Genomic DNA, 144,179 nt, shown 5'->3' with positions numbered 1-144,179 from the left:
TAAAAAGCTAATTAACAAAAACAAAAATTGAGGATTTTATGGTCTTTGCCAGCTTTTAAAAATTTATAGCTTATGGTGATTTATTTTCTTACACTAAATAAATATTCACTCTTGAAACTACCTTTGTATTCATGATTTTGTATTTTTTTTCCTAACAGGGTCTTCCCAACAACAAATTATGTGAGCTTCAGGCTGTGCCAAATGTGAATTAGCTGCCAGCAGACAGGAAACTCTAATGCTGGCTTCTGTGGCCCTTGAGATGGAGAAACATGGAATATAAAACTATTTTAGCAGGGCCTGGAGGCTGAAGGGGTAGGAATTTCTTGAGTAATGTACTATATAAAGTTGAAACGCTTAGCTACTCCTTGCAATGAGGCAAGGTGCACTAAATGGCAGAAGAGATCATGAAAAGAAACATCAGTTTCTCAATCTCAAAATATTGTGCTTTCATTTCCTGGAATGCTGGGTTGTCCCCCCCTAAATCCATGTCCTATGGAATCTCTGAATGTGACCTCATGTAGAAATTGGGTCTTTGTAGAGATAATTGGTTAGGTTAAGATGAGGTTGTACCAGCCCTAGGTCTGGTGCCCTTATAAGGCTATGTGAACAGAATGGAGCCACAGAGGGAGGAGACTCTGTGGGACTGGAGGCAGAGATTTGGTGGTATGCCTATCAGAAGCTCAAAGAGGGAAGAGGTATTTTCCCCTAGAGCCTCAGGAGGGAATATGGCTCTGTCAATACCCTGATTTTGTACTTCTTGCCCCCAGCACTTTGAAAGAATGTATTTCTGTTGTTTTAAACCAAGATTGTGGTTATTTGTTACAGCAGACCTAGGAAATTAATGCACCAGTTTACTGGTGTACTGTGGATGAGTAGTGGCAAGTGCTAATGGCCGGAATTTCAATACAGGTAGGCAGAAAGCCCCTGCCCTCTATCTCCCCATGATGTTGTTGCAGAAACAAACTTTCACAGTACCTTTACTATACACTAATTGCTGTCAGGCCATGAGAGGGGGCAGAGAGAGCCTCCTGACTCCATGGAGCTTCCAGGCAGGCAGAGAGATATGGCAGGAATAAAAAGATGACCACTTCCAGAGGATACAGAGCAGAGCAGGGATCTAAACCACATCTGCCAGTGGGCTTCCTGTGGCAAGTTGACGGGTTAAGGGGGCATGAGTGGTATGGGACTGGGCCAGCAACAAACCAGAGAAGCACTTGGGTACAGAGAGAGGGAGAGTGAAGGGGAGAGAAATGGAGAAGGAGGTGGACTTTCAATATTTTCCATGACGATGAAACTTTGAGGAGAGAGGAAAACATCTACAGCTGATTTTTTCAGAAGGATTTTTGAGTGGGAGTCTGCACAAATTGTCCAGTGTTGTGCCTTTGACAAAATCAGCAATGCAACTGCCCACTATTATTCAAGGCTTCCAGAGTGAGGCCAAAGTTTCTTTGCTATGGCATCTTATAGATACAGGACATGAGAACTTTTGGCTTTTTGTGGGTTAGCTGTTGACACTAATATTTTGTAATGGAAGGTAGGACATGAGCTGGGCAGGAGAGGAGCAGCAAAGGACCAGTTCAGACTAGCACAGATGAAGACAGTCTATTTGGGAGCTACTCTTTGTCACCCTAGGGACCCCATGATCTAATGCCAACTCCTCTCCAGGGAGCAACTTGTAGAGATAGCCATCATCTCTCTGGAGTGCTGTGATTACTGGTGCCAATATTGACCCTACCCCTCCCTTGGCCCAGCCAGAAGCAGGAAATAGCCAGAGCCCATGGGCTTCAAAGAACGTGCTGTGGGACTCTTCAGTTTTCTCAAAGCTTCATAGGGACCCTGGCTAACTTTGTTCATTCAGGAATAGCCCTTGGAGAACGCTCTGCACACTCTTCTCACTAACTTTCCTCTCTACTCTGAGAGTGCCTTTATCATAGGACCTGAGCATGTCCTTAGTTGATAATGTTGTATGTTACTTCTAAGACTTGTATTTTATAAAGTGCATGATGAAATTCAATCCCAGGGCCCAGGTGGTTTAGAGAATGTTTCAAATGTTCTATTTATTTCGAAGTTGGGGGGGGGACTCGTCTTTAAAAAATCCCTTTACATCTTGGCCAAGTCCCTGATGTACAGTTGGACTACATCATAAAAGACTCTCAAATGGTTGTGGCCAGTGTCATTGGATTGAATCATCTCCCTACCCAGATGATGAGTCTGTGGGATTGGGCCTGTTCCCAAACCTGGACAGCTTTAGACTGCACACTCGGGCACCTGGGGAGTTGGCTGCCGCCATCTGCTTTCTTGGAAACTAAAGAGGAAAACACATCTGTCAACTGTGTTCCCTTGGTACAAGCCCCACGGACACTAAACAGCATTCAGTTGAAAATAAGCTCCCAAATGATGTCAGATTTGGGAAGAAATTACATCTTGAGCATCACTTGTGGCTGGTTGTCAATTCTTGATTTTTATTTTTGTCTCTCTCTTATCTTTCCCAGAAACATCCTTTCTTCTAGTGGCAGCTCAAAGTCTACACAACCTGTACCTTCCACCTCAACATAAACTTGGGGAACTCCAGGTGCTTTCATGCAGAGTAGGAGACTGGGAGTGGGGATTAGACTGGGCACTGCTTCTGGATGGCTATGTGAATCTGGATGGATGGATCACTTTGCTCTAATTTCATTTTCTCCACCTATAAAGTGAAGGGGGAAATCCCAGATCATGAACTCTCTGTATTCTGATGAGAAGGAGACTGCTTGCTCCCAGAAATAGTAATTCTGATAATCTCCAATGTATTACCTCTTACTGCAGAAGAAACTGGGCAATTTTAGCAGCATAGTGTGGTTCAAAAAGTCCAGAATCTTCTCTATCAGCCAAACTGAATAATTAAATGGCCTCCACATGGTCACCACACCAAATAGCTTTGGGAGAGTCAATCACATTGTATTTTTTTATCTCAATGGTGCCCCAGAGTTGTGCAAACTGGCAGGTAGTGGTGGGAATCATTATCTTGGTATCTCCCAGTTCTTTGATGAAGACACTGATCTCAGTGACTGCTGCCCCCAGGAACATGACAGTGTTTTTAATCTACTATTTTGCTAGGTAGAGGGGACTTCAGGGGCTTTCCCTTGGCCTTTCCTACTTGGCTCATTCTTCATTTATTAGGAGTCCCATATGTGGATTCTGTGAATTCCCAAGACTATGTTTCCAACACCCTATTCATAAATTCCAGGATGCATTCAGAGTTTCCACTGAACTTACCATGAAACAAAATTGAGTCAAAATTCCACTTATCACTTGATCTCTAAATAGACTCCATAGTTCTCATTCTACCTGTTAGGCTAAAGGAGGTTCTGGGTCCTAGGATTTAGAGTTTAATTAAGGCCAATGCCTAGTAATTCCTCAGAGGTATATCTACCCTGTTGAAAAGACACAGGTCCCTTTGGGGAAGGCTAGGAGAAAGAGTTACAGCCCTACATTCCATGTTTTTACATGATTCATGCTTCTCTTTCCAAGGTTACAGGGCTTGAAGCCCAAGGAGCCCTGGGTTTGTTCAGATATGGGAATTGCATTAGGGATGGCAATAATATCAGTAGCATAATATGTTACTTGGTGTCATAAAACCTACAGCTATGCAAATCAAGTAGGTCCTTGATGAGGTGCCAATCTACTTAGGGCCTAGAGTATCTTAAGGTCAGTGGCACTTTCCACTCTTGTCCCTGCAAGTCAGGGATGCAATATTGCTGCCTATTATGGTAACCACACCTACTTTACAAATGCAGGTGAAATGTTTCTAATTGTCTCTACTGGTGTTTCCTCTTTGCAGTGAAATCAGTGACTCCATTTTACTTGGAATTTGACCCATTAGCATCCCCTACCCATAGAAAAAGACGACCAAACCACTTTTCAGTGATGCTGGCACTCTCTTCATCAATGTAGATCTCAAGTACTTGGTAAGACAGTGTGCTCAGATCAACACAGCAATCACTGGGAGCAAGGGAGTGGTCACACATGGATAAATCCTCTCTAGCATTCCTATCCCTCAAAGACTCTGAGTCCAGAATCCCTGAAAGTATACCCTACTGATGTCAGCAAGATGTGTTATGTTCTCCTCCCTTTGGGTGAAGCACTCTCAAAGTCCATTTTTACACTTGCTTTCCAGCTTTTTCTGCTTCTAACCTCAGGTTTTACTTTGAAATTGCTTCCTTTCTAGCCTCTAAAGCACTCACGAATTTGATTCTAATAATAAATCTTAAGACAATGAAAGGAGGAGGGTAGTTACATTGATTTCCTTCTACAGGGCATCTCCTCAGGCAAGGGAGTAATAGATTCTTCCAGCAATCAAGGAACAACCTCATTGAACAAGAGATGAACTACTGTTTCTGCTATTAAAAGCTCAGTATAGGCTGGATTCCCACCCCCCTTAGGGGAGAGAGAATATTAAGCAGACTCTACACCCAGCATGGAGCCAGACATGGGGCTCAATCTCATGATGCTGAGATTATGACTTGAGCCAAAATTGAGTCAGATGCTTAATGAACTGAGCCACCCTAATATCCCTGGACCTTCAAGGTATTCTTGAAAGCATTCCTTGCATTCCTTTGCAATTTCTAGGGAAGCATTCTTAATCTGTACCCTCATTTTATGCTAAAGACAATTGGTGTGGTAAGGCTGGCATTTTATCTTTCACTTTGGTAGCCCAAGGATTGGCTTGAACTTGCTTTCTCTATGCCTCAGCTTGGTAGATGTCATTTATAAGAGATTCTTTCTGCCCTGGGCATGAAAGCTTCCCAGGTTTTAGTTCATACCTTGAGCAGAGAATTTAGGGGTTTGAATTTGGTCAGTATCTTTCTTTGAGCTGTTTGGATTGTTCTCTGCCATTTGATCCTCGAATCCTACATGCATGCTTAATGGTCTCAGTGTTATAGGCTATGGGCTAGTGTGACGGTCCACCAAACTTTGCCCTTAGTGTGCCCTCAGCCAATAGTTTAGTCATTGTTATTATTATTGTTGTTGGTTACTGCTTACCATGAATTTCTTAATTTCCATTCCTGGAGACAAAGGGAAATTACTCTGCCTTTAGCTCCCTTAGATTAGATAGACAATCCAAAAATTCCTGTCCCTCTTAAATACCCGCCCCCACCCCATTCTCTTAGGCTTTCTGGATTACAACTCATTCCTGGATCCTCAGTTGCAAATAACAAAACTCACTCTGGTCAACTTCTGTGGAAAATAATATGTTGGTGGTAACACACAGAATAATAATACGTTAGGTATTATTAGGTAACACACAGAATCAATGGGAAATTTGGTAAGAACAAACAAGTGCAGTAGGGAACACAGCCAAGATCATGTCCCAGGCACAGACTGATTAAGATAGTGGCACCACCACCATTCTCGCCATTCACCACAATGGCCACTTGACATGCGAGGGTGCTAGACTCTTGTTGCTGTCATCTCCCCTGAGGATCTCCATGTCTTTGAGCTATTTCTTTAAGATTCAAAGTTAGGTGGACTCATCTGACTGGCCAAGTCCATTTCATTTGCCCTTATGTGGGCTTTGGGGGAGTGGGGAAAGACAGGATTTCTGCTTTTCAGTTTCCATAGAGGGAAAGATGCTGTTTCTTACTAATACTTTCCATTACAGAGAATTGCCCACAAATAAGAAGAAGGTTTAATGTTGGGCAGGGAAAACCAAACCAAGCCAAGCCAAAAATAGGACTATGATAATATTTTTTATTTATTCAATATTTATCGAATGCTCTCTATGTAATATGCTAGGTTATGGTTTTCAGCTTACCAATACAGGTAACACAGTATTACTTAGACATGCTTTTAAAGAGTTCTATAAGCAATGAACAGTGAAATTGTCTGAGTGGTTCATCACTACTTTTATCACACCAAATATAGTGCCACCTCTGGGCCTTTGCACCTGCTGCTCCTTCAATTTGAAAGTCTTTTCTAGAGAGCACATTTTCTACTGGATTGAGGTATGTCAACTTGGTTAAAATGGAACCAGCATTTTCCAGAATCCTTCTTCCTATAACTCTCTGGGTTAGAGTTGGAAAAAGAGAACATGAATGAGATTTGGATAAATGAAGTTGAGCAGTGGTCCTTCCTCTAGGAAAGTTGTGATGGGTGGATGCAGTGATGGACAGATGCAGAAGTGCTTGGCAAGTCTCACCTTGCACTTGCTCTTTTCTCCTCCATGCCCAGATCCTTGGCTATGGCCCTGGAGAGCTGGTAGCTACCTAGAAGCAACAGATGTCCATGGACATTTCCAAGACCTTTCTTCTTGGTCCCTCTCAGTGCCTTCATATCCTTGGCTTCTCAGAATCCCTGAAAGCTTCAATTTGTCTCCATAAGCCAGTGCTTCAGGACCTATAAATGACTTTTCCTCAACTATAAGCCAGGATGTCCCCTTCCCCAGCTCCTCCCATATTTGAGTAAGGTCCAATTCCTGTATTTATTTTCTTATTTCAATACTAGTCTTAGTGGCTCTGATGAACCAGATGGCTACATCTCTGCTCAAAGGTGACTGGGCTGGTATGGGTCTTCTGACCACAGTTTAAAATTAGTAACCCCTCAGGCTCCAGCACTCTTTACCCTCTTTACTGCACCTTACCTTTCTCTGTGGCCATCTACTACATGACATATTATTGGTATGTTTCTTTGTTGTCTCTTTCTCCCACACGAGAGCATAAGCTTCATTAGGATAGAGACTTTGCCTGTTATGTGGTAGCCTCAATGTTTAGCATAATGCCTGGCACTTGTAGGTATTCATGAATGAATGAGTCTCTTACTTTCACCTTATGTTAAATAAGGTTTTATTAGAAAAAAATATTCTGTTGCTCAAAAAATTTAAAATAGCCCTATTGGACTCTTTCAGGACCTGGGCATGTAGAGATAAACAGTGTCTACTGGCACATAGCAGGTATTTAGTAAATAAATATTTTTTGTATTGATATAAATGAATGAATGAATGAATGAACAGGTGAATGAATAAATACACAGCCTTTATCTAAAGGAGCTCATAGTATCCTAAGCTGTTGGAAGTTGGGACACTGAGGAAAAGAAAAAGATGTAACAGGTTCATGAAATATATTTTGACGAAACATGAAATGTCTAAACATCAAAATTGGTATCTATATAAGCATAATATTATCATTACAGAAGAGGAACTTCTGAGAGAAAATTTTGAATATTATTATAAATTAATTATCCACTTATTCAGATTTCTAGTATCATACCTTGAAAGTTTTATAACAAAGGGTAGAAACAATAATTACTTACCACTTCTTGATGTCCTATTTTTATTTATGTTTCTAAAAAAAATTTCAGGTTCAAAAATTGTAACATGCTTTCCTAAAGCTATTTAGCTAAAGAACTCTCTCAGTACTCTTATAGAAACATCAGTCTATTTCCCCTTATAACGACTTGAAAATTTGAAAGATACTAACAGCTTTACAAAAAACATTGACTACGGTGGTATTTTACTCTTTTGATAACGGACATTACTGAAATATAGACTCACTATCATATGAAGCACAGTAGATTTTTTTTTTACTAAGTTACCTCTAGAATGATTATATACGTTTGAAAATAGTTAACTAGATGTTAAAAATTAATCCAGAAGTCTTGCCCTGTTGGAATTACTGATGTTCTCAGACATGGTGTGGACCGATGCAGCCATGACGTCATGGGTCACACAACAGTGAGTGCCAGCAGTGATCTTAAACGGGTCAAAACCCAAGGTCCAACTGAAGCTGAAAGAAATATTTGGACCAAATTCTGAGACCAACGCTAAGCTCTGGTGCATTCTTAAATGACACCTTGCATTTTTACATTTTCTACATTTGAGAATTTTTACAAACTCTTGTCTTCTCAGCAACACTGTTGGGGGAGGGTGTGGACAGGGTAGCTCTCACTGAACCCATTTCAGGAATGAGGAACCTGAGGCTCAGAGACCTGAAGTGGGTTCACAGCATGGCAGGAACTACCAAAGCTGGGTGGTTTTGTATTTTTTTGATTTTTTAAAAGATTTTATTTTATTTATCTATTTATTGGACAGACAGAGATCACAAGTAGGCAGAGAGGCAGGCAGGGGCAGGGGAAGCAGGCTCCCTGCTGAGCAGAGAGCCCGATGTGGGGCTCCATCCCAGGATCCTGGGACCATGACCTGAGCCAAAGGCAGAGGCTTTAACCCCCTGAGCCACCCAGGTGCCCTCAAAGCTGATTTTTTTGACAGTATTTTCTGGGTTCTTTGCTCAGTGTCCTATGCTAGGGACCCTTCGCTATCATAACCAGTGTTCTCTGAAAAACAGAACTTAAAGCAGACTTGAGAGTGGGTAGTTCTTTGGGAGGTGATCTTAGGGACCATGTAGGTGAGAGACTGAGGAGGGATGTGAAGGCAGGGGTGCACCATGGAGTTCCCTACTGCTTTGGACCTCTAGCACTTGACCCCATGAGACTTCTGAGGGCATTATGGATTGCACATCTTACATTTAAACACTGGATCAATGGTGGCCCTGTGGGCTTCAGCCTCCGGCCCCGGCTTTCTTTGTTGCACATATGACAGTGCCCATGGCTTTCCATGGGCTCCCCAGGACAAGGCAGCAGAGATTCTGGTGGGACAGGAAGTGAGAGCTATGGTGTCAAGGGCTGAATTTATAGCCAAAGTACCTGATTCAGAATTCTGGCATTGTTATCTGTATGACCCCCAAGTCAATTATTTAACATCTCTGTGCCTGTTTCTTTATCTGGGAAATGGGATGAGAGGAACAGTTACCTTATCACAGGGCTTCCCTGGTTTACTGTGTGGAAAGCACTTAGATGCATGGGAGATGCTTGATGAGTGGTTGCTGTCATGGTGGAGGCCAGAGTGTGTGGCTTCTGAAAGGCTCGTTTTAGGATGGGCGCTGAGTGATGGAGGCAGACTGCTGAGCTGCAGAGTGATGTCGTCAGAGTGTGCTGTAGGAGGATCAGCTGCCGGCGTGTTTTTGGTGTTCTCAGAGGCCCCAGAACTGAATGTGGGGGCTAGAGTGGATGGTCCAGCTGTGAAGCTCTGACCCCACCGTCACAGGTACAACCAACTCCTGGCCACATTCTCTTCAAGATCAACAGAGAAGTGAAAAGAAGTGCCTGGCCTAGCTTGTTTGGCCTCAGTCCCTGAGGATATGGATATCATATGACAATGGCCTGGCGCTTTAGAGGCTGGAAAATAGAAGGAAACCTGCTGTTAACATTCTTTGGTAGCTTGGCATGGTGGAAGGAACACAGGATTAGACTTTCAGATTCCTATTTGTGCTCTGGCTTCAGGGACCTTTGGCAAGTTCTTGACTTCTCTGAGCTCTAAGACAGTCTATGAAATAAGGAGACTATGTCTACCCTATAAGGTCCCTGAAAATTAATCAATTTTTGAGATAATGTTTTACACACCTTGTGTGTAAATATAAGGCTCTTCATAGGCCTTCAATAAGTAGAGCGTTCTGGAGTGGATATTATTATGAGGATGTTGATGACAATGATGATGATATCAGGTTTTGTAAGGAATAAAACAGATCACTTGGCATACAATAAGCTCTTAATATTAGATTGCATCTCCTCCCCTCCCATGGGGCTGCTTGCCTGTGGATTCTGAGCCAGAGCTATGATCAGCCACCCACATCTCAGCCTGTCACTGGACTTTGAAAATAAATTCCATTTTCTTTTCTTTCTTTTTTTTTTTTTAAGATTTTATTTATCTAAGGGGGGGGAGGGAGAGAGAGCATGTGCTGTGGGGAGAGACAGAGGGAGAAGCAGACCCACTGCAAGTGGGGCTCTATCCCAGAGCTCCAGGATTAGGACAAGAGCTGAAGGCAGATGCTTAACTGACTGAGCCACCCAGGTGCCCCAAATAAAGCCCATTTTCTATACAAAAGCAAAGACTATTTGGAAGCACCATTCCTAACTTTTTGCATGACTTCACATGTCTTAAAGTCCCTTCCCCTCCATTGGTGCCGTTGAAAGCAGATTTATTTATCCGCAGTTGCTAAACGCATGCTCAATATTGGAATACACAATTCTGTGCCAGAATATCTGGTCTTTGGGAGCCCTGAGCGCATGAAGGTCTTTTACTGTCCTGTTTTCCCAGGCAGCCTGAGCAGTTAGTGGGGGAAGTGTTCAGAGCACCAGACCTGTAGCCCTCAAAGGAAAAGGTTCGCTGCATTTAGTCTTTCATTTAACAAATATTTCTTGAGCTGCTCTTACATGCCAGGCATTGTTCTAGATGCCAAAGATAAAAGTGGGAAACAATACGCAATTCTTGCTTTCATGGAGGGCATCCTAGAAGATGAAACCAAGTAAATAAGTAAAACATAGGTGTTGAATGGTAGCAAGTATTCAGAAAAAAATTAAGCAGGCACGAGTTGTAAACTGTTGGAGTTGGAACTGTGGGCACTTGGGGATGGCCTTGGTGTTGGTGAGAGGGTTGGAGAGTGCCAAACGCTCTATTGGACATTGTAGGTATATAGATGAATACGATGCCATCACCGCTCTCTTGGGAGTGTGGCAGGAGCTGTGGGTTCCCACCCAAATGTACTCAGTACAATGTGAATAAAAGTGGCACGAGCCACACCTGGGAATGCCTTCTGCGTGTGCTCTTCCTCTGTGCCTTCCCCCCACTAGAAGGACAAATACCCAAATCGCCTTAGAAGGCAGGTAGGTTTGGCAGTTGCCAGAGCCAAGGTCAGCCTGAGTCCTTGAATGACCACATGGAGGCAAGCTGCCCCCTGACTTGGAACACTTGCTCTGGACTGTTAAATGAGAAAGAAAGAAGCTTCTATCTTGCTAGTGCCATTCTATTTTGGGGTCTAGATGCTACAGTAGTTTAACAGTAATTTATGGAGCACTTATGTAATGTATCTCTAAAATGAAATAACACTCTTCCATTCGTTAATGTGGCTGACTGCTAGGTTTTAATCCTGTGGGAAAAAAGCTCCAGGAACAGGAATGTTTCATTCTTTCAGCAGTGGGTGGATCAAGTTGGGAAAGGTATGACAAGGGAACAGATACTTGAGCTGAAAGGGAGTGAACAAGAACCAGGAATTCAGTTTGGGGTGGAAAAGGGGAAAGGGCACGAAGAATTGAAGCCACAACTTGAATAAAAGCCCAGAGGCATGAAAGTGTCCATTTTGTGTGTTCCCTGTGTGTGTGTGTGTGTGTGTGTGTGTGCATTCGCACACACATTTTAACTCCCTGTAATCATGAAGAAAGGAAAGAAAATGGCATAGTCCTAAACTCATTATCTCACTTTGATTTTTGTATTTTTGTATGTGGGAAACACGATGTAGTAAAAAAGCAATGGATATGCTTGAAAGCTAAATACAGCTTTTATTAACGTTTTATTAATGTTTCCAAAGATTTCAAAGATAACTCTCCCAAGGTTGTAAAACATGCTTGATTCTTTTCAAAATGTCCGAGTGTTCTCTGTTATGGGGTTTTAGACAGTAGGTTCAACTATAAATCTACTTCTCTGAAACCTGAATTTAATTGGACCTGAGATGGTTTCTAAAAACAGATGCCTGTAGTTGCAAAATACAATTAAAATGGTTACAACGATTACTTTTTTTTTTTTTGGCATAGACTCAAAGGAATAGGACCCTTCTCTAGCTTTCACACAGTATAAATTATATTAGTACATATTAGAGGCTGCATATCCCATATATAACACAGCCCACCTGTTTCCTATTCATTCAAAGCCAACAGTCCTGTGCACTCTACCACCCAACTGTGTGTCCAGCACAAAGATGAACATTTCAGGTACCCACGAGCCAGGTGCTATGTCTCCTTGTTTTACGGATGGGGAAACTGAGGCACAGAGGTTGAATACTTGTTCAAGGCTGTTGATCACTGAGTTCCATAGAAATTGGATGAGGTCTATGTGACCCTGAAGCTCACTTTATTAACAACAACATTCCTTCTTTGTTTCTCGTTCACATTTATTTTTCATTTCCAGGGCATATATTTTTAAACCTTGCTCAGGTTCTGGAGGTATCAGACTGTTATTTTGGGGATTATGTGTTGAATTGTCATGTTTTCAAAACATTCAACAACAAGTATTCTTTTCCAGTTCTGCCCTCTGGGGCCACAACGACCTTTCTTTGAGCTCTGACTTCAATACAGCAGCATGTCTACAGGGCAATTTCCTTTGGCCCAGAATTACCTTACTGGGTCACAGGACAGCCAGATTATGCAGGATTTCAAGGCATCCATTTATCTGCATAAATCTCCCTGAAATCTCTGGGTAAAACAAGGTCAACTCAGTCTTAATTTTTTCTCTAATTTTTGGGTTCTGTATTTAAGCTCTAATAGCCATTGTCAGGAAATTGGTGGGATTCCTGGGGGAGGGGAAATGTCTCAACAGTGTGTGTTCTCCATCAGAGTTGGAAAGTGATAAGGAAGGGCTCAACCCTGCATCTGATGCCACGTTTATTCTCCTTTATTTTCTCATCACCGTTATTCTAGGAGGCAAATAATATTATTTCAGTGTTTACAGATGAGGAGTCTGAGACTCTGACTTGTCCATGGTCACCTGGTTAGTGGGTGCTAATTCTGGAATTCAAATAGAATTCTTCTCACACCTTGATGCTTGAATGATTAGAATGAATTGTTCTATTTAAACCAATTCCTGTAGCCTATTGTTTTCAAGACTCTGGATCATGAAATTGATTTTATGAACTGCTATTGGCATTAAAAATATTAGAATAAAAAGATGACCATGCATTCCATACAGTCAGGACAAGCATTGTTTTGTAAAACTTCCATTTCAGTTCCGTAGACATGCATGTATCCACCTGTGCCTAATAACGTGTGGCCTGGCTGGCCCAGTAGAAGCATTTTATCATGGGCAGCAGTTAAGAATTCTCTACTTCCCTCCCACCCCCCACCCCTGTGTGCTCTGGTCCAGACACTAACTGTCCTATAGACTTTGCAAGTTCTCAGGTTTAAAAATGGATCCTCCTTGTTCCTTGGCAGCCCTGCTCCGCTCCCAGGACTTCTGTGTCCCAGGTAGGGCACCATAATTCATCCCATCATGGTCATCCTCAATGATTGCTGCTTTCTGAATCATCGCATCAAATCTGATTTTTAGTTAACTCAAATTTAGTTACGAACGAAATCTCAACACTCTTCCTTTCACTCCATCCTCTTCTGGTGTTCACTTTGGAGGCAAGTGTGCAGTTTAATCCAAACCCATATCCTGGGCAACTAGACACCCAGCCTGCTATGCCTCCTTTGTTTTTCCCTTTCCAGTCTGTCCTTTGCAGGGCTTCCAGAATTTATCCCTTGGATTGTTCACTTATTATTGAAGAATTAAGGAATTCATTCATCTGTGTTCTTATTTAAGATGGACTGAGCAGAGAGCACATCTGAGCAGATTATCTCCTTGTTTAAAATCCTTCCCTAGACCTCCTATAGAGCAGAGGCTCCACAAAGGGGTATGTGGGTGTGAGTTTCTCAGAAAGTGCTCAAGGCAATGCTTTGGAGTGTAGGAAGAAAATATTACTTCTCGTATTTAGTCTATCAGTAGAGAAATAAACACGACTTATAAAGATATAAATACACACCTGTTCCAGGCATAGACTCATTTCTCTTTTCCTTACAAAAAGGGGGTTACAATCAAAATGTTTGGTTATGTTTTTATTCTAATATTACGTGGACCCATGTCTGCAGGCTCCTTAGCTTTCCATGCAAAGCCCATTGCAACCTGGCACCAACTTTACTTTGCAGATTCGTGTCTGGTCGTTCTCCAGTCCTTCCTGCCTCCATTTGCACTCTCTGCTCCAACTATAATAAACTAGCATATTTTCTAGATTTGAAGTATTTTTTTTACATTTTAACATTTCTGAGATGCATGTTGTAGTTATTGTTAAAATAAATATGTAGTCGCCAGTTAGAGAAAAAGAGAGAGAGACAGAGACAGAGAGAGCAAGAGAAAACAACCTCTAAATCAGTTTTATCAACCTCTTCTGTTTTTGAAAAAGTTATCATTCAAGGGTCAATTCCTATCTGTCAAAGACTTCCAACCACTTTTTGTATGTTTCAAAAAATATTTTATTTTATTTATTATTTATTTTTTTAAGATTTTATTTATTTCTTTGACAGAGAGAGAGAGAGATCACAAGCAAGCAGAGAGGCAGGCAGAGAGAGAGGAGGAAGCAGGCTCCCCGCTGAGCAGAGAGCCCGATGCGGGGCTCGATCCCAGGACCCTGAGATCATGACCTGAGCCGAAGGCAGAGGCTTTAACCCACTGAGCCACCCAGGCGCCCCTCAAAAAATATTTTAATGTGGCAAGATATAAAATAATGAGTAAAAAATATAAAAAAACATGGGCAATAGTCATCTATGGATAGTAGAATTGGAGGGGACTCTGTTTTCTTTATACATTCCTGTATTCAAATTTTGTGTAGTGCTAAGATAGTACTTTTAATTGGGACCCACTTCATTCACACAGAAGAACCTATCGTGTACATATCCGGAGGAAGGATAATAAAATAAATACCGAAGCTTGAGTTGAAGAAATAAAATGTTCTCAATGCCTTTGAAGCCCCCACCCATCCTGTGTGCTCCCATTCGGGTGTGGCCCTCCTTTGTGCCAAGGAGAACCATATTCGATTACCCAGGATTTGTCTCCATCATTATGTTGTTTTGCATTATAGGTTATTACATTTGTATGCACTCCCAAACAATATATCGTGAACATTTCTATATCGGGAGCTTTATAATACAGGTGTCAGAACACACATAAAGGTGTGTGTGGGCTTCTGCAACTTGCTTTTTTCACTCCCTGTTACATTTTTGAAATGTATCCACAATGGACACCTGAAGTTGTAGTTCATTTCTCTTCACTGCTGCCTGGTGTTCTATAGCCTGAATTCCTACTCCAATGGATTTGTTTTCTGCTGAGAAACACAGGGGCTCTTTCGAGTTGTTTTTCTATTACCAACAGTGCTGTCAGGAACCTTGAGAACGTCTCCTGCTGCACAGGTTCAAGAATTACTCCAGGCTGTGTCTTGGGAGAGAAATGGCCAGGTCCCTGGGTATGTGTATCTCCACCACATTGAGATGATGCTCTACTGCTTCCCCGTGCCATCATACCAACATCCAAGGTACCACCAGTATAGGAAAATTCCCATTGTTCCACACTAGGCAACTTCCAATATTGTGCTACTTGTAGTTTTCACCCATCTGTGAGTACAACATAGTTATTGTGGCTTTAGTTAACATTTTTTCTGTTCACTAATGAAGATGGATATTTTTATATGTTTATAGACCATTCGTGTTCCTCTGTTTATTTTTCCGTGAAAGGTCTGTTCATGTCTTTTGCTCACTGTTTGTTTATTAGGTTACTTATTTCTTTATTGGTTAAGAGAGAATTCTTTAATGTATTTGGAGAATAATGCTCTGTAAGTTATTTGTATGGCAAATTTCTGTAGTAGTTCATGGCTTGTTTTTCCAGTTTTTGACAAGGTCTTTTGACAGAAGCTTTTAATTTTAATGTAGTCACATTATCAATGGTGTGTGTGTGTGTGTGTGTGTGTGTGTGTGTGTGTGTGTAGACAGAGAGAGAGATTAATGCCTCCTGGCTTGTTATGGACTCTTTCCCTACATCAAGATTATAAAGGCCTTCTTCTACAGTCTCATTTAAATTTTTAAAGTTTTACTTTTTATATGGAAGTACAGACTCTACCTGAACAGATTGTTATGTATGGTGCAAGGTAGTCCCCATTTCATATTGTGATATGAATCCCTATAATGAATCCCCAATATTCCTGGTAGGAATATGTAGGTCTGTTTGTCTGTCCTTGGGCCGTGACATGACTGTTCAGTGGTTTCATAAGCATTCTGGTAGAGCAAAAGTTCATTCAAGATGGGGGCAAATCTTTTCAAATTTTACAAGAAAGTTCTTGTTGGGATTTGGGTTGAAATAATGTGACCCTATAGATTATTTTTGGGAAAATGACATCAGTATGATAGAGTCCTCCCATCCATGTGCATAGTAAAATTTTTATTGTTTCTCTTTTTTGACATTGAGTAGTTTTAGAATTTTCTCCAAGGAGTTTTGGTCAGCTTTTGTTATATTTCTCAAGTATAAAGAGAGTCATATATAGAATAGGTATGACATATAAAATATTTGCATATGCATTTTCTGACTGGATAAATATTATCTTTTAGGAAGTTATTTAAGTATATCTTCAATCTAAATATTCAATTGGCTTTTGCATATTCATATTTTATCCAACTATATTACTAATGATAATAATTTACGTTTTTTTCAGTTCTGGATACAGACATATACCACATCTATGAGTATTTCCTATTAATATCCTTTTTATTTCTTTATCCTGACTTATTAAGTTAGCTAGGACAAATATTGAAGAGGAAATCATCCTTTTCCTGCCTCAAAGGGAACGCTTCCAACATTTTACTTTTAAGTATGTTTTACTGTAGATATTTGATAGATGTCCTTTAGCAGTAAAGTGTTCCTTCCTACTTCTAGTTTTATAAGAATTTTTAATTGTAAAAGTCTATTTCAAACTTTATTGAACATTTAAAAAATCTAACAAGAAGGATGTGAAATTTTTCTCTATTATTAAATAAAGTAAAATATGCCATAATTTTTTTTAAATGCTAAACTAAACTTGTACTCCTGGGATTAATAAAACGTTGTCAAATTGCATTATATTTTTGGCTCCTCAATGAAACCAATTTGAAAATACAGAGTTTAGAATATTTATAAATCTCTGTTCGTGAGTGACAATAGTCTGTAATTTTATTTTTTTTTTATACCATCTTTGTCTGGATTTGGCATCAATATCATACTGACCTCATAAAACCAGTTGGGGAATATTCCTTTTTTTGTTCTCTAAAAGCTTTTTTATAATAACTGGAATTATCTGTTCCTTGTGAGTTAGGTAGAATTCACTTATAAAACCATCCATCTGAACTTGAAATTTTCTTCGTGAGAAGATTTAGAACCAGTCTTCAATTTCTTTAATGGTTATGGTAGTATTTAGGATTTTTATTTTGTTTTGAGTCAGACAAAATGAATGACTCCCTGAGAAATATAATAATGCAATAAAACTAAAAGAAGGTTAATTTTTAGTATTTCATAATTCAAGGAAGGGGAGGAAATCTAGGAGTATTATCAAATAGGAAATGCAAATAAAATTCTACTATTCTCAGGCACTTCTAAAAATTATACTGTCAATCATAAAGGTGCAAATGAGGTCAAGATGCAGAGCGCATGTTGTTGCCAAAAGTTATGAGTGTCTATGCTATGTGTAATTCCTAGTGTCTAAAAATGACTCAGAAGAATGGATGCTGACTGTATAGAAGCCATAGGGCAACTCACTGTGATATAAGAAAATGGTTTATAAGGGTGGGGACACATATATACCATTAAGGGTAGATAATTTTTGTAGGTGTTTATTTAATGCAATAGGTCTTTGATTTTCATCCCCCCTTCAGAAGGTATAAGTAGTGGTATGTCTGAAAAGCCAGGAGTTCTTTGAATCAAGAAAATACAGCCTTTGTCATTCATGACAATGCCTTACTTCTTGTACCTCTACTTCTAAGTAGTAGTTTCCTCTCTCCTTCTCATTTTTATTAAGACACCGTTCAAACCCAACGTCCCTCTGATAACTTTCTGAATGTTCTCTATGGATTCATGAAACCCACACTACTGATAAGAATAAAAATAAACTCTAACAGAAATTTCTGTTGTGAGGTTTGGGTCACTCTTCTCTACTAGGCTGTGAGCTCCTTGCAAAGGGGCCATGTCCCAATCACTTCCATGTACCCCCTCCATAGGGCCATGTCTGACCCATCAGGCAATTATTTTTCAGTCCTGTCTATTAGAAGAATGAGGTGTGCTTGTGGTGATCTCCCACTTCCCAGATTCTTTCTTAGCTTATCTGGATGTAATCAGAGATCCACAGCAGAAATGAAACTGAGTGTCAAATCTTAGCTGACCATGCATCTTTCTTCTTTTAAATCCCTCATTATCTGGCTGTTCAGTTTGGTAGCTGAAGACGGAGGAGGGGGGAGTGACAGGCTGTTTGGCTGTTCTGTCTCTCCCCTTTTCACTCTGGGCAAGGTCTCACTTATTCTTGTCTGGTCTGATGCTGTTGGATTGGATCCCCGTGGGTCCAGTAACCAGACCTGTGGTGTAATCTTACACCTAATTAGACAATCACGCGGCCAGCCCTGGCTCCTGCCATTTGAGGAGTGATTTATTTTTCTTTGCTGTGCTCAGGATAAGTTGAGACGGCAAAGTCATGGCAGAAGGCAAGCTACTCCTTCCCTGGCCCCCAGTCATGTCCTCGCACTGCTTGGGGCCTCTGGCCCTTCTCTCTGGAGGTCTTACAATAGATGAGGGTGGGTGGAAGGGTGGTCTCCCAGGGTGGTGTTCTGAGGGAGCCAGGACCATACCTCTGTCCTCTGTTGAGCTTCCTCAACATGGGTCGGATCTCATCATTCTTCCCCTGAAAAATCAGAAGCTAACTCCACAGAACTTTCTAGCTTGTGTAGTCACCCTCAGGGTTGAATCTCGCCTCTCAAACTATGCCTTCATGGGGAGAGTGTCATGCACCTGGAAAATCCTGTAGTTCTTCGAACAGAGCCCTCCATTTCCAGTTTCCTACTCTGAGCATAGCTTTCCTCTGTCTGGAATGCTCGCTCCCTGCATCCCCTCTCTCCGCATTGTTTAGATAGTCAGCTCAGTGGGACACTTCAGAATTCTGTGTCTTCTCCTCCTGGAAGCCTTCCATGACTCCCCAGTCTGGGATGAGTTCCACCCTTCTTTACTCTTACTGCGTCCTCTTGTCCTATGACCTAAGCACTTGGACCACACTTTATTGTAATTGTTGATTTACAGGTCTTCTCTTCCCAGCAGAGTATAAAATCTTGGACACAAAAGTGAAAATGCTGTCAACGTGTCTAACAGAGTACGTGGCACAGAGTAGGTCCTAGGTAAATATTCATATTAAATGAATTAATTTGTCAAAGAGAAGTTGAAGGGAGCCCAGATATTATGTTAATTGTACTTGAATTAAAAAGAAATGAATAAAATTATTATCTATTAAGAGCAAGAAAGCCCCCGAAACAGATGTAGAAATGGGGCTGGGGAGAGGCCAATCATAAGCGCTGGACACATGAGGCGGTACATTGACCAAGGTCAACCAGGGGTCTGCAGGCTGATCCCGGGACTAGGATCCCTTTTAGGGAGAAAAAATGGAACGAATCTCATATTCTGCAGGGAAGTGGTCACTACTGGATAGAGAAGGAACTCACTTTAAGGGGGAGCAAGTTGGTACATTAAGTTGGCCTGTTGTCCTCACCACCAAGGAGCACTGAGTGGGAGGTCTCTCACTGACTGTGTGGGATGGGGTGAAGGGGTGTCCATCAGGGGGTCTAGAACATCAGAATGAAACTTTGATGGACGTTTGAGAGGCACAGGGTGAGTACTGGGAGGGGAAGTCTGGCAGAGAGCACTTGCCCAGAGTAGGTAGAGAGGAAGACTGGTTTGGGACCAAGAGCGCCACCACCAGGAGGTCTTGGAATGGGACCTCCACTCAGACCCAGGGTCATTTTTCAGACCGCTTTTCTTGATTTTCCCCCGGGGGCTAGCATGGCCTGGGTAAGTTCTCAAAAAATGTTGGTACTACTGTCCCAGCTGCTGAGATAAGAGTTTTATGCGCTTTCATCTGTTCATTCTTATGATATTTTGAAGTCTACCATACTATAATGTCCATTTTATAGAAGATGAATCAGAAATGCAGGAAGGATAAGCTATCTGTTCCAAATCACACAGTAACAGTGCTGGAGAAAGGATCTGAAAGCATGTCTCCCGGTGCAAAGGCCCCGGACTCTTAGCCTTGCTTTACGCCTCCTTCACACACAGGTCACTGCAGACTTCAGTTTGAGCCTGTCTGATGAGGACTCCCCAGCTTCCAAATGACCACTTTAGAAAGACACATATTTTCCCATGCCCTGGTCCTCTGTCTGCAGCCAGGTCAAGCTGGATCCTGGAGGTGCCTGTTGACTGCTCCCAATCAGTGCTGCCAAGAGGCATTACCCAAATATGAAACAATTTTCTTTTGGAGGAAAAAAAACATGAGTAATAATAACTGGATTCCAAAAGCAACAATTTAGACTATTTTTTGTTCTTGAAGAAATGTTAAACTTGAAAGGGCAAAGCTCTTAAATTGCTGTTTGAAGTTCAGACTCTTTTGCAGCCTTGCAAACTTGAAAGGGTGAGACCAGTATCGGAACACGTAGTACACGCACTGAGTCTGTGTCACCCTGGGAGGACGGAATGCCACAAAGAGCAGCGTAAGGGGGAAGCCAAGCTCTGTTTTGCTGGTTACACTGATGCATTCATTTCCCCCGCTGCCAGGGTCTCCAAGTTTCTCAAGGGAAGAAGGAAATTTTACTACAAATTTAATTTATTTCACTGTAATTTCAAAAGCTGTGGTTATTTGTTGAGGTGGGCTGGGTCCATTGGAACTACTTGCTTGCAGAGGGAACTTGGTCAAGATCTTTATTTTTACTGGGCCTCGGTGACTCCTTCTGCCAAACAAAGATGGGGTACCCCACCATGGGGCCACTTAGGAGGGGCCATAAGATAAGGAATAGACAGGCTCTTTAAATTGTCAAAGGCTCTTTAAATGTAAGGGATTGTTATCACACATTTTTCTAGGCCATGTTTCCTATTAAGGATGTGGTTTTGGCATGCAGAGATGGCAGCCAAGAACATTCATTCACTCGAGAAATATCCATTGTCAACTACTATCTATTGCTCATTATCATATGGGAAGAGCCTAACAAGTGACTAAGACCAATGCCGTGCCTTTCCTTATGGGGCTGGAATCTGGCTGGGGATGCGATTCATTTTGCTGGAGATGTGTATAATAATGAAAATCCTGCATCACTGGAGATGTAGAGGGGTACGTAGAAGTGTCTTCCTATTCAGAAATCATTTTTTTTTTTTCGGAGAAAAAAATGGGGAGTAAAAAATGCTTTGCATTGCCGTGCTATTATGGGCTGTTATGGACGTATCTCCTGCAAACTAATATATTGACCTATACATATACACTAATCCCTAGTCTCCCAGAATGTGTAGGTATTTGGAGATAAGGTCTTTTAAAGGTAACAAAGTCACAATTAAGTCACATGGGCAGGTCTTAATCTAGCATGACTGATATTCTTAAAAGAAGAAAAGATTAGGACAGGCATGCACAAGCACAGAGGAAAGCCCATGAGAGGTCAGAGGTGAAGATGACCATCTGTGAACCAGTCTGAGAGGCCTAAGGAAGAACAGCCCTATTGATTCCTTGATCTTAGACTTCTAGCTTCCAGAACCGTGGAAAGATAGATTGTTGTTGTTTAAGTGCCCTAGTTAGTGATACATTGTTATGGCAGACTTAGCAAATGAATCTAGGCACTAAGTAGACCCTCAACAAATATTTTTGGAGTGAATGAATAAGTAAATGAAAATGATCCTGAGATCTGGTCTATGGGTAGCAGTGAGGCAGGGTAGGGATGGGCATGAGGAGGGAAGAGGGGATGACCAGGATATTCCAGGCAAAGGCAATGGTATCTGGAAGGCACGGAGGCTCATGAGAACAAAACATGTTCAGCACAACTACAGCATAGAAGACATGATGGGCGGGCTGGAGGTGAGGTGTTGGGGTCATCAAGGACTGGGTCAAGCTAGGCCAAGTAGTCCAGGCCAAGGGGTGACTCAAATACCACCAAGCGCCCTTGCTGCACCCCTACCCCTGCAGATAAGAGGCAGTCATGCATCTTATGCATATGTTGTATTTATGTAACACACAATCCACTGAGGACTATTACTCTATCATGGGCTGGGCACACGAATTATGTCATTCAAGCCTCACAACATGCCTGTGGGTTCCATCATGATCTTCATCTTATAGATGAGGAAACATTCACCCATACTATGGGAAGAAAGGCACATTTTGCCAATCCCTTCAAGTCCTGATGAACTGGATTGAAAATAAGGAGGTACTTCATGTGGATGCAGGGTCCTGGCAGTGAAGGCAGAGAAGCTTCTGTTAATTCCCCCCTCCCCCACCCCGCATATTCCTTGCCCCCTCCTTACATTTTCCAGAGGTTTCCTCTCCACCCAATAGGGGTGGAGATCTTGAGAGTGTTCAGCCTGTAAACCCCCCGCAGATTTAGTTTCAGGTGTTTTCCCTGTTAATATTTTTGATACCTTTGCATTAAGAATGCTGATGAGAGTGTAGATGACACACTGACCATCCTGTAAAGCAGATATGTGTACAAGGGTTGCGGCAAGAAGAGCTGGGAGGGGAAGATGTCCCAATGATCACTGTCCCATAATAATGGTCTGTAACAAACAGCCACAAGCATTTATCAATCCGGAGCTAGCTGGGGATTGGCGAGTCCACTCTGCTCACCTTGCCTGGGCTTGTCTGCATGTCTGGGCATTGCCTGGCTGTTGGTTGGCCCAGCACTGCCTCAGCTGGGGTCACTGGAGTGACTCTACCATGTTCCTTAAGTCCCTTATTCTTCAGCAGACTGGTCTGCACATGGCCTTATGGCCATGGCAGATGCACCACAAGCAAGAGGAAACATGGAGGGCCTCTGTGATCTAGGCTCAGAATGGACACAGCATCCCTTCAACCTGATTCTGTCAGCCAGAGTGAGTCACACGAGCTGCCGAAATGTATTCAGCCCTAAGGAATGAAGAACTCCAAAGTCCAAAAGGGTAGGGAGGAGCAAAAAAAACAGGGGGGCATTAATTCCATCAGCCTAGCACAGCAGGGGAGAGAAGCAATCCTGGTCAAGGACAAGCCTCCCCCACCCCGTCCCAGCACCCTCAGCAGCAGGGGGACGTGCCTGGAACAGCGGGGACCCCTGCCTGGGGCTGCTTTCAGAGGGATGCACGGTTTGGTTCTGCCCACCTTGTCTGGCTGGTGTCCATTCTGATGGGTCAGCGCCTGTGCGGTCCTGGTTGGTGGACCTTTTGAATATCACCCTTGCCTGTATCCATCCTCCAACCAAATCTTAGGAGTTTAATTCTTCAAGGCTTCTGTTACCCGCGGCCTCCAGTCCATAGGTTTGGGAAGGTCTCTTTCTTAGCCTGGTTTCCTGTAACAGCCTTCTGATAGATCTCCCTCTCCCCAGTCTGGCCCCTACTGGTCTCACGCTATGACCAAAGTTTTCTTTCTAAAACACTCCCTGCTCTGCTTCAGGTTTTCCACGGAGTTCTGTACCTCTGTTACCCGTGTCCATCACAGCCTCATCTCCAGGGACTGAGATCAACGCAGCTGTTTCAAACCGCTGGACTTTTCGTTGTACCGGACCCTCGGCTCTGAAGCCTGGCCCAGCCTCCCTCCTTTCCCATCTCACCCCTATGTGTCCTTCTGGATATGGCATAGGCACCCCTTCCTCCAGGAAGTCTCCTTCCTTTCTCTCTGGCCAGATGGAATGAGGCGTGTTTCCTGTGTAGCTATAGCCAGCCACACTTCCTTTAGGATCGGATTCACCATACCCTGGTCTCTTCACAGGTCTGCCTCTGGCTCCACACTTAGGCTTCTTGTGGGCTGGGACTCAGTCTTCCGTGGGTGCTATCCACAGTACCCCTGATAGAGCCTGACATTATAGGTACTCACTAGATTCATTCGTTACAATGAAAAGAGGTGTTCACACAATTCAGTGTATATACAGCACACCTGCATGCAGACACTCACATGCACACACTTGCACCCCCTCCCCACTCCCCAACCCCAACTCACTCTCTCTGATGTGTCACAAACACACATACCCAAAGGGTTCATGCAGGGTACTAAGGAAAGTAATTGAAAACTGCTGCTTTGATGTGTTTTATTTCAGGAAGCTACTTGAACAGAGGGTAATTATTGTTGTTAATAGCAATAATTTCCCCATAATCTGGTTACATGTCCTATTTCATGTTAACGATCAGAGCAGCTGTCTTTAAGCAAGTCTGGACGGGCCTCTGGGGACAGAGCTTCCTGAGGCATATTCTCCTTGGTCTAATTACTCCACTGCTGAAATGTGTTTGAGGAGAAGCTGAAGGTGGGGGACACAATCCTCTCCCCAACCCCCGAGTCTTCTAGAACATTCTGGAGCTTTTCCACAGCAACTCCACTGTGCCACAGAAGGAGAGGCAGATAGGATTTCTGACCTCATCATCTCCCTTGCCCTGAGGAGCAACGAGATGCTTTCCGAAGGGAGGGCCGCAAGTCCAAGAGAGTACATCTCCTTTTCTCCTCATTGGCAGCTGATAACATGGAAACCACCAACTATAGCAATGCTTTGTGGCCCCTCCGATCTTTTTTTCTCCCTAAAACGTGCTTTAAAGGACTATGGGCTGCTTCAGATGGTTTCATTTTAAAACAAAACCCAGGGTTTTGTGTATTAGCTAGACATTTACTAAACATGCTCGCGTTGACTTCTTGATTTGGGGCTCCCTCCCCACGCATGCTCTTTTGGTGCAGAGCCCTGGCTCTGAGGCCAGCACTTCTAGAATTCTGGCCCTTTCTCAGCCACACCACCAGGTTCTGGGATCTCAAAAAGGCCCTGGATCTTTCGTGTCTCACATTTGTAAATGCAGGTAAAAATACCCATCTTGTGTGTGTTGACCTAAAGATTAGGCAAAGGCAGTCTGGGCCATGCAGGCAGTAAATGAAGGCTTCTGATCCTTTTTTTTTTTTTTTTTAAACTGGTGGCCTTGAGGAGAGAGACTCAGTAATCTGATTAAACGCACCTGGGCAGAAAAGGCAAATTTCTGAACTCCAGTGAGGCAAAAATAATGTCTTTGTGCAAAACAGTAGATTTTAGCTAAAGGTCATCTTTCCCAAACTGCAGGGAAACAGGGATGACCTGCTGCTGGTCAATGGATAGACTCATGTGGGAGAGAAAAAGATATCCTGGCATTTCCCCCTAGCTCTTTGCACCTAACTGTTGAAAACAGCTGCTTTTAATATGATAACGATTTAGGAAAACAGTCAAAAGGATCCCTTTTGGAAATTTTAGTCCCCCAGTTATGAAAAGACCCACAGGAGGAGACATATTGTCTTGAACTGGGTCATTTCGTTTGATCCATGGTGGGTTTTATTTTATTTTATTTTTGAGTGAAATAAACCTTAAGAAAAATTATCATTCTACACACACGTTTTTATGCATACTTCCTGGCTTTAAAAGGGAAGTCTCCATAATTGAAGCAAATATAAAATATATAAAACAACAAATGGAAACATGTGCTGGCCTACCCATGGTGAGTTCTTTTTGGACATAAAGTATTTCCAGGGAATATTAAAAAATTTTCAAGCCACAAGAGGTAGTTTGGGTAGGATATGGAGACCATCTTCTTTCTCTTACAGTATATTATTGATATTCTGCTCTATAAATATTAAACTGTTTATTTATACATTCATTATTGTCTCCCTAAGTCTTTTGCCTCAATGTTATGAATTTGTGGAATAAGAGAAAGAGGCTTTGGGATCATAGTTGAAAGCAGTGCCTCATGGGTTTAAAAGTGATAATACTTCCCCCTCTCCCTACAAGTTCTGAACCAACTGAGAAACAAACACAAAATACAGGGGGATGAAAGTAAAACTTCAGGTTTCATCAGGGTAGTGTTGCCTTGGATGGCCCAGCTTTGGGATCTGAGGCCAAATTGACTTTCTATTATTTTTTTCCATGAACAGGACCTTGGATGACATATTTGAGAGACTGTGAGTCTACGGAATGGGCAAATTCTTACATGGCCTTCACTGCCCCTCAAGCATTTTGCCCTCAAGCATCTAGTTCCAGTAGCAAAGAGTATAGGGCAAAGCTCTTAACCCCACCTGGTCTAGAAACATGGACTGGTGAGAGTCAGACTAACTACTCAGCTGCTAGATGAATCATTCCTTCTCCATCAGGAAGAATGGAGTATGGTGTGGGGAATATGGGCTACCTGTTGACTCTAGGGCAGGCAGTCTCCTTAGGAAATACATGGAGAGAAGGAAGGATATGTGACAGTGGGTATTTTTTCCCCCTATGAGCCTCACTTTTCCCATTTAATAGATGAGATGGGTCTTTTCAACACTGACTGGGTGTCCTACAGCTCAATCCTATTCTCACACCTAACCACCCTGAGTTAGTGTCAGGCTCCACAGGCTTAAGAGCTCAGCTACATAAGATTGCCCTCCCTTCAGACACCAGTAGCAAGTCTCAGGTCCTCAAGCTATCTACAGTTCTTTCCAACTTGGCTAGAAATTTAAGGTGTTCCCCACCACTCCCCCTCCCCCATCAGGTCCAATAATTTACTAAACAACTCAGAAAAGTGCTATCCTTACAATCACCATTTTAGTGTAAGGGATACAACCCAGAAATAGTCAAAATGGAAGAGATACAGAGAGCAAGGTCAGGGGTGGGGGTAGTGTAGGGTTTCCATACCTTCTCTGGCCGCACCCCTTCCCAGCACATCCAAGTATTCATCAACTCAGATGCTCCCCAACTGCTGTTGGTTTAGACTTTCTATCAAGGCTTCACTATGTAGCCACGGTTGACTTCAATCGTCGGTCATTGGTGATTAAACGCAATCTCCAGCCCCATTCTTCTCTCTAGAGGGTAGGGAAGTGAGGCTAAAGTTTCAACCCTCTAATCAAGTGTGCAGCCAGTCTCTCCCTTGAAATTGTCACAGAGCCCAATTTAAGTCCCCTTGTCTGTACAAGCTCAGATGTGATATAAAGGGGATCATTCTGAATATCAAAAGACACTGCTATTACTCAGGAAATCCTACAGGATTTTGAAGCTCTGTGCAGGAACTGGGGGCAAAGACCAAAATATGTGTGTGTGTGTGTATAATTAATTTACTTTATAATTAATTTAATTAATATTATTTAATTTAATATATATTTTAAATTTATTTTACCATTTCATAGCATCCAATTGAGGTACCTAAATAGCTTTGTACACTCTTTTTTTTTTAATATTTTATTTATTTGACAGAGAGAAATCACAAGTAGGCAGAGAAGCAGGCAGAGAGAGAGGAGGAAGCAGGCTCCCTGCAGAGCAGAGAGCCCGATGCGGGGCTCGATCCCAGGACCCTGGGATCATGACCTGAGCCGAAGGCAGAGGCTTTAACCCACTGAGCCACCCAGGTGCCCCAGCTTTGTACACTCTTGAAGATTAACTGGATTAAGGTACATAATAAGCATTTTTGAACATTAATTACCTTTGCCAACCAACTGGCTAAATAAGGACACTAGACTTGTTTAGAGGTTCCCCAACTTTTTATTATTTATTTATTTATTTATTTATTTTAAAGATTTTATTTATTTGACTCAGAGAGACAGATCACAAGCAGGCAGAGAGGCAGGCAGAGAGAGAGAGGGGGAAGCAGGCTTCCCACCAAGCAGAGAGCCCAATGTGGGGCTCGATCCCAGGACCCTGGAGATCATGACCCGAGCCGAAGGCAGAGGCTTTAACCCACTGAGCCACCCAGGTGCCCCAAGTTTCCCCAACTTTTTAAAAAAAGATTTTATTTTAGAGAGAGAGTGTGTTTGTGTGTGAGTGGAGGAAGAGGGAGAGAGAAATCCTCAGACTCTCACTGAGTGCAGAGCCTGATATGGGGCTTGATCCCAGGACCCTGAGATCATGACCTCAACTAAAATCAAGTCAGATGCTTAACTGATTAAGCTACCCAGGCCCCCATGGGGTTCCCCAACTTTTTTTTTTTAATCAACCCCATAAGATCAATGGATCTTATGGTTTGGAAAATTTTTGCTTCTCAGGCTGATACATTAAAAATAGGGCAAAACTCAACATATTACTTACAGGTTAAAAAATATACAGAAAGGTACACAGAACACATGATCTCATGTCCAGCAGTATGAGTGATAAAACTTCCAACTAAAATGGAAAAAAGGCTTATCTTTTTGGCCTAACCTCTGGGAAATGAGTATCTTTGCGTTATGCATCAAAAATGTCTGAGTAGAAAGAAGGAACATGGGAAATATGAGAAGTCTATAGGTGATGAAATTAGGAGTAATTTTTAAACAAGGAAAATATAAATAAAAATAGAAAGGAATGAATGCATGTCCATTTGGAAAATTTGTAAATCAGAAAAGTACCTGTTAAATCTATAAAAATGAACTAAAATGATTAATATTTTGGTATATCTCTAAGAACTCAGTTCAGAGCAGATCATCTTTCAAAGTTCTTTTCAACATTTTTTATTTAATCACTAACAAATTATTTGTTGAGTGCCTTCTTGAGCTGGACTTGTTTCAGGCAAAGGAGATAGGAAGTGAAAAGATACTTGAGGTTCTCACCCTTCTGGAGTTTATGCTCTGTGGCTTAAAGTGATTATCATAGCCACATCATATATCCCATATGCCATATCATATACCATAATCATTAATTATCATATTAGTAATTATAATAAATATGTATAGTTACTGAGTTACTGTTGTTATCAAAATCTGAGACCCAGAACCATTCAGTTAACTGGCCAAGATCACATAGCTACTAAGTGGCAGAAATGGGATTGGTTCCCAAGTCTGGCTGATCCATACTTTTACTAAGACAGGAATTTCTTTCTTTCTTTTTTAAAGATTTTATTTATTAATTTGACAGAGAGAAAGATCACAAGTAGGCAGAGAGGCTGTCAGGGATGGGGGAGGGGGAAACAGGCTTCCTGATGAGCAGAAAACCCTACGCAGGGCTCCATCCCAGGACCCTGATATCATGACCTGAGCCGAAGGCAGAGGCCCAACCCACTGAGCCACCCAGGCGCCCCAAGACAGGAATTTCTGTTTGCACTTCTATACCCTCCTTTTATGGAGGAGGACTTTGAAGCACAGAAATGTGTGTGTGTGTGTGTGTGTGTGTGTGTGTGTATAAAATCAATTTTAAAATTAGCAAATAAAATAATGATTGTTGAATTTGGCCAGATGTTTGGAAAATCTGGGTTCTTTTGGCCCTGTGTATTGGCAAGGCATCAGAGCTTCTGCCCTAATGAGAGGTTATCCCTGAGACACTGTGGTGAGCCATTTAAGGAGGGAGAAGCAGAGAATTTCAGGTGCAAAATTGTTGGCAGAGATGATGCAGGAGGAACTTGGAGGCTCAGATTTGGGCAAAGGAAACTCTGAAATTCTTGTTTAAAAGGAGAAAACCCCTTATATGGGGCTGAGTCGGGGATTTCACTGGGACAGGGACAAAATACAGCCCGCTGACCTAGTTTTTTGTAACAATCCTGCAAGCAAAACCCAGCGGTGGTCACTGTGAGTGCCCCGGAACCGTGGCCCCGGAGTCTGGGGCAGCTGTCGTTCTTGGCTGCACTTAACTCAAAAACCATCACCCAAGGTTCCTTCTCTCATAGAGACTCCACTTTGGTTTGAGCTGTAAGACAAGATGAGCAATGGTTGGGCAGGGCGATGGAGGGAGAAAGGGAGGTGGGTGGGTGTATTTTCATCCTGCCGCTCTCTTTGAAGTGCATGCCACAGGCTCCACGAATTCCTTACCTCAGGGCAAAATGGAAATAAAATTACCTGCCCTAGGAATTTCAGAGTGAAGAATGGATTCACAGCCCGGATGCTGGGATCATTAGTGACACAGAAATTAAATAGGGAAAGGAGAGGTGAGTTAGGGCAGGGAGCTATAATGGAGCAAGTAGAAGTGAACCAGGACTTCAGGGCGTAGATACCTGGGTCCTACAACCTGAGCAGGACACATTGCCTCGTGCGGCCTCAATTTCTCCATATTTAAAATGATAGTAGTAGTAGTAGTAGTAGTAGTAGTAGTAGTAGTAGTAGTCGCAGCAGCAGTAATGAAATCAGAACTCTTCCTTAGGAGACTGGAAGATTCCAAACCCTAGCAGGGGTGAGAAGAGCTTTCTAGCTGGTGGAGGCAGCAGGAGCAGGAGGGACGGCATTCAGTAGAGAAACAATCAGTGCACAGTTCCACATCAGCCGGGCCTGATGGCTCGGCTGGGGCATCGCAGAGCACCGGCCACAGGGTCCTGGTCGCAGTGGTCCCCCCTCAGTGCTAGAAGGCAGACTGAGTCCGTATCCTTAGTGCTCTCGAAAAGGGATCTGAATCTTCGTCTTTTTTAAAGTTAGAGAAAACAATTGCTTTCATGGGTCTTTTCTAATCTCCTTCATACAATAATGAAAACAATAAAAAGGGAGCCAAGTATAATGGCTAATATAATAGCTAAAAGTATAATCTTGACTTTCTTTCCCCTCTCTTGTCTCCTTCCACCACCACCTGCTCCCCATACCACCAAATGGGGATTTGATTTTTTTTTTTTTACTTAATTTATTTATTTGAGAGAGAGAGATAGCACAAGTGGGGAGGAGAGGGAGAAGCAGGCTCCATGTAAGCAAGGAGCCCAATGCAAGACTCAATCCCAGGACCTGAGCGGAAGACAGACACGTAATGGACTGAGCCACCCAGGTACCCTGGGATTTGACTTTTAATAGGAGGCCTCCTCTGGTGGTCACAAAACTAGTTTTTAAAAATTTCCCTCTGGGGGCACCTGGGTGGCTCAGTGGGTTGAGGCCTCTGCCTTTGGCTCAGGTAATGGTCTCAGGGTCCTGGGATCGAGCCCCGCATCGGGCACTCTGCTCAGCGGAGAGCCTGTTTCCCCCTCTCTCTCTGCCTGCCTTTCTGCCTACTTGTGATCTCTGTCAAATAAACAAATAAAATATTTAAAAAAAAACATTTCCCTCTGTCACAGACCAATACTTTTATAAAATTCAATAAAAATATATTAATGGAGATCTCTAGTGGGAAAAAAAAGATACACAATCTATAAACCTGAATTTTTTATTATTAAATTCAATAGACATATAATGAGTACTATGCCAAATTACTCTAAACTTTCTAAATGTTTGTTCTGCATTTTGGAGCTTGGCACCTAGACCCTGGTCCCTGGAACTACGTTGAGTAACACTAGTCTGTATTTTTTTTTTTTTACCATTTTATTTATTTTTTCAGTGTAACAGTATTCATTGTTTTTGCACCACTAGTCTGTATTCTTAATCTGCCTTTTCTCCCTGAAGCAAACACTCCAGAAAGGAGGCAGTCCCGCTCAGGGCAGAGAGCCTGGGCTGGGGATTCCCTGGGATCGAACCCTGCTCCACCCCACGCAGCTCCCACAGGCAGCCCACGGTGTCTGTGTCGTCTCAGGCTCCCGTTCACCACCTGTGAAGTGACGACAATAAGCTGACCTTGGGGATTGCCTGAGGAAGATGCGAGGTGAATTTTATGAGGTTCCCGGAACCCAGGGAAGAGAACAGGACGGACATGGCTGCTCCGATTCCTGAGTGCGCCACACGTTCCCCTCTGGTCTGGATTGTTGCCCTCCACCCCACACACCTTTGACTAGCTCCTGCTCATGGCCCCCCTGCTCTCAGCCTTAGCTGCTGCAGCAACCACACCTCAGACGCCATTTGCTGTTTCCCTCCCTGAAAATTGTGAGCTCCATGAGGGCAGAGACTACATCTGTTTACCTGGGCTCCTAGCCATCAAGACGTGGCCTACGATGGTTAGCTTAGTAAACACAGAATGTCCTTGTTAAAAATCTGGGCTTGAAGTTGGGGTGAAGGAGGAGCCTCTCCCCCAGACTGACCAGGTACAGAGCTCAGGAAGTCATAAGTGGTATTTTCCATTAGCAAGGCTCGGGGAGGGGTGGGGGGGCAAAGGGAAGTCCTGGGCCCCGTGTCTGTTCCCATGGGAGGTGAACTGGCCGGCCTCTCACCTGAGCCTCGGGCTTCTGTGACACCAAGGGGAACAAAGTTGGCTGTTCCATCCTCTCCAGCCACAAAAAGAGTTGTCACAACCACATACAGAATGTTGGAGCTGGTGGAGGTGCATGGGAGCTGAGGGGGGCAGAGGGTGGAGTGGGGTAGAGGAGGAGAAAAAGGGAAAAATGGTGCAAAATGATTTAGAATCATAGCCCCATCGAATGTTCAAGCCAGGAGAGTCCTCCTTAGAGATTGTCTCATTCAGCTCTTTCAGCAACATTCTAAAAGTCATGCTTAAATGTATGGACTCTGGGGCCAGATGGCCTGGGTTCAAATCCAGCTCTATCCATTCCTAGCTATGTGGTTTGGGGGCATGTTTCTTGTTTTTTTTTTTTTTTTTTTTTTTTAACTCATTTTATTTAAATCCAATTAGTTAACATATAGTGTATCATTAGTTTCAGATGTCGAGTTCAGTGATTCATTAGTTGCATATCACACCCAGTGCTCATTACATCACTGCCCTCCTTAATGCCCATCACCCAGTTACCCCATCTCTCCACCCACCTCCCCTCCAGCAACCCTCAGTTTGTTTCCTATGGTTAAGAGTCTCTCGTGGTTTATCTCCCTCTCTGATTTCATCTTATTTTGTTTTTCCCTACCTCCCCTTATTATCCTGTTTTGTTTCTTAAGTTCTACATATGAGTTAAGTCATATGATATTTGTCTTTCTTTGATTGACTTATTTCACTTAGCATAATACCCTCCAGTTCTATCCACATCATTGTAAATGTAAGATTTTATCCTCTTTGATGGCTGAGTAATATTCCATTGTATATCTACTCCATATCTTCTTTGTCTATTCATCTGTCAATGGACATCTGAGCTCTTTCCATAGTTTGATTATTGTGGACATTGCTGCTATAAACATTGGGGTGCAGGTGCCCCTTCAGATCACAATGTTTATATTTGTTGGGTAAATACCTAGTAGCTTATATCCTTTGGGTAAATACCAAGTAGTGCAATGGCTGGGTCATAGGGCAGCTCTATTTTTAACAACCTGAGGAATCTCAGAGTGGCTTTATCAGTTTGCATTCTCACCAGCAGTTAAAAGTTTTCCCCTTTTTCTGCATCTTCACAACAACATTGGTTGTTTTCTGAAATAATTTTAGCCATTCTGATTGGTGTGAGGTATCTCATTGTGGTTTTGATTTGTATTGCCCTGATGCTGAGTGATATGGAGCATTTTTTCATGGGTCTTTTGGCCATGTGTATGTCTTCTTTGAAAAAATGTCTGTTCATGTCTTCTGCCCAATTCTTGACTGGATTATTTGTTTTTTGGGAGTTGAGTTTGTTAAGTTCTTTACAGGTCTTGGATACTAGCCCTTTATCTGGTAAGACATTTGCAAATATCTTCTCCTGTTTTGTAGGTTGTCTTTTGGTTTTGCTGACTGTTTTGTCCACTGCACAAAAGCTTTTTATCTTGATGAAGTCCCAATAGTTCATTTTTGCTTTAGTTTCTCTTGCCTTTGGAGACATGTCTAGCAAGAAGTTGCTGTGGCTGAGGTCAAAGAGTTTGCTGCTGTTCTCCTCTAGGATTTTGGTGGATTCCTGTGTCACACTTAAGTCTCTCATTCATTTTGAGTATATCTTTGTGTATGGTTTAAGGAAATGGTCCAGTTTCATTCTTCTGCATGTGGCTGTCCAATTTTCCCAACACCATTTGTTGAAGAGACTGTCTTTTTTCCATTGGATATTCTTTCCTGCTTTGTCAAAGATTAGTTGAATGTAGAGTTGAGAGTCCATTTCTGGGTCATGTTTCCTAACCTCTCTGTACCTGTAAATAGGCTTGATGATAACAGGTCTACCTTGTAGGACCATAAGGACTTAAATGCCTAAACTCGTGTAAAGGGCTGAGATTAGTGCCTTGTGAGCAGTAGGTTTATTTAAGAGTTAACCATAATTACCCTTTTACCTTTTAGGAAAAGGAGGCCCAGGACTTAAGGTTATAATAGTAGTGACAGGACCTAGAGTATAATCCCATTTTCTCAAATTTCGGCTCCACCCCTCCCCAGTTTTTGAGCATAGACAAAATTTTAGAGCTGAGAAAACTTGGGTATCATTTCTCTTCATGCTCCCATTGAACAGACAAGGAAGCCAACACCCACAGAATTTGCGTGAGAGGCTCACAGTCAGTCACCCAGTGGGATAGTGCCAGGGCCAGAATAGAACACAGTCCTCCTGACTAAGCTCCCTCTGGGCCATGCAGAGAAGCTATTTATGATGAAAAATAGCACCAGGTTAAGAATAAACATTCACATGCCACACTCAGTCTATGGGAAGCCTGTGCCTTTAGGAAGCCTATCCTAGTGGGATAGAAACTAAGTGAAAAGGAAATTCAGCTTTGGAAACATTTGAATCCTTTGACTGTTGGAAATTACTGGAATTTGATAGCCACATCCAACCTGAGAAGTCTGTTCTAAGAGGACTGGAGGACAGGAGTCCAGGAATAAGCCACCCAAGTGGCAAAGGTGTGGAGTTAGCCAAGCACCTTTACTATGAGCACTCTGAGACCCACAAGGGTCTCTTTCCTTCTCTATCCATATGTACATTACAGGAAGTATGCAAGCACAGTAAAAGCATCTTGAAAGATGGAGACACATAACAGCACCCCTTCATGGGTACAGTCAGAGGGTTAATGGTGTTTGAATCCGTTAGAGGTGTTTCATGTAAATTGCTTAAAACAGGGCCTGGCAGGTAGCAAATGCTCAGTATAGTGCTACAGATGCTCAGGGGTTTGTCTGAATATCTCTACCACATTCCATAAATGCCCGTGTTAGAGCTGTTAAGATGTCAAACTGTTGTGTCAACATGATTATTGAACGCTGATCATTTCCCTAGCATTGGCTCTGACGTCTCCCCCTTTCAGATAGTGCACTGGTGGACAACTTGACTCTAAAGCGGGGGCCTGTTCACTATGCTCCTTGGGCCAACTCCAGACCACTCCTTGTTTTTCTAAATACAGTTTTGCTGAAACACAGACCCTCCATTGAAGTATGGCCTGTGGCTACTTTTACTATACCATGGCAGAGCTGAATAGAGTCTGGTGCTTTCACTGTTTGGGCTTTTTTTTAAGAAAACATTTGCCAATTCCTGTTGTCAACGAATAATCTTTGATGCATAAAAAGGTTTTGTTTTGTTTTGTATAAGTTACTGAGACTAGATATAGGATGTGTACATGTACCCATATCCCTTTCCCACTAATTAAATTCCTCTAGCTCTCTTGGTCTGTCCTCGCTGTTTCTTTTGCCCAGGGCAGTGTGGGTGGGAGAGGCCAAGAGGAAAGACCACAGGGCTCAAGTCCTGCCCCAGGAGGGTTGCTCAATGGTGTGGAACCATTGTGTGTGGTTGTTTTCTGAGTCTCTTTATCAATGTGCTTCTTTTAAAATTTTTTTTCTTCCATATTCAAGGCTTGGTTCCATGTCATTTTCCATCAGCCTCATGAAGAACATTCTATATTAGACAAGAATATGAAAGAAGAGAAAGGGCTCTGGGCTGGGAGCCCAAGATCTGGGGTCCAGACTTGTTTTTTCCAATTTGCCATATGACCTTGGACGAATGGCCTATCTACATGGTATTTACAGTGTATCCCCAGGTTGTCTGTGTGGTCTAGCCTCTAACTATTTCCCTCCAGGCACTTGCAATGGCCTCCCTCCTCCTGGGCTCTCTGCCCTCACTTTGCTCCTTCCACCCCCTCTCCAGCCTTCAGTAACTTCAAAAGTTATGGTGGGATTCCATTTCATACATTTTAACCTCTCTGAGACTCAGTTTCTCATATAAATAGGGTTCACAGTAGGGGGCTACAATGGCATTATTGTGAAGGTCTGATGAGATCTGTAATGTATTGTTCTAAATGCAGTAGACCACCACCACCATCAGCACCATCACCCCGAAACCCTGCCCCATTGAAACCTGGGCCAGAAATCCTGCTCTTAGGAAAACCCAAATGCTGGAAGCACTTTCCAAAATCTTTTTCCTCCATGCAAGCTTCTGCCTACTTGCCTGGCATGGTACAAATGATTTCACAGGCAACTGGGATTTTAATCCATGCCAAGAGACTGCTTATGCAAGGTCGCTTGGCAATACTTGATCCTCCAAGTCCTCCACCTTCACACATTTACTCTTTCAACATCCAGGCTTTCAAAGACATATAAAAATAGATGCTTAATTTATCTTCAAATAAACATTAGACAAAGGCACATATCATTCCTCCATGACAGATAAAGAAACTGAAGCCCAGAGAGGGGAAGTGACCTGCCCAATGTCACCCAGCCATTCTGCAGATCAGGTGGGAGCCAAACTCCCATCTTTTAGGTCAATGATCCCTTTCCTCTACTCTATAGATTTTTAAATGGCTTTTTGTCTTAATATTTCCCATACCTGGCCTTAACCCCCCCCAAAATTTTTGTGCATAAAGTCAGTATTATGAAGCCGAGAGGGAAAGTGGTGGGAAAGAAATCTCACATTAATGAGCCCGATGCTAGGCAGGAACATTTAAACAGAGAGAAAAAAAACAGGATGCAGATGAAATCTCTGCAGAGGAAAAGAAAATAATGTTTCACTTATATATATAAAAAAAAAGAAAGAAAAAGGAAACTGGGCCCTGCTACCAAGGTATTCAGCTCTAACGTATTAGGTTCAAGGGACACAAACACTGTTGACATGAGAACTTCTGCATAGAGAGGAGAAAAGTACTTACTAGGATTTGAAAGCCTGGAGATGATTTCTTTTCCTCTCCCTTTTCCAGTTTATATTGCTGGGACTCAGTGTCTTCCTCCATAAATGAGTGACTCGGTCAGGCTACACTTGGCTGCCGTCATGATGAACCCTCAAATATTAATGGCTCACAACAATGAAGGTTGATTTCTTGCTCTCTTGGATTGGCTGTGGCTCTGCTCCAGGTCTCCTTTTTCCCCAGATCAAAGTGGAAGGAACAGGCCCTCCCTGGGACATGCCAGTGTCATGGCTGAGAGGAAAGAAACAAGGCTGAACTGTTGTTTTCTTATTAAAATTTTTGTCTGGAAAGAACACATCATTTCTTTCACATTTTATTGGCCAAAGCAAATCACATGGACAAGTCCAATGTCAATAGGATAGGAATTATTGTTCTCCTCAAGGACAGGTCCAATAAATAAGGGCCCTAGAGGAAGGAACAGCACAGATTCTGGTAGTATAGTCTATCAAAATGGTGTTAAACTTAGTAGATCCAACTATTTCCTTAGTATTCCCAACATCTACATTTGAATGCTTTACCTCAAATTCAGCATGCCCAAAACCAAACTTATCACCTCTGCTTCCCAAGTGTACCTTTCTTTCTAGATCTCTTTCCACAGAAATGGTGCCATCATTTATCTACCCAACACTCAAACCAGAGTGGAGGATTATCCTGGACTATTGGTCCTTGATCTCACCTTTCATGTCCAATTGTCAGCTGAGTCCCATAGATTCTGCTTCTGAATTACCTCTCACATTTACCCTCTTCTTTAGATTTCCCCCGCACTGTCATAGTCCAGACCAAGGTTGATGAAGGCTTGATGGACTACATTAGTTTCCTTATGAATCTCCCCACCTGCAATCTCTGGCCCCCAGTGTGGAGTATGATTTGAGAGGGGGAAGACCTAGTAAAACCCAGAAATCACCATAAGACCAGTAAATTATTCCTGAATAAATAGTCAGTAAATTTTTCATTCAAAGTATTTCTTCCTCTCTTTTGCTTTTTTTCAAGGAGGAAGAAACAAAAGTCAAATACATTTAAGAATTGACATGATCCTAAAAAAAAAAAAAAGAAGAAGAAGATGCTATCCTCCTTTGAGTATCTGTGAATTCTTTAGTCCTGCATTTTAAAATATAAACAAAGATGATAGGAGGGGTGCCTAGGTGGCTCAGTCACTTAGGCATCTGCCTTCAGCTCAGGTCACGATCTCATGGTCCTGGCTTCCAGCTCCACATCAGGTTCCTGCTTAGCAAGGAGACTGCTTCTCCATCTCCCTCTCCTTCTCCCCCCTGCTCCTGCTTTCTGTCTCTCAAATAAATAAATAAAATCTTAAAAAAAACAAAAACAAAAAAGCAAAGATAATGGGAAATGAAGTCCTTCATTGTGTAAGGCAACACAGTGGACTGGCCCATTCATTCTGGAAAGCTGCTCATGGATGCCAGGAATTTGAATCATCTTTGTTCACTGCTTCTATACCTGTGCCTGGATTCCCCGTTTCTAGGTTCTCCAAAGGGAAAGGTAGAGAAGGAAAGACCGTGGGTGGTGAGACAGTGGGTGGGGTCTCAGTCAAGAACAGAGGACCTGGGAACAATTTCACCCCTGCCAATTCTCCAGTGGTTAGTGACATGACATTAGAAAGACACAGCAAGAAAGGGCATCAATTACCAGGGAGTCTGGCCCCCATACTTCATGGTGAAGAATTGCCATCTCAGAGAAGGAAAGTGGCTCACCTACGATCACCTAGCATGTTAGTAGCAGGACGAGGCCCAGAAGCCAGGACACCTCTATAATAGTGAAGACTCTTTGCACTATATGGTCTGTGACATGGTGCTTAAGGAGAATGCCAAGTCTGTTTTTTCTGTCTCTTTCTGTGCATTTTCTTCTTCACCCATTTCATCTTCTCCCATCAATGACCTTACCAACATTTGGCCTTTTCTCTGACACAACAGATACTTTTAGAACTTTCCACTGGTATATTTGCGTTTAGTTTAGAACGGGGTGGGCCACATTGTTGGAAGTAGGCCGGCCTCTGTGTATTAGAAGACCTGGGGCCAGAGCCAGGTTCTACTACTCACTTACTGTGTAAACTTGGGCTCTGCTTGGTCTTGGTTTCCTCATTTAGAGAACGGATGTAATAACACACACTCCTCAAACTGCCTCTTATAAAAATTAAATAAGAAATATGTGTAATTACCTAACACTGAAGCTGATAATTCAGTTTGTCACACTTCCACAGAAGTGTTTGCTCAGTGTGAGGTACCAGGACCACAAATATTGCCCAGTGTCAGCCAGCAAGCACCAGCCATGGGGAGTTTCCTGACAACACACCGCTCTTCTCCACCCACTGACCAACAAGACAAATAAGTAAGACAGAGAGGGAAGGATCAGTTCTAGAGTCAGAGGAGGGGATACTGGAGAGTAAATTTTGAAAGATGAAACAGAACTCTGTACATGAGAAACCGGGGTAATTTTCAGGAAATGTAATACCATGAGCAGATACACGTGAAGGCATGATGGTTTTTGGAAAACAAAAGCAAGAAACTTAATATAGCTAAGCACAGATTAGAAGAAGAGGTAGGTAGTGGATGGTCAGGGTGATAAACCAGACTAGAAAGTTCAGCTGGGCCAGTTCATAAGGCGGCAGCGGTGAGAAGCTGCAAAGAGGTGTACGAATTCAGTGGGAGCCAGAGAGGCAGGCTCGTGGCCTGGGGTTCAGCCTGAAGATGCGTTTACTTGGATTGACTTGGGGTCCTCATTTCAGTGGGGCATGCTGTCTCCACTTCAACTTTCTACCGCCTTCCTAGCCCTGACTTTATCCTGTGACTTCACTTATTTTTATTCATTGCCCGGGCCTTGAAGGCATTTGAGCTTGAGAGGTTTGGGGCAGAGAACTGATAAAATTGGATTTAAGTTTTAGGTTAATGACCATGGCTGGATCCTGGGTGGGTCACAGGGTGACGCTGGTGGTCCGGAGTCCAGTGAAGAGATGGTGGCAGAAAATCAGTTGGAAAATGATCAGATCCTGATCTAAGGCAGAGGTAGGGAGTACAATGAGAAGAGGGTGAATCTGAGAATTATTTGGAAGGCAGAACCCATAGGGCTTGGTAAAAAATGAAGAGGAGTTTAAGAGAGAGAGGAACTCAACTCAACGGTTTTGAGGGCAGACTGTCTTATACGGAGTGTCCCTAAGGTCCTGCCCAGTGTCTGATCAACCACAGAACTGCAATAAGTACTTCTTGAGTTTACAAAAAAATGTGCAAGGGATTTCAGATTGTTCTTAGGTTTCTAATTTAAAAGGAGACACGAAGTAGGTATGCAACATCTCCTCATTGAACATGAGCAGCCCATTTCCAATAATAATGATGTTTCAGCTCCTGTTTAAAGCCAAACATCAATTCCTCAAGCTCCAGAAAGCCCATGGAAGCCCACTGGAGGAACTTGGTGGGCATATGAGAAGCATATATTAGAGGTACTTGTTGAAGGGGATGCTGTCTGACATTTCCCTTAGGAGACCTAGACCAAAAAGAGTTCAAACACTGAGTTCTTTCGCTCTTGGAGATAAAAGTTATAAAAGTCCAACTCTGGAGCCGCCAAGAGGCTGGGCGCCTTCTCCTTGCCTAGCAGCACTCTCATCATTGAAGTAACAACAAAGATATAACCAACAAAATAAATAAGTGCTCTGTGGATTAAAGAGATAATACTTTCATTGGCCAAATATTAAAATATCAAAGGTCTAGGAAAGGATACGGTTATGGGCCTTTGATGTACCATAAAGGCCCATTTCATGCACCAGTCGGGAGTATTTCAGGGCAAAGATGGAATGATATTTTATGTCACCTCCAAGGCATAAAGGATACTTTATGAGTCAAAGGAAGCCAAGTTCTCAAATGGCCGGAGACTGGCAGGTTATTAGTTTAAAATCTAAACACTAACCCAGGTTCCAAAACAAAATTACTCCCAGCACCCCTGCCCAGGAGAAGTTTGCTCAGGTTGTCAGAGGCCGTGGAGAGAAGGTGAGTCCCCAAGCCCAGGCAATGGCATCCCTGTGGCTCCAGCCACCATGGGGACCAGGGCCCAAAGTGCCAAATTAGCAGATGACCCCATGCTTACTGAGGCATGGGGGCTGGGAAAGGACACAGGGCCTGGAAGACTGGGAAAAACAAATGAAGTACTAGATTCCCAGGAAATTCTTGTTGGGTAAACACTGAATGAAGAATTGTTTCGTTCCCATTTGTGCTCAAATGTTTCTTCCTCAGGAACCCATTACACTCTGTCCTCCTGCCCGCTTTCATTTTTCTTCACTGATCTAGAAGGACGGCGATGCGTGTCATTTGTTTCCTCATGGTCTTTCACTTTTAATGGTAAGATCCATGCGGACAAGCGCTGTGCATTTTTCTCTGCAAGAGAACACTGCCTGACACAGACAAGGGCCATGTGAAAACCTGGCCAGTGGATGAATGAAGGCCTCTTAACTGTGGTGAGTCCTGTGCCAGGTGATTCCAGTCTGATCCCTCCCTTTTTAACGCTCACAATCTAGCGGGAGAGATAGCTGCCATGTTGTACTGAAATCCTCGGTGTCCATATAGAACACCATGTCGGATGCCCTCTCTGGTCCCAGGAAAACACTGAAGCAGGCTTGTTGGAGAAGGACAGGGAAACCATCAGAAAGTGAACTTTCAGCCAATGTCCAAAGGATACTTAAGAGTTAGCCAGAAAGGTATGTAGGGAGAATTTCTACCGCCAAAGAAATGGCTGGTGCCAAGTCACGGCACCCGATGATATGGCTGAGTAAAGATGTGTTGAATGAACGAATACATGCGTGAAGTCTTTACAATTAACCACAACTTATTTTTCTAATCATTCATTCAAAGAGACGGTCAAAGAAGTGCCTTCCACTAATGTGTCATTTTATGCAATTGTGCGCTGGCCTATTTTGTTTCTTTCTCTATGAAAATATAAATGTTCCTGGGAGCATGAGCGGGTTGACATAGGAACTTGGAGAAAACAAAACAAAACAAGACAAACAATAGGCAGTATATAACAGCTTCTTTCGGCAAACACGCAGTCTCTTGGAAAAGGAAAGGACTTCAAGTATCACCTACTGAGGTGTGCTGAAAAGGACCCAGAATCTGCAATTGGAAGGATGGGATTCAAGCATTACATCAGTATTTGCCAGGAAAGTCATTTTGTGTCTGTCAGTTATGATTTCTGAGCTGTGAGAATCAAATGAAAGCACTTTGTGAACCAAAAGTTATGGATAAATAAGAGTAATTTATTTTTATTCTTCCCACTCAATCTGTTATTTTTCTAGACTACAGAGTAAAATGCCCTCTCTTTTTGGCATATGGTTCTAGGAATTTTAACACATGTAGAGATTTATGTAACCGCCATCATAATCAGGATACAGAATAGCTATTATCCCAAACTCCCTCCTGTCACCTACATATAATGACACGTTCCCTGTACCCTTCACCCGGAGCCACCACTGACCCATGCTCTCCCACTGTAGTTCCATGTTTCTCTGAATGGAGAATAGCAGATCGATGGACTCATAGGGTGCACAGCCTTTGAGTTGGATTTCTTACACTCACCCTAATGTCTTTGAAATTCATCCAAGTTGTTGCGTGCATCAAAAAGTCATTCCTTTATTGCTGAGCAGCGTTCCATGGTCCGGATAAGCCATGGTTTGTCTATCTGTGGGTCCACTGAAGGACACGTGGGTTGTTTCCATTTTTTGGTGATTACAAAGAGACCAGTATAGCTATTTGCATGAATCTAAGTTTTCATCTTTCTAGAGAAAATACCCAGTAGTAGGATTTATGAGTTACAGCTGAAGTGCATCATTAACTTGATTAAAAATGCTAAACTGTTTTCCAGAGTGGTCGTACCATTTTGCATCCCCGGGAGTGTGATTTGGTTTCGAAAACAGGAAATGGAGGTCTGGAGATGTGAAGGGACTCACTTCTGATCACAAAGCAAACAAAGAAATGTGGGTAAGAGTTCTAGAGAATTGTTAGTTTCCAGTCCTGCACACTTTCATTAAGATGAAATTTAACAGCGTTCATGTCATATACTCCAAGGGGAGGTCTATTTATTGGTTTGTTTGCTTATTTATTGAGCCCATTTTCCTGGTGAAGAGACAGGTGGGAGGGTAGTCTTATGAAGGCAAATGACCTGCGCAGGGTCACACTCCTCATGCTGGGTTGGATGGAGTTTGACTCCAAGCTCATGGTCCTTCCCCCATGCACTGTTCTCTTAGATTGCTAAAAGTTATAGCCAGCGGTTTATTTCAAATGAATCAACATTTCCACCCGCATGGTTATGCTACGTTACAGAGAAAAAATTTCCATGCTTTCATAGTCATGAACTGTATTTATTAATAACTGTCCCTCAATTGCTTCAATTTTCACGTTATTAAAAAGCTAAAGCCTGGCTCACTTGTCACTTTCTTCTCTCTTCTGGGAATGGATTTTTTTTTTTTTTTATATAACTGGGGCTGGGACTGAAAAATGAAAGAAGGATTTAGGTCTGGTACCCACCATGCCACCAGCCAACTCCCTGCCCCTTGGTCCCCTTCCTGTTGGCGTTTAACCAGCAGGGGGTCCCCAATCTCAGACTGAGTCTGGGACAATTGGAGAGGACCAGAGATGCACTCCAGTCCCCGTGTCCCAGGAGCATCCATATCTGGTTTCATGGCTAAAAGGTGTTGAGATGGTTTTCAGCTTTAGGCTATCTGTGTCAGAAGGGAAAAACTGATGGCCCCCTTTCAGAATCAGCTTTTATGGGAGGCTCACATGTCTCCCAGGCTAGAGTTCCTGCTTGGGTTCTGAAGACAAAGAAAACAGGAAGAAAGCAAGGTAGGGGAAGGAGGAGGACAAAGAGAAAGAGAATAATGAAAAAAGGAAAGAAAAAAATACAGAAAAGAGGGGGAAACTGAGAGAGAGAGAGAGAGAGAGAAAGAGAAGGAAAGATGAGAAATACTAAGGAGCAGGGAAAAAAAAACAACAACATGAAAGCAGGTAGTTTGTTTTTCTTCCCTGGTATTTGTTATAGATTATCCGGGACCAGCTGTAAGGGAACAGAGTGAATGGACCCAGCTAATTAGATCTTCATTTGATTTTGTGTTGGTTTGTTTGACTACTTAGTTTATAACTTGGCAGGGAATTTTATCATATATACTCTGCTAACTGGTTTATCTAAACTGAGATTGAGCATGAACAAAATTGACATTGGATTTGCTGCTTCAGACCACACAGAAGAGGGGAGGAGGTGCTTTCAAGTAAACACTGACATCTAGGTGCAGTAACAGACCTAACAGGGTGACCCCAGTAGCCTCTCAGTGTCCCAGGGACGGCAGAGTTGGTAAGCATGCCTGGGCTGAGCACACACCAAGTGAGACCCTGGGAGCAGCATGGCAGCCTTTTAAGATCGTGGGATTTACAATAAGATCAGAGTTTAATTCCTGGCGTGGCTCCTCACTACTGTTTTTATCCTCCCTGCACCTAACTATTCCCACTTATGAAAAGGGATAATAATGCTACCCTGTTGGGCAGAGGGAAGGATTCATTGAACTAGCAGGGAAGATGCTCAACACTAACTACAGCTTTTAGGAAGGGCTTGGTTCTCTATTCCTTCTTGCCTCTGTTGTTGAAGAGGACGGACACTGAGGCTGCAGACTAAGCTCACAAAATGCCTCTTTATGTTCACAAATGGTCCTTAGGGGCAGAGCTACCTCAGCAGACAACCACTCAAGTAACCCATTTGGTTTCAAGGAAGAAGAGGTCAAGATTCAGAGAGAGGACCTGACTGTCCTGTCTCCCAGACCAGTAACATCAAAGCCAGGCCCCCGACCCCACATTTCTTGACCCTGGTTTGGTTTCTATCAGTGTTCTATTGCTCAGTGTTTCCTTTTTAAAAATGTTCTTGATTCTATTACCTCTACCATATTTGAAGCAAATCCACCCTCTGCATTTGAAGATTGCTTTAATTTCCCAAGTAAATCATTATCTTGTACGGGGAGATGATGGGGTATAAATGGCCAATTATCCCACGGACAGAAACCAGAGGGCCTCAGTGCTCTTGGATGTTTAGAGCGTTCTGAGTGAGAAGTCAGAATGCCCCATTTCCCCCATGGAGGCTGTGCCAACATACTTTCCCTGAGACTTCCCAGGCCAGGCAATTTGACTCACTGATTCCGAGAATTCAGACAGCAAAGCCCAAGATCATCCTTCTTTTGGCTGCATTTATGTAGTGATTCTGATGGAAGCAAATGGCTCCGTGGAGGAGTGTGTCATTCCGTACAACTGTTATCACGACTCAGTGTTGAGAAACTCCTCACAGATGTTCTCCTGGGTAACGAGGGACCAGATGTCGTCTGGGTCTTTGTCAGCCTGAGGATCGGCTGGGTCCTTCAGACAGTTTAGAGGGAAGACGTTTGGATTTACAGCTGGAACCTGACCCGAGGTTTTCTGCCTCTGTAGCTTAAGCCTTTGGAAACTTGATCGAATGCAATTCTCCTTTTGGAGCCTCACCCTGAAAGTACTGAACTCACATGGCTTTTGGTAATCTCAGACAATGAGAGAGCTGTTTGCCTTTTCAAGACAGCATACCATGGTGGAGAACACCAATGATCCAGTTTCCTTTGTGCATGCATGCTAGAGACAGAGCTGAACCTCATCTCAGTCCCCTTGCCCTTGGAAAGGGGGAGCCAATGGAAGGTGGAGAGGTGATGCATCTCTCTTGCACAACATTCCACCCTCTCTTTCCCCTTCTTATGTACTCCATTCCCCAATACAGTTTGATTCCAAAATCTACCCCCACCCCCACTGGAGCACCACTGCTATTTGAAAGACAAACCTATGGTTGGACCCTGTTTCTGGAACTTACTCTCTGTGACCTCCAGAAGGTCATCCTACAGCTGAGAAAACTGAACTCAGAGAAGACAAGTGGGACTAATAGAACCTAGGTTATGGGATTATTGTGAGATTAAATGAGACTGTGGATGGGAAGCATTGGGCACAGTGTCTGGCATGTAGAAGGTCCTCGATAAATGTCAATCACAACATTCTTCCTTCTCCCTGAAGAGTGAAGAGCCTTGTTTCTTGTCAAAGGAAATCACTGAGCATAGGGAGCAGTAGTTAAGAAACTGGGGGAGAGGTACGTAGGCATTTCCTGATTCCCTTACCACAATTGCAACCCCATTTAAGAACTCATCTTTTTGGGGTACCCTGGACTGGAAGAAGTGTTGTTCTTGGTTTGGGTTTTTTTGTTTTGTTTTGTTTTGTTTTTAGTCTTGGTTCTTTGGACATGCAGCTGCTCTTCTTCTCTGGACTTTACTTTCTCTTTAGAATGGCAGGGCTGGACTAAATGACCTCCAAGAGCCCTCTCGCTCTGCCAGAGTGGAATTCCATGCTAATGTGAGAAGACTGAAAGACTGTGGAGAGAAAGGCATCAAGGATGGGGAATGAGCTGGAACGGAGGCTTAGCGGTATCATATAACAGGTCCCGAAGGACGTAAGCCATGCTCCAAGGTCATACAGAAAAGATCTACAGTCTTGGAGTCCATAAATAATCCCTGGATGGTGGACTCTTTTAAATATCCGATGATACTGGATGCCACAGTAGGGGAGCAAGCCCGTTCTTCTCACAAACTCTAGTGTTGCGAACTTTTGCAAGATCCAATTCAGGCTTGCTTTCTTTTCCTTTTCTTGTCTTTTTCTTCTTCCTCTTTCTCCTTTACCCCCTGTCCTCTTTCTCTCTAGGCTCCTTCCCCTCCCCTTCTCCTCCCCCTCTCCTGGTTTGCTACTGACAACTACTTTCCCATTTTTCAAGAACTTTGCTTCTTTTGTTTGATGCATGCATTTTATTATCTACTTTGCAACTCAACGTACTTATGTGCATTTTCTTCTATCTCTTATTTAGCCTTACCCATCTCTCCAGATACTCTGGGGAGAGAATCAGGTCACTTTTTGATTAAACAATTGTAGTGACTTAATAACAACACTAATAACAGACTGGCCGGTTAATAAATTCGAGTGTCAAGCGCCATAATTTTAACTACTATTGCAGGCAGTTGAGGTTGTTGCTGAAAGATCATGGTGGGAGGAGGCAATTCTGGGAAAAACAAGTTGAATACAAATAGGCTCTTTCCAATACTGTTTACAGTCTTTAAGGATAATTACGAATTCCAAGATTTCGGGGACGAAATCATTAACTCTGACATTCCAATCAACCTTGAAATTAACTCCAATCTGAAACTTCAGCCACTGGGTAGACATTTTTTGATGTGCAATCATGTGCTTTTTTTCCTTTGGAGTAGAAAATCAAGAGCACAATTTGGAATCATATAGACAGTGTTACCATGGCATTTTATTCCCAAGGTGGCCTTAATTACAATTACAGGGAAATAGAGATTTCACCTACATTAAGCCTCCTTCCTTCCCTTCATCCTTAATACATACAGGTTGAAAATTTTGACTAGAAACCACAACATCCCAAATTCTTAGCACAGTGCCCAGGTTTTGTCAAAAAGTCAAATGATTTCATTTTCTCAGCCACCCAGCAACCAAAGTATCACTATCACCAATTAGAAATGAGTTTCAGACTTCAAAGTAGTAGACCCAAGATTTGATTCCTAGTCAATCTGATTCCAAGACTTCTCTTTCCACTCTTGTGCCCAGAAATTCCTTCTGTTTACTATTGTTTTGATTATCCCCAAATCAACACCAATATTTTTTCTTTTCTTGTGGAGTACAAAAATCAAAAGGTGCTAAAACTCTGGAAAAAAAAAACTACAATAATGTAAGTTTCCATTTTCCATTAAGAAAGCATTTCATGCTTTCCTTCACTCATTTCCAATCAACTGTCCTCTTCATGGTAGCATTATTGCTAGTTTTATTTTTTTACTTTCTGAATCTCCCAGTCCATGACTATATGCCCCTTGAGGAAAGAGATCATCTCTGTGGCATTTGCAATTTCTCTCCATGGCTAACTCTAATGCCTGGCCTCTGGCAGACACTCACATACTGAGTGCTCCCTACTATGTAATTACTCTTTAGCCGATGTTTAACTGGTGCTTTTCTTGTATAATTATCCAAGACCACTAAGACTCAGGCCACTGAATGTAGTTGGAGAGAGAAGATTAAAACTGGTAGTAAACAGTTAATGATGGAAGACAGGACCAAGGGACCAGTGAGTCTTTAGGCTCACCTGTCAAGACCTCTGAGCTTTCGTCATTGGGATGGAACATGTATGAAGGGGAATGTCCTGGTTATTCCCTGTTTGTCCTCCAGATCTACCCTCTATTCCTCTCTGACTCACTCTGTGCCCAGAGTCTGACCTCTATAGAATGTATCACCCAGGCTATTTTTCCTGTTTCCCAGTTGAGTCTGGCCACTAAGTGCTGGTAGGATAGTGGAGGACAGAAAAGAAAGAGGGTGAATATTTAGTCTTTTTACTCCCTCCCTGCCTTGCTGTGGTTTAGGCAGTGGCTACATCCCTCTAAAGCAGTGGTGTCTATTGGCAGCCCCTCTCTCCCTTTCCCAGTCTCACTGGGCTCCAGACATGCTGGTCCCTTTCCTTGCCCTTTTAGCTAGTGGGATAGCAATACCTTCCTGCAATCTTTAGTCTCTGGGTATGTTGGTTCACTTAATGCTGTGCACACCTCTGTAAATATTCTCTTCTTTAACTTTTTGTCAATTAAACATGTTGAGTGTTCTGCTCCTTGCCAGAACACTGACTGATACCATAAATGTTGGACTATATAGTTGCAGACTATGTATTAACATAGGCTGGTCAAGCAGAACCTCTCCCTGAAGCCAGAGGCATGTCTGCTTAAGTGACAGGAAGTATGTGGACAGAGGCTAATGGTCTCTATAGCTCTATTTAGGCATTTCATCTCTAAAGCCTTCCATCATTCATTCATTTGTGTTTATTATTCAATGTTCATTCATTCATTCACGTTATGCATGTTTAGTCAATGAATCTTGGGGAGGGGGTGGCCACTGTGTGTCGGGCAGTCTTCTAAGCTCTAAAATTAGATCACAAATAAAACTGACAAAACATTTGGGTGATTGGAATTTTCATTCTGGCTAAAGATGACAGCTATTTTCTCTCTTGCTTTTTCTTTTTCTTTCCTCAGATGGGGAAGTAGAGGAGGATAAAGAGTAGGGCTGTATGGCTCTATGTTTGCTTAAAAACTTAACCTCCAGAACAAATATTTCCTATTAGTATCTGGCTCTCTAAATCTCAATTCTTCTGAAAGTGAAGTACTGTGGTTCCCTTTCTTGCTACTCGAAAGCATGTTGGTTTCTGCCAGTGTTGGATTCTGTCAATACTCATCCCAGCAAGTTTTATCTGGGTCAAAGCCTAATGATGTGTGCTTTTTTTCCATGAGCAAATCAAGTTTTTGTACAATCATGGACTGAATTTGACATGGATTATTGGTCAGCTGAAGAGATAGACTCACATTTTACATTCAGAGTGTCGGATCCGTGGAGCATCTGTTCAGTAGGTTGAGTGTCCAACTCTTGATTTTGGCTCACATCATGATCTCAAGATCATGAGATCGAGCCCCACGTTGGCTCTGCACTGACCATGGAGCCTGCTTGGGATTTTCTCTCTCTCTCCGATTCTGCCCCTCCCCACCACCTCCCCACTCCCTACTTGCTTGGTTTCTCTAAAATAAATAAAATCTTAAAAAAAAGTCAGATCCAGAAAATACTTAAGGCATGGGAAATTCCTGATATAGCATTTAACACATAATACATATTGAACAGGTTTTATTATTCAATTCTCACAGCAACCTACATAGATGTTCTTTCATTCTAATAGATGAGAATTATATTATATTTTTAAAGATTTTAAGAAATCTCTACCCCCAACGTGGGTTTCGAACTCACAACATCAAGCTCAAGAGTCACATGCTCCACTGACTAAGCGAGCTCAGTGAATTAAAGCAGATTCAAATATAGTTCTATAATATTTTCACTCATTTTTTCTTTTTTACAACATTTACTTTGAATCATCTCACTTTTGTTATCCATTAGAAAAGTATAATAATTCTTAGAATTCTAAGAATTATTATACTTTTCTAATGGATAACAAAAGTGAGATGATTCAAAGTAAATGTTGTAAAAAAGGCTGAAATAAAATATCTGTGACAGGTGATTCTAATATAAATATATACCATGGGCATGTTCAGAATGGTGTTCAATTCCCCAAAAACTTCATGATATTTTTTCTGTTGTCCCCACACAAGTTAGCATCTTAGTATATAAATGAGTGAAAATATTATAGAACTATATTTGAATCTGCTTTAATTCACAAAAAATACATAAACCAATTACAACTCCTATTTTTCATTAATGCTTATAATAAGTAATGTATACCAAGATTCATACCAAGTATGAATACCAAGATTCATAGTTCATTGCAAATATTGGAGTGCGTGTACTAGCACCACTGGGGAGAAGCATTACTGGTGATGAGTTACTTCAAGGATTCCTAAACTTTTCCTTGCCGAAGTTTTATCCTAGGGTTTTTTTCCCTTCAGAGTTGTCAAGTTTTTGTCAAGTTTTTAAAAATAATTCTACATTTTACTGCTGTTAATTAGTAAAAAATTTAAAAGAAGGCAGAATGAATTTGCCATTATTACGTCTTCAATATTGCTTGCAAAACTTTCAGTATTTAAAAGAGTGTTGCAAACACAGGTTGAGAAGCCCTCATAAACTCTATGAGCATTTGTTGCATATTTGTGTGGTTATGTTAAGCCATCCACCCCTTCAGAAATGTTTTCTCCTCTGTCTCCTGCCCAAACACGTAAGAATTAATAGTAGGACAAAGTTCTCTGGCATAGAGTCATGTTATATCCTTACCGTTTACATAAGCAAATATTTTTTATATTGTAGTAGAAAATCTATTGAGTGAGAAAGTCATCATGACATTTTGTTTATGGGAAAATTGTAGACTACAAAACAACATTTACAAATACTGTCACTTTTGTAATTAAAAAAAAATGTTAACACTGGGATGTCTCATTGTGCGTTTCTCTACTTTCTAGAATGTCCACAATAAACTTGTGGCACTTTGGTTTTTTCTAGTTCTCTTTTTTTTTTATTAGTGAAATGTGACTTAACATTCAATAGACAGTACAATATTAAACTCATATTTTAGTGAACTTTTACTATCTAGATCAGATAAAAATCCTCCCAACACCTTAAGGGGTTCCTTTATGTCCTCTCCCAGTCAATACACTCTATACATGTCACGACTATTGTGATATTTATCACCATTGATTCATTTTGCCTTTCCTAATTCATAAAAAAATGAAATAGTTTTTATTTACTTGCACTGATCTTTATTCACTTGTGCCATGAGACTGATGCATGTTGTGTGTACCAGTTTGATATTTCTCATTACTTTATTGTATTCATTGTGTCCGTATGGGCTCTTGCTTCATTTCAGCTTCTGGCTACACTGAAAAAATTTCACAGTCCATGACCAAGAATTTAGCACCTAGAAAAGTACCTAACACAACTTTTATTAATTTGTTAATAATTTGCAACAAAAGACATGGCCAAGGAATGTTCAAAGAAACTTCATTTGGTCTTAATAGATCCTTCTAAATTTCCAAGTTGAGGGCATTAAAGTTCCAGGTGCTCCACATTTAGAAATGATAGGATTTTGTCCCGGCTCTTTTCCTTCTTCCATTTAGTAATCCCTGTGGATATGCACTGGCATCAAATTGCGGTTTAATTTACATTTCCCTGATGGCTAATAATGTTGATCATGTGCTTGATGGTCATTTGGACAGCCTCTCATGAAATGCCTCTGTAAGTCTTTTGATTATCTTAAAAAAACATACCTATCTTATTAATGACTTATAATTCTTTACATTTTTCAATTATGAATTCTTCATTGGCTATCTGTAATGTAAATATCTTTTCCTATTCTATTGTCTTTTCTCTTTCCCAGTGGTATCTCTAGATAAGCTATAGTTTTTAATATTAATAAAGTCAAATACATGACTCTTTCCCCTGATGGTTAGCATATTTCGTACTATACTTAAGAAATATTTGCCCACCCCAAGGTCATGAAGATATGCTTTTCTGTTATCTTCCAGAAATTTTATTTTCTTGGTTCATCACATCAGGTCTACAATCCATCTAGAATTGAATTTTGTGTGTGTTAGAGTTAAGGTTCATTTCTGTATCAGTATCCAATTAGTTCAGTACCAGTTTTTAAAAACCTCTTTTTCCACTGCAGGCATCTTTGATATGAATCAAGTGAATGTGTATGTATACATATGTTCCTGGCATTTTATTTGTTCCACTGGTTTTTTGTTCCTAGGTCAATACCATACTTGATTTAATTAGTGTAGATTTATGGTAAGTCTTGAAATATGGTAGTATAAGTACTGCCACTTTATTCCTCTTTTTCCAGATTATCTTTGTTTGGGTCAGCTCTTTACAGTTCCATATAAGTTTTACAATCAGCTTGTTGATTTCCATATAGTGAGCCTTGCCTGCTCTCGACCCTAAACCCCTCAGGAATCCTTTGCTCCTCACATCTGGCCTTCTTATACAGCTTCTGTATATTTTATTTCCTATAGCCTGTACCTATGATTCTCTTTGAAGGATGCCCTGGAAACTACAGGAGCCCCGATGATGAAATGTAGAGAGAGCTGTAACTGCCAGGGAGTTTATGTCCTCCATAGATCTTAGCAATGACTGACTGTTGCTGGAATATGAAAGTCCAGCTTATGTGCAGTGAAGTGAGAAATGCTCTGGGTGTCAGTTACATTCCTGAGTTTCCCTGTGGGATCAGGCAGAAGCTAGACTTTTGCTTGTTCCAAGTTCTACTTCTCCACTTTCTGATCAGTTTCTTCTGAGGACATCTCTTTAATAAATTACTTGCAAGCAAACCTCATCTCAGGATCTACTTTATGGTGATCCAAACTAAGCCATCCTGAAAAAAAAATGCTGGGATTTTTGTTGGGATTGTGCTGAATGTATAGATCAGATTCGGGAGAACTGACAAAATCATAATATTGAGTCTTCCAATCCATGAACATGGTATGTTCTTCAATTTGGGCAACTGTCCTTTGATTTCTCTCAGTAATGTTTTGAAAACTTGTATATAGAAAAATACAAATTTTTTGTCAGATTCTTAGTATTTGATATTTCTTAAAGCTATTATGTTTTTAAAGTTCTTTTTTTAATTGTATATTTGTGAATTTAGTGGTCTTACTAAATTCAGATGTTAATTATAATAATCTGTCCATAGATTCTTTTAGATTTTCTACATATACCATTAATGTTATCTGTGTATAATATCAGTCTTATTTATTCCTTTTCCATTCTTGTGCTCTTTTCCCTCTTAAATTCTTGCACTGGCTAACATCTTCAGTATAATACTGAACAGAAATATTTGTAAGGCAAACATCAAATTTCCCTCCATTGGACACCAGGGACACATGGTATCCTCAGCTTAACCTTTCAGTGGAGAAGTATTGCAGATGTATAAATTCAGTTCTACAACCATCAGTTTTATGCATTGGCAAAAATTTGACATCAAACCTATGAAAGGTATGCAACATATCTCTTGTCATTTGAGAACCATTGACTTAGTGCATTTACTAACGAGTGTGTTTACCATCATATGCACCAGTCAGTACAATACTTGGGGGGGGTGGTTAGGTGTCCAATTTTGGTAATAATACATTCAGAGTTTAATGTTCTTTCTGGCCAACCTATCCCACTTTCTCCATAATGTTCCCCAAAGAATTATACAAATAATAACAGGATGAGAACCAAAGAATTTTAATTACAAGGTGCCTAAGTATTCTTTTTTATTATGTTCAATTAGCCAACATATAATACATCATTAGTTTTTGATGTAGTGTTCAATGATTCATTAGTTATGTGTAACACCCAGTGCTCATCACCACACTGTTCTCCTTAATACTGCCTAAGTAGGACCTCTTCAACAAGGAGTCTTTCATCAACGGACTCAGGTGAACTCAGCTGAATGACTTGCAAGTTCAGCCTCATACCACTTATTGCATGTGTGTTCTGTCATTATTTGTCCAGTGACATCCCCAGGAGCCATGGATCATGCATGCCCTATTGTTCATTGCTCTATCCTAAGATCCTAGAAGATACCTGCCACAGATCTACCATTTTTTGACTTTTAACTAGTATAAGAGAGTTAGATGTAGAAAATGTCATTCCATCTATATGTGACACAAAGCCCTAGTTGACTCATTCTTTGGTCAGTCGTTCAAAAAGTATTTATATGAAGACATGCTATCTGCCAGGTCCTCCATCAAACATATCACTTAATTCTTTCAACATCCCTCCAACATAGACATTATTATCCTCATTTGATAGATGAGTAAACTGGGGCTGGGTTGTAGCAGAGCTTATAGCCAAATCAAATCTATTCAATTCCCAAAGTGATGTTTAACAAAACAAAATAACAACAACAACAGCAACAACAGAAACCCCAAACAGGCAAAAAAAAAAAAATATATATATATGGTGGAGAGAAGGTCTAGTAGGGCATGGTCGCTGCTTTGGAAGATCTGAGTGGCTATGATGTGGCACCAGCAGGGACTATTATTACACATAAAAGCCAAACTGGCACCTGTCAGTTAGAAACTGCAGACACCAAGAAAAAAATAGGCAGAAGTTTCTGGTGAGAAGAACTCTCCAATGGGAGAATGGTGAGCTTTAGTGCTGTGAGTTCTTGTGTGGTTACTCTGGGGCAGACCCCCTGCTAAGGTATGAGTACCATGATGCAAACCTTGCCTTTTTGGAGCACAGTCTTAATGCGGAAGCTGCACGAATCATTTACTTGTTTACTGCTTGCGAGTGCACCCCAAGGTGCTATGGAGGCATAGGCAGAGGAGTGCCTGACAATGCTTTCTCAGAGACTTCCTTGAGAGATCAGGATATTGTTACAGAAAGGTCTTATGAAAAAAAGTAGGAGAGTTCTAGGTGAAGAAGAGAAAGGCATTTCAGGCAGAGAGGTTGACCCATGAAGAAGACCACACCCAAAGTGCCTATAGTGTATATCTGGCCAGAACGCGAGTAACTTAGTTGTGTGAAAGGTTAGGACAAATGTATTGGGGCAAAGCCTGGGAAAACAAGTATCAGATCTTAGAAGGTCTTGAATAAGCCTCCCAAGGAGCTCAGACTTCCTGTGACCATCACAGCAGAGCTCGAAGCTGGGGCTTGCCCATAGCTGCCAGTCTGTCTCTTCCATTCATCCCAGTGTCTCTTAGCTAGTCTCGCTTCTGGCCCCAGTGTGGAAAATGTGTTAATTAATGATGAAAACTGTTTTACTCTCCAGGCCTGTAAAGGCTTCCTGAGAGCACTTTGTAGAAAGAAGTCCTGGCTCTTGCTGTCAACAGTTCCTGTGACTCCTGTAATAACGGTATCCTCGTCCCCAGGCAGTTTTCTCTTCTCCTGGGTGTGCCTGCCTCAGTGTTATTCGGAACATTACATCACTGTGGCCTGGAGCTCCAGTGTGCACAGATCCATCCAGGCCTGGAACCCATCAGAGACACAGGGAATTAGATGTGTCAGGAAGAGAAGCAGGGCTATGTAGCTGGGACAGTTTCCATGTAGCTTTTTTGGCTCCCCATGGTGTTTATGGAAAAGGAATATGTTTTGCTAAGGAGTGAGGTGCTCTTTGCTACAATGACTTTTTTTTTTTTTGCCCCCAGAGGTCCTTCTTGTATTTATTGCTTTATGACTTTGAATATGTAATAAACCAGTTTGTTTTTTGCTGTAGTACCAATGAAATTATACCACTCTTGTGCAAATCCTCTTCTGGCGAGCTTTTCCAAGCATTCAGCAACAGGGGACATTTGTGGGGTGGAAAGGAAAGGGGAAGAAGATCCTGGCATTTGGGGGCAAACATTGAGGGGTAGGTGAAAACTCAAATGTGATTCATTTGGAAAGGCATCTTTATCTATTACAGATGTATAATTGGGTACATCTCCTTAACAAGGAGCCTCAGGAGTTAGGACAAATTCCTCTCCCTCCCCACTGCCAACTAGACTCCACTCCCATCTAATTGGTGACTGAAACCTACTCTTCATTGATGAATCCCTGCCTAGACCCATTTTTCACCCTTCTCTCACCTGCTGTTTGCCCAAGAAGGCTGACATCTACAGATCAATCACATGACCCAGGCTCTCCTGACCTCTAACTTCTGGTTGGGTTTGGCTAGAGAGGGGCAAATGGCACGGGATCAAAGAGTGGAAGAGGAGAGAGGCTGGATATGCTATTTATTACCCTTCTTCCCCTAGCTTGGCCATGGTCTACAAAAGCTGTGCTCCTGACTCTGGCTCTAGCTCCTATTGGATCAGCCATCATCCTTGGCTTCCAATTTCTCTGGGAGTGGTGATACGCTCCTTCTCTTGGTTGTGCTTTGTTCCCTTAGTCCTGTTCATACCACTCAAGATGGTCTTTTATTAAATAAAATCCTTCTGTGTGTGCCTGTATCCTGCCAGACCCATAGTGACAAAGTGGCCAAGCCTCTTAATTTTATTTCCTCAAGAGTGTTCTTCTTTTCCCCACTAGTGATGCGCTTCACTTCTGGGTCGGATTTGTGTCACAACCTCCTTCCCCTGCCTCCAGTCTGGCCAGCTTCTCACACCCTTGTGCTACAGTTAGCATGCTTACATACACAATCTAGAAAACTGTCTATGTTCCAACTTAGACTCCTTCCATGGCCCTTCACTTCTCTTCAGATCAAAGCCAAACTCTGCCTGCCCACACAGCCGTCCATGGCATGGCCTCAGCCAGCCTCTTCTTCCACAGGTGCTTCCTCCCAGGGGTTCCACCCTGCAGCTGTGAGGAAGAACTAGCCTCCTTCCACGCCTACCCAGCATGTGGATGCTCTCCTAAGAAAATGGTGGCACAATCGGTGTTTATTGAGCATTTACTGTGCACCAGGAACCAACCTAAGAATTTTTTAAATGGATAATTCAATTTAATTCTCATACCAACCCTACTCAACATCGAATTCATAGTTCCCATTTTAGAGATGGGGAATCTGGGAACAGCTCTGTGAGGGTACCAGTCATGGTCACTCAGTAGGAATCAGCAGAGACAGTTTCAAATCCAGTGATCCCAGCTCAGTAGGACATACGGTAGTCAATGGAAGCTCAAACACCAACACTTCTTTTAGATCCCAACTCAGAGGTCGCTTCCGCTGAGGCATTTCTCCTGATGCCCTCCAGGTGAAGTAGTCATTCCTTCAGCTGGGTTTCCACAACATGTTTCTTCAACTCAAGCCATTAGACTGCTGTTGGTGGTTCCCATGCCTCTAGATGGAACCCCAGGAACCAAGAGAGGACTCTTTTTTTTTAAAGATTTTATTTATTTATTTGACAGACAGAGATCACAAGTAGGTGGAGAGGCAGGCAGAGAGAGAGGAGGAAGCAGGCTCCCTGCTGAGCAGAGAGCCCGATGCGGGGCTTGATCCCAGGACCCTGAGATCATGATCTGAGCCAAAGGCAGAGGCTTTAACCCACTGAGCCACCCAGGTGCCCCAAGAGAGAGGACTCTTTAAAGAAATGTCATCTGCTTCCTGTCAAAGCCAGGCACTGGGCTAGGTCCCAAGCACTGTGTATGTGTTTAATAAATGGGGAATGAATGGGGGAATGAATGCATTTGAAAATACAGCCATTTAGCTCAAGCCGATATCTGTGTCAGAAAAGGAAAGGTTGGTTCCAAAGCCCTCAGATTTTGTTCAAATATGAAAATTCATGGAAATGTATTGAGAACCTAGCAAGTTTTATGCACTGTTTTAAACCCTGGGTAAAGCAATGAATAAGATAGCTGTCTCTCCCTCACAGAGGTTACATCCAAGTTACTAATCACTACACTGAAAAAGCAAGTGAAGAAATGGAGTGAGGGAGGATGCCATATCTTCAGCGAGATGCTATTTGTCAGGGCTCTAAAGAGCAATCAAGCAGCATGACAGGGAGTGAATCATGGAGGAGGGGCAGCTCTCCTAGAGAGGCTGCTTGAGTAGAGATGTAAGGAGCCAGGACAGGAAGTCCTGTGAGGATGTGGGGAGTGACGCTCAGGCAGAGAAAAAGGCCAGTACCAAGGTCCTGCAGGAACAAGCTTATCATGTCTGAGCAAGAGCAGGACTGTGGGTGTGGCCAGGCTGCTGGCAATGAGAAACACAGGTTGGAGCATCATATACTGGAGGGTGGCACAGGTGGGGATTTAAATGGATTCTCTGTGTGGGGGGAAGATGTGGATTTTTTTTTTTCTTTAATTTATTTATTTTTTCAGCGTAACAGTGTTCATTGTTTTTGCACAACACCCAGTGCTAGATGTGGATATTTTTGATGAGGACAAAGATGCAAGCTGCCTTTCATAACAAAAGATACCTTTCTGGTAGTTTTCTGGCTGCTTTGTGGAGAGAACATTATTTCACTTCCTCAGCATCTCTGAGATGCTGTCAGACTCCAACTGCCACAAAGCCCCCCATGATATATACCTTAAGTATAATGCAGGATACCTCCCAACTATGCTTAAGGTACATACTCTTAACCAACTAGCTAGTAGTAAAATAATGATAAAGATGGTGACCATACCTAAAGCAATTAGATACTAATAATTTCAACTATGTGCTTTTTATATCAATACAATGTAATTTTCCAGTTATTGAACATGGGCTATTGCCAGACACTGATGTATTTATATATTCAACATGTAGGGAAGTTGAAAGAATTCAAGATAATGATTTCTCCACCCCTGGAAAAAAAGACCTTGAGGCCTGGAGAGGTAGAATGATCTTCTTCAAATCACGTAGCTGGCAAGAAGAACTAAGACTCAAATTTCATTCTGTCTGCCCATCTACCTGTGTCCCCTCCACTCAGCCCTGCCACTTCCCATGGTGTAAATACCAGCTTTCAGATCACTCCATTTGCTTTACCATCGTGTGGAGCCATCAGAGCAGAGGGACTGCTCACATTTATGTTTAAAACAGAATTTGTTTGGAGGCACCTGGGTGGTTTGGTTGGTTAAGTGTCTGCCTTCCACAGGCAGAGATCCACATGATCTCAGGTTCTGGGATTGAGCCCTGAGTCGGGCTCCCTGCTCAGGATGGTAGGAGGGAGTCTGTTTCTCCCTCACCCTTTCCCCTTCCCCGCTGCTCGCAAGTGCTCTCTCAAAGCAGAATTCATTTGCTTACTTCTCTCAACAATCCTGTGAAAGGGACGTTGATATAATTATCAATCCTCATTTTATAAATATGGATACTGAGGCTTAGAGAGGTGAGCTGGCTTGGATGAACCAGTGGAAGGAATGGAACTTGGTTCTGTCTGACTCCAGAGCTCATGCTCCCTCCTTTAGATAAGCCTTGTCCAATGGAGTGTTCCACAGTGATGGAAATGTTGAGGACTACAGCAGCCATCTGTCATTATTGAGCACTTGAAATGTGGCCAGTGCAACAAAGGAATTGGATTTTAAGTTTTATATAATTTTAACTAGTAGCTACCACAGTAGACAGCTAATCTTATACTATTCAAATTAAGACAAGGACCAATGACATACTTCTCTCACCTCTCTTTGTCCCCTCCCACCCCTCTCTTTGCTTCCATTGCTGACTAAGGACAAACATGTATAAGGCAGTGCGTGGATGGGGGTTGCCTGGAGTCAGGGCCATCAGACCCTGTGACTGTTCTGGCTTCTGTTCAAGGTAGGGAGATTAGATATGTGCATAAATAACTAAAATACAAAGTTGAAGGTTTAATGTCCTAAGTGCCCCAAGAGTGGAGCTGATAAGTGCTGAGGGGATAACAAGGCTCACTCTGTCTCCTTATAGGGCAGTCGAGGGGGGTGTGAGATAATTGGTGTGAATGTGCTTTAAGAATAATGTGCTCCATAAATTTTCAAGCACTGTGTGGATGCAGCCATCAGAGACAACATGGTCCCAACTTTGCGGGTCGATAGTATTCCAAGGATGTACATCTGTAATCTCCCTGGATCTTCCCAAGCTCCCTGGGAGGTGTGCATGATCCCATCCCCACTCTGAGAGGTGGAAAGGGGTACTCAGAAAGGGTAAGCACCTGCCCAAGGACAAACGGCTGGTTGGAACAGAGCTTTGGGTGCGGCCCTAGGTCTCCTGACTCTAGAATCAGGAATCTTTGCAAACCTCTTGCTGCCCTTGGCAAATTGTATGAGTTATTATTATCCTTCCACCCTTATTCCTGGCATGGGCAGGCCCCCTAGGGAAGTAATTCCTGCAGTTTAGGCTGTTCTGTTAGCTGGGATGTGCTACAACTACACCCTTGACCCAGGGAAGGTCTTGGAAGCACCAGGACCTTTGTCATAACAGAGGGTGTGCCAGAGAATGAGATCAGTGCTGAGGCCATCCTGATGTGGTCACAAACAGCCCCAAATTCCACAACCCTGCAGGTTGTCCAAATGGACAGGCTTTTGAGGGACTCATCAGCATTCCTGGCATCTCTTCCCAAAGGATCTCATCCCAGGAGAATCATAAAAATTTGGTGATCTAAAAGGTCCAGCGATATCTTCTAATCTTTTACCCAACTCCCTCTTTGAATAGAAGGGAAGCACAAGGCCCAGAGAAGGGGAGAGAATTTGTACAGCCAAGGGCCAGTTTACTGCCACGGCCATTGTATTAACTCTGTTTCTTGACCCTCCAAACAGGTCTCCAACCAAACCACTTTAGGTTTTTCTTTGGGGCTTGTTTTGAAAATTTAATACAAAAGAACACCATGTACAAACGATTGCATAATTGCATTTGTTGATGTGTTTATGGGATGGCTGCCTGAGGTCTGTCTGGGGACTTGAGAATATCAGAGCTAGGGGGGCCCGTGGCACTCATCCACCAAACCCCTATCTTATCGATGAGGTAACCCAAATCCATCTCGTTAGGGACTCGATCAGGTCACATAGCAAGTTAGCATCTTAACTAAGAGGTGTTTGTTTCTGGTGCCAGGAGCTCACAACTTGAAAAGCTTTGTAGGAAGGGCATGTCTTATGGGCACAGACTCTCTTCCCTGAAGGTTTTCTTTCCTGGGGAGCCCAGTACATGACACGTGCAGATACCCATCATCCCTAGCTCCCTGTGAACTTGGAGTCCTTCTTGGAGGTCCTGACACAAACACAGACCAGCTCCCTCCTCCAAGGCCCAAATTTAGTTCTGCTTCCTCCAGGAAGACGTCCTTATTTTTCCTAGTATGCCCCAATTCTTCTCTTCACGTCCCTCTTCACATTTTTATTATCAATCCCACTCCGCTTGGACCTCCTGCTGGATACACGACTCCAAGAAAAGGGAATTACCTGTGTGGAACACCTACCCCAGGTGAGGATTTGCGTGTTTATCTCATTTAAGTCTCTCAACGACCCATGAAGAAGGATGTCATTATTCCCTTCAGGGAAGGCAGGGTGCTAAGTCTCAGAGAGGAGAGCTGCTTGCCGGAGACCACACAGCATATACCTCATTAACCTAGTCGGTAAAATTTTATTACACCCCTGCTGTGTGCTGGGCTCTACTTTAGGTGGAACGAAGCCCTTTATCTCCTGGGAAGCTAATGCGCTAATGGGAGAGGCAAAAGATAAACAAGTGGGGAAATTTCCTTCAAGTTCCATGAAATAGGATTGCTTAGTGTCCCATAATTTCCCTAGTTTTGTTCCCACTGCTAATTCCATCAGGAAATCTTTTTTCCTAACTTTAGGTGTTCAAAATCCACATACTCTTAGGGCCCTTCTCCAGGAAGCTTCCTCCAGCCTCTCAAATTGGATCATAAGAGCTAACATATGTTGAATACTTACATGTGTCAGAGAGTAGTCTAAGCTCATTGCAAGGTTTAGCCCTTTTTATCCTTGCAACAACCCCACAAGGTCAGCACTATTTTAAGATTTTATTTATCCATTTGACAGAGAGAGACAGTGAGAGAGGGAACACAAGCAGGGGGAGTAGGAGAGGGAGAAGAAGGCTTCCTTCCCACTGAGCAAGGAGCCCAATGCGGGGCTCAATCACAGGACCCTGGGATCAAGACCTGAGCCAAAGGCAGATGCTTAAAGGCCGAGCCACCCAGGCACCACGGTCAGCACTATTAATACACAATTTTATAGACCAGGAGACTGAGGCTCAGTAAGGCTAAACTTGTTCTGTATTTTCCCCTTACAAGTTGTGTCTAATAAGTGGTAGAGTTAGGATTAGAATGTGGGCAGGCTGTCTCCAGAGCCCATGCACTTATGTATCATTATCTGAGTCTGGCAAAACTCCATTCACTCTGAGCCATGTTGAAGGAGGCTGGATGAGGCCACCTGGTGTTGGGGGGAGACCATCAGAAAGGTAGACAGTGATCCAGGTCCGAGCTCAAACTCAAGCAATTTTGTCATCTCTTTGGACCTAGGTTGTTCAAGGCCTAGTGGGAGATCCAAATATTCATCATACAGGATCATCTTTACATAAATGGCCTCTGGCATAAACCCTGAGACCCATGGTAGATGCTCAATAAATGCTTGCTGAATCTGAGTCCGGATAGAGCAAATATACTAGTCCTTTTCTCACTGGCCACAATGACTCTCCAAAATATTAGGTTCCGTTGGTAATCTCTATCACCAAGACACGTTACCTTAGAAAAAGGTGGTACATTTTGATTTCTTTTTTTTTTTTTTAAGATTTTATTTATTTATTTGACAGAGAGAGATCACAAGTAGGCAGAGAGGCAGGCAGAGAGAGTGAGAGGGAAGCAGGCTCCCTTCAGAGCAGAGAGCCGGACATGGGACTCGATCCCAGGACCCTGAGATCATGACCTGAGCCGAAGGCAGCGGCTTAAACCACTGAGCCACCCAGGCGCCCCCATTTTGATTTCTTAATAAAGGCTTTTAAATTTGAAGACTTGCCTTTCTGGTCACATGGCCACAGCTGATTGGCTTAATCTGAGTCAGAAGTCCATCCTCATCCTATCATTTGATCTTTCCAAGGAATCTGGAATTGGGACTTTGAGGTGGAGTCAGTTGTGGGAAACAAGTTAGGGTATCCTGGAAAATTTGGGGCTGTTTCAATTACCAGGCTGTGAAACAAATCACATCAGTGTTGTATGACAAATCATGCTTATAGATTCTGATGGTATGGAACTCACACAGGACACAGTGGGAACAATGGTGTCCACCATGTCTGGGGTCTTGGAAAAGTCAAAGGCGAGGGGCTGGAATCATCTCAAGCTTCATCCATTCATATGTCTGGCATCACTTCTCAGCCTTTTGGCTAAGATCAAGTGCATTCACATGTCTGGCTATTGATCCTGGCTGTCAGCTGGAGGCCTTGGTTTCTATCCATGTTTTCTCACCCACATGGGCGAGTTTGGGCTCCCTCACAGAGTGGTGACTAGGTTCCAAGATTAAGTGTCCCCAGAGAGAAAGCCTAGTGGCAGCCATATTGCCTTTTATGACTTAGTTATAGATATCACACATGCATCCCATTTACCAAGGCAGTCACAAAGTCCTGCCCAGGTTCATTAGAAGGAAAACCAGTCTCCTTCTACCTCTTGATGGGGAGTGGCCAGTTTCTGGAAGGACATGTAGGACTGAAAATATTGTGGTAGTTAATTTGGAAGATAGGATCTGCCACAGGTGCTGAGGCAATCATTTGGGGCACAACCATGATGGATTATGTGCAAGAAGAAAAGTCAAAAATGCTTTATAGGGAAAGGTGTTGTCAAATAGAGCAGTAACCTGGGGAGTGCAGGAACAAAATACCATTTGGCCAGAAAGACGGGGCACTACATGTTGGCTTCTCAGGAGATCCTTAGAGTTTGGGTTACAAGGTGTTTATGAGGGAACAACTTCAGTGAACGGAAGGGAGAGGAAACAATACGAAGGAGAGGGAGAGGTTGACCTGTGATAGAGGTCCAATAAAGCTTTAGCGAACACAATGGGTATTCTGGGACAAATTTTGCCCATTAAGATATCCCTCGTCAGTCTGAATGACAGGACCTTGACTGCCTAGTCTAATTATGGAATGTGGGCTACTCCAGCAAGGAGAAAACCATGATGCAGGCTGGCCTCTGTAGCCAAGGCAGAACCCTGCGGAGTGGAGAGCTGGAAGCTGCCTGGGAGTAGCACTCTCCTCAGCTATGTGGCAAGTTGTTGTTGTTGCTGTTGTTGTTGTTTCTAGAAGAGGCATCTGTGTCCTGTATCTGTCTGCCACAAGGGGGAGGACTTTTCAGTTCTCGTGATCTGGTTTGTCTGTCCCACGAGTGGGTTCCATAAAACACCCTTCCATAATTATGATGCACCACTCTCCATGGAGTTGAATTGATTTCCGGGTCTTGCAACCCACCATACCAGCCGAAGTCACTGGGTCTCGGTTTCTCTACCTTCAAGCAAGGGGGTTGGATGGGCCTTCCCGTTTCGAAGTCTGGTGATTCTTAACCACTTGTCCACTGCCTTTTATGTAGCCAGCTCTGCAGAAAGTGGAACACAGCTTACTTGTTGAGAACTTCTTATCAGATACAGACCCAGACAGACAGAGTCTGGCTTAGCTGGTCATGTGATTTATTCACCCCGTTCAGAAAAAAAGCACCAGGTGATATCTGAGCTGTGGCAGCAGCCAGCTGGCTCCCAACACATTCCAGGTATAAAAATAGTTTGTAAGGAGCACCAAGCTCCAGTAATACGGATTCAGACTCTAGACACCCCCAAATGGCCTGGAAAATGTTGGCAAACCCACTCTCTGCCTGTGAGGCTCCAGGTTCTCTCTTTGTAAGGTCCAGCAGTGCTGCTGGAAGCCAATTGTTGGGGACATGAAGGACATGGAGACTAGGCAACTCCAGCAATCAGACTCTTGGCCATAATGCTCTTCTCCCCCAACGAAGAGAATCATAAATTTGGATGACACACAATATCAGGGTTGCATGAACTTTGATTTAAATTCTTCATCTGCTGTGTGATCAACCTTAGTCTTGCTTAGGATCCTTCCCCAGCCTATAAGACAGGTATCCAAAATCTATCTCACAGGCTTATTCTGAACATGGAAAAATGTTATAAAAATGTTATAAAGCATTTAGCACATTTAGCCAGGCACATTTTTAATGAATATTATTAATGTCAAAGAAGAACATAAACTATTAATTATTGAGTGCTCTGTTCCAGACACTGTGATAAGTTAACAAAACTATCAACATGTGCTTCTGACCTCAAAGAATTTCAATATAGTAGGAAAGAAATTATTATTCTAGTAGAAACTCTTTCATACCCCAGCTAAGTGACCTTGGACAAGTAAATTCATTTTGAGGGTTTCTGCTTCCTGTAAAGCGGAGATAATACTACCTAATTCATAGACTTGTGTTGAGGATTATGTATGATGACATATGTATGCTAGGGTGTCCCAGACAAGGCTACCGGATAGTGAGTATCTCTTATTATGCTAGGACCGCCTCTCTGGACCGTTGGCTTTCACCATTCTGTGGGCTGCTGCTCACCAGGGGAGATGTGCGAATTTGCTAACTCCTTTGGCCCTTTGACCTGCTTTGACTTTATGAGACACGTTAAGGCAGAAGCTTTAAATAGTAGTGGACCAGGACCCAGGAAACGCCAGGTTCAAGACTGTGTTTGCTACTGTGAGATTCAGAAAAATTGAAGTGCCATACCATTCTAGTGTCCTCGTTTACTTGGGGGGTAGAGATTTGAAGTAAGGCCACCGGGACTTATGATAACAGACTCTGCTCTTCCTGTGTGAAATCTGACAGATGAGCCTCAGTTGGAGGCCTGGGGTCCCTGGTTTGTGCTGTGGCTCTAGGCTCTACCTCCTTCACAGGGCAGGGGAGTATATACAACAGATTTAATTCCATGCCTAGCTCAGTGATTCATAAAGGTTTCCTGCTATTATTGAATATTTTTATAACTTAAATCTTAGGAGACACATACTTAAAATGGAGCCTTGAGATGAAGAAATTAACACTTGGAGAATTAATTCACTCTGATGATTTAGGTTTGCAATCTCAGTGCCTGACATGTGGGAAGCACTCCGTATCTAGTGGTCCTGTCCCCTTCCAGAAAAATGTCACTTTCAATCCAGGTATCATTTTTGAAGAGCATTTCTGTTTTCACATTTTTAAGCTCTGTTTTTTTTTTTTTTTTCCTGCCAAAGAGCTGGAATCTTTTCCCTGTGGATGAAGATTATTTTTCCTGACCTGGAAACTTCAGGCGAGGGGTCCCCTGGGGAAAGTCAGGAGGGAAGCGAGATGTGCACTTATTGGCAGAGATTGCTGTGGGTCCTGAGTCAGGCCCAGGGTCCCCCAGCTCACGCCCCCTTGGCGCCATCACTCCAGGCTGCTCAAGACTTTGTGATTGCCTTCGGTGATTCACATAGAAGGAACGAAAGTGTCCCTGGCGCTGACACACACACGTGTGCATGTTCCCCATGACTCAGGTCTCCTCCTAATGACAGCTGATTACCACGGAAAGCTGGATGGCTCTGGAGCATTGATCTCTCAGTCCCCGAACTGACCATATAGACCCCGTGACTCACCGTTCAAAATGCAGCGAGTGGGGAATCCACGGTCAACTTGGCTACCACATACGTCCTTGGAAGCCTTGAGCCTGAAGACAAATCATATTTCTGGACTTCTGAGAGAACTACAGAACCGTTTAAATTTAGATTGGGCTCTCCTCTGGGATCAGTCATCTCGGCAAGAGGTGTCATTTCGTTATAAAAACCTGAACTGAAATCCTACTGGCCCGTCGGCCTGCACATTCACATGCTCTTGGCCAGAGAGATCATCTGGCAAAGGCCCCCAGTTTCTCTTGCACAATTATGGACCAGCCAAAGCTCCTTCCATCCCCAACCTGCTTGAAATCATCCCCCATCTGCTTGGAAAGGGGCTAATAATTTCCAACGGCCTCTCAGGGCCTCTGTGGGCTGTGCATACATTCTCACAGTGAACCTCTTCCTTTCCTCTGCAAGATATGTATATGTATTCCTTCCTTCACTTCTCAGACTTCAGAAAGACTCTCATTGTTCAGATGATTGAGATAGGACCTCATGGTGGCAGAGCTTGGAACTGAGCCCCATCTGGTCTGACTTCAGAATCTACATTCTTCCTCTTATACCAGGGTGAGGCCCTCCATTCACCTTGGTTTCTCATTACATAGCCCAGTCCTCGACACAGTGAGCACTCAAACACAGCTCCCTGAAATGAAAGTAAATGGGGTGAACCCTGGGACATTGGACAAAACTCAGGGTTATGTTACTCATAAAATAAGGAGCTTGGTCAGATAAGCTCTTAGCTTCACTCCTACTCAAATGGTTTGGAACGCTGGTTCTCAACAGGCTATACATTAAAATCCCCAAGAACTTTCCCCAAGAAACACCAAGGTCCAGTGTTCTTTCTAGAGATTTTAATTGGTCTGGAGAAGAGCCCAGATGTAATTATTTTCTAAAAGCTTTCCAGTGATTTTAATGATCAGGCAGGATTGAGAATAGCTAGGATGGTCCCTGGCAGCCATTCTGTGCCTAAGAAGGGAAATAGCCTGAAGATGACATGGATATGTATATCTGGATATATATGTCATCCTCGGGCTGTTTCCCTTCTTAGGATAAATTACCATATTATATTACATCGTATATAATACTATGTTATATTAGAGAATATCTGGAACACATTAGACATCCAGTAAATGAATTATGAACGAATGACCTCATTATCTGATTGGAATCCTGGAATCAAGTCAGCTGGGGTCCCAGTGTACCCTAGAGCCAAGGTTGGCAAACTTTTTCTATAAATGGACAGTTTGTATACATTTTAGGCTTTGTGAACCACATGGTCTTTGTTGCAAAATCTCTGTTCTATGGTTGTACAGCAAGAGTTGATGTAGATAATATGCAAATAAGTAGAGCTGTGTTCCAATAAAGCTTTATTTATAAATATACAGGTAGCGGGCCTCATTTGGCTATATTTTGCTCACCTACAACCTAGGATGTAGGGGAAGGGAAGGACAAGTTGGACAGGTAAGGAATGACAAATATTTGGCCCCTGTGCAGAACCTCGATCTCACTAGTCAATTATGACCTTCTTTCAAGCCGAACCTCTGTTTGCTCTCACGCTCCTTGGCCAAGTGCGGTCATTCATCAGAATCGGTGTGTGGAGTGCAACCCCTTTGCCATCCCTGCCTAGATAACGCTCTTGTCTCCTTACAGAAGCCCTGTGGTTGGGAACTCACACAGACATGGGGTGTAGACGTGACTTTTCCCCTTATGGTCTGTGTGACATTATTCCAGACCCTTCCTCTCTCTCTGGGTCTCGATAGAGCTAATGTTGGGAGGTTTGCTGACAGGAACTGGAGAGATGAAGAAGACAAAGATTTAAAAAAAATAAAAAAAGCAGCCTGTCTGCTTCTCCTCTGTTTGCTATGTAGTCAATTAAGCAAGGAAAAATAATTTAAGCCAGTTGTGATAACAGAGACTTAGAACCTGGGCTCATTTTCCCCCTTCCCACCTTGCTGGGTTATTGAGGGCAGACCACGGCTGTAGTGGCAGGGAATGACCGACATCCCCTTCCAGATGCCACCTTTCCTCCCATTGTGCCACTTGTCAAGCTCTCCAAATATGCCCCTTTCACCTTCCATTTCTGTGTTGTTTTCATTCTGAGGCTCCTGACATGTTTAATTCCTCGGCTAAGCCCTCTCCGCGTCCAAATGTCGCCACCCTTGTCATACAATTTATTTTCCACACGCAGAGAAAATCAAGCCCGAACATTTTTCTCTGCTGTGAACTCTTGAGAAATAGCCCTTAGAGCAGCCATCCATCACGGTGGCAATACTACCGAGAATAAATTCTTTTCTATTTGTTCAGCACTTCCCATTCTAGATCAGATTTCATCCAGGCCAGCCTGTGTCAGCAGAAAAAAAAAAAATGCCCTTTCGTTGGGTATGGATTTGTCCTATCAATCAAGCAAGAAAACGGAGATGGAAACAAGCTGTAAGACCTACTATGTGGTAGCCAGTATATGCTGAGTGGCTTAATGTCTCCGGTTAATCCTCAAAGTCATCCCGGGAGGCAGTGCTTAGTCCCCATGGTGCTGAGGAGTTCTTACTGAACTCAGAAGTTCAATAAGAAAGAACAGGTTGTGGAGTGCATTTTCAGACTCCTGGCTGTATCAGGCATGTTTGTCCAGAGGTGCAGAACTCCTAGTGTAAGTGTGTGTACACATGCACATGTATGAATGTACGTAAGTATGTATGTATACACGCATGCTCTTCTATTATCTGTCATCTATCTCCCCCCGAGAGAGTCATCTTTTTTTTTTTAAGATTTTATTTATTTATTTGACAGACAGAGATCACAAGTAGGCAGAGAGACAGGCAGAGAGAGAGGAGAAAGCAGGCTCCTTGCTGAGCAGAGAGCCTGATGCGGGGCTCCATCCTAGGATCCTGGGATCATGACCTGAGCGGAAGGCAGAGATTTTAACCCACTGAGCCACCAGGAGATCCCCGGAAGATTAATCTTAAGGAACTGGCTCATGCAATTATAGAAGCTGACAGGTCAGAAACCTGTAGGACAGACTGGCAGGCAGGAAATTCAGGTAAACATCCATAGGCAGTCTTAAGTCTCAAATCCTTAGCAACAGGCAGCAATTGGAAACTGAGGCGGATTTCTGTGTTACAGTCTTGAGGCAGAATATCCTCTTCTTGGGGAAATTTAATGTTTGCCCACAAGGCCTTAACTGATTGGGTGAGACCCACCCACAGCCTGGAGGCTAATCTGCTTTACTCAAAATCAAAGGGCTAGAATTGTTAGTCTGTATCTACAAAAGACCTTTAGAGAAACATCTGGCTTAGTATCTGACCAAACCGAGCAGCCTAGCCTACCCCATTGCTACATAAAGTTAATCACACGAGTTCAGTAGTCTCCGTTTCTCCTATTTGCTCAGGTTTGCACAAGTTGTAAAAGCTTTAAGGTTTCTTATGATCAGTTGGTAATTTGGGGTGAGTGGATAGGTCATAGTGGATTGGTGCATAGGATGTGGACATGGGGAGACTCCCACTGGATGAACATGGCAGGTATGTCCTTCACAGCAGACTTTGGTTTAGATTTTAGGATCTTGTTTCATGGGTTTTACAGGCTCTTTTGTGCTCTCAAGATCTGGCTGTCCCCCACATGCCTTCCTGGTCCCTCCCCTGTAGGGTCTCTGCCTCCGTCGGCATACTCAGTACTCTGCCCACAGTGACTGGAGGTCCCATTTTTACCTGTTTAAAGCTCTGTTTACCTCTGTGCTTTCTCACACCCCATTTCCTCTGATGGTAACACACTCTTTCCTCCTCTACCTTCTGCCTGTTCTCACATGAGTAACTCTGAAATGATCCCTTAGGACTCAGCTTAATCACCATGTTCTTGGGAGCCTTTCCAAGTCCACAGTGGGACTCTGATCCACAAGCGTCCGTAGTGGACCACGGTGCTTATCACACTGCCTGCCTGGTTAGCTGGGAGCATCATATGGGCACATCTGATGTCTCCTTCCCTTGGACCTCCAAGTGCACAGACTAACAACTAGCACATGGTGGACATTTAATAAATATTTTCTCAATACTGAGTGAAAGAGAAGAATGTCATCTTTGAGATCCTCTGTTTTCTTTTTTATGAGGGTTACCCTCCTCCCAAATTACTGTCGGAATGGGAGTTCCTCCAAGTACCCATCATTATATCATACATGTTCCATAAGAAGAACACAGCAACTTCTTTCAAGATATGTCTCCAAAGGCGAAGGAAACAAAAGTGAAAATGAACTTTTGGGACTTCATCAAGATCAAAAGCTTCTGCACAGCAAAGGAAACAATCAACAAAACAAAGAGGCAATCCACGGAATGGGAGAAGATATTCGCAAATGACACTACGGACAAAGGGCTGATATCCAAGATCTATAAAGAACTCCTCAAACTCAGCACACACAAAACAGATAATCATGTCAAAAAAGGAGCAGAAGACATGAACAGACACTTCTTCAAAGAAGACATACAAATGGCTAACAGACACATGAAAAAACTCATCATCATTAGCCATCAGAGAGAGTCAAATAAAAACCACATTGAGATACCACCTTATACCAGTTAGAATGGCCAAAATTAATGAGACAGTAAACAACAAGTGTTGGAGAGGATGTGGAGAAAGGGGGACCCTCTTACATTATTGGTGGGAATGCAAGTTGGTGCAGCCACTTTGGAAAACAGTGTGGAGATTCCTTAAGAAAGTAAAAATATACCTACTCTATGACCCTGCAATTGCACTACTGGGTATTTATCCTAAAGATGCAGATGTAGTGAAAAGAAGGGCCCTCTCTTCCCCAATGTTCATAGCAGCAATGGCCACAGTCACCAAACTGTGGAAGGCGCCAAGATGCCCTTCTGCGGATGAATGGATAAAGAAGATGTTGTCCATATATACAATGGAGTATTATGCCTCCATCAGAAAGGAAGAATACCCAACTTTTGTATCAACATAGATGGGACTGGAAGAGATTGTGCTGAGATTTTGAAATAAGTCAAGCAGAGAGAGTCAGTTATCACATGGTTTCACTTACTTGTGGAGCATAAGGAAAACACGGAGGACATTGGGAGATGGAGAAGAGAAGTGAGATGGGGGAAATCAGAGGGGGAAATGAACCCTGAGAGACTGTGGACTCTGAGAAACAAACTAAGGGTTTTGGAGGGGAGGGGGTGAGGGATTGGGTAAGCCTGGTGGTAGGTGTTATGGAGGGAAAGTATTGCATGGAACATTAGGTGTGGGGTATAAACAATGAATTTTGGAACATTGAAAAAAATTAAATTAAATTAAATTAAAAAAATAAAATAATAAATTACTTCAAAAAAGAAGAAGAAAGAAGAAGAAGGAAGAAGAAGGAGAAGGAGAAGGAGAAGAAGAAGAAGAAGAAGAAGAAGAAGAAGAAGAAGAAGAAGAAGAAGAAGAAGAAGAAGAAGAAGAAGAAGAAGAATTATTAAAGCAGCCAAGAGGGGGTCATCCCTTCTCCATGGAATTCCTGTTGGTCATACAATCTGCTCTTTTCATAGAAGGAAGATCTGGTGAGCTGGCCTGGGCCCAGGACACAAAGGAGGAGTGGCATGGTTGGATAGAAACATAGAGTCATTGTCCTGTGGACTTGTCCTGAGGCTGCTCCAGAAAGTGACAGGAGGATGACAGGTCCACAGGTTCAAATTTGCTTAGAGGTGGTCTCAGTCCCATTTACTATCCCCTGGGACCTTCATCCAAGTTGGACGCGGACACATTAGAAACACCCGTGGAGACAGTGATGTCTCTGTGTTTAGTCTGAACTTGTCAAGCATGGCTGCATCACTGTGGAGTGCAGCTGCATGGGAAAGGAAGAAAGATGGGCTGGTCATCATCATGGCAGCCTAGTCCTTCCTCCTCCAGTCTAACTGCTAAGGATCCAGGGCCAGTCCCCAGGTTTGGGATTGCATTGTATTCTTCTCAAAAAATGATATGGATGCCCTCCGTGTTAGAGAACTTTAAGGAATTCTGTTCAAGTCCATTGATTTCAACATTCCCAGAATATTTTTTAATTGATTGAGGCACAGAGTTATGCGTTAAGGAACAGAGTCCTGAGTGAGGAGAAGCAGACCCTGCCCTGAGACACCACTGCTATGCCAAATCTGTGCTCCGAGAACACAGAAATGGACACTGCTTCCCATGAACCTTGAAACAAAGTGTAGCCTGGATTCCAGGCTTGGCACTCAGCCAGGTAGTTTACATGTCACCTGATTTCATCTTCACAATAGTCCTTTGAAGTGAGTGATAATCCTTTGATTATTCTGACCATAAGATAAGGAAACCACCTCAGAGTCCGTTAGGAGACTTCAGAGAACAGCTTCAAGTCAGCAAAGCGAGGCTGACTGGCTATGAAGCCAAGCCTGCTCCCTGTTGCGGTGCTGCATGTGTTCCCCCAGAGGTGGAGGCGACACACACAGTGGGGGACACTCCGGCCTGGTGTCAAAGGCTCGGTAGGAATCCATCATGAGGAAAACACGGGGAGAAAATTGTAGGTGTGGACATGGTGCTGTCCGTGGAATGTAGGATGTTGCTGCGGTCACAAGGTGGGGTGGGAGGCGGAGGGGAGACAAGGAATGAGGCTGCTAAGGGGCATGTAGAGCAATTATGAAGAGGAGTCCTGACTGTTTCCTTAAGGGATGGAAGCCCTGGGTTTTGTTTGAGCAGTAGGGTGATAGATCCGAGGTGTTTTAGAAAAGAACCATCAAGGAGGCAGTACACAGAATTGGCCAGTAGGGGGTGACAGAGAGTGCAAGGCTGGAAGATCAATAGGCCACCGTAAGTCTTGGAAAGCAGGGTGGTTCTTTGTTGTGGGCCCATTGGATGGGTCAGTCTGACGTGTTCTTTGAACAGCTGCTGATCAGTGGTTACTTACTGGTGGGTTAGGTAGACATTTTTCCCCATTTCTAATTACAGACTCCTTAGCCAATATCAGAATTTTTTCAACCACATGAAGAAACAAAACAAATCCCTATATTTATGTAATAATGATGATGATGTAGGGGACGCTGGGATGCATGGCCCAGACTTTGTCTCTGCACTTAAGGAATTATTCCTCCAACTGCTGGGAGGGCTGCCAGCAGACAGCCCTCAATTCTTAGTCCCCTTTGAGGATTGCATCAGCTGGAGAGAATGGTCTCTCCTGAGATCACCAGGTCTTCCTAGGGCAGCCCACATCCAATGACTGAACCCCGGGGGTGAGAAACAAATGCCTGGCTCCCTTCCCCCAACTGTGGGTAAGTGAAAGGCTCTCCCCACTTTAGAGCTTTCTGTAATGTTGGCTGAGACCTCTGCTGAGGTTGCACTCTAACCCACATCTTCCTCTGCCTGGTCCTTCCATTGTCCCTTTCAGAATGTGGGGAATTCTGAAAACACTCTTTAATATCTTTGCATGCACAGCCCCATCTCGGCCTGCTACTTGGGGGACCTGGCTCATGGCAAGTGATAATTATGGCTAATGTTACCTTGTGCCAGACACCATGTGAGGGAGTTTATATTTGTGGTCCTGTTTCTTCTTACAATAACCATGGGTCATAGGGAGCCCATGATATTATTACAGCATCACACGGGCACCAAAGGATTTTCCTATGTATGATTCTGGGTAAGCTTCACTCCTTCTTCAGAGACAGCAGGACAAAGATTCCTAACCCCTTTAGGACGTATTTCTGATACATAGACGTATTAGAAACAGAGGTCCGCAGAAATATAATTTTCCCAAGATGACAGATCTAGGAATGTTGCAGAGTCATCTCATTTTCTGGTCCATTCCGCTACGTATAGATAGTCCCACTTCTGACCGGTCCTTTTAGTATACTAATATTCCAGGAAGGCTGGGCCCAGAATTTCTATCCCCTGGCTTGCAAGCTGGGCATTTATCAGCCTGACTTATAAACTCCCACTCAAAATGTGTGGCCTCAGACAAAAATGGAGACGAATGGCTTTTATACATCCTGGTAGGCTCTTAGCAAGTAACCCCTGGGGTTTCCAACGGCTTTCTACAGGGCTGCTTCAGGGGCAGAGGGGAAAAAAAAACCCCAAAACAACAAAAACAACAACAAAACAACAGGGAAAGACAAAGAAGGGAAGAGGCTGGAGAACAGGGCCTTTGGAGGAAAGAAAGGGTAGGGGGAGGGGAGAGCAAGAGGTTGGCCGCTGCTCTAGGAAATCCCCCACAACTTTCCTGCCCATGAGGCAGCCACGTTATTTGGGGCTTTGAACTCCTCAGGACAGTACGCTTTATCATCTGGAATAATAAACGCAGACGTGGTGGCCAGAGGAGCAGTCAGGCCGCGGGCTTGGGGCCCAGCTCCGCACTCTGCCAACAATGGGCAGCCTGCTGTCTGTGTCTGCACAGAGGAGGCCTGGAAGGCTCCTCCAGAGACCTGCGGGCCAAGAGGGCTCTCAGCGGGTGCCAAGTGAGCTTTTCAAAATCAACAAGGGTTCCAGGGCCGGTGGGACTCTCCCGTTGGTGGTAACTCAGACACGAGAAGGGTCCTGGAAGGAGGCTTGGTATTTTTAGCTCTCCAGTTGCTTTGAAAGAAAGAGGAAAGGACACAGAGCTGCAGTGTGCAATTTATTATTTTGGGGGGGACATAATCGCTAACAGCTCCAAAAACATTCTGGATGGGCTCCGCAGCTCATCAACGAGCACATCCCCTCAGAACGAGGGAAGCAAGAACAGCATGTGTGTCAGCCTGCCGGCTGGGGTGGTCTACCATGCTGGAACCCGCTCTGTGCTGGCCTCACCCGGGGCCAGGGAATGGCATTCACCTGTTGGCTTCTTGTTCCTATAGGGAAAAGCATTCTGGTTTGAAGATACCAAAGTTGAAGTCCTGATCTCCCAGGCTGCTGAGAGATCAGGGAAATCCTGCGGAGCTGGGAGTCTGTCAAGAGGCCTGACATGCCAACTTACTTGCTGGGGCCTTGGATGAGTCACAGGTTTACCTTGAGCCTAGGTGAATTCAAAAATCTTTGAATTTTTGCATTAAACAAGCGTTCAATGATAAGGTGAGGAGAGGTCCGGAGAGGCCAGGCAGGTCCCAACACTCAGTATAAAAGAAGTGTTTGAGGAGAGAATGAGTGAAGAGAGGTACTCAGTAGTGGGGGAGGACTCAGCTTAACCCTCAAGGTAGAGGAAATGGAACGTTTTCCCATTCTGAACAGCACTGTCACTGCTCAGCCTCCCCAGAAGGGAGGTGATTTCATGAGGGACAGAAAAACAAGCAGCAGGTGCAGGAGGGTGGGGTGGGAAGAGGTCTTCAGAAACTAGATGGTTCTGCCTCCCACCAGGGTATGGTAGCTTGGAGCTGTGTGATATGGAGTCTCAGGGCCATTTGGCACTTCCCAATTTCCTCTTTGCCAGGGAGAGGAGGACATCCAGCTCTAGGGACAGTTGAGAGGACTAAATCAATAAGCCTGGCACGAGGCTTCCTAGGAACTGATCTTCTGGACAAAGACGTTGTTGAGACCCTCGGCCCTCAATGATAAAGGGCACTTCTGCGGTGTCCTAAGGGGGAAGGGAAAAGCACAGAGGCTTTGTGAGGCAAAGAGCAGAGTCTTCTCTCCCACACAGACCAAGGATACAGTGTTCTTTGAAGAACTCTGCACAGATTTCTAGGCCTGTCCCAGACTTTGCCTCATGGCTTACTATGGTCTGCCATGTTCTAACCAGAAATTGGCTATATAGCTGACCTGGGGAGGTAGTCACTTCCTCTTTCTGAGCCTTTTTTTTTTTTCCCATCTGTAAAAAGAGGGCTTTGAACTAGAAAATCATTTCCTAGTAGCGCCCAGTGCAGGCCTTCTGATTTGGGTTTTAGGAATAATTTTCCAACAAGAATGCTTCACCTAACACACAAGCTCCAATTAGTTTCACTGGTATCTATTAACTGAAGGCTTTAGGACCAAAACAGTGTGGCCTTGCATGTTTATTTTGTTCTAGAGAGGCTGGGACTCTTGTTATCAGCAAAGTGATGGAAACGGGGTGAGCCCACTCTAAGGACTTGGCAGAGCACAGCTGTGGCAAACAGAGACTTGGTTGGGGCACACCCACAGGCTGGAATGGGCTGTGTTGTTTTGCAGCAGTGAGACTAATCAGATAAAAGTATGTCTGCGCACATGCGAGTGTGTGCACTTTGACCCCAGAATCCAGATGCAAGTTCAAAGCTTTATCGATTCTTTACCACAGGCATATCCCATCCTTGTACTCTATGCCTTTCAGGGTTAAAGATTTTATTTATCTATTTTTTAACTTGTTTTCTTTTGCAGCATATTCACAAACTGCTTCTATGCACCAAAAACTACATATTAAGTTAGTAATCCTCACAGCTACCTTAAGAAATGGATGCCAGGCGATGCTTGGGTGGCTCAGTTGTTTCAGTGTCTGCCTTTGGCTCAGGTCATGATCCCAGAGTTCTGGGATCCAGCCGGCATCGGGCTCCTTGCTCAGTGGGGAGCCTGCTTCTCCCTCTGCCTGCTGCTTCCCCTGTTTGTGTTCTCTTTCTCCAGAACCGCCACCCCCCCACCTGGCAAATAAAATCTTATTAAAAAAAAAAAAAGAAGAAGAAATGGATGATAGTCTTCTCTCTGTCTCTGAACAGAGAGTTTCGTACCTTAGGGAATGGTGGAGCTGTGGCTCTAGCTCAGATGAGTCCTAATGCCAAGGCCCATAAGCCTTTACTAGTGACCTCTTCATATAGAATCAAATTCTCAAGAGTCACAGAGTAAATCTAGAATCTCAGAGCTGGCTCCATTGATCTACAGGCACCATCTGTCAAATTCACAGTAATTTATTCTCCTTCATTTATTCAGCAGTTCACTAAGAACATGGTTTTCAGATTTTCAGTGTGTAGGATTCACTTGGAGTGTTCCTTGCATGTAGTAGATAGCCTACACTCAGATTTCACCTTTTGAAGATCCAGGTGGTCTAGAACTATATGCTAAGAAGTGAGACACTCTTAGATATTGGGGTAGAGTGTGACACTTGAATCTCCAGAGTTATCCATCTATCTCCAATACACAAACCCATAAGGACACCAAAAATTCAATATTAAATTTTATTGACGTCTCTAGGCAAGTCCGGAAGGCTACACGACAAAGTGCTGGTAAGGCTGTCTTGGAGAAGATGGCCCAGGACAGAGCATATGTTCTACATATACCCTGGACCTGATTTGGTTTTATGGCCTCAGGTCTGCAAAGTGAGACATCTGGGTTGGTGTAGCCAAGTCCAAGTTCACCTACCCAAACCACCATATGAATGAGGATTTCCAACCTGACCCTCACATCCCATTGGGAGTCACACAGCAGAACATTTGGGACATGGTTGCCCAGTGGTCATTTCTTGTAGGCAGAGAGGAAGCAGGCAACACAGGCCACATGCATGAGCTTGGAGACAGAGGGAGCAGAATCCTGTTCCTCATGCTTCAGGAAGCAGAAGGTACATTTGCAGCTACACAGTGCCTTTCCACAGAGTATCCTTGCCCACTCACAGTTCAGGGTCAAGGACAGTCAGGGTGTGTCCAACTATGTGGACAATCCCTTGTTTGTGATGTCCCCCATGTCCCTATGGATGTCCCCAACGATGCCCCCCCATCTCCCACAGGAGGCATCAGCCACCCCATCAGTATATGAGGTACAGGCTTTGAGGTACATGTCCTCACAAAGCTGGCCTTGCAATTGGGGAGACCACCACGACCTCTTCCAAGGAAGCAGAAATAACAAGACAGGATGATCAATTGTGATCAGGGTTGTGAAGTCACCAATATGGGGTTGAGACAGAGAATTGGGTGGAAAAAACTACTCTACGCAGGAGGACTGGGGAGAGAATCCCTAAAGAGGTGACTCGCAGACCAACAGTACCTACATTATAAAACACAAGTGATAATATGGTGTTGAAAATATGTTGGGAGCAGAGGGGAGGGCATGATGAACTCTCTGCCTCAGAAACACAAGACAGTTGAAGTGTCTTGTTCAAGGTCCTGAGGTGGGTCACAGGCAAGCCCTGACTAGGCTCTGGGGCCGAAGTGTTTCTATTACTTAAAGCCTTTCTCTGGCTCCTTTTGTTCTTTGGTCTTGGATCACTTCCTGTGGATTAGATTGCCTGGCAGGGGAGAGTGGTCTTCAAAGAGTCAGTGTTCCTGTCTTGGAAGAAGAATCAAAGGTCATCAAAAAGAAAACACGTGCCATACTAAAAGGGTCTTTAAAAGAGACAGTGAAAAATTTACATGACACCCTGAGTTCCAGGTTCCCGCATATCTCGCTTTTCACTGGGTTTTGCTCCTCCGTGGGCTGGAGACTGAGAACAGCTGAGAAAGGTATGGAGCAGAAAGCCCTGGACACATGCTAGGAATTATCATGCCTGACACACGGGGAGAGAAGACTTGGTCTCCTTTACCTTTAGAAAGTCTCTACTCCCATCCCTTCTTTTCTGAGAGAATGAGAAACAAAGCAGCTTTTTTTAGAAATGGCATGTGCTCCCACAAAATGCTGTCTTCTTGTTCCCCCTTTTATCTTTTCCAGGGAGAATCAGCTGCCAGAAATGTGTCACTTCAAGCAGGCCTCCACATCTCTCTTGGCTGAAACTTAAATTGTTACCACACCAGTCTGTGCACACTTTTTTCCCCTGCTCTTTTCCAAGAGCAGCCGTAACCAAGCCTGACAAACTACTGATTTCTACCAGAGTGCTTTCAACACCTTTTAGACATCAGAGACCAAAGGGATGAGAAAGACCAAAAGCAACAAGGGGATTCAGAAATTGCTCCTGATCCCAGACCCACAGCTCCCTCCAGGCAGTCTTCCAGGTTTGCTAACAGCAAAGGAGGATTTTACTCAATTCCTATGACCTGAGCATGGAAATCATACTCGTCATTGAGGAGACAAAGAAAAAAGGAAAGATTCTATTCTGGGCAATGGGGTTACAGTGATGAACCCTATGGCCCAATAAGCTTTCAAGGCATAGGAGATAAAAGGAACCAACTAGTACCAGCATAAGGCAAAAAGTGGAATGCACCAGAAGGTAGGAGCACAGAAGAAGTAGGGAGAGAGGACTTCCTGTTAGGATAAGAACAGACCTTAATTTTGGATCTTGGAGGGAGGGGTATTTCAGCTCGTCCTTTAAAGATGGTAGGGTGTTTTGTTGTTGTTGTTCTTGTTTTTGTTTTGCTTTTGGTTAAGATTTGAGAGAGAGAGAGAGAGAGAGAGAGCCCATGAACATGAACAGGGATAGGGGCAAAGAGAGAATGACGGAGAAGCAGACTCCCTGCTCAGCTCCAATGTGGAGCTTGATGAGAGGACCTGAGATCATGACCTGAGCTGAAGTTGGATGCTTAATCCACTGAGCCACCTAGGTGCCCCAAAGATGATGGGGGTCTTATAGGTAGGGCAGAGCTTACACACAGTGTAACAGATATAGGGGAAGAAGGGGATATATTACATCACCAAATATTACATCACCAAAAAAGTGGTTTCTGGTACATTCCTTATAGAGGGAAAGCATGAATAAAAGAATAAGGAAAAAAAATCTTATGGGGAGAAAAATAAAAAATAAGTTTGCCTGCTGCATGCAAAGCATGACAAGGGGATCCAGTGGTTACCTATATCCAAGAGAGCATTTAGAACTGGTGAGAGCCTTAATTCAAATTTAGGCCCATGTTCCATTTACAAATGGTAGTACAAATGGTAGTATCAAACATGTCTTTTTTTTTTTTTTTTTAAGGAAAAGGAGCACATACCTGAGCACACTCAAGTGGGAGAAAGGGCAGAGGGAGAGAGAATCCTGAAGCAGACTCCCCATAAAGCACAGAGCCCAACATGGGGCTCTGTCTCACAACCCTGAGATCATTACCTGAGCTAAAACCAAGAGTTAGCTGCTTAATCAACTGAGACATCCAGGAGTCCCTTGAACACATCTCATCATTTCTAAGTCTACTGCTCCTCATTAATTATTAGGCTAGTAACAGTCATTTGGAGTGGTGACAATTTTTGCACTAATTCTTATAAAGATGCTTAGTATAGTGCTTGGACAAAATCAGATGCCCAGCACATTTGAGAGCCTTGTTTGGCTCACTCAGCAAAGGGCTAGGAGCAATGGAGGATGGGAACCTGAACACAGCTGATCTTAGTGCCTTGGTATTAGAATTTGAGCAGTGCTTTATGCTTATGCTTTATGCTTATGCCTTATCTTTCTACTGTGTGTTCTTGGGCATATGTTAATTTCTCTGAGCCTCCATTTCCTTACCTGGATCTGGGTACTACTGATCAAAAAGGGACCTTTTCCTCTACCACATTCCCACCTTGACCCACAGAGGAGAGAATGTGTATTTTCTTCCCTTCTCAGTGCTCAGTGGAAGCCCAATAGACTCTTCCACTATCATACACAGTTCCTGCTGAAAAGGAGTGTCCAATAAACTCAGTACCAGTAGAAGTTGAAGTCTAACCCCTGGCTAGTAGGGGGTGGTCAATTCCTGGACCAAAACCTCCATCTTCAGTTTTGTGTTCCCAATACTCCACCTCTAAGTGGATTTAGCCCAGGGAGAGTGTAGGTCAGCTGCTTTCAGGTGGGCACCTGATGCATGCTTTCTAACAGAAGTAACCCTTGAGTTAAGGGGTGTGGTAGACAAGAATTGGCCACAAGTCTTTGTACCCACTCTCTTTTTTTTAATTTATTTCTTTTCAGTGTAACAGAATTCATTGTTCATGCATCACACCCAGTGCTCTATGCAATACGTGCGCTTCATAATACCCACCACATGGCTCCCCTGAACTCCCACCCCCACCCCTTCAAAACCCTCAGGTTGTTTTTCAGAGTCCATAGTCTCTCATGGTTCATCTTCCCTTCCAATTTCCCTCAACTCCCTTCTCCTCTCCATCTCCCCATGTCCTCCATGTTATTTGTTATGCTCCACAAATAAGTGAAACCATATGATAATTGACTCTCTCTGCTTGACTTATTTCACTCAGCATAATCTCTTCCAGTCCCGTCCATGTTGATACAAAAGTTGGGTATTCATCCTTTCTGATGGAGGCATAATACTCCATCCATAGTGTATATGGACCACATCTTCCTTATCCCATTTGTCCGTTGAAGGGCATCTTGGTTCTTTCCACAGTTTGGCGACTATGGCCATTGCTACTATTGTATGTCTTCATTGGAGAAGTGTCTGTTCATGTCTTATGCCCTTTTTTGACATGATTATCTGTTTTTTGTGCGTTGAGTTTAAGAAGTTCTTTGTAGATCCTGGATATCAACCTTTTGTCTCTACTGTCATTTGCAAATATCTTCTCCCATTCCGTGGGTGGCCTTTTTGTTTTGTTGACTGTTTCCTTTGCTGTGCAGAAGCTTTTGATCTTGATGAAGTCCCAAAAGTTCATTTTCGTTTTTGTTTCCTTTGCCTTTGGAGACATATCTTGAAAGAAGTTGCTGTGGTTGATATCGAAGAGGTTACTACCTATGTTCTCCTCTAGGATTCTGATGGATTCCTGTCTCACTTGAGGTCTTTTATCCATTTCGAGTTTATCTTTGTGTATGGTGTAAGAGAATGGTCGAGTTTCATTCTTCTACATATAGCTGTCCAGTTTTCCCAGCACCATTTATTGAAGAGACTGTCTTTTTTCCATTGTATACTTTTTCCTGTTTTGTCAAAGATTATTTGACCATAGAGTTGAGGGTCCATATCTGGGCTCTCTACTCTGTTCCACTGGTCTATGTGTCTGTTTTTATGCCAGTACCACGCTGTCTTGGTGATCACAGCCTTGTAGTAAAGCTTGAAATCAGGTAACGTGATGCTGCCAGTTTTATTTTTGTTTTTCAACATTTCCTTAGCAATTCGGGGTCTCTTCTGATTCCATACAAATTTTAGGATTATTTGCTCTAGTTCTTTGAAAAATAGTGGTGGAATTTTGATCGGAATGGCATTAAAAGTCTAGATTGCTCTAGGCAGTATAGACATTTTAACAATGTTTATTCTTCTGATCCAAGAGCATGGAATGGTCTTCCATCTTTTTGTGTCTTCTTCAATTTCTTTCATGAGTGTTCTGTAGTTCCTCGAGTACAGATCCTTTACCTCACCTACTTCCCTTCATTCTTTTGAAACGCGGCCCTCCATGCACAGCTTAGACTAACTTTCTGAATGAAGGGAGACCAAGAGAGAGAGCAAGAGAAATCCCCTGTCATTCAAGTCCAGCCTAGCCAAGGGCATCATTGACCGACCATCTCCATCAGACCCATTGGTTGATGCACGTATATCAAGGAGCTCAACCAAGGTCAGCCAAGCCCAGGTCACCACCGACCTGTAGTCTTGTGAGCAATAACACATGGCCCTTGTTGTAAACCCTTCAAGTTTTGGAGTGATCCTGATAGCAAGAACTCCCTGATACCCATGGTGATCACATAGATTTAAAAAGCGATCATTTGTTTCCCATTTGGCTGGTAATCTTTGTGCGGTGAACCATTTGTGCTCCAGAAGGAAAGGGGCCATGTGGGTCATACCCTGAACCACTACAGGAACAGCCTCATGAGGCTGTCCTCAGGTTTAAGAGAGCCACGAGGAATGGCTACACAAGTTCTGAGTAGTGCCATTCTAGGAGATCCGTGACCATCCTGGCAAGGTCACATGTACTCCAAGATGAAGGATGACTGCTGGATGTGTGCAGTGCAGCAGCCCTTAGAATTAATCAAGGTAATGTATACAAAGTCCCTGGCATAGAGTGGATGCAAAATGAATGTGCATTTCTATAATTTCTTGGTATTGAAGTGTTTTTACTATATTGGACTTTATGGTTATCCCTACTTAATTATCAAATAAGCCTCCATTTTTGCCATCAGAAAAGTGTGTGGGGAGTGGTGATCATGTGGGTAGTAGACTAGATTACCTTGAGGTTCTTTACAGCCTGGCTACTCTGTGATTCATGAGCTAACACAAATCTTCTCGCAAAAAGAAGGCACCTGGTGGCCTTTGGGACACAGCCCCCAAGCAGCACAGTGCAGCAGGCCACCCATCAGGCAGCTGTGTCAGCAGCCTGAGAGGCAGCCCATAAAGCTTCCAAAGCCACCCTTTGCTTTGCCCGAAAGAAGAGGCAGAGGCCTGGCTTCTGTGCCAGGAAGGCCACACTGGGAGGAGAGAGGCTGTATTTGGAGTAGGATGGGTGTGAGGAGCCCAAATAGTTAACACACCATCGAAGCCACAAATAAATCCTTTGCTATGGGGCACCTGGGTGGCTCCATCATTAAGCATCCAACTCAGGTCATGATCACAGGGTCCTGGGATCCAGCCCTGCCTCGGGCTCCCTGCATAGTGGGAAGCCTTCTTCTCCCTCTCCCTCCTCCCTGGCTTGTGTTCCCTCTCTTGCTGCCTGTCTGTCAAGTAAATACAATCTTTAAAAAAACATCCTTTGGTTTGCAATCAAAAGAAGACAGCATAGGAACTGGCAGACTGATAAGAAGCCTGTTTCTGAGTTTACGGTCTTTCCCTGCATCCCCCTGCCCCCACCCCAGCTCCTGTTTGCACTGGACTGAAAACTCCTCGGGACAGTTCTAGAGCAGAATATTACTTAATGACAATGGAGTTTTGGAAGGCTGCTAAGGTTGGGGGAGCCTGAGTTCCAACCTGGGGCTTCTGCTTGCCAGTCATGTCACCTTGTAATGAATGTCTGAGTCTCATCCTAGAAAGTGATTAGAGCAGCCTCTAGCCGGGGCCTGGTCCTCTGGTCTTCTGAATAGTTTACAACTCCCGAGGTAACTGTCCAAGACAGCCAAGGGTGCAAACCACTGATTTAACCATGTTAGGCTCTGGGTCCATCATCTGTCACATGGGGATAATAAGACCTATTTTGCAGTGCCATCCTATGCTCTAATAAAGATATACACTGGATGTGAAAGGCCAGTGATTACCACCTGGCATAGTTCCTTGTCTGGAAAGACCTATGCCTAGGTCCTTGTACCAGGTACATGTGGGTCTTGGGTACCCAACTGCGCCCACCCTTTAGTCAGCCTCATTCAGTATCACGTGGGTGTGGGTGTGTATGGGTCTGTATGGGCAAAACTGACAGATGGTGTGGGAAGCGTTCTTGATGTCCTGGTCATAGGATAGAGCACATCCCACAGTCACCCAGTGGAGTGGTTACATTTGCCCTCACATTTCCTGTTTGAGTGGCAACCAAGTGGAACCTAGAAGTAATTAACATCTTATTTCTGATGAATGAGGAAACAACTTTGCCCTATTTACTCAGACGGTGTTGGGACTGGGAGGGGCATGGGGCAGGGAAAGAGACTAGGTGGGTGGGGCACCCAGATGCATCTGGTTTCCATTCATCCACTGATTTATTTGGAAAGCTCAGCCTGCACTCAGTCAACAGATACTCCCCTGAGCCTGGCTCTCGGCTTTATGCTGGAGAGAGAGGTTCCTCAGATCCCATTTGTGCCTTAGAGTCATTCACAGCTCAAGGGAGGCAAAAATCCACAGTTAGTAGTGTTGTTAGAGGTCTGAGGACCAGGAGTCATGTTACAAGTAAGGTGTTTGGACGGGGCAATGTTGGTGCAGATGGGAAATCTGGGGAGAGTCCTTGGTAGAACTGGGTCTACAGCACTAATAAGGCCCTAGCTTTGTGTCCTTTTAGCATCTTACCTGAGCACACATTTTAAAGCATCTATCTCTCATTTTCCAATAATTTTGCCCAAAAAGCACAGTTTTAATGAATGGTGTCGGTCCCTTCTCAGACACTGTTAGTGGCCCTCCATTACTCCCTGATGAATAAAAGCCAGATTCCTTAGAGGGGTAGTCTCAGACCTCCTGGACCTGAGCTATCCCCCTTTCTAGCCACATCTCCCTCTCTGTTCCTTCTGGCACTTGGGCTGACCCCTCATAGACTCATTTCTGACACTCAGGATCTCCCACACATGAATGCCCTTGCACGAGCCTGGAATGCTTTTCTTCTACTACCCCCCTCCTCTTCTCATTTTCTTGCCACACTGATCTGCTTGCGTCTACCTATTAGTCTCTTTTATGTCTGTGCATACATGATTTCCTCTGGTGGAAAACTTTTCATCTTCTGAAAAAGTACATTTTAATCTCTTGAAAACTAATTCAGATGTCTCCTGGCGAGCTCTCTGTTTCCCCAATAGCAATGACTTTCTCCTCTGGATTGCATGTGTACTCTTGAGTGGATCCGGTCAGTGTACTGGTGTGTAGCAAAAACAGAGAAGCAATGTGTCTCTGTCATATTGGGAAAATCAGGTATTAGAAACTGGTTTTCCTTCCTCCATTTAAGCCCCTGTTAAGGGAAAGGGGACATGTCAGCTAATGGCTGGTAACGTGGTTGGATTTCTCTTCATGTTGATCTTGTCCTTCCCTAGATTTGGTATCTAGCTCTTTCCTGGAATCAGAGTACATTTCCAGCCTAAGTCTGCAAACCAGAAAAATCTCTTGCAAGTATTTGCCTGACTTTGCTGTGTTTTGTGAAGTTTTGTGAGTTAAAAGTCTTAGAGACCAAGGGATCAAATAAACACGAAGCCCACCTGCAGAAGTGGGGGAGAAGAGCCAAAGGCAACCCACAGTCAAGCCCTTGGACTCCGCAAATTTAGGCCAGAAAATTGGCTTTGAGTTTAATTATTTATCCTCCCTCCCAGCACAGTTTTCTGATTTTTTCCCCCACTTATTTTTACAACCAACATCATGAAAATTTGGAGCACTCTTTTGTTCTATTACCTTTGCAATCCCAAAGTACAACCGACTGGGATAAGCACTATTTCAGTTCTGCACAGATTTCTATGATGTCCACTCTGTAGGCTGGTCTCCCTAGCTATAATAAGGAAATTGCAGAGTCTTCAAAATCTCTTGTAGCTTGAATTTTGTCATTCATTCTTTTGTGGTGTGTTCTATAGCGGTAATCTATGTATGATCCGTTTCTCCCCTACCAAACACCTAGCATGAGTCTTGTGGCCTCTTCTCTTCTATCTTACACCAGTTAGAATCATCCAGACTTGTTGACTCCCCCCTCCCCAAACTCTAGGCTCTTTAAGTTGGCATTCAAGGTCTTTGGTAATCTACTCTCCTCTAACATTTTCTAAGTGTTACTTCCCTCAATTCAAAGCCTGACTATTTGCCATTGCTCCAAAAATACCGTGTACATTTAGCATTTACATTTTGGCTCATGCTCTTCCCTCTGCCTTTCATGTCCTTTCTGATGTTAGCATTTGACAAAATCCTACACATGCCATTCCCAGACACAGGACCTTAGGAGTCCTTGTTTGGTACTTCATAGGATTCTGCATCAAGTCACCTGCTCTGTTCATCCTACTCCTGCCTTGGCCATTCTGCTCATATTGCTATAATTAGACTCAAGTCTTGTTTGGATACCATTTATTAGGAACTTTTTTGGGAATCCTATGAAATCCAAGCCCGGAAGTCTTTACTTGCTCCTTCCCTCAATCTTAGATTTGCAACCTTAACTACTCCCTCTCCCCATCCCTTTAACTGATCTCCCTCCAACTAATTGAGAGAACTTAGCTAAAGGCATAGGTGGGTTCCCTTTTCCTACTGCTGGACCCTCGGAGATGTTTCCTTCCTATTGGACTTTCTCCAATTGCCACTTCCTGTATCTATCCTCTGCCACCTGCCCTTTCTTTTCAGCTCTGGAAATGACTGATCCTACAAAGCACACATCTGACCACTCTCATCATACCCACTGAGGCCTGGGACCATCTCACCTAAAGACATAAAATAATGAAAGGAATTCTGAGTTCTATAGCTCCTAGGAAGCTATGTCCTATTGGAACAGACTTATACTAAGGATTAAAGACTTCAAATTTAAAAAGGAGATAGCTCAAGAAATACTAGGATTTTTAAAGTTTTATAGGAACATTATATTCTTGGTAACAAATATAACCTCTTTATACCATGTACATTCTTTAAAAATAAGCTTTGGGGCCCGATATATAGGATTCCAAAGGCTGGTGTCACATGCTTCTTTCTGTATGACCTTGGGTATGGTACTAAATGTCTCTGAGCACCGTGTCTTCATCTGTAAAATGGCAATGGACTTACTCCCTTCACAGGGACATCGTGAGGAATACATGGGGTCAGTTATATGTCAACGTCTAGCACAAAGACTGCACACAGAACCTCCTATACTCAGGCTTCTTCCCATTTTTTCAAGAACAGAGCCTTTTCCTGAAATGAAAACACAAATTCCATTTGGAGAGAGGGTTTCTAAGTTTGAGGACTGTCAGACCGTGGGTTCTTGAGTGTCCATCAGAGGAGCTTACATGGTCGAAACTCCACCTTCTTCTTGCCTATTGCCCTTCTAGTCACATATACAACTTCAACACACTCTCACTGAAACTTTTAACCACAAGGATCTTGGGAGACCTCTGCCTGAACTCCTGTGGGTAGGAAAGGGAGGTGGAGCTCAGGGAGGGTTGTTCAAGAAAGCCTCATAATGGACTAGTCTGTGGTAGGATTTCAAAGTGGTTTTATACGCTTAATCTCATTTAACTTCTAATGGACTACATCTGTATGTGTGTGTGGTTACTGTGATCACTGCTCCTGTTACTATTATTACTTTTACTGCTACTATTATTCAATACTAAAGATAGCTGCGAAGTGTCCTAATGAATTTGGTCAGAGTAAGCACTAAGTTGTAGCTGCTAATACTGTGTTACTAGTATTATTGGGAGCTTTCATGACTTATTTTTGGTTTTGGGCTAAGGGATGGATACTGAGAATATGCTACCTCTGCAAATGCCCAGTACTGGTTACTATTTATAATTTATGATGATATGCATATCATCATAGCATAGTGTGAAATTTCCTTTATTAGATTTTGAATTTCTCAGGCACAGAACCATGCCAAAGAGATAGCAGAAGTATGAAAAAAAAAAGTGTGAAGGGAACCATGGGTCCAAATTTGGGAATACAGACATGGGAGAGGAATGGAGGGCATGTCAGTGCTGTATGTAAGGAACTACAGGATAAAAAGAGTTCATTTGCATGAAATAACAAATTGAACAAGGAAATGTAACATGAATGACATTAAAATATCCAGAAATATGGGGCACCTGGGTGGCTCAGTGGTTAAGCATCTGCCTTCGGCTCAGGTGTTGATCTCGGGGTCCTGGGATCGAGCCCCACATCAGGCTCCCTGCTCTGCGGAAAGCCTGTTTCTCCCTCTCCCTCTCCTACTCTCTGTGCTTTTGTTCCCTCTCTCTCTTTTTTTTTAAAAGATTTTATTTATTTGACAGATAGAGATCATAAGTAGGGAGAGAGGCAGGCAGAGAGAGGAGGAAGCAGGCTCCCCGCCAAGCAGAGAGCCCGATGCGGGGCTCGATCCCAGGACCCTGGGATCATGACCTGAGCGAAAGGCAGAGGCTTTAACCCACTGAGCCACCCAGGCGCCCCTTGTTCCCTCTCTTGTGGTATCTCTCTCTCTCTCTCTCTGTCAAATAAATAAAATAAAAATGGATAAAAAAATATATCCAGAAATATTACGGACTAGAAGGTCAAGTTGGTAAAATTCATAGGTAAGCCATTAATCCTCAAGGGGCTCTCACAGAGGTTGCTTTGGGCTCTAATCAGGTGCCCTGAGAGTTCTAGAGGTAAGAGACCAGAGGAAGGAGAACAAGGTCGGAGGCTTCTGTCATCACCTGGGGGGAAATGATGTTGTGACCTGGTGGTAGGATACTCCTCACAAGGCATATGTACAGGCCAGGGAAAGTAACCATGGGTATTTGGGCCACTTCATGTAACTTACTAAGGCTGTCAGGGCTTGTTTGAGCCCAATCTCGAATATACCTCTTGCATTTAAGGTGGAGTACTGCTATGCCTACCTAACTTTGCCACTTGGTCATAGTAAAGGTCAGATGATATCCAGTTCATCATGAGAAGCTTGGGTTGCATGGTAACTTGGGTAAGCACTCAGCCTCCACTAATGCCCTGTAGCAAGCCAGAGAAGTAGCTAGAGGGAGGGAGAGAAGAAAAAAATATGAGAGCAACCTAAGGGGAGGTAGGAATGACATCCCAAGGAGCAGTAAGCCAATATGCCATGGGCTGAGACCAATAAGACCAAAAGGCAAGGAGGGTGGGCAGAAGACTTCAGGGTGTAGCATCTTCAGGGAGGTTACAAGACATAATTTGTGTATCTCTTTTTCCTGTTTAAAATATGCTGGGTGTGGACTATGTAGTAGAGATAGTAGGTTAGGAGTTCAGAGAGGGAAACAGTACCTATAGGCCAGATGTGGTGGAGAGGTGGGGTTTGGAGGCAGCTTCTAAAGTTGATGGCGCTTGGCCTAAGCCTCAAAGACTTGGTAGGACTTTGGGGGGAAATGGAAGAGCATTCCAGACAGGGAAAAGGCATTGAGCTTGAAGTCCTTACAATAATGCAGCTTGGCTCCTGACTTTGATTCACAGGGGAGGAATTCACCCAAGGCCATCAGCCAAGTGGAAGAGCTCAGAGGTCAAGGACTATACATTTTTTGGGAGCATTTCTCATTTGTTTGAGCTTAAATGAAGCTGAACCCTGCAGGGAAATGAGCACATGTTACACAGCTCCAAAGCCAGGAGGCTTCATGGCCAGGAAACTATGCTGGTCGGATAGTAACACAAATGACTAATACCCCCTCCTAGGTCTCATGTGGTTTGAGACCCCGGAATCTGGGCCAGGCAGGAGACAAACAGGCACAGCTCCAAGTGAGAGTGGTAAAGAGGGTTGTTCCGGGAATTACGAAGTCTTCACTCCAGTGGCCCTGAACAAGCCTAATTCTTTCTCTGGACTTTTTTTTTTTTTTTTTTTAAGATTTTATTTATTTATTTGACAGAGAGAGAGATCACAAGTAGGCAGAGAGGCAGGCAGAGAGAGAGGAGGAAGCAGGCTCCCTGCAGAGCAGAGAGCCCGATGTGGGGCTCAATCCCAGGACACTGAGATCATGACCTGAGCCGAAGGCAGCGGCTTAATCCACTGAGCCACCCAGGCGCCCTTTCTCTGGACTTCTGTTTCCTCATTCACATCTAGATCTGATACCCTAGAGGGCTATGAATTCCCTGTAAGTGTATACCCCCATCAGCCAGGGCTGCATCCTAATGACCGATCCTAAAATCCAACCACATACAGGCCCAGACTTAGGGACAAGTGATTTCATGCACATATTCAGTTAAGCGTCTTTTTCTGGGACACTCTGACTCCCATGAACAGAGCTGTTCATAGCTGCCCTATGTTCCCACAGCACTTAGGAATACATCACTGTCACAATCAGGACCTGGCAAGGAAATGTCAGAAGGACCATCTTGCTCTCCCCCATGGGTATTTCAAGTTCATTCAGGTCTTTCAATTAGGCTTTTCAGATCAGAATTCCTCACCTCAAACACTGGCCTGCCTGGCCAAAGAGTGAATAGATGACACATTGAATTCTCAGAGATACGAAATTGCTCTTAATGAAGTCTGAGAAACTTTATCTGTTACTTGGTATGTGTGAGTGGGCAATCTCTTCATCTGCTTAAGCCAAGGTGTGTTTATCACGAGGCTCAGATGCCCCGGTTTTCCAGAAAATAATTAAATTTACCTTTCTTCTACAACCGTTATAGGTGCGTTATTAGAAAGAGAGAAGGAAATAGAGGTAGACAGTCATTGGTTAAAGGACCACCATTTGCTTGCTTACTACTCTCTTAGAAAATCCACATAACTTCTGAGCCTTCATTCTCCATCAGCAAGATCCACTAATATTAAATTCAAAGAGTTACTGTAAAGATTAACTAAAGTAGTATGCATAAAACTAGCACAGTTGAAGGTTTTAAAATGTACAGGTTGGGGGCGCCTGGGTGGGTCAGTTGTTAAGACTCTGCCTTCGGCTCAGGTCATGATCTAGGATCCTGGGATAGAGACCCGCATCAGGCTCTCTGCTCAGCAGGGAGCCTGCTTCCCCCCTCTGTCTGCTTCACTGCCTACTTGTGATCTTTGTCAAATAAATAAAAAAAAATCTTTTAAAAAATGTACAAGTTGAACTCCTACTACATGCCAGTCTGACACCAATATAAACTTGGGCTTCCCTGCAAGTCAGTTGGAAAGTCAGAGAAAGTTTTCTTCCAGGTAGAGGGTCTGGAGGTAAATTTACATCCTAATCAGAGTACAGCAGAAGAGGGTTGCAGATGGGTAGGCAAGGCTAGGGCTGCTTATAACCTGGCAAACATCCAGGTTGGCTTAGTTGTGTCCATTCTGGTGCCAAAAAGACTCATCCACAGAGTAAGGCTTCACCCCTAGGAAACCATGGGAGCTGCTTGCCCCCAGCAGTGATCATCAAACAGGACTTGGCTCTACTGAGACCAGGACTGGGTGTGACCTACCTCCTCTCCTCCTGACACTAGGGCTCTTCTTACAGCACTGCTAGCCATACAATGTGTATTCAGAGGACAGTCACTGAGCTCCTACTCAGCCCCAGGCTGTGTGATCTGGGTTTGCTCATGGAGTCTTCACCAGCCTAAGTAGTTCCACCATTTAACACTGGGGAAACTGGGAACCCACGACTCTGTGATACTGGGATTCTTTTCTTTCTTTGAGCCTTGAAAGCTAAATTCCTCTTATGATACCACAGGATGGAAAGAAATCTGTACATCATCTTCAGAAGAAGACCATAATTACAACACAGTGATAAGAATCACAGCAACAGGTATACTATTCATCAGATTGTTTGGTAGGCATTGTGTGATACAATTTTGAGTATTCTCAAAGGGGAGTGATTTTGAGATGAAGGTGGGGTGGATTTGGTATGACATGGAAGGCCAATATCAAGATACCAGCAGATTTGGTGCCCTGGTGAGAGCCCACTTCCTGGTTCAAAGATGGCAGTTTTATGGCTATGTCTTCAAGTAGCAGAAGAGGCAAAGGAACACTCTGAGGTCTCCTTAATAAGAGCACAAATTTCATACATGAGGGCTCTACCATTAGGACCTATGTATCTCCCAAAGGCCTCACCTCCAAATACCATCACATAGGAGGTTAGGATTTCACATATGAATTTCAGGGCACAATCATTTCATCTACAGCATTCACAGCTCCTAACAGAGTGCCCGGTGCTTATGGCGGTGCCAGCCTGTGGATATTGTCTGCAAGTTGCTCTGTCCACAGAGAAACTGGTAAGGACTAAGAAATGGTTTTGGACTTATCCTCTCTTCAAGGAGGGCTGGGAAGCTTCCAGAAGCAGCACACAGTTCTGAAGTTCAAGTGAGTCCTAAAAATCATAGAGAAGTTCTCCTGAAAGGAATTCTGGACAAAAACCAGACTTTTCCAAGGTCCCACACAACAAATAGACAGCAGGGTCTAGACTCTAACCACCTCCGAGCCCTTCAGCCAGAACCCCTGACAGGGTTACCTGACGTTCAAATGAGGATGTCAAGATGAGGGAAGACCACTGATGCGGGACATGAGGGATAAATCGGCCACACAGGCTTTTTGTGAATGGAGAATGCCTTAAAGCATGCTCCAGAATGTATGTAATAGAAGTGTTTGTGGATGAAGGAGGTAGGGAGGGGTTTTCAGACAATAGAATCTTCCATGGGAACACCTCCATGCAAGTCAGCTTCTGCAGCTTCATGCTCACATGTGATCTTATTTAGTGACCCAAAAGCACTTCCTAATTGGTTTTCTAGACAAAATTTTTATTATTTTATTCTTAGAATATTAATCAAGTTTCTTTTTCAACAGTTAGCATTTAGTTTGACAACCACTCTAAGTTTTAAGTTTACATTGCAATTGTCTCAGCCAAAGGGTCTCACTAGTGTTCCTTACACCCTGGTCCCTTGCTCTCTGTACTTAACATTCTCATGTTTCTTTGCTAATAGACCCTGGAGAGACTGAGAAAGCATTTGGTGAAACCCACACATTTCATGGATGTGGTAATTGGGGTTCAGAGGAAAAGGAAATGGCTCTGCCATTATAATAATCATAATCATAAGCAGGAATTACGATCATGATTAATATCTGTATGTATATAAAGCTTTAAAGTTTGTAAGTCATTTTTATTTAACTGATCTTGCTTGAACACCATGGCATCATCAGGCAAGCAGGAGAGAAAATATTCTTATGTGAATTGCTCAAAAGTCACACAGTTAAGAGAAGGTAATCCAAGTCTCTATACCCAAAGCTGAGTCTTATGGCAAGTTATAGGTCTCTGCACATAGCTCCTTATTGAGTCAAGATAATCTCCATGATTTGTTTATTGCCTTGAAGGACATGATGAGGTCAAGTTCAAGGAGACAGATTTAGCAGTCCATTGCCGTAACCACTCGGCCACCTCGTCCGCCAAGGAGACAGATTTAGATTCAGGGTCTGTTTCTACACGTAGTAGAGGTATGGCTGTAGACAAATTATTGATCTTCTCTGGACCACAGTATCTTCACTTGAAATATGCATTTTTATACAATTAGTAATCATCTTTTAGTATCTATAATAAATGATAGTTATTAAATGGATCACTCTGACTTTTTAACCTCAGCCTGCCACCAGTGAGGTTATTATCTGGTTATCTGTTGCTTTTGGAGACATAAGGTATCATTCTTTTTTTTTTTTTAAGCTTTTATTTATTTGACAGAGAGAGAGAGAGAACAGAAGCAGGAAGCAGGGAATGGGAGAGGGAGAAGCAGACTTCCACTGAGCAGGGAGCCTGCAGTGGCACTCTATCCCAGGACTCTGGGATCATGACCTGAATTGAAGGCAAACACTTAACGACTGAGCCACCCAGGCTCCCCATAAGTTATCATTCTTGCCTAGATTGCTTTCCTATGCCAAATCAAGACCCATTCCTTTTCCTGAGTGGATGACCTCCCAGTCATGGGCAATGAAAAGTAAAGTGTAAGTTATGAAGAGTTACAGCAGCTGGAGGCATCCTTCATGATGAAAGGATAAACAAATCTTTTAAGCAAAGTAGAATGTTTCTTTACAACAATAAAAACAACCTTCTAGAGTCACACATGATGGCTGTTTTTAAGCTCTCTTCCTGCTCCAAGGTCAGACAGGGGGCAAGACTTCATTCTTTCATCTTTGGAATTTACTCCATTTATAGCTTGGTAAGAACCAACCATGCCCTGTGACCACCAAAGAAGCTGATTCCATACCAGGCTGCATTACTAATGTGCAGCTTCCAGGCGTCTATCCCCCCAGTCCCTCGCCTCTGTAGTAGTTGTGTGTTCCTTCAATAACACTGAAAAGTGCTCATCATCTTATGCTCCCAACTCCCACAGCCTCCTCCTCCATCTTAGTCTCAGTGAATAACACTAGCATTTTTTTGGTCAATCAAAACAGAAATCTGGCAGTTATCTTTAAATTATAAAGAATAGAATCAACCATGTTCTTTTGAGTCTACTTTAATCCAGTTCCTGTTTTTAATTTCTAATCCCACTGTCCTCATTATGACCATGCTCCTTTTCCCTCTTCAATTATCAAAAGAACCTTTCTTACCTTGCCTTCAAGACATCAACATCCAGTATTACTGGATAGGGGAGACCTATCAGTAGGGTCCGATTGTGGAGATCATAGGCCATGCTAAGGAATTCAGAATTTGGTAAGTAATGGGGAGCCCAATGATGGTGTCTGGTTTGGTTTTAGAAAAATAACTCTAGAAGTATAGATGATGATTTAAAAGTGTAAGAGTGAGGGACAGATGCCAGGCTAAGAAGGTGATTGCAATAATCTAGCTCTAAGGTGACCAGAAATATCAATAGAGTAGTGGCAGTAGAGACAGGGCAGAAAGAGTGGTTTGAGAAACAGTAATGTGATAGAACTAAAAGGATTGTTATTTAATAGAGTCTAGGAGATGACAGAGAGCAGACGCTTGGATGATGACAAGGTTGTCTTAGGATGGAGGGAAACATTTACAGTGGAAAGGGAAAACCCAGTGAGGTAAGATCTTTCTTCAGATACCTCAAAAATGGTCATTGAAAAAAAAATTGATTCAAGTTCTGAATGTCTTCTGATGGCAAAACAAAAAAGGCTGAGACTGGGGAGAGATGGACTTGGGTTTTGTATAAATAGAGCTTTCTAAACGGTTGTCCCTAAGTGGGCTCTGACAAGGAGTTCATTGATTCATAAACAGGTCCAGTTCAGTCCCTAGTTGTAGAATATAAGACAAATAATTGATGAACATGAAGATTCCCTCTAATATGGTGATTCTAGGATTCTTTGAGTTCTAGAGAATCACACTTATGAAGATACACAGTTCTACCAGGACGACAGTGTTGGCCTGGCAATTTGCTGGCCACCGTTTTGGTTCCAGCTCTGTTCCTGTTGAGCTTACAGCTGACATTAAGTTGCTTTTCCCTGGGCTCAACTTTCCAACCACATAAAAGATGAGGAGCTGGAGTAAATAATAAAGACAAAAGTAGGGAGCACCCATTCAATGGTAGCTTTTCTTACTACACCCAAGCATGTCCTGTATTTCACATGCCTTATGTTCCCTAATCCATACAATGGTACTGTATTATTAACTTTATTTTATACATGAGCCTGGGGTTCACAGAGATGGTCTTTGTCATTTTTACACTTTGTGATTCTATTGTTCTATTGCCAGTGCGAGTTGGAGCTGAGTATTATAGCATTCTAGGAAAAAAAGTCTACAGACTGCTGCTGAGCTCCCTGACTTTTTGTGGTTTGATTATTCTACCTTCCCTGGCTTCTGGAACAGACTCCAAGATCTTGCTTCTTGCTCAAACTAGTCTCTATTTCAACTCAAGGAACAATAACAATATACTAGTCATCAAAGAACCTAAAGCCTGGTGGAAGATCTGATTATATACATAATACGTGTGCAAGTGGGCACAGATGACGTGTGTTTCTCCCCTGAATTCAGATACCATGCCTGTTTCATTTTTGTTTACTTAATACTTAGCCCAGGGTCCACACCTCTTAGGCACTCTGCCAGTATTTATTCAATGACAGGCTTTTAAAATACTTCATAATGATTATGGAAGATATATTTATAATATTCATTAAAGTACATGTACATTCCACATCTACTATGGGCACAGAACTAAGTTTTGAAATGGGAAAAATAATAGATTTGTGAAGGAAAAAAAATTAAATTTATGACACATTTGAGATGCCCACTGGCCTCCAACTGGAGCTCTCCCAGTCCCATGGCTATACCAAACAGCAAAGAGATAGAGGAGTGGGGCTGCCCTTAGAAATTTCAAGGTGATCGTCTAAATAGGTGGCATTTAAATCCATTGGACCGGATGAGAGCAGCAAAGGAATAAAAGAGAAAATAGGAAATAACCAAAGAAAAATTACTGAAGCACTCCAACATCAACAATGGGAAGATGGGGAGGAACCAGCAAAGGGGATAAAAAATTTGCAACAAGTAATATAGGAGAAAAACCAGAAGCTAAGGGAAGAATCTACTTAAAAGAGGAAGTGATACTCAAGGCATTCCAATGCTGTTGAGAGTTAAGAAATAAGTGTTTAGCAAGGTATTTGGCAAAGTGAAGGTCATGGGTAACATTGACAGAGCAGTTCAGAGGTGTAGGGGTGAATGTGTGGCTACAATAGTGTGAGGTCATTTGCCTTTTTGATCCTACATCTATTCCATCCCTTTTCCTCATGCTGTTCTGTAGCACAGAGAAACACAGTCTCTAACATGCTCTGCCAACTGCCAAACTTCAGACCAGACTGAGTTTATGAGAGACCTTGGCAGGACACTGGAGGACAGAAGACAAGCCAGAGTATTTCTTCCACGCATTCTCTGCTTTGAGTAACATCTCCAGCAGGGACTGCACTGCCCCCATGGACATGGCTACCAGTGGATAGTCCTTTCTGTTTGTAGCCCAAGCTCCCAGTGTGCAGGCCCACTGAGGTTCAAGGTCAAGGGAACTGTGTCTCTAGTCCTACAAGTGGTAGAGGCTTCCTGGTGGAGCTATATCAGAGTTGTCCCATACTCCCTCCCCTGGCCACTCTTTCATCCCTTCCTTATACAGAGGCTACTCCTTGAGACAAGTCTGATTATATTCATCCATTTTTGGTAGCAGAATCCTGGGCCCTACCTTCCACACATTCTGGGCCATTATCCAGGCATCCCTGTGGATTCCAAGCACATTTTTGGGAAGGACATGGGGACCCAAGCCCCAAAGACCAATAGTTAACTGCTTGGGTGTTTCTAGAATGGCTCATGGGGGTGGGCTGATAGTCCCGTTCTACTTAATTGGGGTAGTAGAGTTCCTCCCAAGGCATAAACCTTTCCCCAGGTATGGTGGGTGGGCTCACCTATCGGAAAGCTGTAAGCAAATAAACGTGCCAACTACAGTTTCCAAGTGTCCCATCTGACAAATGCAACATGCATAAATTAACTCCTCATGTTTCACATAAATGAGCAGGAGACAGTCGCTGGGCCACAAGAATGGGATGGGAGCCCTAATTTCACCCGGTTATCTTTTTCAAGTTAACTATGAATTCCTGTATTTTAAAATTCTAAGACTCTGAGCTTCTTAGATTTGGAATTTCTCAGGGTAGTCCTTGCCTCTCCAGGCCTCACTAGTCTGCAGACTTATGCTGTGACCTCTTGAAAATAATTACGCACAGTCTGTTGGCAGTTTTCCCCCTTCTGCCTCTACAGGCTTTGTAGCCCATCCCAAATGTCTTACTGCTGGAGTGGAGTCTTTTGGGTTTTCCACATATAGTATCATATCATCTGCGAAGAGTGATAGTTTGACTTCTTCTTTACCAATTTGGATGCCTTTAATTTCTTTTTGTTGTCTGATTGCTGAGGCTAGGACTTCTAATACTATGTTGAATAGCAGTGGTGATAATGGACATCCCTGCCGTGTTCCTGACCTTAATGGAAAAGCTTTCAGTTTTTTTCCATTGAGAATGATATTTGCGGTGGGTTTTTCATAGACTCCACTCCAAAACTGCTAGTACTTGTACAGGAATTCAGTAAAGTGTCAGGATATAAAATCAATGCACAGAAATCAGTTGCATTTCTGTACACCAACAACAAGACTGAAGAAAGAGAAATTAAGGAGTCAATCCCATTCACAATTGTACCCAAAACTATAAGATACCTAGGAATAAACCTAACCAAAGAGACTAAGAATCTATACACAGAAAATTATAAAGTACTCATGAAAGAAATTGAGGAAGACACCAAAAAATGGAAAAATGTTCCATGCTCCTGGATTGGAAGAATAAATATTGTGAAAATGTCTATGCTACCTAAAGCAATCTACACATTTAATGCAATCCCTATCAAAATACCATCCATTTTTTTCAAAGAAATGGAACAAATAATCCTAAAATTTATATGGAACCAGAAAAGACCTCGAATAGCCAAAGGAAAATTGAAGAACAAAGCCAAAGTTGGTGGCATCACAATTCCGGACTTCAAGCTCTATTACAAAGCTGTCATCATCAAGACAGCATGGTACTGGCACAAAAACAGACACATAGATCAGTGGAACAGAATAGAGAGCCCAGAAATCGACCCTCAACTCTATGGTCAACTAATCTTCGACAAAGCAGGAAAGAATGTCCAATGGAAAAAAGACAGCCTCTTCAATAAATGGTGCTGGGAAAATTGGACAGCCACATGCAGAAAAATGAAATTGGACCACTTCCTTACACCACACAGGAAAATAGACTCCAAATGGATGAAGGACCTCAATGTGAGAAAGGAATCCATCAAAATCCTTGAGGAGAATGCAGGCAGCAACCTCTTCGACCTCAGCCGCAGCAACATCTTCCTAGGAACAACGGCAAAGGCAAGGGAAGCAAGGGCAAAAATGAACTATTGGGATTTCATCAAGATCAAAAGCTTTTGCACAGCAAAGGAAACAGTTAACAAAACCAAAAGACAGCTGACAGAATGGGAGAAGATATTTGCAAACGACATATCAGATAAAGGGCTAGTATCCAAAATCTATAAGGAACTTAGCAAACTCAACACCCAAAGAACAAACAATCCAATCAAGAAATGGGCAGAGGACATGAACAGACATTTCTGCAAAGAAGACATCCAGATGGCCAACAGACACATGAAAAAGTGCTCCACATCACTCGGCATCAGGGAAATACAAATCAAAACCACAATGAGATATCACCTCACACCAGTCAGAATGGCTAAAATTAACAAGTCAGGAAATGACAGATGCTGGAGAGGATGTGGAGAAAGGGGAACCCTCCTCCACTGTTGGTGGGAATGCAAGCTGGTGCAACCACTCTGGAAAACAGCATGGAGGTTCCTCAAAGTGTTGAAAATAGAACTACCCTATGACCCAGCAATTGCACTACTGGGTATTTACCCTAAAGATACAAACATAGTGATCCGAAGGGGCACGTGTACCCGAATGTTTATAGCAGCAATGTCTACAATAGCCAGACTATGGAAAGAACCTAGATGTCCATCAACAGATGAATGGATAAAGAAGATGTGGTATATATACACAATGGAATACTATGCAGCCATCAAAAGAAATGAAATCTTGCCATTTGCGACGACGTGGATGGAACTAGAGCGTATCATGCTTAGTGAAATAAGTCAATCGGAGAAAGACAACTATCATATGATCTCCCTGATATGAGGACATGGAGAAGCAACATGGGGGGGTAGGGGGATAGGAGAAGAATAAATGAAACAAGATGGGATTGGGAGGGAGACAAACCATAAATGACTCTTAATCTCACAAAACAAACTGGGGGTTGCTGGGGGGAGGTGGGATTGGGAGAGGGGGAGCGGGCTATGGACATTGGGGAGGGGAGGCGAACCATAAGAGACTATGGACTCTGAAAAACAACCTGAGGGTTTTGAAGGGTCAGGGGTGGGAGGTTGGGGGAACAGGTGGTGGGTAATGGGGAGGGCACGTTTTGCATGGAGCACTGGGTGTTGTGCAAAAAGAATGAATACTGTTACGCTGAAAAAATAAATAAAATGGAAAAAAAAATATAATCTCTTCCTATAACTCTTTCTTCATGTAGACTAAGTGTCTGTTACCCATTCCTTTAGGGCCCTATGTGTCCACCCAACGTGTCTCACTGTAATTTCTATGACAAAAAAAATGAGCATTTCCTGCCCAAGCTGATTTCTGATCCTAAATATTAAGATAATGAAAGTTTTGTCTTGTCATAATGGTATTACAAAAATAAAACAAAATAAAACCAAATGTCTTACTGCTGGGCTGGCTCTTCTCTTCCCACCATGCACCTGTCAGATGGGGCCATGTCCGCGGCTCTGGTTCTCACCAGACTCTAACAACATGGCTTTCTTCTCTTCACCCTTCAGAGTCAGGGCTGGAAAAGCTTCCTGCAGTTGCTGGTGCTTGGGTGGCTCTCTACCCTTTGGTGATTCCCTTAAATCTCTCTCTGTGTCTCTGCAAAGAGTCCCTTCATGAAATTCTTATGCAGTTAAACCCTCCTGAGTTTTCCATCTCTTTCCTGACAAGACCAAGATGATATACCCAGGTTCTTCTTGGAGTCCCAGGGGAAACTTGAGTAAATCGAGTAAACCTTCCATTGTGCCTTTTAACATTGATTGTCTGCTCTGGGCCGGGCACAAGACTTCTGCTCTTCTTCTAACTGCTCTCACTGAGGTGTGTGTTGGAAGCCACTGGAGGACCTCTCATCACTGCTGAGTCCCACTGGCCATACCCTGGTGCTGCCAGGGGTCCTGATGTCCCCAAGGCGACAGGTTTTCACTACACCAATCTGGAGTCTTCACTGTGCCAAGGCCTTTGTTTCTGCTCAGAGTTGATGAGAATATCACTCTCTCCTACTAGTTTACTGAGCCCAAGCATTTCCAGGGTCTTACAGAATACCTTCCTTTCCCAAGAAAATACTGTGCTCTCACATCTCCCTGGAGACCCCTCCATGGTCTCTGATACAGGTTTGTACAACTGGGCCAGGGGCTGGTAGTGTGTTCAGATGGAAAGGGTTCTAGGACTATCTCAGTTTGGGCAACACTGAATTTAAAAGAGGGAGTTTTTTTCCCAACTATGCAGAAACTTTTGTGGATGGTGAATTTCCAAAAGGAGCCCAAGGATATGACATCTGTCCATGTTTTTTAGCCATGGAATATTTCTATCTAATATATCAAGAAGCACTTCATGGACTGTATTTTTTTTCACCATATCATTTCACTTTAATGTAGAATCTAAAATACAAAATAAATAAACAAAAAACCCAGATCCTTAAATACAGAGAACAAACTGTTGGTTGCCAAAGGGAGGGTGGGTGAAGGAATGGGTGGAATAAATAAGTCGGATTAAAAGGTACAAACTTCCAGTCATAAAATAAATAAATAAGTCATGGAGATGAAAAGCACAGCCTAAGAATATAGTCAATAATATGGTAATGGTGTTGTATGGGGGACTGGTAGTGACTATATTTATTGTGGTGAGCATTGAGTAATATATAGAATTGTCAAATCAATACTTTTAAGAATTGCTGGCCTATGGTGATACTACCTTCCAGTAATAATGCACTACTTGATATTTCTATTAGCTTTTAATGATAATGAAACTTTTTAGGTCTTTATTTTACCTTAGGCAGCCAGAACGGACTTGCCCATGAGAGGCCACTTTGAGGAGAGGAACACAGGGTCAAGCCCAAGAAAGAAACCTGGGCTTTGGGCTCAACCATACTGGAGTCTGGATTCTGATTTAGTCACTGACTAGCACTTGACAAATCACTTAACCTTTCTGGGCCTTGGTTTCCACACCAGTAAAATAGAACCCAGAGGGTCTAGTAAATATGATTATGTAATAATGGTGCTTGGATAATAAACCCTCGTGCTTGGAACACAGAAGGTATCCGACAAGTGTGATTTCCACTTGCTTGGAAACAAGTGCTCTATCATATGGGCCAGACATTGCTCATCTCTTACCAGACAACTTGTTGACTATTTCTTTCCAAATTCTTATTCTGAACTTCTTCTCCAGCATCTAAAAGATGGATGGGATCCAGAGAGGCAGAGAATAGGACTTAGTGAATCAGAGGGAGTTAAATCAAGAGAAAAAAGAATGGTCTTTGCAATCCCAGCTCATTAACAATGGCAGCAGCTGAAATAGCTTGGAATTCTTGGAACTACATCTTGCTGATACCCTCTGAGGCAAAATCCACAAGGACTTCTTCATTTCTCATTCCAAATCTGGAAAGAAGTATTTTCTCCTCCAGTTTCTGTTTCTTTCAACATTGTTATATAATCCTTACTATGAAAACAACTCACACAAAGTCCTGCCACCCAAACACTGCAGACATTTTCATCATTGCTGGTGGCTTTTAGTTTTTGCAATAGTATAAAATATGTTTGTGCACAACAGATTATTAACAGACTATTCTAGGTTGATGCCTTGTCTTCAAAATGATTTCTAATGATTACACGATATTCAAAAGATTATTATGAAGATTAAATTCAGGTAATCTTTGAGAGAATGAATCTTCTCTGGATATGATTATGCGATTATATTTCCAGTTGTTGGATATTTGTTTTGTTTCTAACCTATTCACCAGGATAGTATTTTGAATTTTTTTCCCTCTGTGTCCATGGCCCCTCACCCAAACACAGATAAACTGTTCTTACTCTGGCCTAGAGGATGCCCAGGATTGGGCTAAAAGCACAGCTTTCTACATAATTTTTCTCTTCCTTTTATTTTCAAAGGCTTGAGGTAGAAGAGTGGGATAAGGAAGGATAAAAGGAGAAGGCAGTCAAGGGATCTGGGGAGAGGCAGAGGGCATTGGAAAACAGAACAAGAACATGATTTCTTCTCCTCTCCTTGTTAGGGGATGGTGGTACTGGGGAACATTCCCTGCCAAGCCCCCTGGGCTAAGAAATAGAGAGAGAGAATTACTTGACTAAGAACGTTAATAAAGTGGGAACACAAGGTCTTCCTCCTGGCAGAAGAACTGGAAAGATAGCAAGGCCCCACCAAGAGAGTTATGCATGGTGTGAGAGTGTGGAGACATAGTTCTGAGCTTTTTCAGTGATGCCTTTGCCTTCCACAAGATCTGAAGCAACAGAGGCTGAGCTCCAGGGCATCTTGGGGGTGTTACAGTGGATAACTGAACACTAATCTCCTCCTGATGTCATGAGTCTTCAGCAGCATGTCTGATCCCGAAACCCTATACATGACTCTGCATTCAGGAAAACCCCCAATAAGTGATCTTCAGCTTTTCAAGACTATGAAAGAAATGGGTTTAAGTTGAACTGAAATTGAGTTACAGAAAACTAGGATACATCTTACACCCTGTGTAAGTGAGCTAAAGTTCATACCCATCCCTAGATCATTTTAAGAAGGAAACCTGAAGAATAATTTCTGGGTCAAGACAGATCAACATTTTTATATCTCTCGTTTCAAGATTCCAGATTCTTTTCCAGAAGAATTACCTTAATTTACCCCAATATCAAGAATGATCAAAGGCACTACCTTTTACCATATATTCACTAGCTTTAGTTACTTGTATTTTAAAAGAAATTACTGCTAATAGTGAAAATGTTAATTTAACGAGCACTTCTTTAGTTACTACAGAGTTTTATATTCCATGTATTATTTGTGAATTGACTTTGTCATGTTTGTTCAGTTGTTGTTAGTGTATAATAATCAGCTTTGAGAAACTGTTTTTAAATAGCCGACTCTCCTTGTGGATAGTGTGCCCCACAGAATTTGCTACATCTTAAGCCTCCTTCCCCAACCAGACCCAGCCCCCATCTCTCATTACTAAAAAATATGTCTTTCATCAAGTGCGTTCAGACCTGACTGACCACTTAAAAAGGCCAAGTTCTCCCTTTCAGCTTAGATGGACAGGCTCTAATTAGGCAGCATCATGATTATAAGGAAATTATTCACTTATGAAATACAGAGGAAATGTGATAGGGAGTAAGGCAACCCATTGCATGATATAAATAGTTGCAGACGCATGGGAGTTAGGATTGGCTACTATTGACTGCACGTTTTCTAAAGGAAATAACCCAGATGAGAAATGTACCGTGGGTAGAGACACACAATATAATCCTTGTGTAAGCAAACCCACATTTTACTTATAAAAATGAGTTTAGAAAAATTACAGCCCCACCAAGTATGACTCAAGAGCACTTTCTTCGTTTAGCCTGGTCAAGTCTGAGAGGCCCAGATGGTAAGATCGAGAAGTTCACTGGTCGGGGGAATGCTCTATTTTTTTTCATGGACTCCTCTTGCTGGGAAATTCACTCATCCTTTAAGTAGCTTAACTCAGGTGTTACCTTCTCCAGGTACCTGCCCACCAACAAGTGGGATGGGTGATCCTGATCTATGCCTTGGCAACCATCTAATCTTACGTGTCTTTCCCTTGGGTCATTAACTTCTCCCTCTCAGCTGGACTCCTTCTATCAATAATTGGGCATGCCCCAGCCTCTTCCAATTTACAAAGACTCTCTGGAGTCCTCATTCCCCTCCAAACACTGCTATCTTTTTTTTCCCACTTCACTACTGAATTTCTTGAAAAAACTCTACCTTCGGTCTTCATTTTTCATTCTCCAACCCATTCTACTCTTGTTCTGCCCTATAATTCCATCAAAATGGTTCTCACTAGAGTTACCTTCATATTGCTGCATCCACAAAACCATGCTGAATTCTCATTGTACTCGACTTAAGGGCACCATTTATCACTGCTGACTGCTGACCCTCTGTCTTGATTTACTTTTTTTTTTTCCATTTATTTGACAGAGAGAGATGCCTACACAAGTAGGCAGAGAGGCAGGCAGAGAGGGAGGGAGAAGCAGGCTCCCCACTGAGCAGAGAGCCCGATATGGGGCTCGATCCCAGGACCCTGAGACCATGACCTGAGCTGAAGGCAGAGGCTTAACCCACTGAGCTACCCAGGAGCCCCATGTCTTGATTTACTCTTACTTTGGCTCAACGACACCCCATTTCACTTGATTTACTACCACCTTTCTGACTTTCCTCTTGAGCCTTCTTTGCTAGAAACTCATCTTTGTCCTGATCCCCAACTGTTGGCCCTTTTCTCCTTAGATCATCTCTAGGCCCAGGATTTCATTCCATCTAAATTCCAATATCTACTATATTGGAGTCTTACTTTCTACTCATCACTTTTGCATTTTAGCTTTGTATATCTGAACTCCAACACGGCTTCTTTCAAAAGCACCTTGAAATCAACAGAATCCAAGTAAATTCCTCACCCTCCCCCAATCTGCTCCTTTTCCAGTGTCCTTCACTTTAGAATGTTCTCCTTAAAGGTTATTTTTTATTTTTTTAAATATTTTATTTATTTATTTGACAGAGAGATCACAAGTAGATAGAGAGGCAGGCAGAGAGAGAGAGAGGGAAGCAGGCCCCTGCCAAACAGAGAGCCCGATGTGGGACTCGATCCCAGGACCCTGAGATCATGACCTGAGCCGAAGGCAGCGGCTTAGCCCACTGAGCCACCCAGGTGCCCCGTCTCCTTAAAGGTTATTTTTTAGTTCTATTTTGTTTGCTCATCGATTTCTTAATTGACTGGATCTAAGTTATATTTTTCTAACAGTCAAGAAGAAAGATTTACACTTCAGGAAATTTTTCTAGGCTGATAATATTTAAATCAAGATTGTTTCCTCAATTCTCCTTTCAAATGTGATTCATCAATATTGTTAGGGATATATGAATTCCTTGAAAATTCTGAATTTTTTTGAAGAGTTGATAGTTTCAAAGATCCATATCCTATTAACTTTGGAGCCAAAGCGTCTTCAGCACTGATGAAGCTAGATTTAAAGCAAATAAAGCAGAGTTCATTAAAAAAAAAAAAAAGAAAGAAAGAAAAGATCTGAAGATTTGAAATGCTCCCAACTACGTGAAAAACAGTCGCAAAAGGCCTATTCTATCCCCTTTGTGGCTATGGGATGAAGCTGCAGTGGAAGAAGGTCCTCAGTTGGGACATATCTTAATCATGTTTCTAGCCAAACTCTTGCAAAAACACATCAGCTAGGAAGATCCTGAATACTAATGACAATCCCTTACATGCACAAGCAAACACATGCAAAAGAGATTGCTTTACCATTTGCAAAGCACTTTGCCATCCCTATCTTGTGGCTGCACTGCCAGGTAGGGAGGGCTCTTTATATTTTCACAGATGAGGAAACTGAGGCCCAGAGAGAGGTTAACGTCATTCGTCATTCGGTTTGTAAAGTCCCATAGTGTTTAAGCCTCCTTGCAGGAGACTGCCTTTAAGTCTCTACATTTCTGGTCTCAGATTATACCTTCCCACTCCACCCCCACTTTGCCCCTTATTCTCAGACTACAGGATCCCAGTCAGTATGCTATGCTGCCTCATCTCACCCAGGAAAGAGGGCAGGTTGATTTTAGCAGAAGACAGAAAACATAGGAAAGACATAATTTAGGATCTGATCAATGGGAAGCATAAAATTAGGTTAGCCTGAAAATTAGGCTTCAAGAAAGAGAATAGCAGGAGAGAAGATTGGAAAAAGGTGCCTGGAGACAGAACAAGAGGGCTTCAGATGTTAGGCAGAGTGGTGTCATAGTGCATGCTCCCTCCACTTGGAGTGGACCTATCCCTTCTTCCCACACTGCAGACGGTATATTCCAAAGTGGCTTTCTAACACAGGCTATTCTAACTCTCACATCTAGGACCCCCCACCCCTTCCCCACAGCCTCTGGGACTGGGAAAAATTTTCAAAGTGGTTCCAAGTCCAGTCTGGGAACTGGGGAGCTAACTCACAATAGTCCATGCTTATGTCCATACATCAAGTCCCCAAGCGATGCAGCCCTCAAATACTGATGAACAGGAAGTTGACAGATGAGTATTCATGTTTTGTTCTTTGATAGGGGATGATAGTAGGTGTTTTCTGCTGTTATCAGGAATTCCTCAGCAGAATTAATCTCTAGTTGTCTGTAATAGTAACTGATTTGCTAGTACAACATTTATTTGCTCCCTTCTTTGTCTCCCTCCTTTGTCTCCCTCTTTCTCCCACTTTCCTGTAAGTATCTACTGACATTCTTCTGAAATATACCACTTGCACTCAAATCCTCATTTTAGGGTTTACTTCTGGGGAACTCAGGAGACAAATGACTTTAAAAATGCAGAGCTGGCTTGACACATGTCCTTGATGAAATCTATGCCCTAGAATAACAACATGTTAAAACAGAATGGATCCTCTCAGTTTGGGATGAAGCTTTCGATAGCAGATACAAAGTATGTGGCTAAAACTTCATGCAGGGTTTGCCAAGGGGGTGGCCTGTGGGGTTGTAGGACTCCCAGCCTGATCGAGGATGATTGTTTCTATACCTTTGACTTGTGTATTGGGCTGAGAAGAAAGTTCTTTACAATGCAATGGTCTCTTCCCTGCTCTGACTCCCCAGTGGATGGTTTCTCATTTCAAGACTAGTGAGAGGACTTCAAAGAGTCCACTCAAGAGACAGGTCTGTGTTCCTGGACCCTGTGTCTCACCCACACCTGAGGCATCTTAAGAACAAGAGGTGTTGCTGTGTTCCCAGTGCTGGAGGGCAGAGAAGTGGCTACTTGGGAGCAAGATGTATCTCTGTGGGGTCATAAGCCAGGTCAGCCTTTTGTTTCAATTTTGTTTTGAAGGTTTTGTTTTGTTTGAAGGTCTATACCCAAAGTGGGGCTTAAACTCACAACCCCAAGATCAAGAGTCATATGCTCTCCTGACTAAGCCAGCCAGGCACTCCAGGGTCAGCCCTCTTTTGGCGCATCCAGATGGAGGACTGTTTTGAAAACCCAAGAGGACTTCAGGCTGAGCCTTGTGGTGGGGGTTGTAAAGAGTCCGGCTGCTGTGTCGTGAGGACACTGAAGCTGCTCCAAAGGGAAATTCACAGAGCTAAGAGCTGAGGCCTCAAACCAACCAATTTGAATTAGGCCATTTTTGGGAATAGTCAACCCCAGTCAAGCCTTCATATGACTTACTCTCTGGCCAAGGGCTTGACAGCAGCCTCCTGAAGAACCCAGAACCAGAAGCACACGGCTAAGCTGCTCCTAGGTTCCCAAACATAGGAACCATATGAGGTAAAAATGATTGTTTTAAGCTGCTGAGTTTTAGGGTATGTTATGTATACACCTGTGGTGTTAGATAGAAACTCTTATTGTGAGAATTATAATCAGTGTTTCCCAAAGATGATCGCTGAAGGAGTCCCAGAAGCACCCATTAGAGGAAAAGGGTTGCTTTTTAATATTTACCAATCCCTGAGGACACCAGTGGAAGACCACAACAGTTCCAACCTAGGAAGACCTTTTTTCCCCTCATTCCTCCTGCTGTAAATCTGCACACATCTCCCTATGCCTGGGTTGGCCAGCTGGGGAGAAAAGGAGAGGCAGGAAAGAAGCATAGCGAAGATGCTAACCCCTCAAATCTGTGAAACAGGTTTCAACTTCCAGTGAAATTTGGAATTTCAGACTATTCCACGGGGTTGGGTTTTTTCCCTTACTGAGATGAAAAAGAGTAGGCAGAAGGGTCAAAGGACATTGCCCCGATTTTTCACCCAGTGGGAAGAGATGTAGCCAAACAGATGGAGTTTGAACAGACTCAGGGGAGAAGACTGAGGTTGTGTGTCCTGTGGTGGCGGTGTCTTCTGCCCTGTCCTTGCTCTGGAGTCGAGGGTCCACACAGCTTAGGTTCCATTAGCTCTTTGGAGAGTGAACGCTTGACTAGTCTTCATAGTATTTGGTAAATATCACCTGTTCTCTTGGATCTCCATGTGAGAATTGACCTCTTCCTATTCCATACTGCTCTGGATCTTTGTGTTTTAGTTGTCCCTTTCTTCTGCCCTTCATGACATCTTTTTATGTAATTCCTTAAGACATGTTTACATATCTTGCTGTGCCACCAGACTGCAAGCTCCCTGAAGCTGGATCCGGTGTGATAAATGCTATCATAGAGGTAGGAGCACTGAGAATTCAGAGGGGGAACGCTCCACATTGTATTTGAGTTACTACAGATAACGTATGGCTGGAAAATGGTTCATACTTTCCAGAAGCTCCTGGCGGAGGGGAATGTAATAAGAAAATTCCCCTGAGCCACTGGATCCCATTCAAAAATGAAAAAAAGGGAGAAGGAAGAGTCCAAGATGGTGAAAGGTTGGAACGTTAATTTCCTCTGGTCCCAGGAATTCAGCTAGATAACTATCAAACCCTTCTGCACACCTGCAACTTCACTGGAGATCTAAGGAAAAAATAGCTGCAGGCTATGAGCAGAAAAGCGACCCCTTTCTGCAAGGTAGGTGGTGCGGAGAACTGAATCTGAGGCGATATATGGGAAGACAGACTGAGCAGAGAGGGAGCCTCCATCAGCTGGCTCCCAGCAAGTGAGAGAGCAGAGGATCACAAGAATCAGAACTCTTGGAAGTCTACTCTGCAGAGGAATGTCGCTCCAGACGCTAAGCAGGGGGCGAAACCCTCGCTGGGACAGTGTGTTCTCAGGACCAGCAGGGTCACAGAAAGACCAGGGGTGTCTGAGTGTGGCAGAGCTCCCAGGTATCATCGGAGCAGGGAAGCCAGCTGCAAAGAGTGAGCCCAGGAGTGGGTTCTCCACTCGGGGTTGCCATAAACTGTGCACCATGGCACAGTCCAGTGACTGCTCTCTAAGCAAGGGCCCAACAAGTGGCAGAACCGAGGAGACCCCCCTTTCTCCCTGAGAAGAACAGCATAGGTTCAATGCTGCAGGAATCTGCTGGGTTTGGAGGCTCCAAATTGGGCCAGTTGCCAGAGATAGAAACACTTGGTCACAGGCTGGGTAAGCATGGAGTGCAGCCAGAGACCAGGGAGATGGGAGGGATTGACTGCTTTTCTCTGAGGGCGCACTGAGGAGTGGGGCCCCGAGCTCCGGGGCCAGAGATTGGGAAGCCACTTTTGTCATGCTGGTACTCTAAATCTGTACAGAAAAACTTCAGAGAACAAAAGCTACCAAGAGCAAACCCAGCAGATTACTTAGCCTGGCCCCCAACAAGGGCAGTGCAATTCCACCTCCCGCAAAGATACTTGAGAATCACTGCAACAGGCCCCTTCCCAAGAAGATCAGCAAGAACATCTACCCAAGACCAAGTTCACCGATCAAAGAGAACTGTGGAACTCCTGCACCAGGGGAATACAGCATATAGAACTCAAAGCTTTTTCCCCCAATTCTTTAGTCTTTAAACTTTAAAAAAAATTTTTTTTCTTTTTTCAGTCCATTTATTTTATCAACTCTTTTAAACTCTTTTTTAATTTTCAGTTTTATAGTTACATTCTATCCTTTCATTGTATTTAATCTTATTTTTATACACATAAACTTTCTTTACAATTTTAGGATGCAGTTTCTTCTAACAGACTAAAATACACCCAAAATCTAGTGTACAGCTCTATTCTATTCACTTGTCTGATCATATTGTTTTTTTGCTCTTCCTTTTTTTATTTTGTTAAAGTCTTTTTAAATTTTCATCTTTACAGTTACATTCTATCCTTTCAATGTATTTAAGTTTGTGCGTATATGAGTTTTCCTTTCTTTATAATTTTGGAATGTAGTTTCTTCTAACAAACTGACCCAAATATACTCAGGAGTGTATTTGCTCTGTGTATTGCTCTGTGCTTTCTCCCTGTTTATATCCCTTCCTTTATTGTTGGTGGTTTTTTTTTTTTCCTCTTGTTTTCTCTTGTCTTTTAATTTCTGTTTTACAGTTACATCCTATCCTTTCATTGTATTTAATTTTATATTTGTACACATACAAGTTTTATTCTTTAAAATTTTGAGATCTAGTTTTCTAAAACAAACCAAAAAACACCAAAATCCAGCATACTGTTCTATTCTGCTCACTTGTCTAATTATATTCCACATCTGCACCCCAATGTTTATAGCAGCAATGTCCACAATAGTCAAATTATGGAAAGAGCCCAGATGTCCATCAACAGATGAATGGATAAAGAAGATGTGGGGTGTGTGTATATGTGTGTGGTGTGTGTATGTGTGTATGTATATATATATATATATAGAGAGAGAGAGAGAGAGAGAGAAATGGACTATTACACAGCCATCAAAAATGGAATCTTGCTATTTGCAAGGATGTGGATGGAACTAGAGGGTATTATGTTCAGTAAAATAAGAGAAAAACAATTACCATATGATCTCACTCATATGCGGAATTTAAGAAACAAAACAGAGGATCATAGGGGAAGAGAAGAGAAATAAAACAAGACAAAACCAGGAGGGAGACAAGCCATAAGAGACTCTTAATCTTAGGAAACAAACTGAGGGCTCCTGAGAGGAGAGGGGTGGAGGGATGGGGTAACTGGGGATGAGTATTGAGGGGGCACGGAATGTGATGAGCATTGGGTGTTATACACAACTAGTGAATCATTGAACATTATATCAAAAACTAATAATAGGGCGCCTGGGTGGCTCAGTGGGTTAAGCCGCTGCCTTCGGCTCAGGTCATGATCTCGGGGTCCTGGGATCAAGTCCCACATAGGGCTCTCTGCTCAGAAGGGAGCCTGCTTCCCTCTCTCTCTCTCTCTGCCTGCCTCTCTATCTATTTGTGATCTGTCTCTGTCAAATAAATGTTAAAAAAAAAAAAAAAAAAAAAAAAAAAAAAAACTAATAATAATGTGCTATATATTGGCTAATTGAATTTAAATAAAGAAAAAAATTGAATTTAAATTAAAAAAAAGTTTTTAAAAAATGAGAAAAAATGGTATGCACTTGGGGTCAGAGTCCAGGGTCATAAGAAGCAGGCAGGTCACCAGTGAACATGCACAGAATTGACTAAGTGCACACCCTGAGGAGAAGTACAGTTGACAGAAGACAGAAGTCCAAGATGACAGAGAATGGAGAACCAAGGTCTGAGAGGCAAGTCCAAAAACAGGGTTAACAGGTTTTATTCAGTATGTCTCCAGGAAGTGGCATGCAGACATTCTATGGCGGTTACAAAGGACCAAAGCCATGCCCCTTAATCCCATGCTCTTTAGCTTAGTGGCATGGTGCCTTAATTTTGGTGCAATAGTCAGATCTACAAATAGGGAGCATTTGGGACTGCAGTCTGAATCAGGAGGGGATACATGAAGTACATTTGGAGAGTTTTGTACAAAAGATTAAGACCATGAAAATTGTTAAAATGACCATTGACATCGATGAGGGCCAAGAACTTAACTGTCACAGGCATTGCTTAGAGAACTGCCCCCAAAAGCTTTGCCAAAAAGAAAAAAAAAAAGAGAAGGTACCTGTACAAGCTGAATGAGCTCAGTTTAGTCAACAGGTCACCTTCGTGATCCTACAGCATCTCTGGACCCTCACATGTAGTGGGTCATTCCTGGCCTTTCATTAAATTGGCGCCAGCCCCAAGGAGGAAACCAGAGCCTCATCAAGACCTCCAGAGGTGAGTTCTCCAGGTTGTTGGGATAGGGAACAGGTCCCTGCATAGGGCTGCTTCAGGCATGGTAACCACGCTGACAATACTAGAATGGAGGGGAGGCTGCCATGCTGTGAGCACTCCCACCGCTTTCACCGTGACCCTGTAGTGCCTTGCCTTCCCAGCTGACCCTTTCCCCAGCCTCCCTTCCCAAAGTGGGGTGCTGCCACTGGCCTTGAAACTTCAGAGCCTGGCTGGTTGGCTGCCAGCTGGAACCCATCAAGCCTCCTGATTAGGCATTTGAAAGGGTGGGGCACTTTAATGCAATGATTGACAATGGCTTCTATCTCACACACCTGCCGCTTTAAAATCCCCATAAAATGTCAGCGGGGAGTGTAAGTGATATACAGCAGCAGTGCTGCCCAGGGTAGGAATGTTAAGTGCTAGGAGATGGCAGTATCTGAACCTCAGCTACTGAAAAGGAAACAAAACAAGCACCCAGTCTGATCCATTTCTAGAGGGAGAGCCATCAAAGCGTATTCCACCAAGCCCAGCTCACCAGCCCCGTACGGGAGTCTTAGCACCGGCAATCACTGTTAAACCCTGCCTGGTGGTTGCTACGTGACTGCCCCAAGATCGTCTGTCCCCAGGTCCCGCTTCCTGGGGACCAGGTCAGGCAGCTTCCATGGGCATCATTTAGGCTTGCTTTGAGTTGGAGGGACTCCGAGTGTGTTCTTGGTGCACCTATGGGTAGGACCTGCTAGGTAAGTGGCTCTGGATGACTGTTACCTTGTAGTCAGGTCGTCAAATCTAGGTGGCCCAATAGTAAAATCAACCCAGGCACAAACTTAACCAGAGTGCCAAATGTTCCTGTCTGGGTGCCTGAAGGCGAGAGGAGGAGGACAGAGATACCAGATAGATCTGAGATTGAGGGCAGAGGAATTAGGCACAGAGGTGGATTACCAAAGTTGGGAGATAACCTGAGCACAGTATAAAAAGGTGGTCTTTGATGTGGGAAACAAAGGCAGAATCAAAATTATTAAGTTTCCTTACTACCTACAGCCCACTGACTAGTCCTTGAAACAGAGTGGCATTCTTCTAGGGACTCAGCTGCCTGGATGTTCATACTTTGCTAAGGGCAAAAGGCAATCCTAGCCCAACCCCCAGGACCCTGTAAAGTCTTCTTTAACATAAAAATTCCTTTGGAAATTTCCTTTATCTCTCTATGCACCCCCCCCAAAGATGTTGGCAGTCATCCTCTAAGCATATGAACCAACAATATACATCTGAAGGGTCTCATGACTGGGTTTTTTATTAAACAGTAATAAATGACCTTTCCCAACAATAGCTAGCCCCCTCCAGATCCTGGAAACCTTGTTTCCAAAAAACCTGGGAGTCTTATGCTGTCCTTAACCTCCTCCCAACTTGAAAGTAATATAATGGGCCACTCCTCATGACCCCAGGGCAGCTCTTTCTGCCCGTGGGTCCTCTCCTGTGGTGCTTTGATAAAACCACCTTTTTGCACCAAAGACATCTCAAGAATTCTTTCTTCAGCCTCAAACCCTAAGGTCTTTCCTACAGTTTTCAGGCAGGTGGAGTTTGATGGGAGGAAGTGGGGAAGGAGCAGACCTCCAATATTGCTCTAGAAGGCAAGAGGCAAGGTGAGCCCAGTTCATGTTTCCTATCTGGTGTGGAGGGAAGGGACTACTCCTGGGTAGTCACCAGTAAAGAACAGGTAGTATGCTAAAGTTGCATAAATATTGCTTAAAACAATAGCATGATAAAAAAAAAGTCACTGCATGATTGTTTATTTAAAATATTATGACTCTGATGTAAATACATATGGGTTTACATAATTTATTACTCATATAAACCTCAATTAAAATGCTTAATTTTTCATCCACAATGCCTTTTTTCTAATAATAAGCATAATAAATTTTCTATCTCAAAAAAAAAAAGAACAGGTAGTATGAACTTTATGCTGTGGGGTTATTAATGAATTAAGTTGTTAGTATCAGGCACTGTGCTGTCTCCTGGGCTACCATAGCTCAGACTCACTCTTCTTGCCCTCACAGAGCTAAGCAGACATTAATTAACTTAATAGGTCTAGTCAAGTCTTATGAGTGACTGGTGGGATGGGATAGTATTGAATAGTATTGATAGTATTGATAGTATTGAATGGGATCATATTGAATCTGAGGGGAAACACGGAATCCTGGGAACAGCAGAAATCCATTATTTTATTTCAACAAGCATTTACGAGCACCTGCTGTATACCAAGTGCTTCTAAAAGGAATGGGAAATTCCACCTACTGTAGACAGTTTAAGGACTGAGTTGCAGTTTCTTCTCCTTTCTGTGTCCAGCTAAGCAAAGGTAACAACAGAATGTCCAGGAACAGAGGGGGAAAAAAAAAAATAGGTGTGTTTATAGACTTAGGAGGTTTTTCTTTCATTATAAAATATTCCAAATAAGAAAATAACAGATGTCCAGGAACATCCATCATCCTCATTTAATAGTCACCAGGCTGCAAAGTGTGCTGCATCCCTTTCTGTTTGAGCAAGTAACATGGATACCTCCAGCCTGCTCGCTTCAGGGATCAAAGCTCTCCTAAAATTTGCTAGGATTCTGAACATTTTTAGACCTGTTACTTCATCTGCACAATAAATGTCATCTTCCTATTGATGACTTGTCTTGCCACTTCAAGTATGTTGGTTTTGTCCAATAGATGGTTATTTTTTAAAATTTTTTAGTCTCTCCTTTTAGATTTACTTTTTGTGGTTTGATGAAGAAAATCTTTCCCTATCCTGATATCATTAAGTACTTTCTGTTGCCTTCTGATAGTTTAAGATTTGTTTTCATCTTTATGGCTTTAAACTTTCCAAATCTTGCTTTCTCATGAAATTTGAAGATCTAATCTTATTTTGCCCCCTACATAGATAGCCAGTTAATCCAGTATCATTTGGCAATTAGTCCTTCCTTTTCCACCAGCTTTGAATATCCTTTCTCATATTTACGATTTCTCATATGTGTAGATCCACTTCTAAACATTTTTATGGTTTGTCTACCCCTGTGTCAATACCATTGTGTTTTAGTTATTATACCTGATAAAGTAGATCTTCCCCACTCCTCCAACACTCCCATTGGATAAGTTATTCTTGGCCCTTTACTTTTTCTTGTAAAAATTTGTCATGAACATCTTGACTTCAATTAAAAAAAAAACAACCCATTGTAGAAATTTAGAATTTGAATTATAGGAATTTTTATATTTAGGGAAAATACCATCAGTATGATTATCTTCCCAAATATGAGTATGATTTCTCTCTCCATTTATTTAGATTCTTTTTCATGTTCAATAAAGTTTTATAATTTCCTCTATAATGATGTTAACAGATGCCAACATAGGTTTTAAATGATTTATGCCTCAGTGCCCTCTATTTTGGTTACTGTAAAAGGTACTTATCATTTTTAAGGTGTTGGAGAATTATAGATTTATAACAACTGAATTTTGCTTAATACAGTTACCTGAAACTGTTAAGAACTCTTAGTTTTTCTGTGGCCACTCTTAAATTTTTCAAGTAGACGATCATCTCTGTACATATGCAGTTTTATTTATTCTCCCAACCTTGATACTTTTTGTTTTTATTGACTTACTGATGTGACTAGAACCTTTAGTACAATCTGTGTGCCATGTATGAAGTGGTCAGATTTTCAGTTTATTAATTCTTCATTTGCATCTTTTCCATGTTGTTCATTGTGTTTATAATCTCATATTTCATTCTTTGATTCTCTTGATTCTCTTCCCCATTGGCCTTTTCTTCCATAGTGTCTTAGATTAGATTTTGCTAGATCATTTCTGCAATAACAATCTCAAACTCTTGATGGCTTAAAACAGAATTCTACTCAGTGTGCTACATGCTCTGAAAAGAAGTGGTGACACGCTCTGCCCCACATGGCCTGTCCTAAATCCAAACTGATTCTGAAGCATCAACATTTTGTCTCTGCATCAATTGAAACAACAACAGTCAACCATGGTAGAGGAAGAAAGCACGGGCTACGAACTGAGTGTCTGTGTCTCCCCCAAGTCCTCATGTTAAAGCCCAACCCCCAGTGCGATGGTTTTTCGAAATGGGGATTTTGCCAATAAGAGTTAGATGAGGTCATGAATGTGGGGCCTACATGGTGAAATTAGTGCCCTTATAAAGGACGCCAGAGAGCTGGCAGTCTTTCTCTTTGTCCCAGGAGGGGCACAGCAAGAAGGCAGCATTTGCAACTTAGAAAGCAGGCTCCCACCAGGGAACTGAATCTGCCTGCACCTTAATCTTGGACTTTTCTGCCTCCAGAACTGTGAGAAAACACATTTCTGTGGTTTATGCCATCCATTCTATGGTATTTTGTTATGGCAGCCTGAGGTGACCAATATAACATGAAAGTCATGAGCTAGCTTTAAAGTGCTTTGGCTCAGAAGTGACACACATTGCTTCTCATAACAGAATATTGGCCCAAACAAGTCATTTTTCCACCCTCCTCTAATGAGGCTAGGAAATATATTCTTCCTGGAGAGTAGGGGAAGAACCAGATATTGGTACATAATACCAAAGCCTGCCTTGGCTTTCTTTCTTCCTTCCTTTCCTTGTTTAAATTATATAAAAACACAAATTACATTCTATCCTTTCCAGTTTAAAAAAATTTTAAATTATCCCTAATTTGGAGGATGAGATCTTTACCTTTTGATTCATAATCATTTCTTTGTTTTTACATTTCCGATTATAAGCTGATCTTTCGCTCTTTCCCCCTACTTGAAGGAATCCTGTTGTTTTTCAGAGTATATTCCCAGCCCAGTATATTTGTTTCATTTGTTCATTTCCTTCTGCCATAAATTCCAAACATATTACTGGCCAGGATCATTTTTATGTTACTTGATTGGTGTAAGGATTCCTAATCCCCACGACTAATTATAATTCTGACTCTGAACAAGAGCTAGACAGGCCTCGTGTTCTAAAATTTTCAGGGAGAATATTTCCCATTCAGAGTCCAGGTAGGGGAAGCAAGCTTTCTTGCCCTCTCCATTTTCTAGTAGGTATACTACTTTTACAGCATTTTTAAACTAATGTTGCAGCTTTTCAAGGCTCATTTTTATGCAGAGGTCTTGGTGCCAACAATCTTCCACCTTTTCCACCTCCCACCCCTCCAACCCTATGGCAGTTAACCCCTGTGTTAAATGCCCTAACTACATAATCAGTGATTTTTTATAATTTTTGTTTCTGATATAGGATTTTTCTCTTAGGAAACAAAACTAGTTGTCGTTCCTGATCTAGTTTCTAAGAATTTAAGTGAGAGTTGGTTTTATTGTAGTTCTTAATATTGCCAGAATCAGAGCTTCTAAAAGGAATGAATTAGGCATTTAATCATTTATGAATTATGAAGAATCTCTTCTTTATCTGGTGTTGTAGAAGGTTCTAGTAATCCATTATATACATGGAATAATCCCAACTCTTGAACTGTTCCTGGTCTAGTGTGGGGGGAAATCAATACAGGATAAACGCTGTAATAAAATGAGGTGACAAGAAAGGAACCATTCTCAAAAAGGTGGAAGAAGTCCAGGTACTGGGTTTTAGAAGTTAATTGATATTTTTTTCCCCAACTAGCGATATTTTCCTTGGGTTGTTTTTACACTAGTCATTTTTGTGAATTTTTGTCTCTGAGAGATTAAGATTCTGAAAGAAAGTAACTAGCACATCTTTTTTTTTTTTTTTTAAGATTTTATTTATTTGCCAGAGAGAGAGAGTACACACAAGCAGGCAGAGAGGCAGGCAGAGAGAGGAAGAAGCAGGCAGGCTCCCTGCCGAGCAAGGAGCCCGATGCGGGACTCGATCCCAGGACCCCAGGATCATGACCTGAGTCGAAGGCAGTGGCTTAACCAACTGAGCCACTCAGGCGTCCGTAACTAGCACATCTTAAGGCCCAAAGTATGTGTGAAGTTCATAAGATCACTATCAAGTTGGTAGCAGCTCCCTTGAGTTGAAGCTCAAATATAGAGACACTGAAAACATAGGCTGCTTCTAACCCTGGTCCTATGGCTGAAATTGCCCAGGCTGATTAGTAATCACAGGGATTTTTAAATTTATATTTAATTATATTTTAACTTTAAAATGTAAATAATTTAAGAATTGATGATAAAATTTGCCATAAAATAGAGCTTTCAATGCTGAAGACATCCATTTCTTTTTCATTTTTCAATGAACCCTTCTAAATCACTACTTATAATTATTCAAAGTCTAACATTATTTAAAAATTTTCCCCAACCATACATCATGGGCATTTTCATTAAAGATGTAATTCGGAACATTCACTTATTAACTGCATTGTGCTCTATTTTTTTTCCATTCCCATTTCTGTAAAGTCTGTTTAAGCTAGTACACAAGTTGAAATTTTGATCCAAATAATTTTGGCAAAATTTAAAATAGTTGCAGCTATGTATCATTCTCATTACTAAATTATCTATATAAAGTTTTTCCAAAATGCCAAAAGAGCATTTTCTTTATATCCACTTTGTGAACATTCACAGCCATATATCCATTCTCTCAGATACTGAACAAAGATTTTTATACTCAATGTTCAGTCAAGTTTGGTATTGGAAACCCTGACAGGTAACTTCTTAAGAGTGGTTTTTTTTTTTTTTTTTTTTTTTTTTTTAGTAGAAACCATCTCTGAATAGATTAATTAGTCTGAAAAGATATGATTTTTCTTTTAGGTCTGAAATAGTGTGCCATTGTCGTGTGTTAGTAAGTCAGAGTAATCATGAAATATTACAGTACTGGCATAGGTGATCTTATTTTACACTCAGTAATACCTACCTTAGATTTCTATCTTGCATTTTTGAAGAGAAGGAAACAGAGGAAGACCTTCAATAATGGTAGCTGAAGAGGCTGGGGTTTCCTTTCTACAACCAAGAACTATAAAACTGGACAAAATTGTCAAAAACAATCATTTCAGTTCACCAGGTGTTGACCAAAGGCAGACAAAAAATATTTTGAGAAGGATATATTCTTGTGGTCTCTTCCTGGATCTGCTCCTTGCTCCCTCCCTCCCTTCCTCACACCAGTGTAGTAGGAAGAACAGTAGCTTCGTCAGCCTGGGATTGACTGCAAAACCCAACAGCTTTACTGCCAGAAGCAATTAATTCAAGTAGGGACAGGAAGCAAAAACTTTTGGCTTTGCCAGCTAAAATGGCAGACTTAATTGGAAATGGATGGGGAAAACCCACAGCTGTGTAAGACCAAGATTGCCATTCCAACTTGGAATGAGTGACAGACCATTCAGAAATTTTATGGAGAGTTTGTGGAAAGGAGACAGTCGTGTAAAAGCTGAGATAAGCTTTTCCACACTTTTCTTCTGTCTAGAAAACTACATATGCATAGGGGAGACCAAGGAGCCTGGTAAAAATTTAAAGCCAAGGTACACTTGAGAATTGCCTGAAACTTTAAATGCATTCCCCAACCCATATAGAACTGACAGTGGGTGAGAGAATCCAGATGTTAGATTTCCCAGATAAAAACTCCCAAGCAGCCATTATAAATATGTAAGCTATGTTTAATAAATTAAAGGAAAATATTTAATAAATCAACAGGGAACCTAAGAAATTGAAAATACATTTTAGAAAGAACAAAATGGAAATGCTAACTTGCAAAATAAAGTTGAAATGAAAAATACACCAGATGTTCTCAATAATCAATGATTCGAAGATGGATATAAATTATTCCAATAGGATAGGAAAAGAAAAATCATCAAGGTGTCAGACATTTATACAAAAATGTCAGGTGTGGCAATATATGTATAATGGAGTTAGGAAGTTAGAGATAGAAAAAGATGGAAGAAAATATTTGGAGATATAATGCTCTGTACTTCTCAGATTTGATGAAAAACCATTAACTTAAAGATCCAAGTTTAGTGAAAGGCAAAAAGGAAAACAAAGATAATCACACCAAGACATGTAGTTTAATTGCTGAAAACCAAAGCTAAGAGAAATCTTGCTTGAGGAAACTCATCATATATAGGCCAAAACAAACAACCAAACAAACAACCAATTGGCAGTGAAATGAGATATTCAAAGTGTTGAAAGAAAAAAAATCAGAATTCTATACCCAGCAAAACCATCCTTCAAAAATGAAAGTGAAATAAAGACACTTTCCAAATAAACTAAAACTTAGGGAATTCATTGACAGCATAATTTCCCTACAAGAAATACTAAAGACTGTCCTTTAGATTGAAAGGAGATGACATCATGTGGTAACTTGGATCCATAGTAAGAAGTGGAGAGCACCAGAATATCCACTATGTTTGCTTTTTTTCTTTAAACAACATAAGCGATAGCTATAATTCAATATTATCATGTTTATAGCCTATGTAGTTGTTATATCTATGAGAACACTAGTACAAAAAAAGGGAAGAAAATGGACTATCTTTGATCCAAGTAGCACCTATCTTTTGCAGGAATAAAGTCAGCATTAACTTGAGTTAGATTGTGATAAACTAAAGGTCAATATTGAAATTTCTAAAGAAGCCCTGAAAAATATCTCAGAAGTACATTTAAACTATCAGAGTAATTAAAATGATACAGTCAAAATATTTGTATAACACAAGAGAAGGAAATGAAGAGAAAGAGGAACAAAAAGTCAAATGGAATACAGCAGAGTCGCAGATTCTTATCAATAAGGGCATTAAATGTAAATAGATAAAATATTTTAATCAAAGGCACACATTGTCAGAAGGGATGAAAAAGCAAGATTTATCCTTAAATCTTGAATTTATAGATACCAATAAGGTGAATTTTTTTTAAAAGACAAACCATACAGACAGTAATCATAGGACAGTTGGAGTAGTTTTATTAATCTCAAACAAAATAGAGACAAAAAATATTAGGGACAAAGAGGGTAATTTCAAAATGATAAAAGCATCAATAGGTCAGGAAAATATAAGTTATGAATGTGTATGCACCTAAAAACAAAATGCCAAAATACATTTTAAAATTGAGTAAACTGAATGAAAGGAGAAAGAATTGAACAATTATAGTTGGAGATTAATTGGGGTCTTCCAGAGGAAAGAAATAGGAAGTGTGTGTATATGTGTGTGTGTGCACATAGTATATATATGTATACACATATATGTGTGTATGTGTGTGTGTATATATATATATCCTCTAAAAAGTGCATTATAATTATAATAAATTTTTATGTAAGGAATTGGCTCCCATGATTGTGAAAGCTGAGAAGTCTCAAGACCTACAACTGTGAAGTTGGAGACCAAGGGGAGCTGGTGGTATAGTTCCAGTCCAAGTCTGAAGGCTGAGAATCAGGACAGCTGATGGTATAAACTGCAGTCCAACATCAAGACTAATGTCCCAGCTGAATAGTCAGGGAGACAAAGTTTCCACACACTCAGTTTTTTTGTTCTATTTGGGTCTTCAATTGATTAGATGAGTCCCACTCACATCAGGGAGAGCAATCTACTCAGACTAACAACTCAAATGTTGATCTTGTCCAAAAACACTCTTGCAGACACACCCATAACATTTAGCCACATGTCTGGGCACCCCATGGACCAGTTAAGTTCACACATAAAAGTAACCATTGCAGAGATTTCAAAACTCATCTCTCAATAATTGATGTAACAACTAGACAGAAAGCAGGTAAAGATAGAGACCATTTAAATAGTGTGATGAACCTACTTGGCATTTCCTTTTATTAGCTGCCACTTGTGTTACACGAGAGGGTTAGTCTGGTCAAAAAGCACATAGTGGAGATAAGTAGGGCTACCAGATAGGTTATCTGGCAGTAACTTGTAGTGCAACCAGACAATGAGAGAATTAGGAGAGGCGGTCAGGCCAGGAAGGTGGCTTAGTAATCAGGTCACGTCTTGTGTATCAGCTCTGCAGCTAGACTGACTTGATATTGAAGACCTCAGTCACTTACAGTAGATGGTATCCTTGTACCCAGTTACTCACACCCTCCTAGTAAGGGATTATGCATATCAAAGATTATACAGATCTACCTGTTGCCATGGATATACAATGTTTCCCTAGTGTGGGGGGGGCTGTAATTCCGTGTAACACAAACATCACACATAGCTCTGTGATTTGATTTAGCCAACGGAATGTGAGAGAAAGGGACATACTCCTGTCCACAGGGAAACTTGAAGAGCTATTCTGTGGTTCAACCTTCCAAGAATGGCATATCCCAGATAGGGTCTGCTTCTTTACCCTCAATCCCAGCATAAAAAGACACAGAAAAGCAGTTTCAGAATGGAGCCATGGCCTATCTGAAGCCAGCACATACTGTGAGTGAAAAATAAGTTTTGTATCATGCAATGTTGTTTGTTGTCATGGGATAACGTGACTGATAAGTCTTGATCCTGGGCACTCCAGCTGATGCCATTACCCCAGTGTGGTAGACACTGGGTAGAATGTTGGCCCAGTCAATTTCCTATGCTACAAAAGAGGTTACAGATCCACAGTTTAGGGCCATGGAAAGCCATACTGATATTTTATCTCCCTATCACCTTTGGCCATAGCTAGTCAAAATGTACCAAATTCTCTTCTTTGAGAATTTCACCCAAGGCCTGGAGCCTAGAAATTGGGAGCCAGTTTCACTGAAGGGCTTCCAGAAAAGGTCTATGAAATCCTGCTGGTCCCTGGAAAAATCCTTGTTCTTACCTCATTCTGCTACTTTCTTAATTTCTCTTGGAGTCCACTGGCTATCCCAGAATTCTTAAAAAAAAAAAAAAGAAAGAAAGAAAGGAAGAAAGAAAAAGCTGCTTTTAGACTTAAGCCAGAGTTAGCTGGTTTGCAACCAAAAGAACCTTAACTAATGTTCCAAGCACCTAGAACTACCCTGATGTTACTCAAATGTCTTCTTTAAATGTTGACTCAGCCAAAGCTAGCCCCTGCCAGGAGATGTTGAAGGTCCTACAGTGGCCGGAGATGTTGAAGGAGCTGTGGGCTAAGGGAATTGGCCACCCTTTAAGTCTGGCCGGGAAAAAAGCAGAGTCTGGAGTTTCCAAATTCCATCCTTGCGTTTCAATCTCCACATGACCAATTCTGTTTATCCTCCTCACCTCCCTAAATAATGTCCAGGTTTCCACCTGACCTGGTGCATCCTATCCCTAGATCACTGGGACACTGGGTGGAGAACCTGCTCCACACAGAACCCTTGCTATGAATAGGTGATCCCTGGCACAGTTGTTTTTGGCTAGGTGGGGCTGCATATTTTCAGTTAGAGTTGCACATCATTGCCCGCATTTGGGGCAGTATTCCAACCTAATGCATTAAAATATAATTGCTTTTATCAAGAGAAAGAACAGACATGCATTAATACAAGGTTTTGCAAAGTCAAGGACAGCTAACACATGATATCGTGTAAGAACAAGGCTTAGAACTTCTTTTACTGGCATTTTCACATTTTCTTCTCTTCTGGGCATCTGAAGATAATTTCCGACCCACTACCAAATTTTCTTTAGGATGCTGGCCAGATTTCTGGATGAAAAGCAGTTTTAGCTGTTGATAGAATGAAGGAGATCATTCTCCTCATAGGGCTCTAACCAGTATCCTGATCACCCCTATGAGTTTTTGATCCATGTACCTAAATACCTGCTGGATTGCTCCACTTTGGAGGTCAGTCCACAAGGTCTAAGCTCAGTTTGGTGCAAACAAAATCCACAACACCTCTTCATCCCCAGAGCCCACCTCTCTGAAGAGGGATTTGATGTTGTTACCACTACCCACCCATATAAGCCAGTTAGAACTTCCTCTATCATCCTTGACTCTAACCTTTCCATGACATTCCAGACCAATAACTGTCTGTTCCTCTTTGACTTTCCAAAGAGTTTGAGCCTAGTACTCTACTGCCTGAATAGCGATGGATATTGCTGAATCATTAAGTGACTCTTTAACCACTTTCCTGATTAACCACTCACAGTAATACCCCTTCTCCAATTATTCATACTGCTACAAAGACATACATGGAATGAGGCTACTCATGATAAGTGTTTGAATTCAACACTCTAGGCAATACAAACAATACAAAACACAAACACTGTCGAAGAGCATTTCAGAACATCCAGTTATAAACCTTATCTAGTTTTCAAGTATGAGTGAGCAAAAGGATAGAAACCTTTTGTGAATGCCACGAAAAAGCCAAAGTTCTGAGAATTCTGCTCTTCTCATGTCCCACATTTAGCTCATGCTCAAATAACTAGAGTGGACACAGAAACTGAAGTCCCTTCTTTGAATTTAAGATTTTTAGCATTCCTTATTTTCTGCCCCCAAAAGAGTCAATTGTTGGACTACTACATGCTGGTAAGTGGTCCAGTTGGGGAAAGCTAGATTAGATCACTCTTTTTGGAGGTGACAGGATAGAGAAAATAGATACAGGAGTGTTCTTCCTAAAGGGAATAGAAACTTCTATTTCCCAATACCACTGTTGTCTGTGTGGTCTTAAGGCAGCCTGTAGGATGCCTGTAAGATGCCTGCAGCACCTTGCCCAAGCAGATCTTTCTTACGGACTTTCCAGCAGGCTAAAGTGAGGGTCATATGCACACATCCTTGCTCTCGATCTTCCTTTCAGGACATGGGAACAACTGCTTGGACAACACCTGCCATGGCTGCCAATGATTGTTGTTTCTCACATTTTTTTTTTCCTCCTAAGAACAGGTCTGAACAAAACAGTTCTCCATCCAACACTAGATTTTTGTGGGCACCGGTGATGTGGAGCTCTTTCTCTGCCTTTTCTCCTATGCTGTCCTGAATACCTTGTCTTCTCTGTGGAAACCCCACAAGCTTCAGTTCAAGGCCATCACCGCTGATCCCCACCCCCCACCCCTGCCCCTGATGCCATAATTAATTTCTGCCTCCTTTGGCTTACGCTGCAATTGACATATGCTCTAAGTTAGCCCTCTGTTTTTGTTTGTTTGGAATACAGAGATCAGGAGTGCCCAGGGAGAGAGAGAGAAAATCTTAAGCAGGTTTTATGCCCAGCGTGGAGCCCTACATGAGGCTTGACCTCACCACCCTGAGATCATGACCTGAGCTGAAATCAAGAGTTGGATGCTTAACTGACTGAGCCACTGAGGCACCCCAAGATTTACAATGGTAATTTTTGGGTATATTAAAATGTAGTCCAAGTATTTTTATGGGTACTATCATTTGCCCCCACTTTGAAAATATTTGATATATTTTTAGAAGATAAAATTCACCATACAGGTGGTCAGTGATTAATTGTACCAAATTTAGATATTTCAGGAGTGTAGGTATTCTCAGTTATTTGGTTCCAGTACAGAATACGTATTTATCCAATTAGAAATAGGAGCTTCAAATGATTTCTATTTGCGATAGCACACAGATAGAAAACTGGCATTATTTAGCTATTTGCAAATTTTTTCTTCTGCTTATGATTAGATGAGGTCATAAGAGTGGGGCCCCCATGATAAGAGCAGTGAGACTAAAGGTCTCTCCCCACCCTACCCTCATATTCCCATTTGAGGACACAGCAAGAAGGCACCATCTGTAAGCCAGAAAGCAGGTTCTCACAAGGAACCAAATTTGCCAGCACCTTGCTCTTAGACTTCCTAGCCTCCAGAACTAGGAGAAATAAACATCTGTCATTTGTCACTCCGTCTGTAGTATTTGTTATAGCAGTCCGAGCAGACTAAGACAGTGGCTATTCTAAGCCAGATGAGGAAACTGAGGGACCAATCCCCCTAGAGTCAGAGCCAAGAACTGAGGCTACTTGACCTTCAATCCTTAGGTCCAACATGCCAGGCTCCACCACCTTCCACTCAGTGGTGCATTTGAAAGGCAATTCTATCACCAGATTATCTGGGAAAAGGCAAACCATCTCTATGTGTAACCATTTTCTGTTTCCACAATGTGGAAAATTTAAACCCTTTCCGCAGACAGCCTGCCTGCACGCTCTCAGGAGACACAACGATCCTGGCAAGTTCTGAGCTCCAAAATCACCCTTCTCCGATTACACTCCCCCAGGTTCCTCAGTGAGCAGGCTCCAGCAGCTCCTCTTCTCTGAGCCAGTTCTGGGGTTGGGGCCTAATGCATCACAGGTGGGTCCTGGCTCCAAACGCATTCCAGATGGCCTCATAGTGCAAGCTTCCCAGCAACCCATTATATTTTGGCTATCCTGGGATCCTTAATGATGCTGAAGGACCATGAGTTCCAAGGATGGCAGAGACATACGCTCTGAAATCAGGACCTTTGAGAGACCTTCTGAATTGCAGCATCCACCATAATAAATGCATTCACAGGGAGCAAGCATGTGTTGACCTTGGTACTCAGAGGTCACTGTAAGGGGCCCCTGAACTTGATATTGTGAATGGTTCGTCTGCTTAGCTCACAGGACAAGCATAAAGGAATCATCTGTGCTCTTGCAGAAAATAACTCCATTGCCCCTGGGCTCTAGAGAGAGTAAGGATAGATCCTTCAACCCTAGTAAATGCTGCACCAGTTTTTCCTGGGGGGAAGGGGGGACATGCTGGGGCAATTGCAAGAGTGTAACATTCTGTTAATTGCATCTTTCTGTTACTAAATAGCCTTGCTGTACACAAAAGAACTTCAACTCCCTTTCTAGCTGGAAAGCTTCCCAAGGCAGATACTGGAAGTTGAGCAAATATTGGACTAGTCAAGGGGCTTTTAAACGTGAGATATGTTCTTACAAAGAAAAACACAAAACACAAAACATGTTTAGAATCCACATTTTAGGGTTTTAAGATCTCAGCCAAAAAAATCTTCAGAGTCAAGGGCATGACATTTAAAGCCAGTCATTCTTGGGTTTAAATCTTAATCCCACTCCACCACTTGCCAGTTTAAAGCATTTGTTAGGGAAAACTTTCACTTTTCTTAGGGACACTATCTGTGAAGTTATGATGATCCCAACATAAAAGGGTATTTGTTGGTTTTGTTTCCTTCCTTGTTCATGTAGTCTCACCTTCATTCATCCATTTGCTTATTCCCTGAGTACTTGGCTTTGTGCCAGGCACAGTGCTGGTGGATAACAAAAACCTAGTTCAGGAGACAAAATGGGCATTTAATTCAATGTGTACATATTGAGCCCTTACTACTCGCCAGTGGCCTTGTTAGGTGAAGGGCAGAGCGGTGCACACCACCAGGTCAGTCCTCATGGGAGTCTGGGTTTAGGAGATCTTAAGCCATTCATACTACACTGTAGTTATTCTGTGTGTTCTTACATAGGGGAATAGGATTTGGTGGGTGTAGACTAGCCCATTACCACTCTGTAAGGAGAGGATGGTCACCCTGGATGGCAGGATGAAGTTTATGCAGTGGCCATTCTGGGAGAAATCCACAGCTCTGAATGCACATGTTCATCCCATAGACAAATTCCTCAAGTTCTCAAAAAATATTATTTTTACTCAGATACCAGTCACATGCCCACTACCAGAAATAGGAAATTTGAAGCCCACCATGTTTTACTCCTGAAAGGTGACAAAATACTAAGCATTGTTGTTGAAAGGATCTTTGACCTCATCCACCAAGGGTAGAAACTGCTAGCTGCTTATCCCATTTTCCCTTCCACCTGCTGAGAACACAGATTTCTTTCCAGCTAAGAGACTGCATTTTTTGGCCTCTTCTTGGTTGAGGCAGATGGTTGGCGATGAAATGGTTTTGTTTTTAAGCTGGAGATTTAACATAGGTTAAGAAACAGGTTGTTTCGGTCTTTTGTTTTTTTAATGAAGCAGGGAGTCAAAAGGTTATCACTGTATATAATCTTGGCTATAGACCTAAATCAGTATAACGTGATTCTACCATGAGCCAGAGTCTGCAAAGTGTATGTGGGTAACAACTCTTTAGGTGTATTAAATTTTCACCTCCAACCAAGCTGCCTCTTGTTTCCACCACTCACCCATCCTGGGCCACCCAGTTCATTAGTAACAGGATGGCCATTCCAAATGCAGTTCCTTCCACTACACAGTGGGACGTGCGAGTGTAAGAACAGAGGGGCTTGAGATGATAATGTGCAAGGCACCTAGAGTGGTCTGAGAACAGAGTTGGCACTGAACCGATTTTTAGTGTACTGTCACAGAGCACGTGTCCGCATCTCACCTCCTGGTCTGGAGACTGGACCCTTGATTGGGACCTGGTTTCCATACCCATGATGAAATCTAGTCTGGCCTGGGAGCCAAGCATATCTTTTCTTCCCTGTTCATCTTTGCAGTTTCTACAGCACACCCTCAGGATGTCTGGGCTGCTGGACAACGTAAAAATCATGATCAAACAGAGGTCCGAGGGTCAGCTACTTAGGCAAGACTCCGACAAGCCACAAATGTGTACAGTTCTCATACATATATGCATGCCGCACTAGAAAATTGTTCCCAACAGCAGCTAAAGGAAAGGCTACCAGTAGCTGGAGAAATCAGGGGTCAGTGTTGTGAGAACACAATGTTTGGCAGCTGCTAGGTGTAGATCCTGCCTGACCACACATCTGTGCATCACCCGCCTCCCAGTTTCCAGGCACTCAGTGTCATTTTTCCTACTGTTCCCCCAACCTGGGATGGCCGCCACCCAACTCCTCCACCTTCCAAGACTTGGGTAAGGCCAGAGAAGCTCTCCGAGAACTCCCATCTTTGCAAAATCACAGACTCCTAGATAGAAGAGAGTCTATGATTCAGTACTGTGATCCCCCCACAAACTCAAGTGAACTGTGTGTTTAAGGATTTTATTTTAATGGAATGAGAGGCTGGTATTAACAATATTTTGTAAGAAGGGCCACAATATAAAATTTCAGAACAAGTGAGCCTGAATACCTTTCAACCCCAGTACCCTACTGGCCTCTGTGCAATGCCTAATGATAGGTAATGGTTTTGAGTTATATTCAACTTGTTCCAAAAATGCAACTTGCTTATTAGTTTCTTATTTCTGCATAACACATTACTCCAATACCTGGTGGCATAAAATAAATATTTATCATTTCTCATTTGAGGATCATAAATTCGGAAGTGGCCTGGCCAGGCAGTTCTGTCTCAGGGTTTCTCAGGAGGGTCGAGAAGAGGTCGGAGGAGGATCTACCCTCAAAGGGACTCATGCATAGGGTAAAAGCAACCATTCTGCTTTGTATGGGATGGAGGGGTTTCCAAGGATGTAGACCTTCCAGGGCTGCGTTCAGGAAAGTCTCAGGAAAATGGGAAGGACTGGTTATTCTATTCATTCCCACGGCCATGGCCAGCAAGTTGGCGCTGGCTGTCCATGGAGGGCATCTGTTTCTTTATCCCTGAGTGTCCACCATTCTGCTTGGGTAACCAAACAAATGGCAAATGCTTTGCACCAGAATGTTGGCAATTCAAGAGACCCAGGTGGAAGCTGCAATGTCCTTATTGCCTAGCATGGAAGTCACACACTGTCACCACCATCATAGTCTCCCGATGATACAAGTTGGTTTCAGCTCTGGCATAGTGTGAACAGAGACCATACACGAGTACTGATATTGGGACACAAAGATCATTAGGGGTCATTTTGGAGACTGCCTTCTACAACTTGTTCAGAGGAAGGTCAGAGTGGCACAAGGACAGGGGTAAAAGACTCTCAAAATGGACAAACGTAGAAGCATTAGTCGATCTCAGAATATAGCACTGGCAGAAATAACAAAGAAAAGTAAAGAGATGTGATAGAGTAGCTGGGTGTATGGTTAACAGGACCTTTTTATATGCTGAAGAATACATAGTCATCCCTTTGTAATCTTAGATCCAGGTGTTGGAATGTGATCACTGGGTTTTTGGAATAAACTACCCATTTAAGTTCACTAGTAAGCACCTATGGTGTGCCAAGTTCTGGACTGGAAACTTTAGCACATTAAATCTCATTTGAGCTTATTTTTCAGAATGTTTAGCAGTTACGGAAGTTGCCTAAAATCAATAGCTAGTGAGTATTGGAACTGGACCCAAACTCAGGGTTTTATTATTAGCAAGTCCATGATATTTATAAATTTTCCTAAACAACTAAATATCCTTTGGCATTTTTCAAGATATGGGCTTTTATTAGTTACCTAACCAGGAAAAATGAGGCTATTTTCATATCTAAATAAAGTATAATTCTTGCACCAGAATGTTAAAAATATAATTTTTTTTTAATTTATTTTCAGCGTAACAGTATTCATTGTTTTTGCACCACACCCAGTGCTCCATGCAATACGTGCCCTCCCTATTACTCACCACATGGTTCCCCAACCTCCCACCCCCCCGCCCCTTCAAAACCCTCAGGTTGTTTTTCAGAGTCCGTTGAAGGGCATCTTGGTTCTTTCCATAGTTTGGCGACCGTGGCCATTGCTGCAATAAACACTGGGGTACAGATGGCCCTTCTTTTCACTACATCTGTATCTTTGGGGTAAATACCCAGCAGTGCAATTGCAGGGTCATAGGGAAGCTCTATTCTTAATTTCTTTTTTTTTTCTTAAAGATTTTATTTATTTATTTGACAGAGAGAGATCACAAGTAGACAGAGAGGCAGGCAGAGAGAGAGAGAGGGAAGCAGGCTCGCTGCTGAGCAGAGAGCCCGATGCGGGACTCGATCCCAGGACCCTGAGATCATGACCTGAGCTGAAGGCAGTGGCTTAACCCACTGAGCCACCCGGGCGCCCCAACTCTATTCTTAATTTCTTGAGGAATCTCCATACTGTTCGCCTTTGGAGACATATCGAAAGAAGTTGCTGTGGCTGATATTGAAGAGATTACTGCTTATGTTCTCCTCTAGGATTCTGATGGATTCGTGTCTCACATTGAGGTCTTTTATCCATTTCGAGTTTATCTTTGTGTACGGTGTAAGAGAATGGTCGAGTTTCATTCTTCTATATGTAGATGTCCAGTTTTCCCGGCACCATTTATTGAAGAGATTGTCTTTTTTCCATTTTATATTTTTTCCTGTTTTGTCAAAGATTATTTGACCATAGAGTTGAGGGTCCATATCTGGGCTCTACTCTGTTCCACTGGTCTATGTGTCTGTTTTTATGCCAGTACCATGCTGTCTTGGTGATCACAGCTTTGTAGTAAAGCTTGAAATCAGGTAACGTGATGCTGCCAGTTTTATTTTTGTTTTTCAACATTTCCTTAGCAATTTGGGGTCTCTTCTGATTCCATACAAATTTTAGGATTATTTGCTCCAGCTCTTTGAAAAATACCGATGGAATTTTGATCAGAATGGCATTAAAAGTCTAGATTGCTCTAGTCAGTATAGACATTTTAACAATGTTTATTCTTCTGATCCAAGAGCATGGAATGGTCTTCGATCTTTTTGTGTCTTCTTCAATTTCTTTCATAAGTGTTCTGTAGCTCCTCGAGTACAGATCCTTTACCTCTTTGGTTAGGCTTATTCCCAGGTATCTTATGGTTCTTGGTGCTATAGTAAATGGAATCGATTCTCTAATTTCCCTTCCTGTATTTTCATTGTTAGTGTATAAGAAAGCCACTGATTTCTGTACATTGACTTTGTATCCTGCCACGTTACTGAATTGCTGTATGAGTTCTAGTAGTTTGGGGGTGGAGTCTTTGGGGTTTTCCATATAAAGAATCATGTCATCTGCTAAGAGAGAGAGTTTGACTTCTTCATTGCCAATTTGGATACCTTTTATTTCTCTTTGTTGTTTGACTACCGTTGCTAGGACTTCTAATACCATGTTGAACAAGAGTGGTGAGAGTGGGCATCCTTGTCGTGTTCCTGATCTCAACGGGAAGGCTGCAAGCTTTTTCCCTTTGAGGATGATATTTGCTGTGGGTCTTTCATAGATAGATTTTATGAAGTTCAGGAATGTTCCCTCTATCCCTATACTTTGAAGCGTTTTAATCAGGAATGGATGCTGGATTTTGTCAAATGCTTTTTCTGCATCAATTGAGAGGACCATGTGGTTCTTCTCTCTTCTCTTATTGATTTGTTCTATCACATCGATTGATTTGTGAATGTTGAACCATCCTTGTAACCCAGGGATGAATCCCACCTGGTCATGGTAGATAATCTTTTTAATGTGCTGCTGGATCCTGTTTGCTAGGATCTTATTGGGAATCTTAGCATCCATATTCATCAGTGATATTGGTCTGAAATTCTCCTTTTTGGTAGGGTCTTTGCCTGGTTTGGGGATCAGGGTAATGCTGGCTTCATAAAAAGAGTCTGGAAGTTTCCTTCTGCTTCAATTTTTTGAAACAGCTTCAGGAGAATTGGTGTTATTTCTTCTTTGAAAGTCTGGTAGAATTCCCCAGGGAATCCGTCAGACAAGATAAAGAGTCATATTGATATGAATACATTAATAGTAGGAGATCTTAATATGCCTCTCTCAGTAATAGATCATCGAAGCAGAAAATCAGTAAAGAAATAAGAGCATTGAATGAAACATTGGAACAGATGGACCTCATAGACATATACAGAACATTCCTCCCTGAAACAACAGAATACTCATTCTTCTCAAGTGCACATGGAACCTTCTCCAGAATAGACCACATACTGGGTCACAAAGCAGGACTCAAGTGATACCAAAAGACTGACATTATTCCCTGCATATTCTCAGATCACAATGCTTTGAAACTGGAGCTTAATCACAAGGAAAAGTTCGGAAGGAACTCAAATACCTGGAGGCTAAAGACCACCTTGCTTAAGAATGCTTGGATCAACCAGGAGATCAAAGAAGAACTTAAACAATTCATGGAAACCAATGAGAATGAAGACACTTTGGTCCAAAACCTATGGGATACAGCAAAGGCGGTTCTAAGGGGAAAATACATAGCCATCCAAGCCTCCCTCAAAAAAATGGAAAAATCTAGAATACACCAGCTGTCTCTACACCTTAAAGTACTGGAGAATCAACAACAAATCAAACCAACTCCACACACAAGAAGGGAAATAATCAAGATTAGAGCAGAGATCAATGAGGTAGAAACCAGAGATACAGTAGAATGTATTAATGAAACTAGAAGCTGGTTTTTTGAAAGAATCAATAAGATCGATAAACCATTGGCCACACTAATCCAAAAGAAGAGAGAGAAAGCCCAAATTTATAAAATTATGAATGAAAAGGGAGAGATCACAACTAACACCAAGGAAATAGAAACAATCATGAGAAATTATTACCAAGAGTTATATGCCAATAAGCTAAGCAATCTAGATGCAATGGATGCATTCCTGGAAAACTATAAACTTCCAAAATTGAACCAGGAAGAAATTGACAACCTGAATAGACTGATATCTAGTAATGAGATTGAAGCAGTGATCAAAAACCTCCTAAAAATATAATTCTTTTCACATATTAAAAATGTTTTCTCTAACCTTATTTAAAAATTTAATACCACAAAGATTGACCCATAGGCTTAATATATATGGTCTATGGTTTTATACCACAAACCTATATCCTTTTACAGATGAGGAAGCTGAGGCTCCAAGAGGCTATATGATGTGCCTATGAGCTCAGAGATACTTGGAGTCACTGAAAAATCTTAGCCTGAGAACACTTTCTGTTACAGAAATGGCCCTCCTCAGAATCACGAGGGTTCCTGGGTCAGGGGGACAAAGGGCAGGAGGGAAAAGAGACAATTCATTCTCCCCTCACAGGGAGGGGACAGAACTGAAGACCATGCTCTTTAGAATAGGTAGACTCGAGTTAAATAGCCCACTTTACCATTTACCAGCCCCGTGTCCTTTGAAAAATTATTTTAGCTCTTACAGCCTCTGTTTCATCTTCAGTAAAATGGAGAATCCTCAAGTTGTGTAATGTTTAGATGAGTTAAGATGTTTAGAAATATAGACTCCGTGTCTACTATAAGAATTCAAGTTCTTCCGTTTGTCCCCTTGACCACCCCAAAACTATTTCCCCTTTAAGACAGATTTGCCTAATTTCAGTGTTTCAGACACTCAATGTAAGACAGATTTCCTCTTAGTCTGTGAGCCAGAGCTCTGATTAAAATGCCTGAGGGGGATTTAGAGATGTACACTTTTCTAGAGCACACTAGCCAGAGGTACTAGGTAGATCTCTTGAGCTTGGTGGTAAACACATGGCCCTTGGTCAGGAGCCCAGCTGTCTCAGAATCTTCATGTGTTTTTGGATCACAAAATACATTTTTGGATACCATAATACACTTATTTCAAGTGTTAGATGTTACTGTGTTTTCCCTTATAAGTTAAAAAACTTGGAATGAATAACTATATGTCCTAAAACTATGAAATCTTATACTAAATTACTTTTGTTGCATTTTTCAATCGACAAGGACTTTTCACATATGTTCTCTTGTTTTATCTTGAAAAACTGTGGGAAATAGGGAGAAGATGAGTTAGTTCCTTCTTACAGATGGGCTTGGGCCCAGAGAGGAAGGACTAGGTCTTGAAGAGTCAGAGGTAGGTGAGAAGGTACAGTGGGGATTGGGGATAACAGAGGAAATATCACAGGTAGAGGTTTATAAGATTATTTTGGAAAAGTTTGACAGAATAAAGGAAGATTGGGCACAGCTGCTGGTTGGGTGTGGGGCTGTGGGAAAATGTAGATAAGCTAACTGGAGAACAAATTTTATGATGATTTGTGGTGTGCTATGAATGGGATCCTCACTCAGCAGTGCTCAGGAGACTACACTGAAGATTGAAATTAGCTTTTAAATTCTTCTTGGATGTTAATCTGACTTTTTCTGATAATGATATTATACCGAAGGGGATCACAGAATTTTTGCAACTATGTTCATCAGGGATATTGGCCTATAATTTTCCTCTAACATTTGGTATCAGGGAAATGCTGGCCATGTAAAGTAAGTTTGGAAGTGTACCATACCGTATTTTTTTTTTCTTTTCTTGGAAGAGTTAGAGAAAGATTGGTATTAATTGCCCTCTAAATGTTTGATGGAATTTACCAGTAAAGCAATCTGATCCTGGACTTTTCTTGGTTGGGAGATTTTTTTTGTTGTTGTTACTGATTCATTCTCCTTACTGGTTTGTCCAGATTCTCTATTTCATCATGATTCAGGTCTTGGTAAATTATGTTTCAAAAAATTTACCCATTTCTGGTAGGTTACCTAATTTATTGGCATGTAACTGCTCATAGGTTTTTTTTTTTTATGATCCTGAGTATTTGTGTTATTAATTCAAATGTTCCTTCTTCCATTTTTTATTCCAAGTCTATTAGTCCAGCTGAAGTTTTGTTGATTCTGTTTATCTTTTCAAAAAACCAGCTCTAGTTTCATTCTACTGCTTTTTCTGTCCATTTATTTTTGCTCTTATCTGTTTTTCCCTTCAACTCCACTAACCATTTGGGAGATGTAATCAAACCCCCAAGAATACACCATCTCACACCTGATAGGATGGATGATATCAAAAACGAAAAAAAATAGATAAGTGTTGTCAAGGATGTGAAAAAAATCTGAACCCTCATGTACTGTTTGTGGGAATGTCAAATTGCAGCCATTATGGGAAACAGTATGGTGGTTCCTCAACAATTAAGAATAATTACCATTCAATCCAGCAATTCCACTTCTGAGTATAAATCCAAAAGAAGAGCCATCAGTGTTTTGTATACGTATTTGTACACCCATGCTCACGAGAGCATTATTCTAAATAGCCAAAAAGTGAAAACAATATGTCTATGAACAGACTGTGTATATATATATATATATATATATATATATATATATATACACACACACATACACACATACAAACAATGGAACATTACTCAGCCTCGAAAAGGAAACAAATTCTGACACTGGTTTCAACAAGGATGAAATCTTGGCCACAGTGTGCTAATAAGTCAGTCACCCAGGAGTAACTACTATATGATTCCACTTATAGGAGATTCCTAGAGGAGTCAGCTTCAGATACAGAGGGTAGAATGATGAAAGACCAGGTGTTGGAGGGAGAACGGAATGGAAAATGAACAGCTACAAAGTTCCAGCTTTGCAAGATGAAAAGAATGTTGTGGATGGATGGTGGGAATATATGTCTCTAATGCCACTGAACTGTACTTAAGAATGGATAACACCATAAATTTTATGTGTATTTCACTATGATTTAAATTTTAAAGCTACCGGAAAGGAGGTTCAGGATATTTACTGGAGGAAAAAAATGTTTTATATGTGAATGTATTCATTTTGTTCCAGTACATACAAGGCAGGAATTAGGGAGTTTAATGAAAGGACTCTTCTAGAAGGAATCTACAGGATTAAAAGGAACCACTGGGTATCATCCAGGTACTCTTCTAAATCCATTTCCACCCTGAATTCCAGGTTGACTGGGGTGGACCACATCTATGATCTCCTTTGTCCTTTGAGCAATGCAAAATATCTGTTTGTGATCTTTGCACGTTTTTGTGTTACCTTCCTGGCCTTTGTCATATTAACTTGTAAGAGTTCTTTATAAAAATAAGTAGCCCAAAGAAATATGTTTCTAAGTGCAGAATTTCAGATAGGATAGGATAGGGTTTCAGATAGGATGGACCAAAGCTGCTGTAAGAGGAGAGTGAGTAGTTTTCTTACAATAGCAGTGCAGGTACTTTCTACTGGGACACCCCAATGAGCCTCTCCATTCTCTATACCTTCCAATCCAGACTGATCTACTTGGAACAATGCACACACATTTAACCTGTGAAAATTCCAGTGACACTCATACTTGGAGGCAACATGGAAGACAGTGGAAAGAGTACTTGTTTCTCTTTAGCATGAGGAGATTCTGGTTTCATTGGACATCTTCTAACTGGGCCACCTGTGGCCAGTTCTTGTATTCCCCAGGAAGGTGGCTGACAATGTCTACACCTTGTGTAAGATGTGTGCAACCATCTAGCAGAGCACCTTGTACATAGAGGAGATACAACAGAAGCTTACTAAAGGTGGAAGAAGGGTGAGAGAGGTTATCTGAAGCCTACTCATCCCTTGAGAACCAAAGAAATTTATCTCACTTCCTCTAAAAGACTTAGCCAGCAGCTCTTGGACTTAGATGTAGGGGAAATAATTCAAAGCTGGCTCTCAATTTGTTTGAACATAATCTTACCAACTGCTACTCTTAGTAGGGCCATACTAATTGTATTTTTCTGTGGATAATGTTCTCAGTGCCTTCATTTTTAGACCTAATAGCTCATATGAACCTTGTGTCTGCCCTCTCCTCTCTTCCCATGGTCCCTGTACTCATTCAGGACCTCTTCTTCCTCCAGCCAACTACATTTGTAAGCTTCCTTATTTACTTCTTGCCTCTAGCCCAGGTTGGCTGGATTTCCAATTCCTCCACAGCTTCTAGGAGGAATGGTGCCTTCCTGGTGTGGGAGTCCCCAGTTTGCTACAAAAATCCACATCTGCTCAAACCCTGTATCCACCATCATCTGTTGGAGAATAGGATTTTGCCTCATTTCTGGCATCTAAATCTCGCAGAATACTGGTGGCAGGAGAGTTTGGGAAATGTAGTTCCCAGACTTCCAGGCCCTGTGATAAAGGAGAAGGCAAAGCAGCAGGTATAAAGAAAGCTAAAACATAAACCAAAACCCCATACCTTTCAGTACATACTTCCCTTCTTAATGTTTGAGCCCCACCTCCTTTCAGCCTCTACCTCATTTGTCCCAATCTCACTGCACACCTGGTTCTTTCCTAGGATGCATCCCAGCTCATGCTCGTACCCCCTAAAAGATCCTTTCTTCCTGCAGCTGGCCTGGCGAGCTCACTCTCACTCTTTCTTTAGGCATTAGTGGACATTTCTCTTTTTTTGCAGAGATGGTCCTGGCTGCCCTCCTGGCTGGGTGCTTTCTGCCCATGCATCCCCATCACCACACACTCATGTCCTATTTTATACTCATCTGTTTACTTGTCTGTACTCCCCAGAGGGGGTGCTGTATTTTAATTTGTGTCTGTAGCCCATCACCCCACTTTTTTTTTCTGTGTTTAAACCAAACTTTTTTTTTAAAAAAAATTTTTATTGTGTTGTGTTAGTCACCATACAATATACCATTACTTTTTGATGTAGTGTTCCAAGATTCATTGTTCCAACTCATTTTATATAGTGCTCAGTTGTCTCTAGGAAAGACAACTTTTCAGCAAAAATTTACTGGGTACTTGTCACAAGCCAAGCACAATGGGACTTATTCAAAGAGCAAGTGGAAAAGATGCAAGACACCATGCTGCTAAGCCCTTTTTTATTAAAAAATATAGTCATGATCATTTGTATCACTGGTTATCTCTCCTTTTCCAATGAAGGAGTGGAACAGTCAACTCTGGGACCAGGTTTCTACCCCACCCTGCTTCAGCATAACCCTCCCCCTTCTACAATCACCACCAACAAGATGGTTACCAGAGACATAAGCATTCGTATAAGGTTTCTGTCCCTAGCCTTCAGCAAGGCCAGTAAAGCACAGGACAGAGCTCCCCTAGGATGGCCAAGCTCTCAAGGATACTCCTGCCTCCCTGAGCCCAAGGGCATTGGGGTTTGCAACCCTGTCAATGGTAATCAGCGCTGCCGGGACAAATGAAGTCTGCAGTCCATCACATATGCAGACAGATGCGGTCAGTGCAAGTGGGACCATGGCTTAGAAACCAGGGAAGTCTGATTATGGAGACTTTCCCCGCCAGGCATCAAATCCCTCAATAGCCCTGTGATTTCTCATTAGGAGAAAAATGTGAACATGCATAAAATCTGATCTTTTCAGGTATAGATTGTATGTTTATACCTGATGTTGAAAACCCAAAGGCTTTGGTCTCAATACCCTGGACGAGAGCAAGAGACATTTATTTGGGTCCTCTCTACACATCAGCCTGTTCCAGCTCATTTCCTTGCTCTGAAAAGTAAAAATGCTAACCTTTGGTCACACATTCCTTGGAAACCTGATAAAAGCTGGATGCTCAGAAAATCTGTAAATGTCACTCATGTCTTAACAACATTAAAACTTTGACTTTTGGGTTCTCACTGCCCTTGTATAGTGAAATTAGTGGGGGCATTTTTTTCCTTCAACCTAGATGAAAACTCCAGTAAGTTCATGGAGTTTCTGTTCACTCTTAAGATTCTTCCTATGGTGTCACAGGTCTGCCTGTTTAATTCAGAGCCAGAATACCTAAACCAAGAAATTAACCCTAACTCCAAACTTGACTGAGAGTGAATTTTTCCCTTCAGCTTTGGGCTGGTTTGAGTGGCAATTCCTGTCTTGAGGGTTGGGACCAAGAGAGGACAATGAGGGGATCATAAAGTTCTTACTAGAACTGGCCTTGCTCTCCTATTGGGGCAGATGTTTGGAGTGGACTTTTCTTGGGGCTCCTCCATAGGGCCCTGGAGCTACGTGGTGGGCATCATATTTGACTATACTTCTTATGGGGTGAACCAGGCACATTTTCTTAATGGCCAGCAGCTAAGCCTCTCCCTTAGCTCTGGGTTTCAGATTCTTGCTCTTTAGTTCTCCAGACTTTGAGCAGAAGCACTCTTGGGCATGTTTCAAAACACCTCTCTCACTTCTGGCCCCAGAAACACTCCTGCACCTCTAGTCCCAATAAATCTGGGGTGCAGACTGACCTTGAGGCACGCTTCCCTCCTGCTACCAAGGCTGTTTTACCTTTCTCAATTTGCGTTCTGCTTCAGTCTTGACCCCCACCTCCCCAAACTCAGGAAATTCTTGTTAAATTATTCCAATGCTTCCAGGGAAGCCTCTTGATACTAGGATGGAAGTAAAGAAATTAGCCTCCTCACCACCATTACTCCATTCTTGGATGGAGGTGGGTTCTCCCAGACAGTAAAAACTCTCCACAAACCCTTCAATTTCCTGTATCCTTAGGCTTTCTTGTGCCCAGGGATCTAGCTAAGGGTTCAGGAGTTCTGGAACTGGTTGTCTGAATTTCATTTCCTGTCTGTTGAGAGTATGGAATTACAAAGAATGTGAGACACAAACTATCATACTAATGATTCAGTAAAAATGGAGGCAGCAAAATCCCCACATTCTAAATATGTACAAACCATTTTGCATATGGTTTTAGGAATTGGAGCCAATAAATGGAAGCCAAGGCAAACTTGAGTTGGATTCACTGATCCGATTTTTATTAAGCTCTGGTCACAGGTTGGGCAACAACTAAAGTAGTAGGGATATAGGGAAGGATACATATGGCCCTCTATCTTTTAAAATATGTAAGCCAGTTCTTAGAATGTTCTGTGAGAAATGCTATAATGGTGCAGTGTGGGTGAAGGGTCTGATTAAAGATGCAGAAGGGGTCTCCATAGAAACACTCAAAATGAGACCCAAAGTAGACCAAGTTGGGGTGGAGATAATTGAAGTCATTCTAGGCAGAAGGAACATGTGCAAAGCTGGAGAATCAGGACAGCATGTAGAAAGTAGGGCTCGTGGAGGGACCTGGAAGATGCAATTAGGAGAGTTAGGTAGGCTTCTGGGGCCTTGACTGCCCTGCTCAGGGGGTTCTTCATATTCCTCTAAGTTCTCCCATTTTGTGTGTTAGAGTAAATCTCCTATCAGTGACATGGACAGGAAATCATCTGAGCCTCTTGAGTAGTTTAGGCATGGGAGGACAACCTGGATGAAAGTAGTGGCAGAAAGAGAAAAACTATACTTGGTAAAACTGAGGGGTAGCTCTGGAAGAAGATAGAAAATCTAATACAACTAATAGGACATACATAGCTAACACCTACTGCATCTAATAGGGAAAAGACGACACAGAAAAGGGAGCCAATGAAGGGAGGGTGGTAAACACTAAAAGATGAAGACTCATCAGGTTTGGGGCATTTGGAGAGGTCTCCGGGACCAGCACCTGTGGCTATAGACAAGGACACATGGATTTGAGGTCTCCAGTCACTGAATGGCTGCAGCAAGTTGCTCTGGGCCAGTTTCCACCACAGTGCTCAGTACCACAGAGGCCAGTGCGAAACTCTTGTAAATCAGGGGTAAGAAGGCCCTCATTCCTCCAATTCACCTTGGTTCTAAGACAAGGGGCTGAAATTCACAATTCAAAAAGGGATTCCAAAGTCAGTTCTGTCTAATGATAGGCCAAAGTCATTGTCTAATGAACATTTCCAATGTCTTGATTCAATCCCAGGTTGGGTTAGGCACTTCTATGTATTGATCAACAGGGCCTTGGGTTAAATGATCAGAACCGGGTCTGACTCACGGGGTGAGGATGCAGGGGAGGTCACAGAAGTACGGTGTACTAGGCAATGATTCGCATTTGTTGCATAGTGTAGATGAGATCAGAAGCTAGGGCATCTGTTAGAAGAGTTGTGTCAAGTTTTAGCTTCTAAAAACAAGAACGTGAATTGAGTCAAGAGGTTAGAAGCAGGGAAAAGCTTTCTTGATCACCTAAGGCAGAGGTCATTACCCCACCAATTTTGTCTCAGCTCCTTGTTTCACTTGTGGTACTTCATAAAGGTTTTTGTTTCCACATCTGTTTTTTTTTCCCCCCATTTTATTTATTTTTTTAGCGTAACAGTATTCATTGTTTTTGCACAACACCCAGTGCTCCATGCAAAACGTGCCCTCCCCATTACCCACCACCTGTTCCCCCAACCTCCCACCCCTGACCCTTCAAAGCCCTCTGTTTTTTTTTTTTTAAAGATTTTATTTATTTATTTGACAGAGACACAGCAAGAGAGGGAATACAAGTGGGGGGAGTGGGAGAGGGAGAAGCAGGCTTCCTGCTGAGCAGGGAGCCTGATGTGGGGCTTGATCCCAGGACCCTGGGATCATGACCTGAGCCGAAGGCAGATGCTTAATGACTGAGCCAGCAAGACGTCCCTCCACATCTGTTTACTTGGGACTTCTCCACCAGACTTAATGGACCATCTTTTCTACTCAATCTCAGAATATGTCCAGGGTAGTGATAGACAGGTAAAAGACAATTGTATATTGAGCCAACAGTGGAATACAAGGTGGGTTGAAGCAAATAGGTTTTGGGTGAGATCATGCACAGGAGAAGCAGATTACAAACTCTTTCCTGGGGGCTCACCATGTGCAGGGTGGGCTCCCACGCCAGCATGAGAACCTGGGCCAGACTCTCTAAGTCACTCTATAGTTCCTATGCCAGGCAAGTCCCTTCTGCTAATGGCCTCTATGTATTAGAACCAAAGACTTTCATTTGGTTTCTCTCTGCTACCTGTACTGGTACCCAAATATATAATGTTTACGTCATCTCTAAAATGCTCCTGCACTGGCTGCCTATCCTGTTTGTCCAACTAGTTCCAAGGGTAGAAACCTCCTGCTTCTGGAGTGAGCCCTTTGCTCTATAGGTAGCTCTGACTACTATGCATTGCTCAATATTGGAAGAATCTACTATTTATTTTTTACCACTCACAGCATCATACTTGACTGAAGGAGCCCTGTCTATGCTTGTTTTTATGTACACAGAAATGAAGAACAGATAAACATCTGCAGCAGAGAATTTAAACAAAGTTTCAAGAGATATTTTTGATTACTCTTCACTTATTGGAGTTGTGGGAAGTGTTAAAATGCTTGGCTTTTTTCAGTCTTTGAAGGAAGCCATGACCTAGTCACTCCATGAGGAAAACCAAGCAGTGCAATAACTTCAGGATATAGAGAACAACGCAGGGTTGGGATCAGTGAAGAGGTGAGTGAACTTCAAGTATTATCTGGGAGGCAGAGAGAGTAGCTGAGGAGGTGAACCCAAGGCCAGTTGCCAAGGGTCAGTGGTCTCAGATCATGTCCTAATCAGGAGGCGTTAGGTCATAGTTGAAGGATGGAACTTACAACAGTTAGTGAGATCCTCATTGATATCTGTCACCTTGGCCTTCAGTGACCCTGAGTTCATAATGTGGATAGAAGGCAACTTAGGAATGTTAATTGTGAGGAATTTTAGAAAAGTCTTGCTGTGGATCACAAAATGTATCTGAAAAACTTCCTCAAGCTCCAGAGTCACATGTACAACCACTGACTATCTTCCCTTGGTTTTCCTCAATCTGACTTGGCCTAAGCCATGGTCCTTGGCATGGACTGAGAGAAGGATACTGGTACATCAATGGTGGGTCTGAGCTGTCTGTCCCTTAAACCTAAGTCTTGTTCTCCCTACACTGGATCTTTAATGGACCATTTCCATCTTTGGATGGAGTTTTCCTGGGCCCATCTGATCTTAGGGCCCAATGGGTCTGCCAGAGTCAGTTCACAACAGGCAGCTATAGGCACATGGTCACCTGGTATCAGCAACCCCAATTCTACCAAGACCCAGTACATAAGAGTTATTTTTAAAAATAATGCCCAAGGGGCATCTGGGTGGCTCAGTCAGTTAAGCAGATGCCTTCAGCTCGGGTCATGATCCTGGTGTCCTGGGATTGAGCCCCATGTCAGGCTCCCTGTTCAGTGGGGAGCCTGCCTTTCCTTCTCCCTCTATCTGCTATTCTGCCTACTTATTTATTTGATAGCGAGATAGCATAAAATCTTTTAAAAAATAATGCCCAAGAGGTGAAGTTTCCAAGTCAGCTTATTTTCCAATAACCACTAAGAACTCTGATCAGCAAAATATGAACAAGAAATAGTATGCCATATTTACCGTTGGGTGAGGGTGAAGTATTTGATGACAGAGTAAAAAAAAAAAGCAGAAATACCAAACATCTATTCTATTTTTCTCTACCAAAAAGAACAGTTTTAAAGTATTGGTTTTTTTACCTAATTTTAGGTTATGCCATTATAAGATAAACTAAATATAAGTAAACCAATTTTTTCTAGGTTTAGAAGAGCACAGCTTAAGAAAGATTTGATGTGGAAATGCTTTTAGTCACCATAGAGTAATAGACCATAAGAAGCAGGAGATGAAAATATGTTCCAACTTTCCAGAATTCTTCCTTTTTTCTTC

This window comes from Meles meles, chromosome 1 (genome assembly GCF_922984935.1).
Source record: "Meles meles chromosome 1, mMelMel3.1 paternal haplotype, whole genome shotgun sequence".
NCBI classification, from domain to species: Eukaryota; Metazoa; Chordata; class Mammalia; order Carnivora; family Mustelidae; genus Meles; species Meles meles.
Note: the sequence above shows the minus strand (reverse complement) of the source record.